This window comes from Takifugu rubripes, chromosome 4, assembly GCF_901000725.2.
Source record: "Takifugu rubripes chromosome 4, fTakRub1.2, whole genome shotgun sequence".
NCBI classification, from domain to species: Eukaryota; Metazoa; Chordata; class Actinopteri; order Tetraodontiformes; family Tetraodontidae; genus Takifugu; species Takifugu rubripes.
The window spans coordinates 10,076,721-10,190,976 of record NC_042288.1 but is presented as its reverse complement, the minus strand read 5'-3'; the positions used below and the strand labels follow the sequence as shown (position 1 = coordinate 10,190,976).

At 44.0% G+C, this 114,256-nt stretch overlaps 8 protein-coding genes and 1 long non-coding RNA gene across 12 annotated transcripts in view; 5 read left to right on the top strand and 4 right to left on the bottom strand.

Annotated features, from left to right (window-relative positions):
* The first annotated feature begins 6,833 nt into the window (after positions 1-6,833).
* LOC101063195 (C-terminal-binding protein 2) lies at positions 6,834-32,308 on the top strand. Its single transcript, XM_029835742.1, is given in 10 exon segments — positions 6,834-6,891; positions 26,125-26,279; positions 28,231-28,375; positions 28,472-28,678; positions 28,773-28,987; positions 29,576-29,706; positions 29,805-29,932; positions 30,011-30,134; positions 30,995-31,058; positions 31,060-32,308. Coding segments are annotated over 10 exon segments (1,311 nt in total). The 3' UTR covers positions 31,144-32,308.
* A 226-nt stretch (positions 32,309-32,534) lies between these two features.
* zranb1b (zinc finger, RAN-binding domain containing 1b) lies at positions 32,535-41,839 on the bottom strand. The gene is made up of 10 exons (XM_003963949.3): positions 41,661-41,839; positions 39,697-40,746; positions 37,834-38,021; positions 37,259-37,412; positions 36,758-36,829; positions 35,727-35,925; positions 35,310-35,430; positions 35,075-35,204; positions 34,236-34,465; positions 32,535-34,150 (listed from the first exon to the last, which is right to left on the bottom strand). The coding sequence occupies exons 2-10, from the start codon at positions 40,649-40,651 to the stop codon at positions 33,932-33,934; spliced, it is 2,268 nt and encodes a 755-aa protein (XP_003963998.2). The 5' UTR covers positions 40,652-40,746; positions 41,661-41,839; the 3' UTR covers positions 32,535-33,931.
* Positions 41,840-43,228: 1,389 nt separating this feature from the next.
* Positions 43,229-48,451, bottom strand: abraxas2 (abraxas 2, BRISC complex subunit). Of its 2 annotated transcripts, none has more exons than XM_011603223.2 (9): positions 48,330-48,451; positions 47,288-47,378; positions 47,111-47,147; positions 46,690-46,756; positions 46,307-46,497; positions 45,815-45,937; positions 45,390-45,474; positions 45,174-45,291; positions 43,229-44,948 (listed from the first exon to the last, which is right to left on the bottom strand). In XM_011603223.2, the coding sequence occupies exons 1-9, from the start codon at positions 48,399-48,401 to the stop codon at positions 44,392-44,394; spliced, it is 1,341 nt and encodes a 446-aa protein (XP_011601525.2). In that variant the 5' UTR covers positions 48,402-48,451; the 3' UTR covers positions 43,229-44,391. The 2 variants fall into 2 exon arrangements, with proteins under 2 accessions (XP_011601525.2, XP_011601526.2); XM_011603224.2 differs by having other exon boundaries at positions 45,815-45,934.
* A 15-nt stretch (positions 48,452-48,466) lies between these two features.
* Positions 48,467-52,468, top strand: eef1akmt2 (EEF1A lysine methyltransferase 2). Its single transcript, XM_003963969.3, has 6 exons — positions 48,467-48,627; positions 48,989-49,054; positions 49,155-49,269; positions 49,443-49,550; positions 50,368-50,584; positions 51,579-52,468. Exons 1-6 carry the CDS (start codon positions 48,518-48,520, stop codon positions 51,674-51,676), a joined length of 714 nt encoding a protein of 237 aa, XP_003964018.1. The 5' UTR covers positions 48,467-48,517; the 3' UTR covers positions 51,677-52,468.
* Positions 52,469-53,221: 753 nt separating this feature from the next.
* LOC101062531 (protein FAM53B-like) lies at positions 53,222-70,201 on the top strand. 2 transcript variants are annotated; one of them, XM_029835208.1, is made up of 6 exons: positions 53,222-53,367; positions 61,068-61,348; positions 62,279-62,333; positions 63,383-63,942; positions 64,027-64,254; positions 69,017-70,201. In XM_029835208.1, the coding sequence occupies exons 2-6, from the start codon at positions 61,268-61,270 to the stop codon at positions 69,362-69,364; spliced, it is 1,272 nt and encodes a 423-aa protein (XP_029691068.1). In that variant the 5' UTR covers positions 53,222-53,367; positions 61,068-61,267; the 3' UTR covers positions 69,365-70,201. The 2 variants fall into 2 exon arrangements, with proteins under 2 accessions (XP_029691068.1, XP_011601524.1); XM_011603222.2 differs by having other exon boundaries at positions 63,383-64,254.
* A 4,071-nt stretch (positions 70,202-74,272) lies between these two features.
* Positions 74,273-92,686, top strand: nkx1.2la (NK1 transcription factor related 2-like,a). The gene is made up of 4 exons (XM_003963967.2): positions 74,273-74,288; positions 84,253-84,350; positions 90,453-90,673; positions 91,638-92,686. The coding sequence occupies exons 3-4, from the start codon at positions 90,454-90,456 to the stop codon at positions 92,240-92,242; spliced, it is 825 nt and encodes a 274-aa protein (XP_003964016.2). The 5' UTR covers positions 74,273-74,288; positions 84,253-84,350; position 90,453; the 3' UTR covers positions 92,243-92,686.
* On the bottom strand, positions 85,373-86,137 carry LOC115249581 (uncharacterized). Its single transcript, XR_003888256.1, has 2 exons — positions 85,902-86,137; positions 85,373-85,749 (listed from the first exon to the last, which is right to left on the bottom strand). It is a non-coding gene; the product is annotated as an uncharacterized lncRNA (long non-coding RNA).
* A 5,015-nt stretch (positions 92,687-97,701) lies between the features above and the next one.
* Positions 97,702-107,610, top strand: LOC101062081 (carbohydrate sulfotransferase 15-like). 2 transcript variants are annotated; one of them, XM_011603221.2, is made up of 8 exons: positions 97,702-97,991; positions 103,454-104,081; positions 104,656-104,995; positions 105,230-105,370; positions 106,150-106,306; positions 106,382-106,538; positions 107,011-107,154; positions 107,256-107,433. In XM_011603221.2, the coding sequence occupies exons 2-8, from the start codon at positions 103,623-103,625 to the stop codon at positions 107,286-107,288; spliced, it is 1,431 nt and encodes a 476-aa protein (XP_011601523.2). In that variant the 5' UTR covers positions 97,702-97,991; positions 103,454-103,622; the 3' UTR covers positions 107,289-107,433. The 2 variants fall into 2 exon arrangements, with proteins under 2 accessions (XP_011601523.2, XP_003964015.2); XM_003963966.3 differs by having other exon boundaries at positions 97,711-97,991; positions 107,011-107,158; positions 107,256-107,610.
* A 5,797-nt stretch (positions 107,611-113,407) lies between these two features.
* LOC101061852 (G-protein coupled receptor 26-like) overlaps positions 113,408-114,256 on the bottom strand; it is a 3,903-nt gene continuing 3,054 nt past the window's right edge. The window contains exon 3 of the mRNA XM_003963965.3: positions 113,408-114,256. This exon is cut by the window's right edge and continues 322 nt beyond it. The gene's annotated coding sequence lies outside the window, so the exon portion shown is untranslated.

Genomic DNA, 114,256 nt, shown 5'->3' with positions numbered 1-114,256 from the left:
CAGACTTCACACTTTTCTCCACCCTTTTCCAACCTGCTTTCACACGTCTTCCCCTTTTTTCCTCGCTCACATAAAATGCATAGAAGGAGTAGATATGACAATTCCACAGTTCTCCAAGTGGACTTTATGCAGGTATTAATATTTAAAATTCCTATTACAGCCCATATTTCACATTCAGTCTTGAATTGGTGGATTAATTCTGATGGTAACCACCTTTATGCGGAACATTAAGACTGTGCTGAGCAAACTCTAATGATGATAAATGTGAACAAAGACGTGGTTTCCATTTTGTGCATCCTGGGAGAAGTTTGAACATCCTCTCACTTAAAACTCATTCCTACTTTTGATCCATCAGCGTGTCATTTCTCCCTTGTTTAAATCTCATCCTTGACCTTTCTTTTTTCCCTTATTCCCTTTCAGCTAATGTCTCCATCCTGTATTTTTCTTTGAATATCAGCTGTCCCTCCTCATCCGCCTGCAGCATCATCTTTTCTTTTCACCGTGCTCTCACTCCCAGGATACACTGATGTGCGTGCCGTCTGCATATCTTATTATTTACATCGGCTTTCCTTGGCCATGGACGCATTTCTGTTAAACTATACATATATCAAAAAGCAGGCGGACACATAAACACTTGAACACGGACATTCAAAGAGCCACCTCGACACCCAATAATACTTTTGTGTCAGTAGCCCTGCTATTCATCTGAATCAAAACCTACTGTTATTGAAATTCTAATTCTAATTTGTGCTATCGTGTCCTTTTTGTTCGTGTTTCTTTTATGGATTTTTTTTATGTTTATAAAGGAAGGTCAGAAATGGACCAGCATGCGGAGCTTTAATATTTAAAATCCCTCCAGAGTTAAAGGAGTGAATAGCAGGTCGTTTCTGTAGGTAGAGAGATTGACAATCTCTTTTTCTAAGGACCTTATTTCCTTGATGGCTCTTAAAGTTTTCTGTGGCTGAGGCCGACATGTTTCATATTTCATATTAATAATTGAATAGCTCAGTCAGATAAACATAGAATCACCAAAGGCAAATGTATAATTGTTGTTTATATTGCTTATAGAGGAGCAATTCCACATGCGTACACGTGTGAATGTATACAGGTTAAAGTTAAATAAGTGGAAAATATATTGTTTGTGTTACATCTCTGTGTTTCTTATTGTTAACATAAGCGGTTGAAGTGTATTTTCTTTGCGCTGGGGAGGTGCTGCCAGAAGCAAAATCTAGGTCTTTGCTGCTGCACTTTTAGGAGTACATTCGCCTTTAATGGTGTTTGGAGTTAGTGCGATCAGCCTGCAGACTGGCTGTAGTAGAAGGCCAGTCCCAGCTGAAATGTCTCTGTTTTTTGGCATGTGTGTGTGTGTGTGTGTGTGTGTGTGTGTGTGTGTGTGTGTGCGTGCGTGTACGCAAGCTCTTGGTGGTGTTCTTGCACCCCAGCTGATAGTGACAGATGGAATCATTACACACAGACTGAAAGGTGGGATGCAGGGCTGGGATTTGTAGTCCTGGCGCTGCTTTGGTCGGTATTATTCTAGGTCAGTGACGTTTACTGTAGCCTTTGAGCCAAGCGTGACCTGGCCGTAACCCCAAGCATTCCACTTATCTTCAGTGAACTCACAGTGAACATCATGCCTGTGTGTTCATTCAGATTGCTCACCCATTTAAGGCCCCTGATCCCTGATGATAAAGCTCTCCATAGTTCAGTTCCCCCTCAGAATCAGTGAAACATAGTGGTATATTTTGCATGTGTCTCTAACCTCACGATGTCCCACAAACAGGTTTTGCATAGAATTACAGAAGAGTGATGAGCAAACACTTTTGTAGGCTTAATAACCCAAATTGGGACATGGAAAGTTAGCAGCTCGAGTCAGGCTGATTCACTGAAATAGCTCACAGGATTTGCTCCAGTTTAGCAGCCAGTTTAGGCAACCACAGGCAAGCTAGCAGCGCAGCTGGTATCTGAGCCCCCAAAACAGCCCCCAGGGCATCACACTGTAAGCTGCACCTTTATATATACTTAGTGACCAAATCATTAAACCAGATCTAAGTGTTTAAGACCCATGTCCACAGAATTAAACGTAAAACAAGCTTTTGAAAAATGTGGGATAGGCTAGAATTTCTTAATGTCTCAACAGGCTCAAATGTACAAGAGTTCAAGCAGATCTCTTGTATCAAGGATCACTCTTTTATGAATTCAAAATGTGACCTCATTGATACGCCTGATTTGATGTCTAAGTGTTTTTACATTTCCTGCATGTGCATGAGGCACTTGTTTTTAAATGAGCAGGGGAGATAGATCATCAAGTTCAGCAATTAAAATATTAAAATTACCACTTGACAACCTCGGCACAGAGAAAAAGCAGAGCAATGTAATTAGTCTGGAATTATTCTGGATGGATTTAGGTGGAACTGAGTATGAATGAAATTTGTTCCTCAGTCATGTTTCACCTCATGAGGTGTATTTAAATCTTTAATCTGTTGGTGCCATTGTGAATAATGAATTCACATTTCTTTTTTATTTGTCTTCATGAAAATGTAACTTATTTCCCACTTTAAAACCTTCATAAGCCAGTTCTCAGTGACTTTAGCTAACTTAGACATTTTTAATTTCAGTAGACGTTTTTTTTTTACTTTACATTAACTGTTTAAAAAACTTTTAAAATGAAATATAAGCTTCTCTAGTTTTTTAGGCTGCTGATAGAACGGGGCACCGTCTTCTACTTACAGTTTTAATTGGCCGTATATAAAGAGTTTGAGCTTTGAATGCTTTGACAAGAATCCCTGAGACATTTCTATGAAATGCTTTTAAAAGAACTATCTTTACCCAAGAACGGTGAGTGAAATGACAGCCCACAACAAGCAATTTCAGGAATGCGTGAGCTGCAGCTCTCCAGGACCATATATACATTTCTCTTTATTTCATGCACGGACTTTGTCGAAGTTGTCATTGTTCTGTGGTCTATAATCATGTTGTGACAGAATAAATTACCAGTTATCCCAGAGAGGATTTTACTGTTGTCTCCTTTAGATCATTATATGTAAAGAGCTGCAGAGAGGAGAAATGCAGATTACCCCATAAGTATCATTGATTCCAGCTCGCAGGCTCCTGTATATAATAACAACGCCATTATCTGTCTCTATAGGCAGCTTTAACCAACAGGCTTAGTCAGCAGTTGGTGACATTGCAATACAGTTTCATTTGGCTTAGAGTGGAGAGAAACTTGGAGGGAGAGGCAGGAGAACAGCAAACCAGCACAGGGAAAAGGTGATGTAAAGGAGAAATGTGAAATGAAAAGAACGGTGGCTGCCAGGGACGGACTGAGCCATGCCAAAGGAGCTCAAAGGATACAGCAGAGGCACAGATGGACTGGCAGGCTTGAGGAGGCCGTAGCAGAAAGATGGAATGAAGAAAGCTTTTATTGTCGGATCCTTGTGGAAGTTTGGAGGTGGAAAATTAGCAGTCTAAACAACAGATTTATGTGCCCACTGGAGCTGCAGATTTCAAGGAAGAGGAACCCGAAACATCATCCCTGCTGACTTGTCATTGGCGCTCGTCCCCATTCAGGGATATAAACCACTGCACTACCTTTGATACAATTCAGTCACCGCTGGCCCGTAGCAACCAGTACGCGCCTGGAACTGTTTGGCATGCAGCAAGTAAAAAGGGGAAGTCTTTTCTGTCAGCCTCTCCAGGGATTTGCTATTCACACTTGATGAAAAGTACAGCTAATTGTTGGAATTTCTTTGATATGGTTTATGTCTACAGCTCAGTCAGCTGTTAGTGTTGGTGGTCACCAGGTCCAGCATCAGCTCTGCTCCCAGAACAGGCATTTGGTGTGAAGACATGTTTATGCACACGGCATTATTTCTCTTACCATTTTCTGGACTGCTAATATTATGGCGCGTTCATTTGGGGATGAAGGCTGATGAGTGGGACAATTGCCCCCAGGGTTTGCACCGCTGCCTCCTCCTGGTGGGTTGTGTCATTGCTACTATTCATGTCAAAATTGACAAAACCTTAACCGTTAATGCTGTCCACCGCTGGCATTTTCCATTTACATCAAGCCAGATAATTCCTACATTTCCCTTTTCTTCCCATTCACTTTACTCCCTTTATGTCAGCTACATGACAAGAATTAGTCTCGTAATAATCCCGCCATGATTCTTCTAACCGTAGTGTCCCCGGAGCACTCCTGAGCTCTTGTCAGACTTGATGTTGACCTTTGACCCACATAGTTTAGCAGATGCTTTTCTTCCCTCGGGAGAATCTTTCATTAGACGCATCCCTGGATCTAATTAATGGAAATGAAGTGATCATTTCTTATAAAGACCAAAATACGACCGCATGATTTTATTTGAATTTTGTCGAGACATTTATCATTTTTTCTTGTGTTGACAAATAGAAAGTGAGTAAATGCCCCTGGTACATATGATCTGCCCCTTCCAGTCAGACATTATCTGCAGTTACCTCCAGAACGTCCTGCTGGCTGCACTGAAAATGTGTTTGCTGCATGTAACACATGCCCATGATTTGAATATATTAAGAACGCCAATTTGCACATGTTCAAAATAGTGTGTGTCATCACCCTTTTCTCCCTCTTTTTCACTCACCAGATGAGTAAACAGGCTGTTGTCCTGTTGTGTATTCTACCTTACCCTCTAATATGTTGTTTGTGTTTAGGAGCTGTGACTGTTAAATCAATGTAAGCAGTTCAGCTGTCTATTATTAGCCCTATTGATCAGCAGTAATTTTATTGGTAGCCCAACATGATCATAGAGCACTTCACATATCATCCGCTTTCATCCGATATAATAAATAATTGATTTGGTATTATGTAAGTAATACAAATATTAATACATTTACCTAGCTTCCAGAAAATGGTGGTGAAATTAAATCATTATCTCATCATTGTACAGCATTATTATTAGTTTAGTGTTTAAAAAGATCATATAGCATAAAAATATTATGCCAGCATAGATGCTACATAATTCTGATCACATTAATATTTACATGAGCGATTGTGCAGGCATGCATAGAGGAGCATACAAATATCACTGGTTGTCAGTGAAGCGAAGTCTGTAGCTGAAGCATTTATGATGACGAAGTGGCCAGAGGCGCTCGTGACCTCCAGTGCAGAGCAGTTGGAGATGGCCATGCATATCTCCTCTCTTCTATTCATAGCCAAGATGGGCGGCTCCTGACTGACTGAATCTCACTCTCCTACTTACTAAATGACTTCTCTGACTCCCACATGTAGGTCTTTAGTACCTTGCATAGTCGGCTGGTTAACAATAAAAGAGGCATTGTGCAGCTGTCAGTGTCGGAGACTGACAGGAGAAATCTTTGAGGGATATGGATTCACTCCATAATGCATGGGATTCAGTGTGTGGCTGCATGTTTATTGCAGCCCATGTGAGGAGCACGGTTGATTTTTTCCCCATTTGTGCTTCAGTGCTGAGGTAGTTTATATATATATATATATATATATATATATATATAGATATAAATTACATGCATTCTGGTCTTTACATGCCTTATTGTTTCGACCATTTTTAAAAAGCATGGCAGACAAAGCCTCACCACACTGAGCAGCCGTGCTAACAGTGAGGAATTGTCGCATGTCGCTGGCGTGTCATGTGGAAATTTAGGGTAATGGAGGGCAGAAACAGAGGCAGGATTGTGAATGCATAAGTGCTGAGATGGATGCAGTTGAAATGTTGGAGGAGGGTGGCATCACACTGAAGTTACCCTGTCAGATGCTGCTTATTACAGTACTTAGCTCCCCTGCTCACCATCCCCTTGTCTTTATTCTGCTGATACATCCTCCTCCTCTTTCTGTCTGCTGAGTAATGGACATACATTCTTCTATGTGTGTCTATGTCTAATCAAATCTGGTGTTACTTTTGTATTTTATGTAGAATTCTTTATTTTATGCACACTTATCTATTTTGTAAACCTCTCTGTGCTTGTATTCTTATGTTCTGTCTGTCAGAGAGAGGTTTTATAAATATTCAGTTATCATGTCACAGCAAGCAGAGGAGCCATTTAGACATCAGCTCCGTGGAGGAGCATCACTGCACCTGTATGACTGTATTTCCCCCCCCTTTGTGGCCCCCCAAGGCTCACCTTTTAAACCTGCCTGGCAGAGATAATATCTGATCTCTTGTGATCCTTTCACTTATTGTGCATATGTATCGTCATGATTATCATATTTCATATTTACCATTATTATATTATTACTACTCTTGACAGTGTTCTGTTTACTTGGTTTTGGATCTTTTGGCTACTTTCTCCCTTTAAAACAAATGACTGAACTCTGGAATGCGGCTCCCTCTGGTGGAGAGTTTGATCTCTCTCGGGGACAGACATCTGAGTGGTTTTGGAAGGATCTGAGATGGAAACTATGCTATGTAATACCTTCATGCAAGTCCAGTGACTCATGTTCTGCTTGTGATGTTCTTTCCTGGAAGACAGGAAATACTGATGAGTACATCCAACTTTAATTCTTTGAGTCCAAAGGCAATAAAAAAGAATTTATTACAGTAGAACATGGCAGACATCATCCTTCATCTGTAGATTATTTATGTTCCATGTCCCTGTTGTATTGGTGCATTGTATTTTTATTACGGGGAAATAATAAGACAATAAAATTCAAAGTGTCTTTTACATCTTTTCCTGATTGTCTGAATAATGTTTGTCTCCGCTTTTGTGCCCTCAATTGCAGGTTTAAAACATCAGTTAGCAAAGTTCTGAAGGTTTTAAGTCTTTGAGGAGGATCCGCGCGTTCATAAATCAAGAGAAGAGGGAGCGTTTCAAAGTGTCACAAGATGGCTCTGGTCGATAAACACAAAGTGAAGCGCCAGCGGCTGGACAGGATCTGCGAGGGTGAGACTCCATTATTCCACTCTTTCCCTTCTCTCAGCTTATGTGCAGGTGGGTTTACACACATGCACATAAATTTGACATCAGATTCATATGGTTATTAATGAAACTGTATTTTATGGTTATCGGCAATAAAGTCATCATCATGCCAAAAGAGGAACATGGATTACTTTTATGGTCCTTTTAGCGACCACAGCTGCTCTTAAAAATGTGTCAGACAGGAGATTCACATTGAGCAAGTTTGGACTGTGTTGAATCACAGTTTCACGGTCATGTTAAATCAGCTCTGCTGTACAGAAAGTGCATTTGGAGAAACAAATCACAGGCTGTTCTGCACCATAATGTTAATTCCCCACACTATTATTTAGAAGCAGTGTTTTGACCAAGGCGTGAAATAGAAATCAAACTTCATATCGCGCATATTGACAAAACAACAAAAACGTTATCTAGTGAATCTAATTGCGCTCGGTGAGAGAACCCCACCTAATCTTCTTTTATCTTCTCAGGGGAACTGTGTCAATCCAATACTTGTTTCACAGTGGAGTGCATCGATTTCATCTTTACTCACTGTGATGAGTGGCTAACTGAGCTGTGCCTGTGGCCCAAATTGAATTTGAAATGGGTGATCAAGTGGGGCTGTTTGCTCCCATCAAAAGTGGTCACGCTGCTGGAATGTAGATTCCATCTGTAACTGTTTATGGTTTTGCTCTGAGTAGTGTTTGCCGAGGCAGTTTTATTTATCTGACCTGAAATCACAATCGTGTTTTACCTTGATGGGCTTCACAGACAGGACTGTGAACAGCCTCGAGTAAGGAAAAACTCCCCGAGAAAAGAAAAATAAACTTTTAGCAGGATCAGAGACCTCGGGGAGAGCGGCAGAGGGGGGATCGCTTCCCCAGATTACACAAAGGTGCAGTGTGTGTCGCCTGTATGCAACCAGATTAGGAAACGGTGCACAACTTTTATTGAGAGCAAAATCGATGCCATAGTTGATCTTAGTCCAAGTCTTTTGTTCTTATCTTGAATTTTGTGTTTTCTCAGTGTGACAGGTAAGAACAAAAAGGCTGCTTGTTCCGTCTGAAGGAAATTTATGAGCCCTTTTACTAGCGTCTGTCGTTTAACAGTGGATTTAAAGTAATGCAGGTAATTAGTCTCTGCATTTTTGTCTTTGTAGTATGTGCGGCGGCTCGCCCTCTAATTTATTTACCACTCCAGTAAATTTCAAAACATAGTGTTGTGCTAGTTCTGATAACATCTTCCAGAATGTATGTGGAACAACTGCTCCTTCTGTTGTGGGCTTGATCCAGTGCCAAGAGTCTATTACTGCGATAAGGGAACTGTGTCAAACATCTGTTGCGAGCATCGGTTCCCATACACTTTCTGTCCCCCATTTTCCTCTCTCACACCCTTTCTCTCCTTCTGTCCCCTCCATCTGTGTGCGCAGCATGCCTTGGCTCCGGCAGCAGCGGCGCGAGTCGTCATGTTAGCATTTAGCCAGAGCTAACTGACTGATCTGGGCAGAGATAGGATTTGAGCGATGCTGCTCCATGAACTAGGTCACTGTGACAGCATGTTCCTGAATGTTGATTTACAAGTTGGAAAACTGTGCTTGGGCGTTAACACCACAAGATGGTGTAGTGCAGTTTGTCACGGCCATTCCAAGTGTTTTAGCTGGCAGCTAAATAAATATGTTAATGCTTGATAATGCATCTTGTATTTATCGCCATGTGTACAACAGTAGGAGATGATGACACAGCGAGCAGTCAATAATGCGATCAGCCATGCTATGGTGGTAGAATGAGTTTTATATCATTAGGAGATATTTGCAATAATAAAATGTAAAAAAAAGAAGACAAAAATATAAATAGGTACCCTCATGAAAGAGGGAAATTCAGGAAATGTGTAAAGAGAATTAAGGGTGTGCCCTGATGTCACTCGTCCTTGTGAATGTGAGATAGCTCTGACGACCCATTTTAAAAGCTTGTAGAAAGATGCTGCGAGGAATTGGTCGAGATATCGATTCAATGAGTAAATGTTTTTGAATCGTATTTAGATTTGGTATTTTCGTTCAAGTTTTAGTTCATTTTTGTTTGGTTTCCCATCTTTGTGTGCCAGTAAGAATGTTTTTCCGTTGAGGTTCATTTTAAAGTCACGAAAATTAAAGGTTTCCCTGGTTCGGGCTGTAGATCAGCTCAAAATGAGTCTGGTTGGGGATGTTGATAGATGGCACATGAACAAAGGTGATGGAATATGGGTGGAGGATCTCTTTACCAGAGAGGAAACACTTAAGCTGTATTGTATGCTTTCTGTCAAAAACGCTATTGTCAGTTCACAATTTCACATACCCCAGTATTTGATTGCATTCAGATAAGGTCTTTATTGCCATCAGCCTCTGCTTTACAATCCCTGTGGAGATGCTTTCAGAGACAAGTAATTCCACTGGAATCACATACAAAGCAGTCACGAGCTACACGAGCTGCCTGTTAAGCATGCATTACAATTCATGTGACAACATTATTCTTTGCCGTTGTAGTGGCATTGTAATCCCATTTCCAGTTGGTGCCTCATGTCCCATGCTCATGCATATGTCATTGAGCATTTAACATTCAAATCATGCTTGGAGAACATGGCGTGTCACACTCAAGGGGGCGAGGTGGTTTTTTGTTACTGTTGCCATCCAGCATTCGCTCTGAGTTAGCAGGTGGTTTTTATTCATGTATGCACATCAGACCAAGACCAAGGCTTTAACAACTATGTGTAAGTACGACTGAGAGCAGGCAGGATCAGAGCGTCCTCTCTTCTCAGAAGATTCCTGGAATGGGGGCATGAATGAGTGGATATAATAGCTTATAAATGGCTGCATTTTGCATGGTTAACCCATCGATTCCAATGTTTGGAAAAGCATGAAAAAGCATGAAACTGCTTAAAACCCTCTCTTGGTTCTTCTCCTGGCTTACCTGTAATATTAATGTGTTGCCAGGAGGGACCAAGACAGAGATGTAGAGTGTTAATTAAACAATGGCATGCATCACACTGGTGCGACAGATTAAATATTGATTTTTCTGTTTTGCCTCATGTCCAACTCTTCAATAGGCGTAATATGGTGGCACTGTTTACACTACTATTCCTAATTTTGATTTGATGCCTCGAAAATGATTGATATTCAATTGTAAATTTGATGAAACCTAGAAAGATCTGACTCAAGACTGATAAAAGATTCTAAATTGTTATTGTTTGATTTTGATGGGATTATTTTCCTTTAAAAAAAAAAAAGACCCTGATTTTACTTAGCTTTTAGACAAAAAAGATATGTGATAATAAATCATATTTACCATAATAAGTAAGCTTCCCTATCTTTAGGTTTATTAGCAGAGCAGAGAGTGTGTTGTATTCTATTGAATTTTTGCAAGTCAAGACATTAAATGTGGGTTCATTTTGAGCTTCTGCCTGGGCTGGTATTATATTTGTTTTCAAATCCCCTGCTTAATTCCTAAATCCCTCAGTTAGAGTGAATCTGTTGTTGTGTGCACAGCCTGGCTACTGTGGTAAATGGAAAAACATTTGAATTTTAAAGATAAATATCATATAGTAGGAGACAAACAGAAATATCCAATTTATTTTTTCCCCCCAGATAAAATCTGCTGACAAAATATGACACAATTTTCCACCTTCTTTCCTTTGATTGCTTAGTTTTATAGTTTATTTCTCATGCTAATCTACACATTGGGTAACCTGTAGCAGCACAGGATGGTTTATTAGGTTTAGTTTACAGTTTAAAAAATATATATCCATCTTCTATTAGCTACCTTTACTCCTTAAACAGGTTTACAAGAGGCCATCACATGGTGGGGAGCATACCCCCCTGACAGTCACCAGTTTATCACAGTATTTGTGCATACGTAGGAGGAATTTCAGAGTTGCCTTTAATGTGCATGTTTTTAGACTGTGGTAGGAAACTGGAGTTCACTTGTGGAACATGCAAGCTCCACAATAAAGTCTCAATTTGGAATCAAAACCAGAACCTCCTTGCTATGAGCTTTCTGCGGTAACTACTGCACCACTCTGTCCCAATAAAAATCTATGAAAAGATAAGGTGTATAATTTAAGAAAATAAAAGTTAAACCACAGTGCTGCATGTTAGGCTAGCAATTGATGGAGCTCAACACGGATTCCTTATCAAATTAATGCATTTTTTTAATGGGAATGGGCTCTCCTAAATCTTCCATTTTAAGTCAGCGTTCCGTCCAGAGAAAAGATGATGAACCACAGATAATTGTGTCCGGTACGAGTTGGACTTCTGCAATCCTGAAGTTGTTCCCTATCAAAGTCAAGTATGTAGACACGGTCTTCAACTCTGGTATTTGTGTGGTAATCAGTTAAACTATTTATGGGTCATGTTTCAACCAGGGTCACAGATTTATGGTACAGGAAATACCGATAACAAGAATTTTAATAACTATCGCTCGTTACCATGCACCCGATAAAGGCTCCAAATGCCATCATTTTAAAGCATACGAGTATGTATTCAGCATGTCTGAATACATGTGTACATGTATAGCTGTACATCAGCTATACAAGCTTTTATATTCATTTTCAGTAAAGGTTCTAGTTACTTTGGATTAAATGTTTATAAAAGAAACGTCCCTTAAATCCTCTCTCACACACGCATGGATGAACACAAACCACACTAACCTCCTGTTACACTTCTTAGCACGGGTTAAAATCCAGATTACAGTGCTTCCATAAGAGAAGTCCATCAGTCATGCATTAGGAGACGGGGAGATTGTGTTTTTGCTCTGATTGTACTTTACAGATTGTTAAAATTAACGTAACATTCTTCAGTGTATCACCTACAGGTTTTGATGGACAGACACTGATATCGCTTATCAATGCTTGAAAGGAATAACTGAGGAAGCCCAGAAAGATTGAAATTAATATACCTTAAAATATTTAATGTTCCCTACTAAGCATGCAGGCTCGAGCGATCCTGAAGTGGGGCAGTGATGGTGAAAACTACAAAGGTGGACTTTTCCAAGCAAATTGGGCAACAGTTGCATAGTGGCTTTGCTGCAAGCACAGGGCCTGGGGGATTAACATCCAATCAGAGTGGATTTGATGTTTACTGACAGCACATGGGACTTAACTGCCAGAACTGTATTTCATTGTGATGCTTGAAGCTGTAGTCCTTTCCTGGTCTCCCTTACCCATCCTGTGAATCAAGTGGAACCGAAATCTGTTGAAGAGATCAGAACTTTTACAGCTTCAGGTAGGTAACCATTCAGAAGACAGTCTGTCATTGTGAACATCATCATTTTTTGAGGTGCTTGTATCTGGTTCACATGATGTCACAGTGGGAAGTGGAATTAAACAGGCTTTATTTAGGTGTAATCCCCCATAGCAATCGGGAGAGCAAGTAAAATGTCCCAGCAAAGGGGGAGATAAATCCTATTGGATTAGTAGAAGCCCATGCCCACCCCATCCTATAACCCAACCTATCCTCTCTTTCCTTTTTTTTTAAATTATCATTTGATCTCATGCATGTGCCGTGTTACTGGTTTTAGTGCGTCTGCAGGTTTCTGTGTTGGTGTGGGATTGTGTGTTGTGTTTATGCGTGGTGTCCTCTTTCCTTGCACACACCAAAACCAGCATGTCAAGAGATTAATTATTCACGGAGCGACAGCCAAACGGGGAGTCACCTGATAGTACGGACGGACACTATTACAGCCTGATATCAGGTGAAACTATAGACCCTGCGTCTTTTTCTTTTTGCTTGTTATCTTTTTCTTTGTCTTCATTCTAGAGTCACGGAGCAGAAGCTTTAAAAGGGGACTTCTGTTAATACAACTACGGGCAACCTTACGTTTTTGTTTAGCATTTGTTAAAGGTTTTTTCAATTTCTTTTTTTTTTTCTTTTTTCAAATGCTTGTCCCTAACAAACAGTTGGGTATTGGTCGCTCCCACAGTTGGGACACATTAGGAGGGAATGAGGGTCAGTGGGACAGGGCTGAGAGTGTCTATGAGCAGCAGGCGAGAGTAGCTGGCAGAAGGAGTTCTCTGTCATACGTAGAAGGAGGAGGCTGGTACGAACCTTCGCCCGGAGTGCGGCCCCCTGACCTGGATTTGAAACGTGATCCGTATTCCTACCAAGAGGCTGTATACGGACAGGTTTACACAGACCGACAAGACCCACGGGGGCTGAGGAAGAGCTCCGTGCCTGATCTAAACCTTTACGAGCGTGCATCCATGGCCCACCGGGGATCCATTCCGCATCAGGATTATTATCCTCAGGACCCAGCCATGACTCCTCGTCCACCTGAGGGATTTTACCGGCCAGAACATCAGCCACCACCGCCTCACCCTATCAGTAGATCGGGGTCTCATTTTGGGATTGCACCTGGGGCTCGTGCTGGATGGGATCAAGGGCAGTTAGGGAGAACGGGACCTCAAGTCCCTGTATCGCCTGTACATCCTCCTCCAACTGCTCATGAGTTGACTCGGGCTTATAGAGAACCTGGTGCTGTAACTGCTGCCAAAATGTCAACAGACAGCCAACAGCGAAGACCTTCTCGAGATGCATCTCCTGCACACTACAATGTGGAGCATCCAAGGTATGCAAACGAGGCTCCACCTCTCACCAGTCAGCCAGTATACACTGATATTAATGGTCGCACCTCTGATCCACAGCAGCAAGGTGCTACTTGTCTAGTTGTGGATCCTGCCAGTCAGGGTATGATTATGAGGCAAGAAACAGCCTCCCCCTTTTCCTTCCAACAACAGCAACAGCAGCAACAAATTCAACTGCAGCAGCAGCAGTTGCAACAGCAGCAATTACAGCAGCAGCAGTTGCAGCAGCATCAATTACAGCAGCAGCAATTACAGCAGCAGCAGTTACAACAGCAACAACAAATGCAGGAGCAGCAATTACAACAACAGCAAATACAACAGCAGCAGCAACTTCAGCAGCTTCCACAGCAACAACTTCAACAAGAGCCACTGCAGCAACACCTGCAACAGCAACAGGCCCTTCCAGCTCAGCCTACCATGCCTGCCTCTGATCCAAACCTTTCGGTTTTGGCTCCACTTCCTGCTCCTCCTTCCATGGTTCAGACTGCTGCTGTTGCTCCACCTGCCCCTGCCCCTGTGCAGCCTATCCAAACATCAGCATCTCCCCAGGTTAATCCACTTTCTGCTTCTCTTCCTCCTCCCCCCACTGCCCCACAGACACCTTTGCCAGTAGAACCCAAAAAGATTGTTGATCCTGAGTTTCTTGCTCTACTGAGAAACGAGGGCCTCTCGGAGAGCACGATTACCTCAGTTATTCAGCAGGGATTTGACTCCACTAGCATGCTGGCTGTTATGGAGGAGAATGATGTCCGTGCCGTAGCACCCAACCTTGGCCAGGCTCGTGTACTCTCCCGATTGCTCCAAAATTGCAAGCGCCCAATTGAGACTCCATCAGCAACTTCTCAACCACAAACACCCATGCGTGGCCGCTCTAATAGCTTCAGCCATCGCTCAGACGTCCCCCACCACCACCAGCACCACTCGCCACACACTCCTCATATGTTGAACGTGGACCCACAGCTGATGCCCCCACAGACCCCAGGAGCTATACCGTCCATCAACTCAAGGATGGGAGAGGTAATGGGTAGAAGGCCCAGTAGCGCACCCTCTCAGCAACTACTTGAAGTCTCTGGAGGCTATCCTGGCCAACCACCTCGCACTCCAGGGCCATATGCCGGAGCCATTATGCCCATTCACTCAAGACCTATGTCTGCCTATGCTTCTGGGATCACCATGCCAGGAATGCCCATGCAGGGTATGCAGATAATGCCCCAGCAAATGACTGGGTCAATGCCTGCCATTGCAGGGTCTATTCACTCTATGCAAGGTATGCCACAGCAGATGCCAGTATCTCTGCCAGCTTTACCGCAGCCACCACAACAGGTCCCAAAAGCATACTCCACCAATTATACGGTGCCCATGGAGCTGATGAAGAGGGACAGGAACTTATTACCATTGTCACCTATGCATAGCCCTCACCAAAGTCCTCAGCTGATGCGTAAGGGTAGTGGATCTGCTTCAGACAGTGCCCTCATCCCTATAGTACCTGCTGCTCAAGGCCAAGGCCAGGGGTCCCTTGTTGCTAACCAGAAGTTAAGCCGTCGTACTGGTCCACCAGTGATTGTCTCCACTATGGCATCTCCAGATACAAGTAAAGCCTTTTTTCCTGTACTTCTCATTGTTTGCTTTGTCAAGGCTGTTGGGAGAAATTTTTGAACTTATGGATTGAAATAGTAATGGTGTGTTGTAGGCTGATAAAATAGTTGTGTTCCAAAATCATTCAGCAGACAGACAGTCAATTAATTAAAATCAAACAAAAATACATCCCTGTAAAATAGTTTAGAATTTACTTTTAATCACTTAGTCAATAATTAACAAATATATATATATAAAGTTCCATGCTACTTTAATGCATATTTGATGCATTCTCATGATGAATCATCAGCATGCAATGAGTGTACAGCATCTGTTTTTGGTATTCTGGTTTGTGAACTTGTGCAGCTTGGGGGGAATACATGATTTGTTTAGCAGAGTGTGGTTACTGGACTGTGATTCACAGTGCTTGACCTTAATAAAGCCAAACACAGTGCGAATGTTAATAGAGCGATTTCTCTAAATTGCTTCGTCTTTCATTCGGTGCTGCAGTTTGCTTGATGCGATGAGGTTTTTCTTATTCCATCAGTGATATGAAGCATTTTTTCTGCCATGCATGTGGATCCATATCTATTGTTAGCAATATAAACCCTTAACAGGGTGATGCTACATATGCTATCATGTCTTCAGTGCTGTCGTGTCTACTTAAACCAGATTTGTGCAAATTGCATCAGCTTTGAGTGATTTATTTTTTATTTTTGTAATCTCTTGCCGTCGCAGTAGCACGTTGCTGAACTAATAAGGTATTTTGCAGTTTCAGTTTTTATGTTCCTCTTATTCTGCAATTATTTTTCAATTTGGAATGTTTTTGATGATCCATCATTGATGGCACATCTGCTATTTAGCTGTCATACGGTGTTGGAGTTTTTGTTTCATTTTTATTTGAACTGTCAAAGTTTCGAAAACATTGGACGGTCACAAAATGGAGGTTTTGAATTTTAACTTGATTTACTGCATCCTCATCATTCTTAACTATATCAGACTATCAGACTTCTGCTCCACAGAAGTGTCATATTTTTCTTCACCCATGACCTGATTTAAGACATAAGAGCTGATTTTTCTGCTGGGGCCATTTCACTGGAGGCTGACCAGCAGCACCATCCGACTGATAAAATCAAATTACAGTGCTGATGGTCTATGTGTGATTGTGTCTTTTCTCTGGGCAGGTCGTAATGGGAATGGAGGAGGGGTTTAATCCTCCAGATCCTCCATTGCCACTGCCTCACTAATCCACAGATATTCTCTTTCTGCTCAGTCTCTCTCTTGGCTTTCTGTGAGATTAAATGAACTTCTCTTCATGCCCTGTTTATAAGTTGACTATAATGTGGAGTAAGTTCAAATGTGTACTGCAGATTTATGTCAGGTAATTTTAATGTGCTATGTTGAATTTTATTTCTGCGAGAACAGTCGGACAATAATTGTTTTGATGCACCAACATGCTGCTACAGCAGACCTGCCTCGTATATTGTTCATGTACAGCCTAATAGACCTCGTTTGCATGGGGATGACATTTGATTGTTTGGCAATTTCATCTTTAATGGACACAGTTGTAAAGCTGTTCTAAAAGCATTTTCCTAAAATGTTTGTTGCTAAGCAACACAGGTTTGTGGTGGCAGTCATAAGTGGATTAGTTTGTGGTTTCAGGGACAGTTGGTTGTCAGAAGTTGCTGCAGAGTTACACATACACCACATATCTTTTTTTAATATCTTGAAATATTTGGAATATGACATTAATCTTTAATTCACATTTTATGTGTTACGAAATTTAAAATTTTGCCCCATAAAATGTTGGCATAAAAATTTATATTGATATTTATTCAGGTGAAAAATCTATTTTTAATGCGTTTCAGTTCATTATGATTCTGGGGTATCCTGACACGAGATGACAATGAAAAAGTAACAGCTCGTGTTGACGGGCAGCCATTGTCATGCTACTATTGAACTGATACCTGAATTACAGGAATAGTTGTTGCACACCAATAACTCCTGCAGTTGAACGCTGGATTGTAAAGAAGAGCAGTATCATCTACTGATATGAGTGTCTTTTTAAATGATTGGAATATATCATATGTGGCATTGCTGCCCCCCAGGGATAATCTTTCCAGTATTTCTTACATGTTTCATCGCTCTCATTTAATGATTGATACAGAACGACTCACTATAGTGGCAGTTTTAAACACAATATCATTGTAAATATTGCAGTATGTTTTCTTTTCAGTTTTACTATGCAAAATGTCCTTGAGCAGTCTTCCATTTATCACAGAGTCATATTCATCCCTTACTCCTATTAACGGTATATTAAGTGATGTTGTTTTAGGCTCTTATGGACTTTTCAGTGCTGAATGTGACAGCTCCTGCCCCTGGCCTCTGCAGTAGAGTCCATGATAACTCGGGTCATTTCTCCTCTGGGTGACATACTAGCCGCAATTTTCTCCTGATTTTCTGGGTCTGGCGTGAGGATACAGGAGGGTTATGGCATAATAATTTTAGAGGGAGCAGATTATTAACAAGGTCCAGGTCAAAGCTACAGAGTCGTTACACCAAGTGAGGGATTAAGAGAGAGAGAGAGAAAGAGGACTCCGGCTGTATGAATGATGCTTGCTGGTTCTAGTGGGGGGAAGGGGAAATAGGGCATTTACAGCTTTATGAAAACTAGTCCTATCAGGGCAGCAATACATCAGGGGTTTCTGTCTGACCAGTTAGACAAATACTTCCACTTGAAATCCCAGTTTTCTTGGTGAAAGCAGGACTGTAGGCCTGGTGCACCCCAGGCGCCCCTGTCTTAAAAATATATATCTGACTCTGTGTAAAGTGTGAGCGCTCGACGTGAATGAAACTGCTGAGAAGCAAATCTCTGGTTACTTCTACATACAACATCCAGCAATGTGTCTGTTGTGTCACACCAGATGTCCCCCTTAATATCAGGCAGCAATTTCCTTTTCTGTCATCAGTAAGTCTCAGCCAGGATTAAATTGAGACAAATCATGACTACTCAGTTTGTCTTCATCAATTTCTTCCAGTGTGAGTCAACCCCAGTTGCTAATTTCTTGAAAAATAGCCCCTATTAGAACATTTTACTGCTAAAAGCCACCGTTCAAATAAAGGAAGTACATTAATTTATGACTGTGTTTTAGAGGCTTTCTACGCAAAAAAGGTATGATGGGTAGAAAATAAACAGCATAAAAGACAGTAATAGCCTGGTTGAAGAACATTTATTTTTCCTCATTTATTTTTTTCCCGATTCTATTTGGACAATTTTGTGTTAATGCAAAACATTGATGTGAGAATAAGCAATTCTGAGCTTACAGATTTTATATCTATGCATTAACATAATGAAAAAGAGACTGTATTGCGATAGCTAATGAGCTGTCAGACATGCTGTGTCTTGTCTGCAGGCATATTGTGTTCTGAATACTGATTGAAATACTGTGCAGCAGCGATCAAATAAACTGGACCTTGAAAGGTGAAAAGCTCTTTCTGGCCAGTGCGCTGCATCTTTTCAGTAAGACCTGAAGTGATTCAGGGATGATTGGGGAGAACAGATGCAAAGCAGCCAGGAGAGGTCACATACTCCGCTCAAGAAAAATAAGTAAAGTTAAAAGCAATGAAACTGGAGACTGAAAGCCTTCTGACACCAACCTCTGCCTCACGGTTTATGCTCATTTTTTTCCCGAGTCTGCCCTGTGTACTTTTCTTGTTTCCTAAGGTCTATTCCATTACCTCATGTCTCCAGGTGACTGAAGGACGTGTGCGCATGCATGTTTGTATGTTGCGGAGGTTGACACTTTTCCTGGCTGTGTTTCGGCATGTTGTCGATATGTTTAGAAGTACCGATAAATCTCATTTGCACCTGAGGAAAACATTATACAGTGCCTGTTCCCTCTAGACTGTATGTGTGTCTTATTCAGGAGCAGACTAGGCTGGAAATGGTGGGAAATGAAATTGTACGTTTTTTCCTTTTTTCATGGACGCCTGTTGATGTTTTGTTTTAGCTTCCAGACGCGTGTAATTAGCAACTATCTCCCTGTCTCGATTTCCTACAGGCAGTGTTTATTTGCTTATCCATATCCTTTCTACTTACTTTCTCCATTTCCTCAGCTCGGGTCTCAGAGAAGAGAGGAGTGAAATGAACAGATGGTGTCAAAATGAGAAGAACTTTAGTTAAATTTGATTCTCTCAACATCTGTTGTCCTCTTGCTGCTGTGCCATTTCTCAGACTCCCCCTCTTCTCTCACCTCTCTTCCCACTCCCATCCGTGCTTTTTATTCAACAATTTCAGAGGTCAAATTATTTTGTAGGCCTGTCTTGCTCCATTGTACTGTTTGTTCAGTGGGGGCTCTTAAATCCAGGCCTGACTTATTAAATCTAATCAAATATTGTTGACCAATGTTTCCTTCTTTGCAGCCAACGTTTGTGACGTTGTCCTTCTTTTGTGCCTGACTTTACATCTGCCAGCATTTATTTATTCTGTTTCTATACTTTGTATAGGTTGCTACTACAATTCAATTTCCCTACGGGGATGAATAAAGTACATCTTAATCTTAATAAGATTGGTAGAACCACACATGGAACACTAGGTTATAATGGTTATTGACCTTCATTATCCTTCATTATGAGAGACCTTTTTAGGCAATCTAAGAAGCTTGGTGTTTGTCTGCCCCTTCAGTCTTCACCTCTAGTTGTAAACAAACTAATCGGTTGCTCCTGTGATCACCTCTCACCAACAGACTTCCTGTTTTGATCCTTGGAGATAGCAGGTCTCTACCCAAGGGAGCCTGATCTCTCACATTTGCACACAGCATTACCATCAAAAATCTTAGCTTGTATGACATGTATTTACACCCCTGGGAGGATGACCATCAGGGCGGAATGGTTCTGGCTAGGGTCTTTCTGAAGGCTGTTTTCCTCTAACAGACCAAAATTGTGCCGCTGATTATCAAAGACAATGGTGGAACACCCCAGATTGGTCCTGGGCGTCAAAGTGAATGGTGCGTTTCGTGTGGTAATGTGTCCTGGGTGCTTTGGCTGGATGAACGATTGAATGTAATCATATGGACATATACTATATCTGAAAGTAATTGCGTGAGGTCTCAGGCAGCACCAAACAAGGGATTATTATTTTGACATGAGAGTCACCATTTAAAGGCATGTCTGTGTTGGAGAGCAGGAGTAAACTCGCAGATTAAGAGTGCTAAATGTGTGAAAGGGAATGACACTAAAAGGAGGAGGGAGAGAATGGTCTACCCTCTAAAGACCGGGAGGCTTAGATCACGAATTTGAGAGAAGGGAGTGGAAAGAAAAAAAAGGAAAGAAAACATGTTGAGTGATGGACAGAGAAAATGGATGAGGGAATGCTATTTGTGCCAAAAGCTGTGACTGCTCTCCTTCGCTTTTAATGCCCCCCCATCTCTTTTATTTACTCCCATCTTTTCTCCTGCATTGCTCTGGCACAGCTTTTCCATTTTCTCCCCCCACCTTCCCCTCCCTCTCCCTGTTTCGCTCCGTCTCGCTTTTTTCTCATTTCTTTCTCTCTGTGAGTTGCAACAAAAGGCTGACGGAGCGGTTCTGACGTCTGAATGAGCAGCACCAACCTCCCTGTGAAGGGAGAGAAGAAGGTGACAGCGCAGAGAAGAAGAGGCTGAGGAAAGCACACCGGAATGATGACGGCTAGTTGAAGAGTAGTTTTCCTTTTCCTGCCGCCCTGTTCTTGGAATTTAAAGGAGTTTCAGCGCTGTAACCATATGTGGCTGTGACCTACCCTCATTCATTTCATCCCACCTTTTTTTCTTTCCGTGTCCCGCTCTTAACCACATCCAAGTGTTTTTGCAATCTGAAATTGAGAGAAATGGAAGTTCTGGGAGTGAGGTGACGAAGGAGGACAGCTTTGGAAACACGCAGCGGGATATCAGAAGCAGAGAGGAGACGGTCCAGCGGGGCTGTGTACAGATCCTCCTAAAATCTTAGGTTTTTAAAGCCTCTTCACAACATTTTCTCTGCCATGTGCACTTCCTGATTTGAAGCATGTGGAGACAGCAGTTCCCAGGCAAGGAGCATGTTTCATCGCCGTGTAAGATTTTTGAGCTGTGCATGTTGTCATTAAGGGCAGTAACAAAAAAACCCTGGGGTGCTTTTGCATGAAAGGACGCACAGATGCCCCCGCTGTGGCGGGGTTGGGGGAGTGGGGTTTGACTTGCGTTCTCTCAGGGGAAGTGTGTCCAGAAAGCTGCATTTGTGCAGGTTTCTGTGTAACAGCAGACACGAGACAGATGGGTGGAACATAACTGACTGTAAAATGTCATTTTTGTGGGAGTGAACGGCATTTATCAGTGCATGTTGAGGCATGTAGGATACCATCAAATTAAAAAGGGAATAGCAATCAAGCATATCTTAAAGTTCAAAGCAGCCGATGATTCCTCTGTTGTTAACATTGCAGGAATATTTTGTTGGATTTATCCAGTCAGCACAGACCCTCCTCACACAGGAAGAGATGCTGCTGAATCATTCTGTTGGCATCAAACAGTTTTTAGCATAGATATTTCATGCTTTCTGCTTTTTTGGTCTCATTAACTTGGAACAGTTGGTGCTCTTGGCTCTAGAGCTCTGATGGCTTATCTCCTGTCCTGCCAGGTTTGTGTGTTTAGTGCATGTTCCCAGTTTGCTGGAGTGCACGCTTCACTGTTCATCAGCGCTGACAGCTGCTTTTGTCTCAGCTGTTTTTCTGCCTGGCTCCTGAAGAACACCAGGCAGCATTTAAAAGACAAAGTGATGGATGAAGTCTTGCTCACTTTGTGGCATATTTACTGCTGACACCACCTGAGATATCTTTATGTGGCAGCTCTGCTTTCTCCCTCTTCTGCCATTACAGTCAGCCTTTTTGTTTCTTATCTTCACCCTCCCCTGCTCCTCTTGGCTGGGCATTTGGGCGCTGATAAGTTTGGAAGAGAACAGGCAAAGGGAGGACAAACAAGGTCTTTGTGTGTCTACATAGAGGGAAAGGAGACATGCTGGGGTGGTAGTGAGGTAGCTAGCACTGATAGGGTACAGTAACCGCCTGGAAAAAAAGGGTCTGCATTAGTTTTATTGTGTTATGCAGCACTAACAGATGATGTCGGGGAGTTGTGAACATTTCAACAATGCACAGCCGTCATCTCTGAATATCAGCAGCCATTAATGGTTATTATATGTGGGCGTGTGCAGCTAAGAATAGCTAATCGCTGCCAAAAAACAGGAAGTACACCCTTTCCACCTGAATGCTGCCAGTTTGGGTGAGGCAAGATTGGGGTTATTTTCTCTTTCATATTCAGTGAAAGTCTGACCCACCCATTTGCTCAACCCCATCACTGTGGCCCCCAGCTTGGAAGTTGCTAGGTAACCAGAACCAGCTGTTGGTCCTGATCCCGTTGAGCTCCTTTTGGCTTTCTGTCAGCTGCCTAGTAGAGTTCTCCGTGAACTCAGTGACCACCTCCACTGTCCTGACATCATTGTGCCCTGGAAAATGTTCCTCACTTCCTTTTGTTTTTGCACCATTATTGTTCCTCTCGTCGCGCAACCTGTGTGGGAGCTGTGAGTAATTTTACAGCATTTCTAGAAGAAGTTGGGAGGTAAAGTAGAGCTGCTGTGCATGGAGATCTCCTGTTCTGAGAGTGCTGAGAACCAGCTCTGTGTCTCGATGAAAGCAGCGTGTGAGGTGACAACATCCAACTGTCTCAGAGGGTTGTTAACATGGATCTGAGATGGTCCCGAACAGTGTCATTATTCAGGGAATCACAATAGCAGGTAAGATAACACGGCTCCTCTGTCCTAAAGTGGGCCACTTCCTTTTTAAAAGTCCTGGAAATGTCAGAAGCCCTGAAATCGGAGAGCCAGGAAACCACAGAACTGCAGCGTCTGATCAGAATTAAAAATCTAAAGATATATACGATGCAGTGTGATGTTATTGAACCCCTAGACTGGCTATTGAACCCAAGGGACCAAACACAGATTTATTTCCTTTCACTGATTGATTGTTTTGACTCCTAAAGCTCTGACTCACAGCATCTGGCATCTCACTGAGCTGCTTTTTCATGATTGGAAAAAAAAACAAAAACCAAAACATCAGGCACCAGATTCTATTCACTAAGGACACATTTCTACAAGCTCTGCCCTCTTTTTTTTTATTACGCTTAAAGATGATGTTACAGTTGCTGGAATCCAAAAAGGCTTTTTAGTTTGAAACATCTGGAATCCATTTGTGGGTAAAATCACACTATTGGCAGCTCTGCTGCAAGTTCTCATACTTCCTTTGGAGTCATCAGGTTTATTCCTTCGTGTTCTTTTCCTCTGATGTCTTGAGGATCCTCCCCTAATGACTGCTCACACACCCATCGTGTTTTAAGGTGACATAAAGGAGGGTCACATGGTGGTGCGTGTAGCGGACCAGTGTGTACTGTCGTGTACCATCCTCCCATTAGTACCCCAGTGTCAGGGTAACAAAAAGCAGGATGGCACGGATTAGTTTAGGGTGTTTAGTATTAAAAGCCCCAACAAGAACTTTCATTATTGCCATCTGTGGCTGCCTGTTCTCTCCCTGGGAGAACCCACACTTACTGCTTGATAATCATGAAGCAGAGAAAAGCCAGATAAGGCCGCTGCTTGTTTTTAATAATATCAATATTGTCAGGGTTTCCCATGCACAAAGGGCTTAGATGTTCATTTCTACATTTGGTGATATTACAACTAGAACGTTCTAGCATCTTTTAAAGTGATTTATAATTTTTTAAATAAAAAACTTCACCTGTAAAATATGTTTTAGAATGAAAAGAATGTGGGGATTTGTTTTAATGGGCATGTCAAGGAAGAGTTTTTCATTCTGTTTGGGGAAGCAGGTATTAGAACTGTTCTTTTATTCAAAATTGTTGCCAGGCAGCTGTTAATCTGTGAGGTTAATGCCTGCTTTCACGCTAACGTCTGGCGGGAAATCCGTGAGAAGAACGTTCGAATTAATCATTTAATTTTAGCTGGAGTTGCTATTTCCGAAGTGTTTGGAATGTGTGATGCTCTAACAAAGTTACCATAAATCAAAGATGAGAGAGACTACTGTAAGGAGGGAAGGGGAGGCGAAGTGAACGTTCCCCTGCCTGTTTTTTGTTGTTTCTAAATTCCAGACTTGAACTGAAACAACAGTTTTTGGAGTTGTGCAGCGTCTTCTGAGACTTGAGAGTAAATCCCTGAAAACTCATTAACTTTACTGTGACAGGCGCTCCCTGGAGCCAGGCATCACCTCTGAGTGTTTCCAACTGTGTGTGTGTGTGTGTGTGCGCGCGTGTGTGTCTGTGTGTGACTTCAAAATGTATACAAATTGCTCGTGTAAGAAGAACATATGGAACATCTTTCTCCATTCTTCGTAGGCAGGTATTCTAATCATTCAGACCCTAATTATCAGCCTTGTTGGGTGTAAATTATCATCATTAAATTTGTTGCTATTTCCTGCCTTGTTACGCCAGAGACAAGCTGTCAGCAGCCATGGAAAAGATTAATCAACACAACAGTGTTTTGACAGATTCCCTGATTAGTACCTTTTTAGGGTAACTTTCTTTTATTACCTACAGTTTACATGAGTTCATCAGCTGTTTCTACCACTTCCAAAGCTGTTTGTCTGTGTATTTAGTTGCTTTTTGTCTCTTTCGGTGTATAATGGAGTGGAAGGTTGCAAAGAGATGCACACACCACCTCACACACCCCCTCACACACCCACACACCTTCATTTGAGTGTCTATCTTTATGAGGTTGTTAGTACCAGCCAAAATGACCTCACTGCGAAATGTCCTCGTTTTGCTCCTAAAATACGTTTTCTAGTCCCCACTATCTATAAGAACACAAATCAGCACGCTCACACACACGCATGCACACACACAGTCGCCTGTGAGAATAATGCTTAAAGATCTAGGTCACCTTCTTTTTACGTTCTTCACTTGAATTCTTTACCTAAATGTGCTTTTCTGCTCATCATTTTTGTCTTTCATGCGCCACTTTTAGAGCAATAAAGCTGCTTTTATTACTGCAGCAATGATCGTGCTGTAAATTCTCATCTCTTTCTCCATCTGGAGCAGAAGAAGGCCAAAGGTGTCTCAGAAAGCTGTGAGCAAATACTCTAAAAGCTCAACAAATTAGCACAAGAGTGAAAACAAAGGAACGCAAATTTCACACTATTTGTTGTTTTGGGTTTTTTTTTTTTTACAATATTGCTCCCAGGTATTAACAACCTTACTAATATGCTGTTTTCAAAGGTTTTTTAGCGAAAGCAAGAGTGGAGTAGCCAGAAAGAGATCATGCGGGCTTTCATGTCCTCTGCAGCCACGCAGATGTCACTAAATAAAATATTTCATAATCCTGCCCAAAACCTCTAATCACCATGACAACAAGCAGCAGGGAGTCAGTGAGCGGTGGTGTATGGGCCCCACACTCATTTTTTCCATCCCCCCCCCCCCCCTGTAATTTGGGACCTTGGTTGTTTTTCCTCAATGTTGCTCAATTTTGCAGCACTTATCAGATTTCCACGTGGAAGTTTTTAGTCGCATTGTAGAAGAGTTATCACCTTATCATGTGCACACTGTCACAGCCTGGTTATTTCAGCGCTCACTCAGGGCTTATTTTTAGTAATGAACGGTGATCAAAGAACCAGCACCCACAGAAGTGCCTCTACACAGTGATAGGATAATAAAGATGATGACCTCATGGGGTGAAAGGACCTGTTGCCTGGTAACAGTGTGACTAACAGATAAAGACGGGCTATCTGTGTTACCAGCAGTGTTTCACCTGACACTGGTCGGTGTTTACCAGGTAGTGAATGCAGGTGACACACAGGTGGAGCATGATGAAATCTACCAAACAGTGTGCGTCAGGTGTGCGCGCACATCTGTGTGACGCTGATTTAACCCCAACACTCGATCTCGACACTATTTTCCTGTGTTTGCCTCTTTCTGCAGCGCACTCGGTTTCCGCCAGACATGAATTATTAACTCCTCTCCTCTCACTCTGCAGGTATTCGTCCCCAGATTATGAATGGGCCTATGCACCCGCGCCCCCTGGTGGCGCTGCTCGATGGCCGCGACTGCACTGTGGAGATGCCAATCCTCAAAGATCTGGCCACCGTGGCCTTTTGTGATGCCCAGTCCACACAGGAGATACATGAAAAGGTAGACGCGGATGAACCTCCAATCCTTCCAAGGTAGTTCTCTGTCAACTGGACCGGTCCAGTTGACAGAGAACTACCTTGGATACGATGACCTGGATGATTGAGAATCTACACAGACCTCCAATCCTTCCTTTTTGTATGTAATTTACATTTATAGCTTCATTTTCTTTAGGATGGGGGGGTAGGGGGTGGTAGAAACTAAAATTTCAGCAACACACGATGATGTAGTTTGAGTGAAAAACTCTTTGCTCACCGGCTCAACGCTGCATCGTGAGCAATATTGCAGTTAAAGTCCAAATGAAATTCCAGCGCCCAGACATCTCCTCCTCCTCCCTCCCAACACGCCTCCTCTTGTGTAATGCTCAATAAGAATGTGAGCCTGTTCCATTCTCCCAGTTCAGCTGTGATGGTTTCATCGTTGACTGTAATCCTACTGGGTGTTGAAGTGCTGCTTTGTTAAATGAGGAGGAGGAGGATGGTAATAGAAATTCAGCATAATTGTTCTGACTGAGCTGGGATGGATGGAGATTGTCCTTATTTTATTGCTCGTATACCAGAATCGGTCTGTAGAACGTTTAATGGCTGCAGGGTTTGTTTTATACACTCTACACAGGACGTGCTCCGCTTGGGTTTTTTTTTTTTTAACCTTGCATTTAGAGGTTGAGCAGAAGGAACACATGCTAAATCCTCCATTTTAAAAAAAAAAAAGAAAAAAATCTTCCTTTAATCACACACACGTGGAAAACAAACACTCACAAACAGTCTCTGTCCACAAAGATGCTCTGGTATTTACACATCACACAAAAGCAGCACCCATCTGGGAGAAGAGATGGCAGCTTTCCCAAAAATATAACAGCGCACAGTACAAATGGGCTGGACGGACACACACACACACACACACACACGCACAAGCACTCACACACAGAGGAGCAGCCTTGTATATTTCAGAAGAGCAGCTCTTCAAACAAAGAACAACAACTTTCTGAGCGACATGCTGCTGTCGTATTTGCCTCCACTGCCTGTGAGCTGGCTCCTGCAGAGTCTGCTGCAGTACATTGACTCTGCAGCTGCAAGCCAGCAGTGACCTACACACACGCTCCTGACTCACCGTCTACTGAACACAGTGTGTTAGACGGCACTCACACTCGCGTGGTTCTGTCCTTGAGCAGGTGCTAAAGACGGCGGCTTTGCAATGAAGCCTTTGATACATTACGGCTGGTTTATATCCAGAACAATCTTCTACGCTAACGTTCCGTTTGACAAAGAAAGTGTGCTCATGTTGTAAAATACTTCATTAATTAGGAAATGAGAATGTTTCAGGGAGGAATTAGGCAAGGAAATTATTTATTGATCCCGCATGTCTGAACTGTAAAAATCGAATTAAAAGTTTTGACTCTAGTCTTGCTGCTTCATGGTCAGATTTCCCCCCAGAATGGAGGTTAAAACAACATTGCTAATCGGCTCCTATCAGATTTTGAATTCCTCTTCCCCCGTGTTTGCTTCCAGGAAGGTGTTTCCTCTGTGTTTCTGCAGAGCAAAATATTCATAATGGAACATCTGAGGGGACAACAAAACCCATTTGCTTATTTTTTCCACCCGACGCGGACTCACTCTGCTCGGGTTTCCTGCCAGTCTGATTGCTCATCATTTTTCCAGCGTCTTCTCCAGCCAGGCATTCCACTCCCGGCTAAAGTAATGAGATTAATCATGGAGGAGAGCTCCAAACTGGAGTTTTAGTATCCCAGCCTGGCTGCATCTCTCTTCAGCAGAAACATTTCATGAAAATTCATGGTTTTGGTCATGTGGGGAGATTAGATTAATTCAGTTAGTGGTTTCGCTACCAGCAGCTCCTTGTTTACATTCTCTCAGGTGCTTTATGAGCCTGCTTATGAGTGTCTTTGAAGTGACTTTGATAAAAATGAGAATATATTATGGGATGAAACTGTCTTCAGGTCCTGAATGAGGCAGTAGGGGCCATGATGTACCACACCATCACCCTGACCAGAGAGGACCTGGAGAAGTTCAAGGCTCTGCGCATCATTATCCGCATCGGCAGTGGCTACGACAACATTGACATCAAGGCTGCCGGGGAGCTGGGTGAGTCTGAAGGGCCGATGTGAGAGGAGTGGAGATGGAGGCTGTTCGCAGGCAAGATTCAGGTGCTGGAAGTGACAAACAAAATGTTTGTTCCAGGCATAGCAGTCTGCAACATTCCGTCCGCGGCCGTAGAAGAAACGGCGGACTCAACGCTTTGTCACATCCTCAACCTGTACCGACGCAACACCTGGTTGTACCAGGCTCTCCGGGAGGGCACGCGGGTCCAGAGCGTGGAGCAGATCCGGGAGGTGGCGTCAGGGGCAGCGCGCATCCGAGGAGAGACACTTGGACTCATCGGATTTGGTGAGCAGCCAAAGAGTGTTGAAATGAGTAACTGGAATGGTGTTTATTTGTTAACACCCTCTGCCCCCCCCCCCCCCCCCCCCCCCCCCCCCAGGTCGCTCAGGCCAGGCGGTGGCCATGCGGGCAAAAGCATTTGGCTTCAACGTGATCTTCTATGACCCCTACCTCCAGGACGGTCTGGAGCGCTCGCTGGGCGTGCAGCGGGTCTACACGCTCCAGGACCTGCTGTACCAGAGCGACTGCGTGTCCCTGCACTGCAACCTGAACGAACACAACCACCACCTCATCAACGACTTCACCATCAAACAGGTGAACCACAACGCAGCCTAATCTGAGGAGCTGCCAGGGAATAGCTTCAGATCAGGCTCCTCACAACACTAATGATGTGTGAGGCTTTGCTCCCCAGCTTTAGCCCAGCGGCCTGGCAGCTGCCTTGGCTGCCGGCAGCATTCCTCTGGCTGCCAGCGCCGCGTCGGAGCCAACTCCCAGTTACAGGCCGTTTAAACTCAACTTTCATTAAGCTGTTACAAGCACAAAAGGAGAGTTTTATGGATCAGGATAAGAGGCGCACACATGTTGTAGTAGTGAAGAGATGGCGAGACGTCAGTATTTTTGATAAAAAAAAGTCTCCATTTGCAAAGTCGCTGTGTGTTTATAGTGCGAGCAGGAGCAGTCTTTCATGTTGTACTTAAAAAGCGTGTTCCTCTGATCTCTACTGCCACCTGGAGGATAGCACGCGAACTACAGCCCAGCTTTACATTTAACTGCTGGAATTAACTTATTTATGGAATAATAGATGAATGTGTACTTGTCTTTGTCATTTCTTGAAAGTGTAAAGAATTGTTACATTTTTATTTTTGCATTATTTTGTCTTTATGTATCAATGTGCGCGTTTAGATGCGTCAGGGTGCGTTCCTGGTCAACTCGGCGCGCGGCGGTCTGGTAGATGAGAAAGCTCTCGCTCAGGCCCTGAAAGAAGGCAGGATACGAGGCGCAGCTCTGGATGTTCACGAGTCGGAGCCTTTCAGGTGGTTACTCTAAAAAACTGGTGTTTTTGTTAACTTTGATGCATAAAAGCAGGTTTAAAAATACCAGAAATGAACTCGTGTCCATATTTCTCCTCCAGTTTTGCCCAAGGTCCTCTCAAAGATGCCCCCAACCTGATCTGCACACCACACACAGCCTGGTACAGCGAGCAGGCGTCGCTGGAGATGAGGGAGGCCGCCGCCACAGAGATCCGCAGAGCCATCACTGGTACAGACGCCCGTGTGAGGACACGCATTGGCACGTGTGACCCTCAGCTCGCTGATGTGCACTCTTTCTTCAACCTAGGCCGCATTCCCGACAGCCTCCGAAACTGCGTCAACAAAGAGTTCTTTGTTACCACGGCGCCCTGGGGGATGATGGAACAGCAGCAGCCCCAAGTGCACCAGGAGCTCAACGGCGCCACCTACAGGTGGGAGGGGGGACACCCCTTTAAATACAGGTTTATCTCCTCCTTAGTTTAATTTTTAGCCTTTGACACGAGCTGCTTCTCTCACACAGCCGAGTGAACCAAACCATGGTACAGGCCATAGCAACGGGAGGAATGCAGGACAAATTATACACCTAAATCTCAGTCAGGTAAATACTGACGCTACTGACGTGCTACACACCAAAACAACACGTCATCATTGAATCCAAGCTTCCAGGAAGTTCTCAAACCACAGTTTATCTCAGAGAGTCTTGAGAAACCTCTGATCTGATGCAGGTTTGAACTTTCCTCCCCCACTTAGTCCCCCCTTTCTGTCTAATTAATCATCAGGTCGCATGAATGATTGATTTTTCAATCTGATTGCACTTTTCTTCTTTTTCCACATCTGAACTGGGTCACTTTTCTGGATGATGGAGTTCAGAAGCACCGCGGGTCTGTTTTAAGGTCATGTGACTTTAGTGTGACGTGCGGTCAGAATCCAGGCCAGCTCCTGCCCCCCTGCCTCACACTCGGACGTTAGGAGCTAAAAAAGATGATGTGATGTAATGACGTGCAAATCTGATCAGATTCAGATCTGAATTGAATAACGTGGGCTGAAACTCGGTCCGTTTCCGTCTTCAGAAATCACTTATTAGATTTACAGACATGATGTTTATCACGTATAACAACCGTAGCGTCCTGACGGCTGTGTTTGTCGAGAGGGAAGCCAGATATTTATAAATATTAATGCAGTCTGCACTCCGGGTGCTGGTTTAATCTGTTTATTAAAACATTCAATAACCACTAAAAGTTTAATTGTATCTTCCCATACATTTTTGGCTGATTTTCCTTTTAATCCTTAGATTCCCTCCTGTGATGGTGGGCGTCACCCCCGGCAGGATTCCTGTACCTGTGGAGGGGTTGGTGCCCGGGGGGAGTGCCCATCAACTACAGTTTGCCCCCTGGTACCCATCCATCACAGGCCGACTCCCCACGCACGGCGAGCCCGTGAGAGAGCACATGACTGGGCCGTTGGACAGCCGCTGTACTCTCTCTCACTCTGCCGTCCGACTTTACGTTTGACTTCTCGACTCCGGCCGTCTGGACGGACCGGCCGCCCGCCCGCCCGCCCGCCGGGTGACGTTTCACAGGTCTTTCTTTCCGTATGGACGCGCTCAGCCCCAGAGGGGACGGACAGGAACGCCTCCGGACCGGCAACCTTTTCCTCAAGCATATCTGTGATTTCAGTGATATTTTTCTTTTGCGTCTCCACTCGAGGCTGCATTAGGTGGAGATTCCTGGGACGTCAACAAAAGCAGGTTGGAATCAAAGGCGGCGCTCGCTGGTCTAACAGAGGACCCTGAAGGGACATTGACGGTCTGTCGGTCGTCTCATGTGAATTTTTTCCCTCCTCACCTTTGAATCCACATTCTTTGTTCCTCTTGTTTCATTCTGTTCTACATCGTGTGAGAACGAATTGATTTAAAGTTAAATATATGTTTACCAGACCAGAACAGTCAGCTAGTTGCCCGTTAGTGGATTGTGGCCCCAGAATGTAGGAGACAAACAGGATGTGGGGCAGCGTGCATTTTCCTGCTCCAGCGAGAATAGTTTGACTTATAAAATAAGAAAGAATCGATTTAGCTCTTTAAAAAACATACTGGCATTGTCATCATTTCACCGCTGAACTGAGGTACGGGGATATTTCGAAAACAACCAAACGTAGAGTACGTTTCCGCACCAGCTAACACGATTGGGGAAATTTTTATTAACTCAGGAAAGACAGGTTAAATATGTCCAATGCTGACAGCAGAATTATTATATCTTTCTCCACTATCTTCTTTTTTTAATATATTAAATGTTTTCGGTTTTTTTTTTTTTCATGTTCAAGGTTTTCGGTCCTATTTGACTCGTACTGCCTCGTTAAATGTTCTTATTACCATAGTCTTGTGTGAACAAGCACCCTCCCCTCCCCTGGTAGGTTTGGTTTTCTGATGAAGCAACAGTGGCTCTCGGGGGGGCATTGGGGCCCCGTCCATCCCTCATAGCCCCAAAGTGTTAGCAGAAGGCTACTAGCACATTGTTTGGTTTTAGTGTGTGTTTGTATTTGTTTCTTGTACAAGGTGAACGTATAGCATACAGTGCAGCTGGAAATAAAATACTGTTCTGATTGATGATTGGCTCAGTGGTTGTCATGTTCAGGCCCCCGTGAGTCAAAATGTTAGAAGCAACTGAGTTTAGGACACAGAATGTTTGGAAATATTGAATAGTTTTTGTAAAGCTTGGATTTAAATTTTAAAATATGCACGTGTTTTTCCTGTCCAGTGGCTGCAATGTCGCTTTTTTCCGCTAGAGGGAGAAAAATCCCGTTAAATCCCAGGAGTCTGCGAGAAAAAGCTTTCATTGGACATTTAAAAAGGTTTTAATTTTCCTTGTTTAGCTTGTCCTTTGTGTTACACTCTCTAGTGAAGTCAGGCCTAAAACCACAAAACCATCATAGTCACAACTGCAACTATTGCATAATACAAAGCAACATACAGGTGATGCTCAAATACATGTGACCTGACCGGAACACAAAAGGTTACAGTACACAATGGCAAAGAAACACATGATGCAAACATTCACAGCAAAGAAGTCATGACAAGTTTTTTTTTCCTTTTTTTTTTTCCTGTCAGCTTTGGTTTTTAAGTGTTGCAGTCTTCCAACAACGTGACAACAAATGGGTGTCGCAGACTGGTGAACGGATGTGTACCTTGACTAACCGAGCAACACACTCGAGGAAGGAAAAAGGGTTACAAAGACGAAGATGAGACAAGTCTGACTCGTGTGTTAGTGACAGCACTCCCATGCCCAACTGCCCAAAACTAAACCAAAAAAGCACCAGATTTTTGGCATCCAGATGAGGTAATAAAGAAAAAAAACAAACGCACAACGCAGGTAAACTTCTCACTGATGGTAATGATTGGTTACTTCTGTGCAATATTTCTTCATCAAGATTTAAAGAATTGTCAACGAAACCACAAAAAGAGGAAAAAATATTTACAGAAAGCTCTTATTAGCTCAAAATTTCCAAATAAATATGCTGAATAAATTCAAACACACACACATTTTCTCAGCTCAACCACCTTACAAAAGATAAACCAAAGATCCAACATGAAAGTTTACGAGCCAAACCTCAATGAGTGTAGATTAAACTTGAAAAGAGGGGGGAAAAACTCCCTTTTCAAGAGCTTTAATATAACGACTTCAATTCAAGCAGTACTATATATATAGAAATGTCTTCATAAATGTGCAGTGCTTATTAATAAGGATTAAAGTCATTGATTATTACACAATCTCTGGTTGTCTAAAAGATAATAGCTTTGTCCCTGCCCGTTCAAAAACAAACACCAAAGGGGCCCACACTGCCGCCGCGGAAAAACGTGGAAAAGGTTGATTTGGAAGTGTGCTTCTGCCGGTGCCCCCGCTGAACACGGTGTTGATCCGAGTCAATGCTGGTAGATTTGCTCTTTTAGAACGATCGCATGCATGAACAGCGAAGGGGAGCGGGTCGCTCCTTCCTCTCCGGTCAGAAATCAAAGGGTCTTTTGCATCTGTAAACCTTGATCTCCCCCCCAGGGCTGTGCTGTTGCCGTGGCGTCCGTCAGTAAGAGTGTCTCATCGGGTGTGACTGTGTCTTCTGAGGTGGAGGGATCCCTCTCCTGAAGGCTCCTTTCACAGTCCTCCTCAGGAAGATTTAAGGATAAACAGAGAGGAGGAGACTGACCCCTCGACAGACGGCTCCCCCTCCGTAAATGTTGTCACTCGTCGTCGTCGTCTTCTTCTTCTTCGCCGTCGGACAAAGAGGTGCACGGCCGGATTTGCCTGTAGCCGTCCAGCCACTTCTCCACCATCTGCGTGACCAGAGGGTGGTTGCGGCGGCGGGAGCTTTTCTGGAGGGCCACCAGGACCCCGCCCTCCGTCACGCAGCAGTCCAGCCACTCCCGCAGCAGCTTCTCCTGCTGCTCTTCGTTCCCCATCTGTGGGAGACAAGTACGGCCATTAGAGGGCGCCCCAACACAACGACACCAGCAATGTGGCGCATGGCTATGGAGGTGTCCTCACTTCCTGGGCTGACAGGAAATGAATATGGAGCAGCTTCCTCTCGCTGTCCACCAGAGGCAGAAATGTGACCGTCACGTCGTCGTCCGTGTTGAGGTTGGCGCCCGCGCCGCGATTGTCGAAGCCGTCGTTCTCCATGGCCACCAGCGCTGAGAAGTGGCCCCGCGTGTAGCCCAGGGCGATGGGGCTCTTCCAGCAGAAGCTCTGCTCCCACAGAAGGGGCAGGTACACGCCTGAGGAGGGAGGAGAAACGGCGTCCGTCACACATCTGATCTGGTTCCTCCAACAAACAAAGCAGCTCTCATACATTTTTTAAATGCCAAACTGACTCATCTTTCAGGAACCGCTGTGGTTTCTTACTGGGCTCACTGGGTCGCTGCTAGACGCGTCTTCCTCTGGACGCTCCCGCCCTCCATAAATCACAGATCCATTAGACGGGCCCCACCGCCAGTGCACGTCCATTATCGGGCACTTTTATCATCGTCTGCACAGGACCAGGCGGCGGGCCGACTGAACCCACTGTTTTTAACAACTAGCAATAAAGACCGCCTGCTCTCCACCCTGCCTGGGTCGCTGACTGACTCTGATGGTTTACACATGTTCACGTGTGCGTGCCCAAAAATCACAGTGTGGCTCCAGATGCGCTCATGGGACAAACATACTATTTTTCTTTTGTACATCTGACTAACAGATACCACAACCTAAAAACAACCTAGGCTGATACGTGATAAATCACAGCTCTGTGGAGCAGTTATGCCAGAAATGTGAGCTATGCAGACAGGACGTTCCCACGCAGGCTCATCCCTGCTGCCGGGACGGTGTCGCACCAACACTCGGCTCACCTTGAAAACGGGTGTACCCCAGAGTTTCGCCACGGAAACTCTTGTAATACTTGACTCCGTAGACGATGATGGGCCTGCGAAGGATGTGCGCCAGAACAAAAATGTGGGTTTGCTCCAGGCTGGATCCTGGCTGTGAAACAACAGAGGCGAGAAGGGCGTAAAGCCACAACGCCAATGTTTACAAAAGCAAACTTTACAACCTCCTCCCATGGTTCCTCCAGCTCTTCAGTCCTACCTGGCTGGCGAGTGAAAGGATGAACGCCCAGTCCTCCTGCCACTGCTCCTCCCGCAGGGAAAAGTGCAGACCGAAGCTCTGGGAATACCACGACTCCCACTCCTTCCAACGTGTGTAAAACCTACAGGTCATACATAAACCCTGGAATCATTCCGCTCATGCGAGGAAGGTTTTGTTTAAAACATTGTCAGCATGGAGGTGAACAGACCCCAAACCACACGGTCCAGTTCCCCACATCATGATGTCATACGTGTTTGTGCGCTCTAGAAAATGACAAGAGGTCTCACTCTGCTCACTTTTACTGAGTATTTCTCAGCCCAACCACTGAAGAGTCAGATTTGGACAGCTTGCAACTAGAACCTCTGTGGACATGCAGAACATGCTAGCTGGACTCGAGCTGTTCTAAGCGTTCCTCACCAGTGAGAACAGTCGTGCAGGCTGTCGTGGAGGGTCTTGCGAAGCACCGAGTCTTTGTCGTAGATGCCCCACGTGGCCTGCAGGACCGAGTCCAGGAGGCAGTCCCCCGCCGTCCGGTTCCAGAGGGCGTACAGTCGGCTGTCCAGCCTAGTCCCCAGCTCCAGGGACCAGTTGATGATGGGAGACTCCTCCTCCAGTTCTGAGCCAGAGGAAGACCAGTAAGGAAACAGCCATGGCAGAAGAACAATTAAAGGCTAAACTGATAGCTGCAGATGATGTGAAGCAACGTGTGTGACATCTGAAAGCTGCATCTGGTGGACGTTTCTGGTTCCACCTCATACGTGCTGAAACCTGAATTGTTGTCCAGGCTGCTTTAAAACCAGGTGACAGGAGGGTTGGGTGGGATGTTAATAACTGCCTCTGACAACATCAGCCGCTACAAAGCAACGCAGACACAACACAAACCCACACGGCAGCGAGAAGCCAGAAGAGATTCAGACAGATCTGCCCTCTGCTGCACATTTTATTTACATCAGCATGTTGCCGAGGGCGACCTAATGTGTCGACCCTACTGGTGAGTAACAACAGCTCCACTCTCTGCCTTTGGATATTTAAGTCTCTTTAAAAATTCTACAGATGAACACTGAAAACAGTCTTATCTTCTGTAGAGTCAAATGGGTTGTTCAAAATCAAACATTTCTATCAAAATATGGTCCTCTATTTGAATTAGAACAAGGTGAATTAGATGGTTCTACCTCCTTTCTATCATTACTGACACACGGTGCAAACAAAAGCTGGTTGAAGCAGACTGAGAAGGTCACCTGAAAGGTGATTAAACCACACAGTTAGTATCCATGGCGATGGTTGACAGCCTGCCAGTGTTAAAACTGTATGCAGGCTAGGTTGACAACACAAGTACCGGTAACACAACACAGCCAGGGTTTGGCAGATGTCCTGATAGAGGACATCGTGGATCCGGTTTCCCAACCTCCTGAAATGATCTCAGTTGCCATAACAACAGGGGAAGTCACCTTTTTGTACATCTCGGTCCAACACCTCATCAAATAGTTTTTCTTGAACTGCAGGGGGCAAATCCTCGATGTCTGAAACCACAACACATGAGAAAAGGACAGGTCATTGGTGGACACATGAGAAAATAAAATATCTTGTTTTGTTTTTTTCCAATTGGACAACAGGCAGAACAGAAGCTCATTCTGTGCCCAAAATAAATGAATGCATTGACAAAGAGGAACCGAGCCGAGTTTCTATAGTGGCCAGTAGCCACATTCTCCATTGTCCACTTAGCTTAGCGTAGCTACCAACAAAGAAGAGCACAGCCACAACTTCCACACAGTAAAATTTAAGGGAATCACCATTAGAAAGTTATAATGAATGAATAAAAGTCGTTCTATCTTGGTGGGCTTATTTACTCAGCATGCATCAAAGAACGAGCCTCCACTTTTGAGCGGCTGGAAACAAACAGCAGCCCTTTATTTTGCTCCTGTGAGGGAGGGAATGGCTGCGTTCCTGACCTGCTGGCAGTGTGAAAGTCACCAAGTCAGTGAGAAAATAGCAGGTGAAGTCTCCCTTGCGCTGGTGAAGAGAAGCTGCCACCTCACGGCGGATCTGCTCGGTCAGCTCGGGACACACCATGGCTGGGATGCACTTAGCTGCCTGCTGGGACACCTGCAGAGAGGACGGGTCAGAAGGGGCCGAAGCTCCGTCTCAGACAATCTGAGGGTCAGAGCACGCTCAAAGACCGCAGCTGTAACCCTCAGGACATTTTTGGTGGATCACAGCATCCGGCGACTCCTTAAACTGAGAGAAGAACCTCGAGTTTAGGGAGCAGACGCGTATGTACGGTTAATCTGGGATCACCGCGGTGACGACGAGTAAGATCCAATAAACCTCAGCACGGGCGCCAGAGCTGAGTTCAAGGCCAGTCCGAAACTTCTGAGATTGATCAGAACTGATCTCCATAAATCCTCAGATTAAACATCTCCCACCTGAGATCATCAATCTTTTAAGTTTCCGTCAGAAATATTCTGTAAAACGCCGCATAAACACACATTTAAAAAAGAAAAAACTGCAGGAAACGGCGACCGACCTCCGTGAGCAACACGGCCAACATGTCCTGTCTCTGGAAGCGGATGGCGAGGTGCACCAGCGTGAAGCCGTCGTCGAACGCTGAAGGTCGGTTTAACAGTCGCACCTCGTCTGACGACAGCTGTCTCGCGATGTCGCCTCCTGAGGATTTATAAGCCTCCACAGCCGCCAGGTCGCCTTCCACAACACCTTCCACACAAAGAAAACAGTTAGACCAGAAATTTCAGATTTGCTCTCAGAAGGGGTGGAAGAGCCCGTTTCCGTGATGAAAGAGTGCCATGATGGAAGCGATGAGCTCATCAAAGGCGGTTTAATCCAGCCTCAGCCTCTCTGACATGTGAGATAAGCTCCTGGTGATTGTGTACACTTGACAGAAATGCATTATTATGGCCGTAAACAATAAGAGCAACCCTTTAAACCGCTCTGAGCACATCTGCAGAACCCTCCTCTCAGGATTTTAGCTCTTACGCCAGACCTGGGTGCTATTCTCTCATACATCTGACAGCATTAAATAAATAAAAACGGTGCTCCTTTGTTCTCGTGTGAAAGCGACACACAAAGCTGGGCTGCATCGTGTGTGCGAGTGTGTGAGCGAGAGCCAGAGAGACGTGGAGTGGGTGGAAGACTCTCTGTGCCGTGTGGAGCTGGCCAGCGCTGTGAGAGATGGGGGGGGGGCTGCACAATAGCAGCCCAGTGTGACGGAGAGGCGCTGCGGTCACTTTCCAAACACTCCATTAGTGCCGGAGCGTCGGCAGCCCCGCGCTCAGGACTGGACCGCACAACTCGGGGAGGTGCACGCCTCCACAGACAGAGCAGACGCCGCTCGTCTTCACCTGCGCGTGCATCTCTTACAGGAATTGTTAGCGCACATCTGGTTTTACCAGTATGATGCGCATGTCAGAACCAGTTTAAAACCACTAGACCCGAGTGAGAGCGAGCTACCAGAGAGGAGGCATCTGCGGACAGTTAACGGGAGCCCCTGCAGACAATTAGCACCTCTCTGCAGTTGCTTTCCTGTGCAGAGGCAGAGTTCCTCTCCACCTCCAAGCAGGTTCCGCTTCAATAATACGGCAGCTTGAATTAGCCCAGCACCCACGCGAGAACAAGAGACTGGCGTCACCTGAGGTGGTCCTCACGAGCGGGACTAAAGTCAGGGCCGTTCCACCACACGTCTACTTACCTGGGTTGCTTTTGTGGTCATATTTTTAGGTCAGTAGGTCTCCATGGAAACCAAAACATCAATAAGAACTTTGAGACCGCGCCGATGTCAACATGTCAAAGACTGTCAAACCTGCCTAGCAACACACACAGACCCGACCGGGCCGTCTCTCCAATAATGGAGCGCTTGTGTCATATTTCATTATACCTGAGCTGTTTGTGCTTGTGAGGGGGTGAGAGGGAACAACTTGTTACTGAATAACTTACTACCTGGAGTTAGTATTTTTCTTCGACATTAGCAGAAATTGCCCTTTGTTGTGAAGCAGAACTGACGTAATGTCACATTCAGCCTTTAACTGAGCACAATATCAGGACGAAGAGGTGTGTGACAACAGACCCCGCTGGTGTTTGTGCACGTGCGTGGCTGTCGACACACACAACCCTTATGATTAAAGGGCTGGTTGCAGGAGCTGGGTGGCGTGAGGGACGGAGACCGATAAGCAGTCGCTCGCCCTCCTAAAACCGTTCCTTCTCCTTCCCACTCCACGTCCTCCGAGCTGCCGTGTGGGTGTTTGGAATTTGCTTTTTCTCCAATGAGGGAGGGTTTTTGTTCAGGACAGGAGCAGGACTTAAATCACGACACGTCAAGAGAGCCGAAGAACCAGGTGAACGCTGCTGGGTGGAGTCGTGCTGCGGCGGCACTCACCGACGCAGGCGTTAAGGAACAGCCAGTCGGTCCGTCTCATCCTGTTCTTAATCTGCTTCAGTTTTTTGAAATCCACTTCCAGCTCCTCCTTGCTGCCGATCCCGGCCCCTGATGCCAGCTCAATCCTCTGAAAGTCCATGTTCACGTCCGACTCCCGCTTTGACGTCGGGGGTGACCTCCTCTGGCTGCTGCTGCACCCCCCCAGCCCACCCACCACACACCCAAGGCCTTGCCCGACAACGGCCCTCCTGTTGTCCCTGTCCTGCTCGTTCAGTTTTACGGAAGGTTGCTGGCTCTCGGACTCTGACGCCAGTTGGATGGGGTCGGCCAGGAGACTGTTGGGCCTCGGGTGGTCGCAGACAACACATTTGAGGGCCTTGGCCCAGTTTTCGTAGGTGCAGGCGGTGCAGGTCCAGTGCTGCGCGTGAGTGTTGAGCCTGTTGCGGTCGTTATATTCCTCACAGGGATCTGCAGTGATGGCTGGGCGAGTCGGGTGGCATCCGGTGCCTGAGGTCTGGGGTGACTCTGTAGGGCTGCGCGGCTGTTGCGTGAGCTGTCCCCGGTGGGCCGCGTGCTGGCCGTGCTGTTGCTGCTGAGTGTGCTGCCTCTGGCACAAGCACTGGGTGCAGCGGATCGCACGAGGCCAGTTCAAGTAGGTGCACATGTGGCAGGACCACTTGCTGCTAATCTCAGGTACGTCAGCGATGCGGACGCGGGGTCGTGCGCTGGAGTCGGGGCAGATGAGTAAGCTGGAGCCTCCCTGGGAGGGACTGTTGCTGAGGTCTGCCGAGATGTGCAGACTGGCGTCGAGCGCGGGGCTGCTCTTGAAGGGCTCCTCGGTGATGATGGCACCCCCGCTGGGCCTCTGAGCGCGACACATGGTGCACTTGATGGCCGACGGCCAGTTCTCGTATGTGCAGTATTCACAGGCCCACTTGGCAACCAGTTCGGTCATCGTCACACCACCCCAAAGGAAGGTTTCCTGCCGCCCAGAGGGGCCCTCAGCTCGGCAGATCTGCTCCTCAGATCACACAGCAGTCCAGTCGAACGCTGGAAAACAAAGAAAAGGCTTTAATAAACAAATAAACGCAGGTACAATATAGAATTTCAGTTTTCAATATTCATACATTCCACCTTATGGAAGTCCGCTGTCGGGCAACATTTGGAGCGACGATCCGGTCTAAATAATTAACAATCTCAGACATTAAAGGCACAGTTTGCCCCACCATCAGTTTATATATAACACAGATTTCCCCTCGGTTTGCACATCCATATATTGGGTGACTATGGTATCCTGATCAAAAGAGGGCACGCATAGTAATCAAAGCCAACGTGCCCTGCACCCAAGCTGGGTAACAGGAGACCAGCTGAGGTGAAACCAGACACCCAGCAGGGAGACGCGTGACCGGCGGATACCAGTGCTCTAAATGGGAATCCTCCCCGGGCTTCACACCGTGCAGGCTGCACGTCCATCGGTGCTGGAAAGCGACCGTGTTATGTGGAACTTTTCTCCTTAAAGGCACCAGAGATGGGGCTGATCTGGCGCTGCAGCCCGGCTGAGATGCAGCCACGCCTCCCAGTTTACAAACAAACCCCGATATTTACCACCTCCGTCAGAAACGACCCCCGCCGCTGCGGCCAAAAGTTACCGGGAACCTTCAGCACCCTCTCGGGCCACCACCTTCGGCCGCTGACCGTTAAAATGTTTCCTGCAAAACTTGGGACCCATTTTGGAGGTCAAACGACCCGGGTGGGTGTAACGCAAATTCATCAGAGCAAGTCCAACATTCGGGAGGACGATAATGCACCGAGAACCTTCTGACGTGACGACAAACGTTATTTGCTCTCCAGAACCGACCCCAACAGCCGAGCTAGCCGACTGTGCGCTAACCTTCCGAGATTAGGTTTTCCCCTGTAAACGTCGGGAGGCCCCGAGGTCGGCTAACGCCGAAGCCCTTTCTTACCTTGGCCGTGTTTACACTCCTCGCTCCGGCGCGGCTGCCAGAACAAGCCGAGCTCCCCCTCTACCCGGAGAAACCCACTCCAGCTGGAACACTGGCTCGTCTCACTTGGCCGACGCTAACCGCATCTTGGCTCCTACGGTGCGCCGTTCCGTTGGCTGCTGAAGGTCCGTACAAAACACGGAGCAAGTCCCCCCCCCCCCCCCCCCCCCCCCCCCCCCCCCCCCACCCACCCCCTGTTCCGTCCCTCCGTCGCTGGTCTGGCGCATTAAACCATTTTTAGCTTCTCCTGTCTTCCGAGCACCAAGGTGACGGGCTTCAATGGCGGCACGGGGAGAAGCAGCAGCCGAGGAAACGGTGAAACCTGCACTCCTGCGAGCTCTGGGGCCGAGCGGGCGAGGGCAGGCTCGGGATTTACCACCTGGATCTGCTCCCCGCTCTGATTGGCTACTTTCTGTTCGTCCCTCGACGCTGACCAATCAGATTACACGTCTCTCATTCCGACTATTAAAAGGGTCGGCGAAGGCAAAACAGGCTCGGATGTCACCGCAACAGCACTGGTAATTCACCGGAGGAGTCATTTCTTTTAATGGGGGGGTCATCTGTCGGGGTTAGACGTATGTGTTTTCCCTATTCGTGCGTCGTAGGTCGTTGCGTTTCGACCAAGAAGACACGTGGTACACCCCCCGCAGGGGATATGGATGATGTCATCTTCAAAATACTGCAGTAAGCGGCCCGCAGTAACGCATCAGGAGACGTTTCCCAGCGCAGCATGACACTGATCACCGATACACGCCTCTTCACACGTCCAGATGGGTGTTTGACGCTTTTAACATGTCGTTTTTATTACATTAAAAAAAATCATTAACATTGGATGGATGGGTGCATCTCTGTCTCGCTTCTATGTGATGTCATTGACGGAAACACCAGTAGTCTTGGTGCACATCAACCGTTTTGATAAGTAGTTAGGGATGTGTGGGGACAAATCACAGAGACAACCCACTAGGAATAAAATACTACACCTGAAGCACAGCTTATCCAGGTAGGGCTGTGGTGCCTCCATGGACGTGCTGATGTTGCAATGGTCCAGCAATCCAAAGGCAGGTTCAGCCTATGCATAAATACATATGTGTAATTTGTGGGCATGGAGGCTTGTTAATATGGAACCTCCTTATTGTACACCTGAGGCCTACATTAGCAGAGCTGGCAGGGCTTGAAATCATTATCTAGTTTCTGACAGGACCTACACAAGATTTGCTCTTTAGCACCATTGAGAGAAAATGACAGAGATTTGTACAAATAAGGTGAAAAGCTAAAAAAAAAAACTCTCCCACTAAAATAAAAAATGTTAATTTATAAATTCAATGTTTTTTCTATGCCCATGTGCAGAAAAAAAGCGTGTTTCCCCCATAGGCTGGTGTTCTGCTGTCGTAGACTATAATTCCAGTTTCAGTTATTAGAAGTTAGAAGTTGCGTGCCCATTAAGCTGAAGCTAAAAAAACAGATGTCACCTGTGCAGCAAGGTGATCGTCCACTGACCTTGACGATAAAATCCACACAGTAGAGGTGTATCAGCCTTCTGTGATTACTTTAATAAAAAGCAAGCCAGTGAGGAGTCAGCTAGAGTGGTTATCTGATCACGGACAGTAGAACTGGAGACAACCAGCGTTCTGAAATCAAAGTAGCAGCCATGTGTTTTTTTATGTGATAATGGACAGACAGATGCAGCTTTTTAATATGGTGGCTCTGTCACAGCAGCAGAAAGGGAACCTTAAGCGTCTCGTTAGTAAAGCTACAGTATATAATGTTTGCCCTTAAAACCCTGTACAACACACAAAAGCTGAACTAAGTTTGGCTCAGTGTGGTCAAAGATGACTACTCGAGTGGCACAAGACAGCATCATAATAGCGTGACAAAGAAACCTTAAATCTTGTCAAGTGCAGCAAAGCGCATACAATTTCAGTGTTAGTCAACAGACATGTTGATTGACATTCTTGTCAATCCAATTAGATCAATTCCTAATGTGACAAAATACAGAAGATATATTTATGTGCATATATAAAGCACCCATGAGGGAAATAGCGGGGTAAATTTAGTTTATAATCTACACCGTCTCATTTAAATATAAAAGTGTGATTAAGACTGTGCGAGTACAAAAAAAACCCAACCCAAAAACGAATATGCACAAACACAGAAATTCTACAAAATTTTCTTAATTTGCCTGATTGGTTTCAAAACCGGTGAAGGCCGCAAAATAGTTTAGTCATTTTCTGAAATAATCGCTTCAATGAAGGCAAAAAAAAAAAAAAAAAATAGTGCAAGAGGTAATATAAGCATGGGTGCTCAGATTTGGTGATGCAGACATGAAACACATAACAAGAGTGGAGGCCAGTCCCATAGGAAGCCAGCTTGCCAACCAGTGGCAACGCACTGAAAAATCCAAATCCAAACTGAAGATGAGACGTACATCGACGTCCCCAAATCAGCTTCATTCCATAAAGAACTTCCACAGTAGAGACGCACCGTTAAGCTGGCGTAGCCTAGCAACAGAGTCCCCTTAAAATGGAGGCTACCAGAAGAGAAGCTACTCACAGCGAGACACCATCCGTGCACGCCTTTCACTTTCAGGACTGACACTTTATTTGTCTGCGTTTGCTTAACTTTGATTGCGTGAGATTCCCACCTCTCGGGGGGTGTCCCCCCCAGCTGTGTCCCACACACGAGCCGCCTGATTCTACGTGGTCTGTGAGCCACGGACATCCCCATCAGGACTTAGAGCTGCCGCCCGCCCATGCGCCAAAACACTTGAGACCCCCCCAGGCAACTGAGTGGATTCGCTCACTAAGTTCTCATATTCGCTACTGTCCTCATCTTCCTCGTCCTCGTCATCTTCATCATCCTCCTGCCCTGCGGCCTGTCTGTCTAATGAGTCAGAGCTTGAGCCATCTCCGTTGCCCAGGTATGGGGTGCTGGGAGTGGTGACAGGATTTGTGATGCTGCCTAGACCCAGTCCAAGGCCTAGGCCCACCCCCATTAGACCTGGGGTAGGGTGTCCTGGAGAGCCCACAGCCTGAGGCCTCGGCAGTAGAGCAGCATTGGTAGGTGATGAAGAGGAGGACAGCAGAGAGTCATCCTGGGACAAAAGGTCAGCATACGAAGGTGGGTGAGGTGAGGTACTGGGCCGCTCAGGGGCAGAAGGTGTGTGAAACGTTATTCTGGACAGAGCTTCCGACGGTTCTGCGCTCTCATCTTGTGTCAAATGGGAGTCTTCGTTGTGGGCTTCTCGAAGTCCTGTGGAGGACATGAAGTATACAGGAAAAAAAAGACAAAGCTGAGTAAAATGTGGAAACATGTGCCTTTAAAACCAGAGGGAAGAGCAGAGGGGGAGTCATTCTATATATGGATGCAGAACAAAAGGCCGCCAACCAATTTTATCCTATAGCCACAAACTTTGGTTTAACTGTATACTACCACATGTAAAGCAAATAGTTGTAAAAAGTCATAAAAGGTACATACTTCTCTCTTCTTCTGCTGTTTTATGTTTCCTGAGAGCAATTTGCTGTTTAAGTTTGTTCACATCCTCCTGAATTTTCTCTTTCATCCGCTCACTTTGTTCCACCTCCCCACAAACAGCCTAAAATAATAAATCACATACAGGAAAGGGGAATACATTGTTGAAGCAAACACTTGGACTAATTAGTGTAATACTCTACTTTGCTTGATATGACTCACCTGCACTTTATCTTGTAATGCGCTGTATACTTGGAATATTGTACGGATGTCCTTCATCACCCCATTTTTGTCAAAGAATTCAGCACTAAAAGGGCACAAAAGACATGCATGTTTAAAAAAAATCATTGAGAACAAAATGAATGATCTATAATGGAGCAAAGCCCTATGAGCCTCTTCTATACCGAAATAAAACAAAGCTGAGTTGACTAAAAACCTTCAATGACAGAAGGACCAATCTTTGTGTAATGGAGGTTATGTTGTGATGAAGAAGAGCTCCAACCATACAGCTGGATGGGGGTGGGATGGTGCAGACACTGCACACATTATGGCTTTAAAGTTAATTTGCACTGAGGTGTCAGGTGAAAACGTGGTTCAGCAATGGAGGGCATGCGTGCAGCAGACAATAAAGTGACTGTAACACTTACCCGTGCTCTTTGATGACCTGGGAGTAGTTAAGTGAGGTGTTGGGAACTGAAGAGACTTTGTATTCCTGCTGGCTTGTGTTTCCAAGGTTTGGGATTGTGAGTGTGATTCTCTGGTTGTACCTACTGAGTAAAATAGGAGAGTTTACCACTATTAAAACATGAAAATATTATTTAAACACACATACTACTGCTACTACTTATGCATCTGAAAACATAATGTAAACGTGTTCAATTGTGCAGCAGTTCAGGTTCATTAGGGTGCTCTAACGTTAGTTGCCACAAGATGTCACTGTTTCTGCTGGAAATTAAGCCACAAAACCTCAGCTCATTTTCTGCAAAAATCAAAAAGGACCCATAACGTTATGTTTTACGCTTCTATATATCTTGCTTGTATTCTTTTGCTATTGCCAAATTATTTAGGCATTGAGAAATGTACAGTTGAGGTAGAAGTATAAAACTGCTCCCGTTAGTAAATCTGTCCATGTTTATTACCTGAGGTTAGGTCTGAAGAGCACATATTCCAGAGCGTGTGTGGAGCTGTTGGCGGTGGAAATAAAACTGAACAGAAGGAAGACGAGGTCTGGTACACCAAGCAGCTGAGTCAGCTGTTTATGAATGATCTGTTCCCTGAATGACATTTGCTGCTGTGTGTTCCTCCGAAACCGGTACCAGCCAATGACGTTCTACGTGATTGATGAAACACATTCGTTAGAAAGGAAAGGCAAGTTGAAGGCGTGTTTGAAATCACATATGAAATAATAACTCTTTAAGGTCAAGATGCATTATTTGTTTCTTTAGGTTTACAGGTTTTATCATCACTCATCGGTCACAAAAGCCGGCTGAATTCATAGCAAGATAAAATATAGTTCACTCACTTTACGCCTGTCTTTGAGAATGTTGTTAAGATTTTCTTCGTTGATTTTGCCTGCGTAGTCATAAAAGCTGACGAGGAGGGAAGAAATAGTCAGAATTCAGCCTGAATTCATCATATTCGACCTCTATCTTGGCATATTCTACTACACTACCCTATTAGAGGGGCTATCTGCTGTCTGATATGAAATTCAAAGATGGGTTTCTAAATGAATGGTTTTCAAAGGGAACATCAACTCTAGAGTAAACATCAACCTTTTTTTTGGCTAATTATAAACGCATGCAATCAGTCATTGGAGGTTTCAAGATAAAAATATCAAAGCCAGATTTGTGTACTGTCCTCATGTGTCTTCACTACAAATGGACTTTACATGGTCTGGATGTGCAGGGATAAATGAGAGTAAAAATGTTTACCGTATATCTTACCTGAACAACTGTGTACAAGGGTCATGGTTATGGATTTCTGTTAGAGATAATAAAGAAATGTTATGGTCAATTATAAATGGAGAATTAATAAAATGCTCCAAAGCATGATTGTGTCCTATAACAGTTCTATCTACAACATGGTTAATAAGTCAGACTGTATGTGTTTCTATTGCTTACCAACTATCTGAAGTAATTCTGGACTGCTGATTTGTGCGTCACTGATGCTCACAGTCTCTTCTTGTCTTACATCTCCTAAAAGGAAGCCCTCCTAAAAGCACATGTACATTCTGTCAAAACTGTGTTTAAGAAATCTATTGATATGAAACAATTAAGACATTGTCTACAAAAAAAAAACTTCTTAAAAATACTGTTATTGATCAAATTAACTTATCAAAGACATTTTTAATGCATCTGCGTTGGGGTTTTTGGGGGGTTCTTGACTGAACAGTTAATTTGTCATTTATAAAGGCAATGCACATCAACAATTGATTAAAGTGGATTGTATTCTAAAGAAGACTAGGTGTATATAGTGTCCCATACAATTTGTCTGTTTTGTCAGGAATGAGGGAAAACCTGCAAATGTCACCCATCTCTTTTAAGCCCACGTCAACCTTTAGATCTAACAAGAGGAAATGCATGTTGACATTGCTGACAGTCACTTTGTTTACATTGTGACTAATAATAGCCCATTGGTTAACAAGCATGCTTTCATATTGCATAAGTGTCACTTTTTTAATCACTTTTAAAAATATATAACAATTGTACACGGAAGATGTCTCGGGGACTTTTGACAACAACAGGAATGACACACGGAAGTCACTTGACTTTGCAGGTTCATGCTAAATAGCTAGCTACAGAGTATTTCCTGGAAATGGAATTAAACTTTTCTAACAATATATCTTATACCAATGCAGTAACTTTATAGCATGTCTACGTCTCCATTTGTTTCCGTTGAATATTCAAGCCTGCCAAATATAACACACAAAATCGCTGTTAAACCACTCGCTATATTCTGCCATGGAATTCTAGCTTTACACAGATTTAGCCACACCTGCCGGTAAATAGACGGAACCAGAATTAGCTAGCCAGCAACAGGATGATGGCACTGGGGAAGCAACAAATGTAATAACGCTGAAGATCACTTGGCAATAATGAACAGCTATGACCAGGTTAACAAACATTAAACGCTTGCTTTTAAAATGTGAATTATAATACCTACATGATCTGAGTTGCTATTAGCGCTGTGATAACACACAGAACTAAAAGTATAGCCAGAAATGGATGCCGCCATGATGGAAACATCCCTATCAATCCCAATGTCCTTTGCACTTGCAAACACGTTCTTCAGACGCAGTGTCTTCTGGGAGTTGTAGGCACGGTTTCGAATATTCTATTCTTTTAGCTAGCATGGACGTTGAAAGAGAAAGCCCAGATGGTTGCCAAAATAACTTTAACTCTGAAGAAAACAACGAATCTGATTTTGATTATGGACCTTCAAAACTTGGAACCAAAGAGTTGTAAGTGTTGTCCTTTAGCGACATTAGCGAGTTTGCTTAGTAAAATGCAGTGGTTTGTTTAGGGTGAATAGCTACGTTATAGTAGTATACTATATCATCATTCTCTCTCCCTCTCTCTCTCTCTCACACACACACACACACACACACACACATACCTACGTGTGTGTGTATATATATGTATATATATATACATAGAGAGAGACGCAGTTAGAATCATTTATTCGTCTGAGAATATCTTGTTACGGTTTTTAAGCATCAATGTTGCAATACTATGTTGTCCTGAACAGGCTGGATAAAGGTTTAAAATGTTGGCATTTTGCAGTGTAGCTGGTCTAACATTAGTGTTGTTGTTTTTCCTCAGTTGGGAGGCTTCATACAAGAAGGAGCTTGAGACATTCAAAGACATTGGGGATGTCGGTGAGATATGGTAATAAACCAAGATATATCTTCCAAACCAAATGTGAAAACTAACATGTGCAGACAATATATTTGTCTCACGGCAAAAGTCTGTTTTTCTGCCTTTTAAGGTTTGGTGAGGAAAGCATGAAACGTGTGTTGCGATGGATGGATAAGGCAAAGATTCCAGAAAATGCTGCTATTCTTGACATTGGCACTGGAAATGGAGCTTTTTTGTTGGAAATGGTGCGCTAACTATATTTTTTCACACAATGAAGTGCAAAGATCACTCACCAGAATAAAATGTAATAGTATTGCGCTGGTTGAAGCCTTCAATTTCTATTTCGGGTGAATGGTTTTGCATGTTAGTATGAAAAATCAGATTTTCACTCAGTATTTGTTTTTATCTTTCTGTGAAGGCTAAGCATGGATACAGGAATCTCACTGGGGTAGATTACTCGGCATCATCTGTAGAATTGGCCAAAAATGTCCTCCAGGCTGAAGACTTGACAGATGTCACAGTAAAAGTGAGTTTGGTAATATTTGTCTTCAAGGCCGTGCTATAAAATCACACTTCGGTTATGCAAGCATCACAAGTTGTTCACTTGTTTTAAATGCTATATTCTGTTAATAATTGTTGGCAGCTATTGTTGGGAAGGTACGTACCTTAGGTTTACTCCGGTTTTGATCTCGGTGAACTTTCAGCACATTGACCCAACATAACTAGAGAAAGAAAAGATTAGAAATATTTTTCCCACATTAGTGTAGCAGAGCTTTGGACATTAAGGATGCCCCAAAAGCAGGTGCATGTCAATTAAGAAGCAAACATATTAGAATTAATAAGGATGGTTTAACCTATCGAGGACTTTTTAAAAATAACTCTCCTGCAGTATGTGTGATACAATGGCACACAGTTTAAAGGATCCCACATCTATTGTCATGTATGGTTTTGCCCGGGCAGCCTGGGAATAGTGCATTCAGCTGAAGTCAATATTGACCCTAGACAGGCTCAGTACAGTGCTTTTATGTGTATGAATGAGTGAAAATGCGATGTTGGCATCCTTGCCTACAGTTCGTTGATTCGCTTCACTTGCGTGAAGGTACTTGTTTTGTGTGGTTGATGAATAGTCTTCAAAGGACTCTAAGGGAATGTTTGCAGCTCCCACGGGATATTAGAAAGTCAGATCTTGTATCAGACGTCAGTCTTAGCCTCAAGTCTATGACCAGTTCTGACGTCACTGCTAAAAATTCCTTCAGTGTCACCCAGTGGCAAACTTGTAGTTGTACTGGAGTGTTAATAAACAGAATTTTTTTCCCTAACATTTCCCTTTTTTTCTATTTTAGGAAATGGATTTCTTAAACTGCGACGGGAAGTTAAAGGGCTTTGATGTCTGCATCGACAAAGGAACATTCGATGCGATCATATTGAACCCAGACAACTTCAACGATGGGAAAAAACTCTATATTCAGTCTCTAAAAGAAGCTCTCAAGTGCGATGGATTCTTTGCTATCACCTCCTGTAACTGGACAAGGGAACAGTTGCTGGACAGATTCTCTGAAGGTGAGGAGAAAATGTAAAGATTGAGGTGAATATTTGTGTTTATGTATATATAGTACATGTTTATTATCTAAAGAAACCTTTGAAATTGATTGATCATTTCAGTGTTTTAATAACCGTTGTATCCAATTGCCTGTCACATTCATTTCAGGGGAACTCTAGAGAAGCAAATCATTCCTCTACTCAAAAACCATCACTGGATCAAACTGTTTTATTGTCTGTATCACTGGTTACAGAACTTGTCCTTTTGTGAATATCACATTATATTAAATAATATTAAGTCATTACCATGCATGTTTCAGAGGTTCTCCTTCAAACCTGAGGCTCACCTGGAATATATATTTGGGAGTCCGCCGGATGGAAATCTGGACATTTATGGTTGGAATAAAATGGTGATGAATTCAGGATTACATGGCACAGCTCCAGATATTTTGTATGTGCCAAACTTTGAACAGGAGGTTTTGTTGAAGGTGAACTGTAGTTACATTGCCTATAGGAAAGGTTCACCTTGTCAACGTTTTCATGCGTGGAGAAGCAGCACTTGCCTGAACACATCGATCATTCAGATTTGCATATGGGATTTGCATTTGTGGTCCTGCTGTGCAGCAGTCATGCTTCTGCTTTATTTTGTGTTAAGACACCTTCTGGTTGTTGAGCCGGGGGCAACAGCTTTTGTAGTTATTTTAATTAAAAGTTCAAGTAAGCTTCCAGTTTCTGTAACTCTTGATAACCTGCAAGGGCCCATAGAGGTAAGATGTGTCTGTTACTGACAGCTTGGGCCTTTCTGGAATTTGACCCTCTCTACTTTGGCTCTGTCTTCTTTGGTGGGAGAAATAACATTTGGTTGCCCAAAGGTTCTAGTGGTACTATAGAGGAGGTCTCCTTGTCTGTGCTCCCTCCTCAGAAAGGGCCAGACTGGGCTCTTTGATAGTCAAATCAAATGGTTTTCTGGAAACACCTGAGTCTTCTGATTTCTTTTGTCTCTCTGTCCTTGCAGGATTTGAGTTTGTGCAGGAGTTGCCTACACCCCGTTTCCAGTTTGGAGGGAAGACGGGTAACGCCGTGACAGCGCTCATTTTTAAAAGAGTTCATTAATGCACACCACCAGTGGCATCGCTTTTTTTATTTGAACCATTTGTTTTTGAGTTCTACAGAATAAATCTGTTGTTGTACTGCACTATGAAATAGATATGTAACATTTTGCAATGCATTTGAGTGCATGCTCCTCCAAAGGTTCTTTAGTATCAATGAACCAACAAGCAAAAACATACTTGACTGAGTTACATTTGTAGTAAAATATCTTTTCTTCCTAACCCAAACAAAAAGAGACTGTGTCTTGTGTCACCTGGTAGCTAATTGCATCCATCTTTCATGTCGTGAAAATAACCCACAGCTAATTAAGTCATCTGAGAACCAGGAAAGCTTGAGGTCCTGAGGACCGTGATCAAGAATGTCTGACATGAATAAACAAGAGGCCGCCGGCGTCCATGCAAGACAAGCCTATCTGCCATTTCCTTCCGTGATGGTAACATTAATAACTGTCAAACTCAGGATCTCAACTACAAACTGGGACAAGTGGTCAGGCTGAAGCTGTGGGGTGAACACAGGCAAGCTCTATAAGAGTTGTGTTAATGTGTTTTAAAATGAACAACTTAAAAATACATTGCATATATATACATGGTACATATATATAAGAGAATGCTTTAATGATGTTTTTTTGCATTTATATTTGTAAACGTTTAATATGCTGAAGATCAGTGCATTTATTAAAGGCTTTGGATGTTTGCCACCTTAAAACTGAAACATGACATGTATGTTTATAAAGTACACATTAACTACCAGGAAGTAAAACAAAAAATAAACATGGATCTATTTTGCTGTAGCCTACTGAAGTGTATAGTGTATTTAGCATGGTTTTTTTTTTCTGGTTTGGCACGCTTATTAAACTTCACTTCTATTCCACATAAGACTTTAGACTTAAAGCCATAGCCCACAGGCTGCTCTACTTGCATGAATACTGTGCTTTCATTTGAACTTCCCAGGTGTGATCGTGCAAATATTTAGGTTTTTTCCACTCCATCTCCCGGGAAACATGTTTGAAGGTCTCCTAATAAGATTTTTGAGGAGCTATTGAATGACTCCACCATGCAGCAGTGAGATTTTTCCACAGCAGGGTGAGCCATTGTGGAAGTATGAAAGATTTCCCTTTTCACCACTCCATGGATGCAATACAATCCATGACAAGTGACTTTTGAAAACGTTCTGACCTGTGATCGTGGTTGGTTCATGTGTCACAACTCATTAAAACAACCACACATCGACGTTTAGAGTTGATTGACATGTTGGCTTCATAACCTTCCAAGAAAAGCATACACAAAACACAAAGTGGAGCATGAGTATTGTAAATGCCTGAGGGAGGACCGTAGCGGGACGTACCAACTCTGCGGGGGTAAAATTGAGTACGATGCGCAAGGTGCGTTTTTCTACGTCGTCTTTGAACAATGGATATACATTTTTTGAGTCACAAGGAGATATTAATAAAATTGATTGTACATTATCTGTTGTGACTCTGATGAACAGTGTGTTTTGTGTTCTCTATGTTCCCCGCCCCCCCATCGTCGTGGTTGGTGGGTGCGCAGATACTAGCAGCAGCAGTGAGGCTCTCAGCTGCTCAGTCCTGCGCTGGAAATGCTCAACTGGTGGCTGCCACCACGAGAAACTTGTCATTACATTAATACGCCTTTTGTCTAAGATGACCTAACTGCAAAAGAGCTGCCTCTGGCCAGGTAGTATGTGTTCGGATAACACGATCTTTGCACTTGTTTTTTGTAGTGACTTGTATTTCCTTCTTCTCACTATCTGCTCATGTTGGGTTTCCTCTCTGTTAAATCGCAACAATTTGGGTCTCCTTTCATAAAATGATCAGAAAACAGATGTCACTCTGGGTCTTTTTACTCCGTAATGATAGATTGCACGACTCAAAAACACCTTCTGGCATGCAGTTCTCTGGATATCACTTGTGTGCTTTTCTAGGTTAAATCAGGAATTGTGGAGTTTAGTCTCTGAGAACCAATGTTTGGTTTATTTTCCTAATCCTTTGCCATCATTAAAAATATAGCTTATTTTTAATGGTCCCTCATTGAGTCAGCAAACTCCCCTCCATCTATCACGTGTGACCATAAAATTCATTTCAGATCCATTACCTGTGGGTGGAGAGGCACTGGGGTCTGGTTTCTTTTGACACACATCATCAGCAATGCAAGTTGTGAGACGAGATTGAAAAAAAAAAAAAGAAAAAAAAATAGCTTGCTCTTGCTCACACGGCCTGGTTGCATGTGTCCGACAACTTTCCACCACACACTTTCATATTTCTTTCAAATGATGGCAGAGTATGTGTAATTAAGCCAGCTGTCCTAGAAGGTGACTGATTAAGGCTGATGCAAAAATGATGCTGCTTTTCCTTTTTAGACATGATTCGGGAAAGATAAGATGTGCGGTGGATTATTGAGACCATATTTGCTGCAATGCTGCATTGCATGCTTATAAAACTGAAACCGTTTCGCATATTCATCCTGAAAACCAAACAGAACCAACCTTAAACCTCAGTATTTAGTAATTATGCAAGTAAAAAACACCCTCATCCTTTATTTTTACATGTAAAACCGGTGGCTGCGTGTCTCAACAGCAGGAGAGGGTTCACACATGTGGAATGGCTTTATTGCATTCTTCATTCAAAATCAAAGGCAACTGCTCCCTGAATGTGGAGCAACGCAGCACTAAACTGAATTGTTGTCAGTGATGTTTCCTCTCGTCTGTGGGTTGTAGGAAGTAACTGTTGGTGCTGGTGTTTTGCCCTTAGTAATATGGCACTGCAGTTGTTTGATCTTGTGGACAGGTTAAACACGATGTCACGAAAAACTGGTTTGGTACCAAGCTATTGTTGGTGGAAATCCTTGGAAATGTTTTTTTTAATTTTTTTTTTTACACAGCTACCGCTGTCCTTGACACACTTGAATGGCTGTGCAGTTTTGCTTGGCAGAAAATGAGTCTCAGAAAATGCAAAGCTATGGTTGAAGTAGACATTTGTGTTCGTTTATGGCTGTCCTTAAGTCAGCATTAAAATATGGGAAAATCTATTCAGAACTTCAGAGGGGTGTGAGAAAGTACTGAGTGTCCTATTATTTCTTGTGATTTTCTTCAGATGCTATTAAAATAACTATTTTTGGAGTTGCGAGGCAGCAGTTAATTTTGTCTTGTGACAGAACTGCCCGGCCAACAAACCTACAGTTGAAATTTGATGGGTAATTACTTTGCTTTACATTGTGCTGCGTGTCTTTCTGCATATTGAATACCCTGCAGCTATTGAATATATTTAAAAAAAACACACTCGCAGTTTAGCTTTGTCACAGGAATATTTGCTCTTTGTTCAGAGGAGTTTTAACGCCCAGCCTAATATCCAACACCTTGCTCTTCTGAGCGTATTACTCCCATAACATGGTGCACTTTGATTGCACTCTACAACGCCTGTGGCATTGTCTTTTGGACTTGGAGATAAGTTAGAGGTGATTTATGAGAGCATTTAGGACCCCTGGGTTTTTAAAAGGGACCACACTGCACTTCAGTGTGTGCTTGAGCTTGTGCACATTTGCAAAGTCTTTGTTGCAGGCAAAAAAAGGCCCTGTTTGAGCCCCATTCTGCCAGTGGGCAGCTGTGTGCAGAGCAGGCCACTGGTCCATTCTCTGAGTGTTAGACTCCCTCATTCCTCACACTTTTTCACCCTCTGTCAGTCTCTTTATCTTCTCCTCTTTTCTCTGTTATTGGTATTTTTTGACTATTTCTGTAATATTCTCTGTCTTTCCTTCTCTTGTTAACTGGCCCTGAGCATTATGCTGAGCTACCAGAAAATGGGTGTTAGCCATGCTTGTCTCTGCCTCCACGCTATCTTCTCCTTTCATTTCTTTCATCATGGGGACCTCCTGTCATAAGTGCTAAATAAAAAACTTCACTCATAACACTTCTCCGAAGGCACTCCAGCACAGCAAGTGTTGCTTGTGGTGCCTAATTTTGCATGTTCCTTCCCCATTGATGTGATAGATTTGTAAATCTGCAGGTTTCGACACCCACAGAGGCAGACCTGCAGCTGAAAAGAAAAGGGGCTTTCTCACATACGCCAGGCAAGCTCTCCCCAACCCCCCAAGACAGGCTCCAGACTCAAATAGAGAGCAAAAGCGTTCTGAGATGCAATAGGAATGTTTGCATGAACCATAAACAGACTGTGGTGCTCCTGCATTGTGGTAGTGATTGATCATGCCAAGTTTAAAACAGAAGTCACCTCATGGTGACACTTTACATCCTGAAGGGCTCAACGTAGATCATTTGAAACTGGCTCAAAAGCAGCTTAACTGTGGCAAGTTTGCAAGTTTGAGTTCTTTACATATTCAATATCAGAGTGTGTGTGTGTGTGTGTGTGAATATATCATTTGCTGTGAATGTCTCATTGGAATAGTTTGGTTATTGCCTGTTTTCTGTGGTTTTTAATTGATTTTGTTTGCAGTTTCACTTTTCTGTTCCTGCAACATAATTTCCTGTTAATTTCTGATAGCCTAGATTCTCCAAAAAGGAGATCTTTGTGCGGGTCTAAATTTTAAAAAGACATTAAGTGTGTTGGCATAAAAATATCAAATAAAAAAAACCCACGTTTTTTATATAGCATTTTAAAAAATAGTCATCAGCTATTAAGCAATAAAATTGTAGAACCTCTTAGCGGTTCCGGTTGGATCTTAATATTCCTGCTGGAATCTGTCAGCGCGTTTTAGATACATCTGATGTCCATTCCAAACAACAGCACAAGATCGAGCGGCTGCGAGCGTTGCAGCCTATTAGCTTAACAATTACGCAGTTAGTGGTGCTGGCAACCCGTTGATTTACTTTAGAAGCATCAGTTCAAACATAATAGCAGGATTTATTGACTTGTTATTACAGGTAGAAGAAAAGTGGCGCATGTGTCTATATTACCTCCCTCTCTCCCGTCCCTAAATAAAAAAATCGTAAAACAGATGTAGTCTTAAACTGACAGACTTGTTTATAGTTTTTAATCAATTACAGCTCCAAAATCTTCCAGCACTCTCATTAAGGTCGAGATTTGCAAGCATGACCTTTTTGATCGGTTTCACACCCCTCGTGTGTATTCTGCTGAGTAGTCAAGAGATCCATATGGTGCTCCGACACCCCCCTTCATGACTGAATGAACATAACAGTGGAATGCTGCTCATAGTTTTCTTTACATCCTCCCTCTACACCCTCTCTCGCCATTAATAGGCCCTCCAAATATGAGCGCAACATTTTGCAGTTATGTACTGTCACTGGATTGGTCAATAGGTTGCGATAATCTGTATAACATCACTTGCTTATACGCTATAAGAACAGGTCCTCCCTTATAGGACGGGGCAATTACCGGGGATTGCTCACAGCACTGGAGGTTGCCATGTAATGGATCCCTGATGGATTAAGGCTCTGGTTAGTGTGCACACAGAACAAACCCGCCAGTCATGGATAATGGAAGAAACCGCAAATGGGAAGGCAAGGATTGACGGGGAGGACTGGTGGATTGGTTTTGTAATTAGAGGGGTACCTGATGTAAGCGGAGGCACAGCATGCAAAGGTCACTCCGGGGGGCAGGAGGCCCTATACCTACCTTCATTCGAACAGAAACACCTGATCCTGCTGCTGCTGTCTAGCTTCTTAATATTTTAGTTAAGTTCCTTGCCTCATATACTTGGGCTGCCCCCCGCCCCACCAGATTGCCCTGTTTCTGCTTGCCATGTTGTGCTTGCAGGATCCGTTGTAGTAGAGCTGCTGCTCCACAAACTGCCCTTGTCCAATAGTCCAGTTTCCTGTAACAAACACTCTCACTGATAAAGAAGTGATGAGCTGTTCAGATGCGATTCTTCACTGGCCAAGGCTTGTGTTTTGTGTTTTCGCTGCCATGGCGACCTGTTAAATTGCTCATAACAGTGCAGCCTCTGCTTTCTGACATAGGTCAGAGAGAGACTGACCAAATCAATGAACACGGCAGATTGTTCATCATTTTCATTATCAGCTCATTGGAAGTGAAGTTAGCCTTATCTTCAAGCTAAGTAAACACAGCGGGGGGCTAGTCCAGGAACTGCTTACATACTTTCTTAAAAACCAGGATAGGATGAGATGGGTACATATTTAGCTCTTTTTATATAAAAAAAAAAGAAATTAAAATGAAGATGGTGTCAGGGCGCATTGTGGATGACTTACAGTCGTCTCTCTTCTGTTTGGTAATGTAGTCAGAGCGTTCCACACCCAGTTCGGCAGCAGCATGTGACCACAAGCAAAGCACAAGTACATTGCAAAGGGAAGTGAGCTGGTTATGAGCCTTATGCTTGCTTATCTTCACACGCGCTTAGCAGCACGAAGAAAAACACCTGGTAGTACGCACTGGGCAACAAGTGACATCACACAGCCAGGAAAGATGACATAAAATACTGTGAGTTTTGCGGGTGTGAAGACCGACGTTTTTGATGTCAGAAGCTCATCGACCTGTGGTGTTTTCTTCTTCAGTGTCTGGCACAAATGTGCCTGGCTGAATTGGTGTTAGGACTTTCTGTGGTGTAGCGGGATAATTAAAAGGAAAAGCAGGTCCATGACAAAGGAGATAAAGCGTCAAATGTAGGTCAGAGGCAGAGCAGGGACAGCATTGAAATTGATTCCACCATACTTAATGGTTACGGACCAAGACCTTATAGGATTCTATGTCTGATTAAATGGGAAGACAAAGTGAAAAGCATTTCCATTTAAAAATAAAATAATATATGATGATACACATTCCAAAGAAACAAAATATCTTTTGAAATATATGATATCGTTGGGGTGTAGTTGAGGGCTGTTGTATGCAAAAAAAAACCAACATTGAATTTTGCATATGGAAACTAAAACTTGTCTGCTCACAAAGACTTGAAGGCGTTTTATTGTTTATGCACTTTGGAAAATGTGTTTGTGTGATGGCATGTTGTTTTTGGCCAGCACTCCCGGGCCACTGGGTGCCAGGGAGATAGCGAGACAATTCAATGATATGTCTTGACCTCCACAGGACCACATTTATGACCTTGACACCAATATATCAGATAAGCATGACTGCACTTGGACAGTGAATTAACAATCGCCACAAAAGAACCTTTAGGAAAGACAGAGCGTTTACGTTATTTGACTTTATCAGGTCCACACATCAACAGCTGGTCTTTTTTCCTCCAGAAAATCCTTTTGAGCCACTCTCAAAGTAGAAATTACGTCGCACCTTCTCTAATTAAAATCAAACCTGCTTTCTTCATGTCTGTTTGTCTCTTGTTATTTCATTGATTTGAATGGAGCTGGTTCCCTCTCAGCTGCAGCCACCTATCAAAGTCTTGACACCAGACGCGCTCCACACAAGTATGCAGTAACCAGAGCCAATTGGTGATGGACACCAAACACCCCGTCAAAGAACTTTAGGGGGGGTAAATAGGCTTCTATTCATCTGCCTGTACAAATCTCAGCCTGGGCATGGAGCCATATTATCTTAGCTGCCCTTTCTAGTGCCCTCCTGCTATTGTGAGCCAAGAGCTGCTGTCTGCACCCATGCATAAATCTTAACTGGAATTACCATGAGATTTTACTTTATAATGGAGGTTGAAACATTGTGTTTCTCATAGGGCCAAACGTTAAAAATAGTTTCCATTTAACGATGACCATTTCCTTCTTTTGTTTTGTCATGGTTTCTTCTTCTTCTCCGGCGTGCTACTGGCATCCTGACAAATAGGGTCTAAAATGTTGATGCCACTGAAAGGGGAGCAGCACTACACAGACGTCTACAACGGGTCGTTAGGTAGAATATGAGCGATAAGGATCGCAAAGGTTTGTGTTTAGGCCTATCCCATCCTGTTCTGTGAACCGTCTGTTTTCACTTCCTGTTTTTCTGTTTGATAGTAAAACAGCAGCAATCTTAATTTAAATGTTGGCATGACTCACTCCAGGCAGTGAAGATCTGCTTGACAGGTCCCACTCTGTTAACCTCACTTCATTAAGCAAGTATGGCTGCAGGTCTGACTTCGCACTCGCTCTGCCCTCTCCCATGACCTTTCATTCAGTTTAGTCGCCAGTCGCCTGCAAACTACACACATGTGAGTGCAGGCGTGCAGACGTGTGTGTCCAGCCTCACACACAGAACCCAGTGAGACGGTTACCAACCCATCGCATCGTTCCACCAGCTTTCTGTAACGACTTGTGATGAATACCATGCCTCTCAGCTCCCACTCTGTTGTACACTCATAAAAACACCCCCCCACGCTGACTCTCTCTCACTCACACACACACATACACACGCCACCCTGTTGTACCGGAGCACCCGTTATTCAGTGTGAGCCTGAATCAGGAAGGCAATCTGCAAAACTGATCAAGAACAACATTCCCTCCTCCTCTGAGTCCCAGCACCAACACCAGGCCCTCTCGCCTGTGGAGGCCCAGTTGTGCTCCACTGACTCTCCGGGATAAATGGAGATAATGGGAGTCATATGCTCGCAGTTGGTTTGAGGCACACCGACATGAAACATTTATAGTCTTCATGTAGTCATGGGGCCTGGGAAGAGGGAGGTTGGGAGAGGTGACATAATGAAACACATTTTGTCAAAATTTTCCCAAGTCCCCACAAGACCCACCTGTCCATCTTGTTTATGACGTTTCACTGTTTTTCTTCCGTTGAGCTTGTGTTGCATCTTCACACACTTGTTTCACACCTAGCAAACGCTTACACGTGTCGCTCTAAAACACATTATGTAAGTGCAACAAGCCTTACTACACAAAACCACATGTTGCGCATGTCGGACTCCAGCATGCATGGAAAATCCATTAAGCTCAACTCTGCAGCAGAAATCTGTCATTAGCAGGAGTTGATTGGGGGGGCTCCTTTTTGTACGTCGGTGCTCCTAATTGGTGGTTAGCAGTTGGCTAAGGCTAATACTGTAGACTTAGGCCGATGATCGCTTCCCACTTTGCTTTCTGGATGTTGAAAGATGATCATTTCCCCACAATCCTTTCATGCACTGAGTCGTGTCAGTGAGGCTGTGGAGACGAGCCGTGATGAGGGGTGTCTGTCGCTACACCGTCTCCAGCTCCCTTTTTCTTTCAATCTTGTGTTTACAGTCTGTTCATAAATAATAATTGTAATTTGATAACATGCAGACAGGAAAAATGAACTGAGGAAGCAACTGAAAATTTACCCGCATGGCTTCCTGTAGCCTCGTGCTGACTCATTCTGTCACCGTGTCAGTTTATATGCTCATATAAATAAGCTGTTTGTGCTGTTATTTCTTATTTCTCGTGGGCTGTGGTGAAGAATCATGGCTTCGGGTCAGCTGTCAATCCTGAGAGAACACTGCGCCTGTGTTGGAAATCTAAATGTGTTTTTATGTTTTCCTCAACTCAGGCATCAGGTCAAGTGTCAGAACCTTCATCCCTACCTCCTTCACTATCCAGCAGCACTTTACCAACCCTCTGCAGATGGGAGGTCACCGAGCAGCCAAAGGTTTCACCCAGATGTGCCATCGCGTCTCCGCCCTCAACTAAGATGTCTGCTGCTGGCTGTCTTCTGCATCTGCGCACAGTTGAACGGAGCTGCAGGTTACCATGGTGATCATTTTCTTAAAAACACTGGAAAAGAAGAAGGGCGTCAGTGATGTAAGGTCCAAGATCGTCGAGAGGCAACTGGTGAGAAAGACATAAAACAAGGCCAAGTCTGCTGTTTCACACCGTGATTTTGTGATTAACCTACGTTCCACATGTACATTATGATACAAAAGTTAAATATTTTATGTATAACAAACACAGAACTGTCTAAATCAGAAATTCCACATCGATGTCATTTCGATTTATAATCAGGCAGATTTAAAGCAGAGAGGACCTTTGGCTAAAATGTGATATTTTAACAATTTAAATCCCTTATTATATTCATTTGTATTATTTCTAGCAAACTAGAAAAGTTAAAGTTCAAATATCGGGCCTTAATATTTACACGTTCAGTTGCATATTCCAGCACTCCCCCAGAATTTTGTATCTATCTGCTCTTCTGCAGGAAACTTTGCTCATTTCATCCTTTTGAAACTAAAACAGAAAGTATTGTTTTAAGTATTCTTTTCCTGCCTTTGAATCTCCACTCGAATGTATAATCGGCCTGAGCCCGATGGCTTCTGGATTCCTACCATCTATGCGCCTGTATCTAAGATTTTCCTCCAGTAGATGATGAGATCAGCCATGAATGATGGCTTTTTTTTTTCTTTAGCCCTTTGCAAAGTTTGAGAGATCGTCTGAAATATCATAAGTCTCACAGCTGCCAACCTTGCAAACATTTCCAAGGTGTGTCTGGTAGGGGTGGATCTGGTTAAATTCGCAGCATTTCATGGGTGTGTGTTTTAAAATAGCCTCTTTTGCAAATTGCTTATAGCTGCATTCTGATGAAACTAAAGACCTCATTTCTAAAGTTCAAACACCTCAGCACAACTGAGCACTGACTCTAAAGACTACTGATATTAATCTGTACTGATAGTGTTCTTCTCATATGATTGGCAACTGAGCACGACCACGGTAAACCTTGTTTCCTTTCTGCTTCTTCACTGCCTGTCCCTGCTTGTGTTGCTACAGCGTGACCTCCACACCATGAGCAGAGGGACCACCCTCTTCTCCCGTGGAACCGTGGGTGAGTTGATCTCCATTCTTTCTCACCGTTTTGTCCTTCGCCTTTGGAATGTAAATGCATTTAGATGGTATCAGCTGAGGTAGGGTCCTGTCGAAACAACAAGTATTTGAGATGTTACAAAGGAATTAGCCTTTGAATCCTTTGATCAGGGGAACCATCAAGGTCAGAGACCCTCATTATAAGGTCTCTTTCTTTATCCACTCAATCTTGCTGACTTTCTTCCGTCTCCCTCTGCGTCAGTCACTCATCCCCCTCTCATGATCAGGGTGCACCTGCTGCCACACAACGTTGCACACCCCTCTCATGGGAGTGAACTGTAATTGAATATGCTGTTGCCTATGTCAACAATTTCCCTTCGGCTCTGTTGGCGTTGCAGTAATTACCCCCTGTGCTAAGAGACACGTTACCATTCATACAAACCCCTGCTATTACTCACTGTCACTATTTTTCTTTTGGGACTGGCAGTGATGTCAGACGGAGAGTACACAGTTTGCCATTTCTACTAGCCGTTGTCGTTCACATAGTCTGTCGTGTCTTCTGGGATAAAACGGGATTTCTTCATTCAAAATGTGGCCTTCCGACATCCAGCTTTGTCTCTCTGTGTCACGTTGTTTCCCAGCATTCCTGCCAGGTCAACGCTGTAGCCCCCAGTACATTGTTTGTCCTCCCCAAAAGGTTGCCCACCAGTTTTGGGCAAGCATGCCGTCTTGAAGACAAAGCATCTGAGAGGATGGGATTTGAATCAGCAAATAACCCCCCCCACCCCCAAAGCTTTTATAGATTTTTACTTTACCACTTAAACTGGGTGTTTACAGGCACTCTGGCACTTTCCTTCAGTTTCTTCCTTGAACCTTTGTACAAGCTGAGACAGTTGGCGGATTAAACGAATTTCATATTGAACTACTAATTGGTCCCTTTAAGTATATTACTAGTACAAAACACATGTGCGACTATTTGGGAGATATTTGTTCCTCCTACATTTTTAATGGTTTACCTATTAACTTAAGTGCTTGGAGCTTATTGAGAGTGTATTGGTTTTATCTTTGCAGATGCAGAGAGTCGGCTGGATCTGTGGCAGACCTGTTCCATCCAGCAGAGAGTACCCTGCCGGTCTGGAACCAGTCTGGAGAGCCTGTGGGATGTGGTGCCTGAGCCGGCGAGCTGGAACTGGGCCAAGGACCCGGGCAGCGCCACTGCAATCACCAGTCTGATACAAGACCTCAGTCTCGGTGATAGCATGAAGGCGGGGTCCGTTTCCCATAACACATGCACCTCCGCGCGTTACAGTCCCACAGCTCCCAGCCAAGCTCCCACAGCCCCCCCAAGCAAGCGTCAGTGTCGCTCTCTTTCATTCTCTGATGAATTCAGTGGGTTTCGCTCATCTTGGAAGCCCCAAGGTTCCAGGGTGTGGACAACAGTGGAAAAACGAAGGTGCCACAGTGGAGGAAGTGTCAAGGGTGGAGGGGGGTTTTCCAGTGGACATTTTCCCATCATGCAACGAAGCTCGAGCTTTAGTTTGCCCTCGCGCTCCAGCATATCTTCTGATGGATCCCTGGACCTGACGTTCTTCAACCGCCTGCCTCCGTACCCTCAGTTCACAGCCTCTCCAGTCTGTCCTATCTCTCCTTCCACCCATCATCCCCACTCTCAGCGCCACGCCTTCCTCAGGCCCCTCTCCCTTTCCAATGAGCAGATCAGCCTGCCAGAGCACCAAGTGGAAGAGGCATCAGAGGCCAGCTCTCCAGACTCCACACCAGAACTGGGCAGACGGGCGAGCCAGAGACCCGGGGCCACCAGGTGTCTCTCCCGGAGCAGGTCCCAACCCTGTGTGCTGAACGACAAAAAGACGGCGATGAAGCGCAGGAGGCCTGAAGATGCCCAGGAGCAGCGGCCCTCCTTGGACCTGGCCAAGATGACTCAGGTTAGTTAAATGCTGACATGCACAGACAAGCACTTGCATTCAGGCTCATGATCTAGTGGATCTCTACTTAATCCTGGAGCAAGCATTACTCTTTGTGATTTCATTTAAAAAATCCCTGTTCAGTTTCATGCTGCAAAACGAGCTCTGTTGCATTTAATTAAGCACTCGGCCATACAGACAATTACATATAAACACTTTAGCCTCAAACATCTCTCTGTTTCTCTGAATGTTTTTCAATATGATTTGGGCCTGGATTAAATCGAGTTATGTTAAGTTTTCTGGATTGTCAGAGCAAGGATTTAGTGGAACCGCTCTGGGCTTCTCTCGGGGAGTGGCGTTTCCTAAAGAAGCATTCCTTATGGTTGGTCGGGCTGTGTAGTGCCACGCTCTAGGAAGCCTGTCTCCGGTTCATCATTTCATTTATTCTGTTGGGTAAACGACAATCCAAAGGTTGGAACCAATACCCTTCATTAGTTTTGTTTCTGGAATCTTTGACCCTTATTTCAATTTATCATTTCCTTTTTGCTTCATTCCAATTGTTTGGCCTTTGTCCACTAACAGAGCAACTGAGGGGATTAAGAGTGCAGATATTTGGATGTGCAGAGTTCTGATTTGCTTTCCGGTCACACATATTTTTTGGTTTTTCAGGTCAAAGCAAGTAGCAAGAGAACATGAATGACCACAGCCAGATTCATATCCAAAATAGAACTATTTAAAGCTCTTAATCGTTTACAGGCAATCAATTACATGGTGATGTGATTTCAATGTTGCTTATTTCAGTCCTCTGGAATTCAAACTAAGCTGTAGTACAGGCTGCAAATCCCAGAACCCACCCGTACTTGCACAAGTTATCAAATCACAGCTGATTTATAACTTTGATTTGATGCCCTGAAATTACCTGTTATGGAAATATTGTCCTATTTCTGGTTTCTTATTAGAAGCGCCGTCAGTTTATCCCCTCGACCCCATTTTTCCCAACGTTCCCAGCTGCTCACTCTGAGGACCTGGCAGGAACTGGATCAACAAGGGATCCTCCTTGCCAACGAGGAGGATCCCTTTCAGTGTGCCAACAGCCAGAAAGGGAAAATCAGGCACATTGATATGCACAGATGCACAAACACACCCTCACAGTTTTGCATCGCCTCTAGCTGCAGAAACATACAAATGCAGATTTCTGCAGATGATCTTAATAGTCTCTGTTCTCTTCGAACAACCAGAAGTGTTTTAAGAGATTTTGTGTTTTCTCAGTTTTGGAAACCTCATGAGTACTTCTGTTCAGCTCAGTTGAATGGAAGTTATTCCAGATGTTTTATTGCTCTGTTTACTTTCTCTTGAATGTTTTCATGAGGTGTTGCCCAGCAGAGTATAAATTAAAACTTCTGCTCTTTCATTTGCCTTTTTGATGTACTATATTAGTCAGGCATTATTGGTTTTTCAATCCCTCTGCCGTTAACCAGTTCAGGTCAAAGGCCTCCTGTGGCGTACGTGGGTGTTTAGAAATGTTGTATGAAGATTCACGTTCGTGTATTTGCTTGTTGACTTAGTAAGTGATCTAACTAGTGCCCTTCTCCACTCGTTCTACACCCATTTGTTGGCAGTTTGACAGCCCTGCTTTGAGCAATGAGTAAAGGGTTATTATATCTCACACCTACACACACTTTCCACAATGCATTCTCTGTTGAATAGGCGTGTGGGGATGAGTTTTATGACCTAAACCAGCCCAGATTCAGAAAAGGAAAAATAGAGGTTGTGGCTGCGAAGGGTTATAGTTCCCTAGTGCTTGTTGTCAATGGAACTTGTTAGTGTAATGCAGGCTCAACCACGTCCTGATGGGTGTGTATTCTGTTGATTCTTGTCATGTTGATAACCTAGAACTTTACTACTGTAACTGTTTACATACATTCGTCTCACAAAATTCCTCGAATAATCTCTCCTGTCAACTATGCACTGTACTGTATATCAGTTTGCTCTTTTGTCCGCTGCCTTGTTTTTATCCCTGGCTGCCGTCCCGACTTGGCTCTTCGTTGTTTTTTCCTCAGTGGGTGTAGCAAGCTGTCAAATAGAGAATGTTATCTGTTGATTCTAGGTCACTTGCAGAGTGGCTGTTGCTTTTGAGGAAATGGCCCGTGTGAAGCTAGTCCTGCAGCTTTCATTTTGAGGGCTTCATGTCTGTCAATCCGTGTTTTAGTTATCCGTTTTTATGGTAGTGCAAGTAGGATTTTTAAAAAAGGGATGTGTGGAATAAATGCATGTTCAGGAAAGGGCTGTTGGGGTGATGAAAGGGGTTATTATTTTTACAGAGACGCTTGCAGAAAACTCTTCTCTATTCATATCTGTCTGCGAAGTTCAGGCTTTTGTGCTCTACACCTCCTCACTTCATGTCACTTCATTCCTTGGATGGCAGAGATGGTGCTCATGGCTGGCAGTCAAACCCCATGACCTATCGGGAACACCTAGGTGGGCTCCTTTAGTTATAGTGCTGGCTTTGTTTAGGACGCGTCCTGACATGTCTGAGAAAGAACGCATCACCCGAAAAACAAGTGTGCATATACATGCATGATCTCAGTCTGTTCTGAGCCTTTGCGTCAACTTGACGTGTTTACCAGACTTCATTCTACCTGGAGGTATTCAGTTGAGCCGTCTGCGGTACAGGATGAACCAGACAAAACTGCAGATCAAAGCTTTCCATGTACACTGATGGGATTATGCTAATTAATGTTGGTGAAGGGGTTGAATTGTTGTCTGACTGTCAGAAGTGAATTCATTACTTTTGCCTTTGTTTGCACCTCAGACCATTGTTTTATTTTACACTTGTTTGCCGTTGGCGGTCTGTTTGTACGCTGTCACTGGATGATTTTTTTTTATGTTATCTAATGTCAGCAACCACCTCATCCAGAGAAACACACGTGTGTCATTTTTCTTTTTAAAGTTTTAGGTCAAGTTCACAATTGCTTGTTTGCCAGAGTACTCAGCGGGGTTGATCTTTGCTGTTTGCCTTAAATATCACGAGGGTGTTTGCCGAACCAGTTAGCTCGTGTGTCTCCCTCAGGGTTCTGGACCACATGTTGACAAAAGAGTGAAAACGAGTAATCCAGCTCATCTAAAGAGATTCAAACCACAATATAGTATTATGTCATGCTCAGTGTTTTAATGCCGTATATGGCCTGCGTGAGTTTACCTTTATTAGTCTGGCTCACATTGTTGATTCTTCTCTCTTTTTTTTAATTAAAACTGTCTCAGTGCACAGTTGGTTGGTATTAAAGAATATGGTCTGGATGGTTCCCATCTGGTTTGAAATCAGTGTAAAAACACAAAGGCAAATCTGGGTACACAGCAGAAATCCAACCTCTCCCCCAACCTGCCACCGCACCCACCCAAATCCCAGTCAGCCACGGTATGTTTTATAGAAAGCATATTGTGGAGACGCTGTGTCTCCCCTTCTTTCTCCTTTCCTTTCGTCTGCTTCTCTGCTGTGATAATTAGTAGTGGGGTAATGCTGGGGGTTGAACAGAGAGAGCAAGGCTATAGAGATCCTATTTTCCATTCCAGTGGGGCAACTAGTGGCCTCTCCTACTCCTTTACTGATTAAGCTTTCAGAGAGGCACATATGTGCACTTTAAAAGTGAAAATACGTAAAACTCATACAGCCAAAATCATGTGTTACACTTTTCTTTTGGGCTGAGCTAAGCCTGAGCCCGGAAAAGGTAATTGTTGGCCTGGAAAGCCTAATAAAGTGAGATTTAAAAAAGAGACACTCCCAGTTCCATTGTAACTGGAAAAGAAATGCCCGAACACACTGAGGAGCATTAGTGGTGTCCGTCATGTAAGCTGAAGCTCTATTGAGAAAACCTCGTCTCTATTCACCTCTGTGCCTCCAACATCTGCTGCCGGAGCACTCGAGGGATCATTAACCCCCTCACTAGACTGCATGGCTGCCTTTCTTTGTTGCTGAGAGGAATTCAGGATGGGAAGCGAGAACGATCTGGCGAACGGGGAGATTGCCTCGTGTTTTAAATCCCTCTGAATAGAGGGAAATCGCAAGGAGTTCCTCAAAGGCAGATTCTCCTCGACTGTCTTTAGTGCAAAAGTACAATAATTTGTAAAGACTGCATTTTTTTTTTTTTTTACAAATCTATTGTGAAAGGAGGGCCCTCCACTGCATGTTTAGTTTACGGTTACGTGCACATGGAGGTGTAGGGCAATGTTTGAGGGGAGTTGAATGGAAACCCACAAAAGGCTTTCCTGTTTTAAACAACCCAGCAGGCCCAGACTTTGTGTGTGCTCTGTCTGCGTTCTGCCTTTAGAGCTACATTAGCTGCTTTCACAATGAGTAGTTGTAAGAACTTCAAAATAAGAGCTTGTCGTCTCTTGGAGCCACACGCGGTAGTTTTTCTGTCAGTCGCAACGTTACAGTGACATGAAGCGTCATTAGTATGCATCATAATTTAACCATAGGATGCTGACAGTTAAGTATGCCGTTCTTGGTTTTGCATGTGCCTTTGGACAAACGGCAATAATGAAACACTGGTAATTCCTGTTGCTGCGGTTCAGCCCCTAAAGATGAGACTTTGTGAAGAATTCTCGCATAATTAAATGATTCTTGGCTCCTGTGTTGCAAAAATACACAAAGAAAGTTCCTCCAGTGAATAGTGGATTGGACCTGTGGAGTAGTCCTCCAGTAGGAGGGGGCAAAATAACAAGAAGGTCAATTCTGAGTGAGAGATACAAACCAACATTTCCTCTTTTTTCCCCCTTTGTGCAGAAGCTTCAGACTTTTCAGAGCTTGAGCTGCCCGGGATTCTCATCCACCGACGGCAGCCAATCAGACCTGCTCACCCCCACTTCAAGGAACTCCATCCAGTCAGATTTCACCGCCTTACGCGAGCTGGGTCTGGAGTCCCGGCGCGATGTGGCGCGAGATGACGAGGAAGAGGAGGAGGAGGATTCCTCATACGAGGATCTGGATAGTGACTCGGCGTGCAGCGTGGACTCCCGGCCCCGGTCCCCTGTGAGTGGCAATCACACTCTCTGGAAGGGCGATCGTGGGACACAGAGGGACATTTTCCAGCTTGGGGGCGAGTTGGATCTTGACCAGATTGAGAGAAACTGAACATTATATAGGAGATTTTTAAAGACTTTGTATGGACTGTTGTTGAAATTTATTGGACACTGAAGATGTACTAAGAGATGCCTGTTATGGACGTGAGAGTGGAGACAGTTATTGTTCATTTTGAAAGGGAGAGTTAGTGTTAGAATGTGGTATAGATCAAGGATCATTTACTTCAGTTATGGATGGCTTATTAATAGCACATTTGCCTTCAACATTCTTATTATCTGAATCAAAAAGGAATGACGTTAGTGTGGATGTTCAGTATAACTCAGGAGCTGGAAAGTGAGGGTCAGCCTTAAAGGTTTAAACTGTCTTTTCAACCTGATGACCTTTCCAAAGTCGGTTAACCGTGGATATTTTAGTACTGTAGCAGTAGCTGGGCTCTCCTGTCTGTAGCTCAAATTGTTTTGAGTTATTCCAGAAAAAGTGGGGCCATCAAGAATAGGGTGCAGTGTGCAGGTAGAAGACCGTGTCTCCTCTTCATCATTCACTTTGTGCACGCAATAAAATCAGATGTATTTCTCACTGAATGTAGGTTCAATAAGCTTTATGAAGAGTTCGTTTAAACAAAAGGACGTTGCCTTCTCCTGGATCTTTACTCTGCCTGTTCTCTTCAAAAACTGGCCTCCGTCAAGGCACCTTTCCTGACCTTTTTGTAGTTTAATATGCAAATTGTATATTTAAATTTAACACTGAATTTTAATGTTTTCAGTTCTAATATCAATCTATATTTTTCTAAGAACCTGTTTTTTTTTTAATGAACTTCTTGTGAAGGAGAAAGACTACAAGGCCTTACTTGTAACCGAATGGACATAATAAACGTGCAACCTGCGCTCATCTGGTCTGATTTGTTTTATCTCGCGAACGAATGCTCGGGATCGCAGTGCAGGACCACCTCTTTGACACATCAAGGGCATGAATCTGCTGCAATCCTTCCAACTGCTCTAGAAGTTTACCATTACCCCCCCCCCCCCCCCCCCCCCCCCCCCCCCCCCACGCTCATTCCCTGCGTCACATTACAGAGCAAGGTCACCCAAGGTCTCGCTGTTGTTTTTGAACACCCATAGGTGCATTTTTGATGTCCTCTATGTTTACGGGGCAGATTCTATCACTATTGTCTTTTCACAGTGACGTTAATATAAACACCTGCACGCTGCACTTGTGGGGCTCACCGGCCCCAAACAAAATGGCAGGAAGTCTAGACATGGAATATCCCTGGCCGGTAACACTGCAGTGACCAGAGGAGGTGATGTCAGGAGAAAATGTCCCAGGCAGACAGTCGTTTCAGACGGGCCAGGTTGTTCCTCCCTGGGATTTCCTATCGCGTCTCTCTCATGTCTGTCCAAGCGGCTAAAGCCGACTAGCACTCATCACCTTTGAGCTTCAACCGGGGTTCCAGTTTGGAATTTAAATCTTGTGTCATCAACCCTGGTTACCAGTAAGGCTGCGACTGAGAGAAACTGATAGGGTGAGTTGTTTCTTTTTTCCATCACGTTGAGGAAAACAGTGTTTACAGCCAAAACAGGATGTTCTAGTCAGTTGTAGAGTGTGTTGGTTGTGGCCTTGAAGGAGGATGAACTTTTAGAGTCTCAACCTCGAGGTTAGCTCCATCAGTGAACATCATTCTATTGCTCTTTCTCTTCTTTCCCAGTTTGCTCCTAGATGTTTTAGGAGGGTGATGAAATATGAGCGAGAGAGCATAAAATTTAAATGATGAAAAATAACGAACTGGGATTGCAACCAAGCATCTGTTCACACCTCATTTTTTTTAAAACCGGACACGAAAGGCTGGAAACACAAAATCCCGTAGCCATGAACAGTATTTTGGTTACACGCTGTTCCCAAAGGTCAGTGAACCACAAACACACACATGCATATTTCCTATCTGGCAGGAAGCACAGGCAAAGCGGGGGAGAGAGTTAATATCTGAGGTAAAAGTGCTATAAATAGGGAGCATTGTTGTTGTGGCTGGCAAACATAGACTTTGGATAGAGGGAGACGGGAAAGGCCGCAAATTTACAGCACCCTGGGTCGCAACGCCTCGATTACACAGGAGAAAAACATGGCTGTGTTCATACAGAAACTTTTCCGCGTCAGCAAGAACCATCCGAGCTGAGCTCCAGACGTCGGTTTGACATGTTTGCAACAGGTTGAATGAGAATCCCGTTTAGATTTCGGTTGCCAAGTACAGCTCCCATTTTCAGCCATCTTTGAAGGTGTGCGTGCGTATGTGCATGTGCTTGTATGTGGCTGGAATACAGGCTACAGATGGCTACTAGTTAGACAGAATAGACATGGGAGTTTAAGGTGGGCTAAAGCAACAGCCAACAGCAAATGCTAGTGAGAAATGATAATTTATTATGAACAAATACAGATAATGATGATGGGCTGAATGATTAATTGTGTTTTTATCAGAACTCTTAACTATTGCTAATCAACAGTAAAATGTAACTGCATTTCTAGGAAACCAGTACTGGTACCAGTTAAATCCTTACTGCTTATATAGTAGCTGTGTTACATAATAACAACAACAAATATAATAATAATAATAATAATAAACATATGACAATAAGGAGTGGGTATCAACAGCCATGTTGTTTAGATTTTAAATAGGAGAGATAGACAATATAATTATGCATGTGTGTATATATGCATATCTGCATATCATAGTTGCACGCACACACACACACACACACACACAGATATGCATAATTAAAGTGTAATATATTCAGTGAAATGGTTGCTCTGCAGATATTGCCTTTACACTCTGGGCAAGTGTTAAAGGAACACCATGTGCTTTAGACAACGTGCTCATGGTGTCCGAGCCAGTTGTGTTTATCTGGGTGTACGTGTGTACTTCAGAGATGTCCGGAGACGACTGTACTGGTGAGACAGGTGGCCGCCAGTGTCACATGTCACTGATTGACTAATGCTTTGCTCAAAGGTGAAGGAGAGCAACCCAATACTTTGTCACCATGGTTCCCATGAATGCCTGACACTCCCCTTCAGCTCTGCATTTTAGTGTGATTTACAGCTTCAGAATACCCCATAATGACTGTTTTTGTTATACGCCAGCCACCCAGGAGTACCTGAAAACCTCAGTACTGTAAACTTATATTAGCCAAAGAAGCTTTGTAACAGTGTTATTCTGAAAGTGAAAGAACATTTTTCCTAATAAAGACAGTTTTGTAGATTATTGTAATCTTATATACTGCATAATAGATATTTTTGGAATATAAATAATTTGACAACACATGCCACCGCTGCAGCATGCCCTGGAAAGCACCCATCATCCTGCCAACTGTGGAACAGCAAGTGTTCTGCGCAACATCTGTCACCAGCATTGAAATAAAGGTAGATGACACATGGCAGCGTCATATCATTGCACGACAGTGAAGCCATTAAATCATGGGATGTCTGTGCCACAATCCAGGCCCGGTGATGCCTTTTGGAGTCCACAATCTCCTCCATGTGACCAGTTTCATAAAACAGCTCAGAAGTTTTTAATGGCCCAAAGGGGGAAAACAAATACTGGAACTGGTGCAGGTAGGAAGGACACGTACACTGCAACACATATTCCCTTTTAGCTTTACATTGTATAGATTGAGTAAATTGCATTTTATGAACTAATTTGATGAGCTAATTTAAACCAATGGTTCATTCTAATGTGCACATTCAATTAACTGCCTATTCAATTCTTTTATCTTCTAATGTAATCTTTTTCCCTTCTATTGGGGGGGTTTGGTCCAGAATGACATTTTTAATCAGAATGATCAATTGTTAAAAATTGTTCAAATCTGCTCTCTATCTTTTCCTTGCAGCTGTCCGTGATACAAGATGAGATTGCCGGTGATGAGCGTCACCCCATCGTGAACATGTTGACTCGACTGCGATAAAGCCTGGAAAAACTGAGAACTTGTGCTGCAATGCATCTCATAAATTGCAGTTTATGGGGAGCAGATGGTAACGGCGTTTGGTGCAGGACTTCTTTCACAGTAACTCATTCAAATCAAGCCTTCCCCTCAGAAGACTGACACAGCCTGCCCTCTCCTATTACAAGAGAAAAGGAGTGCCATCCAAGCACCGACTATTATTCCATTTTGGAAATGTGTTGCCACGACAACCAAACATTCCTCATTCAGCTCCGACGACGTGTATAAGTTAATTTGAGAAAGGAAAGTGGAAGAGGGAAGTTGCAACCAGTGGAGGGACACGTGCTGAGAGAGGAAGCACATGTCCCACTTTTTCCCCCCGTGTCTTCTCTCTTTTGTCTGCGGAGGCTGGCTTTTACTCCTACATACAGCACCGCGCTGACCGGGTGCCAAATTATAGGCAACTGAAATAGTTGTGTTTTTCCATTGGCTGGTCTAGTTTCATCCATTACACTCGTCACATCTGGGTCGAATACTGGAGCGCCTCTCTCCCGGTTGGAACCCACAGTGGCTGCTCCTCGTGAATCAAGATGAAAACATCAACTGCTCTCAGTGGATTTCTGAAAATGCTGAAGTGTTCCTCGGGGAGGGGGCAAATAAACAGAGCTGCTTGACAAATACGGCATTCAGCTGCCTTTTATCAAAGCAAAATGGCATTACACGATAGCTTCATCGTGCATTGTGCATTGTGACTGTGTATGGAGGAGAATTCCTGTCCTACAGGCCTGGTTCATCTTTGTATGCAAAGTTTTGCTCATACTTGGCTCCAGGTCTGTTGCTCTGTCACAGAATGTTTTTGTTTTTTTTTCTGAACCAGCTTTTATTGTGAGTGGCCAAGGCAGAACCGGTTGAGTCAGGATTTGAGCTCTAATCGACATGAAATCAGCCATTACTTCAGGACGACCATGAGAAACAACTTCAAGCCTGAGAAAGCAGCAGACTGGAGGGAGGAGGGGTTCTCATGGGAGTATCTGGGAGTAAATCACAAGTAGGTAAAGACAATCAGATGAATGTGGGGTTGTTTTTTCAAAGTTTCATTATAAAAAGATATTTGAGTAGCTATTTAACTTTTATAACATCAGCATTGTCTCTGTTCTAAAGTTCTGTGTCCACATTGTGCAGGTTACAGTGACACACAACATTTCTTATCGTGTTTCAAGACTGCAAAAAGCAAAATAATGGTGCATAATTGTGTGTATTCCCATCTTCACAGATGCTTCTTCTCTGTGAACGAGGGCTGTTTTAACCAGACAGTTGAAGTGAACTTGTGAAACACATTCAGAAGTGATGTTGCTCTCAGAAATCATTTCATCATTCATGTCGTTCTGAGAGAACCTTCAGAGCGGTTCTGCAGCCAACTCACACTCGGGAACAAACATATCAGTGAAATAGGAAATCAAGAGATGTTCAGTAAATGCTAACGGCTCCGGCACCCACTCCCTTCTTAAAATCCCCCTGAGGGTTATATTTCCATGAGCAAATGGATTTCCCAGCCTGCTTGTTACAGCACATGCACACACACACATGATCTCTCACATGCAGCTGTTGCAGAAAGCGCAATCCTGGCATTATTTTTAATTTGGAAACTGTCGTTTCGTAGCTTTGGCTGTGGCGTCACGGGTTCTGCCATCTTGATTTTCAAAAGAAAAACAGTTTCCATGTGCAACAATTGATATATTTACTCTATTTCAGACTAGCAGGTCCCGGGGGCACGTGAACAGCGCAGGAAAAGCACTTGGCACCGTCACACGTTTGTAAACATGGGCAGACAAGTGTGGAGCAGCCAGCGATGTTATCACTGCAGACATTAGCTACCAGGCACAGGGAGGGATAATGAACAAGAAAATGATAATTATGTTCAAATTAAGCCCCTCGATAAACTGGTTAATAGCTTTCTGGATGATTAACAATCACTGAGAATTGCTAGTTTACTACATTTGATATCTAGGCAAGAACATCTCAAGGAGCAAAACACACAATCTGAGGGGTGTAATCAAATAGTTTACACAGGTTTTAATGAGAATCTTTTCTATCTATTTTGGGATGTTTTAAAGATGTGGAGTTCAGAAGAAGGGAATCCATACAGTACCTGCAGAACTGAAACAGCATTTTCATGGTCAATTGAAAAGGTCGTTGTCTAATTTTCTCCTAAAAATGTTGCTCTGTATGTGTGACAGAAGGAAACGCCATCTTAGAGGAGTCAGGATCATAAATCAGGGGGGAAAAATGGGTAGATGATGACTGCAAATGTGCGGCTTCCTATTAACACGTCCAAACTAAGCACCAATTTGCTGAATAAGAATCTCGGCCCTGTTTGTCCACAAATGATGGTGATAAAATCTTCAATTTTTGGCAGATCACAGCTGTAGAATGTGTCAAACTCAGTCCTCGAGGGCCACGATCCTGCCGGGTTTTCTGTCCTACCAGGCTGAAAATGCATTTAGTGGAATAGAAAACCCGGCAGGATCGTGGCCCTCGAGGACTGAGTTTGACATGCCTGATTCTACATCATAACATGGGGATGACCGAAGAAAAACAATAAAGATAGAATGTGTGGAACAGTGACGAAAGGAGAGAGATTCTTCAAAACAATCCAAGATAGTAAAAAAACGAGCTAAAAAATTGTTGCATTTTTACAAACACCCTTTTAAAAAACTTTATGTCGAAGATGAGCAAACAGGGTCTTGGAATGTCACCGGATCCCGTGCTCCCGATGCCCCTGATGTCAGTGTTTCGGGTTCCCACCATGAGAGATTAGCAATCAGTCTTATTCCTTTGGTGTCGGTCTCTGTCAAGGGCAGATGCAGATAGTCCCGTTTGATGTCACTGGGAAGACAGAGGAGAGCTGAAACTCCTTGGTAGGAACCCACCCGCAGGTCCCCGCATTATCTCTGTCAAAGTAGTAGATAGATTCTGCGTTGTGGTGTAGATCTTGGAATGAGGGAAAGGTTACACCTGCAACCAGCAACAAGAGTGAAAAACATCAAAGAAGCATATTGTGTTCCTCTGCAGCCTTTGTGGAGGGATTCACCTGCCTTTCTCCCAACTGTGTTCTCATTTCTAGCCAGTTTGTCTTACATGCTTGATGATGAAAGACGCCAGCTAAATCCTCCCATTGTCCGTCGCTACGTGCAGCCTAATCGAGCGCAAACGTGTCCCTGTAACATCTACAGGACTTTCATGGACACGCTCATGTGGCTGTAGACAGAGAGGACAATAGGGCTCCAAAAGCAAAGATGGGACGGGTGTGTTCTTTTGAGCTTTGCATGTCTGTCATGCAAGAGAAGGGCCCTTTTTCCATGTTTACAGTGCATGTGGAGTCCAAATGGGTCCTCTGTCTGCATGTGTGCATTTACCTTTCAGCCATTAAACTATGCGGTTGGCCTAAAATAGGTCAGCGTCTGTGGTTTCAGTCAAGGGATGTCCGACATTTGAATGTTCTTTATCGTGGCTCCTGTTTAAATACTCCTCCTTCCATCTGATGTAGACTGATAATCAGAGTTGAGAGGAGAGCTGGAGTCTGTGGGGGTCACCTGTTTTTTCCTATCCCTCCCTCCCACCCTTCCTCCCTCCGTCCCTTCTGGAGCGTGTGGCAGTTCGCGAGAGTGCAAAGTTCCGAGAGGAGGAAGTGCAGCTGTCAGTGGTGCTCTCTTTTATCAGTTTCCCGTTGAGAATTACAGTATCGCCTTCTAATCACAAGCACAAGAATCTAAAGGCCACCTTGGCGAGAGAGGCACGTACAGAAGGCAGCGTCGCGTACGAAGCCCCAGTGAGCGCCGTCAATGAGAGGATGCAATGTAACACAGACAGTGGTATATTTAAACACGTCCTCCCACGCGAAGTTCAAAGGTCGCGCACGTAACGGCAGGATTTTCAGCAGACTTTGGTGTTGAAAAGAACTGCAATGGATTTTCCAGCCTTCGTCACATGCTGGATGGTTTGTGAGATGGAGTAAATCTGGGTAAACCCAGCACAATGGCGTCCTCAAAGGCCATCTATGGGGTCAGTTTGGAAAGCCCCATAGCATGCTACTCCTTTTCTCTCCCCTGCCTCAGCCAACCCACTCCACCCGGCTATTATGGTGGGGTTACTCTCCAGGGACCCCCGGCACGGACAGCAGTTTGAAAACCCCAAACATGCCCGCTCGCCTGTTTGTTCCGCATGGAGGGGGGAGAAAAGAAGGGAACGCTGAAGAAAGGGAGAGAACAGCTTTGTTCCTGGCTGCATCTCGCTCCGTCTGTGATTTCCATCTACTGCGAATGTAAACAAACAGAGACGAGAAAGAGGAAAACATGGACAGACTAGAGGAGGGAAAAAAACTGGAGGAGGAGGAGGAGGTAGGAAACGGCCGGCGAGCAAAAATATCTTGGCACGCTGTGTGAGATACAGTCACCAGCTCATTTACTGGTATCACTGCCGGACAAAAACACACACTCACAGGCAACACAAACATGGCTCGCAGACACACACACAGCTCACAGAGGAGCCTCTGTGAGTCCTGTGACAAACTCTTAACACACTTCAATATAAAATTGTCGGACGACAGCTGCGAACAAAGCTGCTTCTTCTCTGAGGATTAAATGATGCGCCGGTTCCAAACCTCAGGGCTGAGACCTCCCAGAGGGTCCGAAGGCTACGTTTCAGAGGTGCCTCGATAGCCGTTTATTTTGTTTTCACTTCAGGGACGGGCAGAGGAAAACCACATTTAAGTCTGAAAATCTCTTTCTGCTAACGATTTAAGCCAGAGGGGAGCTGGCTGGCCATCAAACTGATGCAAAGACAAAAATATCTGTTTGGCATCAAAGAGGACTTTGTGCTCTCAGCCTCCCCTCTTGACCTCTGTGGAGTGACATCTTCAGATTTGGATTCTTCCAGTCTCCTCTCAAGAATGGCAAAAAATTTGCCCATTTTAGCCTCCATGAAGTTGTTTTCAGCACTGAAGATCTAAAGAAGTTTCTCCTTTTTGGGATTTTCTTCTCGGCACTTTATCTTCATTGAGGAATGCACGCTGGCATTTCCAGCTGCCAAATCCAGCCACAGAATGCGTTCAGATCTGTGTCATCTGGCCTTCCTCTGCTTCGCCACAATAACTAAAGCAAACCGCTGTGACTCAGTGAAGATGCGAGAACCGAAGTTTCAACATTGCTGTGCGGAAAGATCGACGTATTAACACAGCTGATCTGTTTTTACCATATCTTCATATCTTTAATTTAGCCGTAGCTAAATAATTACTGAGTGCTTCCTTTTATTTACAAGATTTCATGTTCAGGATGTGAATCAAATCTTCTCATGCTTGAATCCCATGTTGGAAGGCAGTGAGTCATTGGAACAGTTGCTTCACATGCAGCTTCTTCTTCCCTGGCTAATTAGAAACAGTTCAGGCAATATAAACACACATGGTGACATTTAAACCTTATGGTGAATGGGTCAGGCAACATTTTTATGATGTTGGTAACCTCGGTCTTGAAGGGAAGCAAACAATCAGGAAGTTAACTGAAATGACTAATAACAGAATAGGAAATAGGAGTGCCAAGTGTTGAGTTTTTCAAAAAAAACATTTTGCAAGATTTCCATTTAAATAATAACAAAAGGCCTTTTATTGCATTTTTAAATTTTCATTCATTCAGCTTCTGTGTGATCCAGCACTTGGAATAATGATTTTTGTCTTTCCTTCTGTTTCTACACGCGTCCACTTGATAATGGAAGTTAATGAAAGAGGGATCGATTGAAGATGCATCTCTTAGAAAGTCCAGAGATGAGGTTTCTTTGCAGAGAGCTGGTTTTATTCTGTCTGGAGGTTGAAAATCATCTGCTTGAGTCCGTATTGATCAGCCATTTTTCCAGCTTTAAGCATTTCAGACCACCTTGCTACTCCTCATCCCATTCAGAGGGGTGTAGGGTTTCTGCCCTCCATCTGTCAGGCCGTCTGCCTCCCCCGCACCCCCTGGACTTTCCACTACATAGCTACGTGCATGACAGCATCACTGTGCGCACTGAGGTCTGTTGAAAATATACGCATGCAAGGTTCGGCTTAACACATGCAAAAGTGGATTCCTCTCATTTTAGTGGAATCAAATTAGGATGGTAATCTATCATGAGCAACAAATTTAGAATAACAGACTGCCTCTGATTCACTTAATAAGTTCCCAAGAAATCATGATGGATTTCAGGAAAGGAAAAACAAAACTCTTCTACTCTTCAACTTTTTTACTGGTTGACTTTTCTGGCAATCTATATTATTCAGAAGAAAGTCAGCTTAGATCCATCCATCCATCCATCCATCCATCCATCCATCCATCCATCCATCCATCCATCCATCCATCCATCCATCCATCCATCCATCCACCCACCCACCCACCACTCAGGTCACGAGTCTGTGACCTGTTCAACATTCTAGAGTCCAGAGTCTTCAGCCAACCAAATATACATGTTTTGGACAATTGTAGGAAACTGGAGTATGTCGAGAAACCTCATGCCTGCAGTGGGAAAACATACAAACCCCACAAAGAATGGCCCCTGTCCTGGAATTAAAGCCTTGTTGCTTTAAGGTAAGCACTGTACTGCCGCGCTGCCTCCAGTGCAGATGTGATGACCCTGTGTTCCACCCTGGTGGTGTTTTTCTTTTCTTGCCATCTGCATTTTCACTCTGATGTTTAAAGGCAGTCAGACAAAAATACTCAAAACACATAAAACAGTACTTTTGTTTGAGGACAGGATGCAAGGAAAGTCTGCCCTACAAACAGTAATGACGTGTTAATGACACATTTATTGTTTGCTGAGGACCTTTTCTGTGGACAAAACCACTAACCAGGAGCTTGACTACTAATTTTGTGACTAGCGTCACATTTACGGTAACTGACATATATATATCTTCCTGCCTGGGGGCAAAGGTGTTCCAGCAGGTACTATGACTGCTTCAAATGTCTCCGTCCATATTTGCATTGACATGAATACGAAGCACATGAACAGGGTGACGTTGGTTTCCTATAATCATTCCAACAGACCATAATGCAGGAAGTGTTTGTGCAATGAAGGAAGCCCAACTGAAAGATAAACACGCCACACCTCGTACTGTCTTGTCTTGTCAGTTCCTGTCACGCTCCGCCTGGCTGCAGCTGCCTTTGGATCAACAAATAAAACCATGCGTATACCTGTCTTTTTAAACGACAGGCTCGGCCTTTATTGTCCTGAAACCTCAAAGATCGAAGCCTCTCTCGCGTTCAACCCTGTCTGAAAACTAGCACCGCTGGTGTGTAGCAATTTGCACTGAATGCTCCCTGATCGCACCCAAAACGAGAGCGGATCGTGGTTCTTCCATAAAACCTTGCCATGGTGACCTCTCACTCCCTGGTGTACGCACTGAAGGGCAAACACGCATAGACAGAGTGAATCAGAGAGCCGAGCTGTATGGAGTGTTTACTTTTTCAGCTAGTTGCGGCCTGGCCTGACAAAAGGCCCCGTTTCTGCCCCACAATGCTCCTTGCAGGTTATTTCTGGCGCAGTGGAGAAGGATGAAAGAACTGTCACAAAGGAAAGAATGCGGTTCCTGTTGTGGTCCTGGGGGGTCATGGGCGAGGAGGTGTGGGGGCGGGGTGTCTGCCTTTTAACATTGTGTAGCCCCCGGGGTGTGTGGCTCAAGGTCTGCAGCAGGCCAATGGGTGTTGGGAGGAGAGAATGGAGAGTTTGGGGCAGGAGTCTGAGGGGTCACAGGGATGAGTTATGGTCTGAGAAAGGATCCCACCTTGGAATAACTCGACCGAGACTTTTAGAGAATAAAGTCTGTCAAGCTCGAAGCTGATATACAGTTAAAAGCTGGTGCGCAATAAAACTGAAAATCTCTTTTTGGGACAGGCCGAGCCGCAGAAGATGGAGCAGAGCTCTGAACACTCCATGAGGGAACATCTCGCTTTCTGCTTGTGCAATAAAATAAACTGTGACGGACGCTGGATGAACAGTGCATCAACAGGCGAGCTTGCACAGATGTCAGAAAGGCCGATGTCACAGAATGCTGCGCCGCAACTGTACGTCTGTCTGAGTCTTCGTCCCCATAGACAAAGAGTAATTTTCCTTCTGATGACATAAAGAACTGGGTTAAGCCGGGATCCGATCCAATTGCGTGGGCACGAAATAACACTTTCAGAAAAGTGAGACAGACACACCTGTTGTTCCCTATTTATGAGCTTTCTTTACTCCGTTTAGAAACAATGTTTACAGAGTGTGTGTCTATGTGTGTGTGTGTGTGTGTGTGTGTGTGTGTGTGTGTGTGTGTGTATTGGGAGGGCTTTACCAGGGTTGGAACAAAAAAAGACATTGATGTTTTCACTTTGGGGTTCTTTTTTTGCCATTTCTCATCCCTCCCTCCCCTGTTCCCAGCCATGTGGTTGCATTTGTGCGGTGTAATTGCCAGAGTGCTCTAGGACCCCAAAGCTGGCACAACATCGCATGAAATGAGAGCTGGTTTTCAAGGAATGTGTAGCAAGACACAGACGACAAGCCAAGATTTTCTTTTTTCTAATACTGTATACAGTATATTCAGGATTTGGCAGAAACATGTGAGGCAGATACTGGGGTGGGCCTGCTGTGATATTCATCTTGGTGTTTTTCTGGTCTACAACTGTCTTTAATCACAAGTCAGATTAAGACGCCTCACTTCCAATAGCATTTCTTTGCTAAAACATTTGCCTTTCCTACAGTGATTGGGAACTGTTCATTTATGTCTTAAACTTAAAGCATTATTATCAGATTTGAGTATTTAGGTGAGCAATGAACCAGGTGACTTTTCTTGCGCTTCATCTTCCCACAAACTCAGCACAGGAAATATTATAAATAATTCATACATAAGCATTAACCCCAGATGTCTTATTGTATTACCATAAAGAGAAGGAGAATAGAGAAAAGGGTGCTTGGGGCACACATGTTCCTCAGTCCATGTCAAATGTGCCTTATCATAAGTTGAGGCAGAAGCTGGTTTGGGTTAGGACACACACACCTGGAACATTTGACACAATGAAGCAAAGTTTTTTATCTGGTCATGAATGAAAACAAACACCAAATTTCACTGAAATTCTCAGGAAGAACATATATATTTAGCGTGCATTTGCAGCTAATTTAATAGTGCTATATTGTACTTCGCTATAAAACAGGAGATTTTTTATCTGACAGAAGGACAAGAAATATGAGAGGCCACATCCAAACCCATAAGGCCAACAGAGATTATTCTACTCTCTTCTCCCTGAGAGGCAGCTGTTGGGGGAGACAGACACCCCCCACCAACACCAACTTGAGTTTTCATGGAGGAGCTGATCAATATCTTTTTGACTTCTGTATTAAAGCTTTGTGTTATTGTGTAAACATCTTTAACCGGCCAGAATGACCCGGACTGATGCTGTTAGACAAACACCAGTCGCACGATGCACGTTTGTGTTTGATAACCCCCCCAGGGGCTTGTCTTCTGACAGCCTGCTAGTCATTTCAGCAGCTCCTTCACAAAAACTTCACTGTTCTTCCAAAGATCATACTTGATTTTTTTTAAAAAGGAAGGGAGAAGAACATCCAGGTGTGCCAGGGTCTCACACACATGCACGTGTATGCAAAATAACGCCTCTTTTACCTCTTTTTGGAGATGCTTTAACTGATGCAAGAGTAAGAATTCAAAGTCCAAATCTAGGGGCCGAAATAATTGTAATGCAATTTCTTTGTCTTCCAAAATCACTCGGGATAATAGAATTACTCCAAAACACCAGAAGATGGCGCTATTCGACTTTTATATGTGTCGAGGGTTAAACTTCATGCAACAAATTTCAAACAAAATGCGCATTTACTGCAAAATAAGTGCAGTACATAAAAACGAGAGGCGACTGAGCTTGTTATGAACGTGTGTTGTTGTTATTAATAAGTCTTCTTACTTATGTATCATGTCTTCTTTGTTCACACGCAGCACAGGCTGCCCTTCAGAAAGCCTCTAAGGCTGAGGTTACTGCTCCCTCTACTGAGAAAATACCACAAATGGCTGATTATAAAGAAACCTGTCAAACATAAAGAAACGTGTTATTGTCACTGGAGGAGGGATTCAATATATTAGGATGATAATTAAGTTATAACATGTGAACAATGCAGCATATAGATATCACACACCCATTTGTCTTGTTGGATTTCTTTGTGGTAAAAGAGTAGAAAAGAAATGGGAATAAACCAGAGTTTACCCAGGTGATTCCACCGCTCCCTCTGTCCTGCAGGTTTTATCAGTTGTCCTGCTTGTCCCTTTAATTACAGCCTGTCCACCATCCAGATAAATAGAGCTCTAATAGAGAGGCCTGCTCTCCTAAGTGATTGAGCCGTAAATACACACTGACCTGAACTCTCATCATCTGTAAACTCATTCAGTCCTGTCAGATGTCTGAGATGGAATCATTTCCATCACTTCATCATGAGATAGGGAGGTGTGTGTGTGCGTGCGTGCGTGCGTGCGTGCGTGCGTGCGTGCTGGAGCGTCAAACAACAGCCCTCTGGAGGATCTTTTGCTGTCAGCGCCACAGACAACAGAGATTGTCCCGGGAATTTACGAAATTGGTCGTAAAAGCTGAAGAGTTCAGTAATGGGATAAGCCGATAAAACGCACAACAGCACGACCAAAGGCAGTTTACCGAAGAGATGCGTTGGCCCTGGTTGTTCGACAACTCTGATCTGAGTTTTCCAGTAAGGATGTGGAAGTCAACAGCCTTAAAGGCTCCATCAATCACGACGCCGGACATATTCATCAGCCTGGTATATTTACTGCTCTGGTAGATTAATTCAACATCAGGTTCCTTCACATCAGGAAGTATTATTGGAGCTCTGTGGTGAATCAGGACTTGGCTTTTCATACAAATGTGTTGTTTAAAGTTATCAAAAAAGGCTAAAATCATGATGAAAGCTTAGCTGAGCTCCTCAGTGTATCTCTGCTTTGACTTTTTCCAGGTTCTTAATGACACAGACAAGACTGAAGTGATAAAATCGATCAGGTTGAAGAGATGGCGGTTCAGTGGATGGAATGACCCAAGGCCATGCCCCGAAAGGTGAGCTTTCAGATGAAAAATATTGAATCACAAAAGGTAATTTTGAGTATTTAATGAGGGGCTCTTAATATGCACTGACTCGTAAAAATCTATTAAAGCCTTTAATGGTCTGAGGGTGCTTCAGCGGTGGGTTTGTGTGTCATGAAATATCCAAATGAATTTACGTGTCTGTTTGTTAGATAAATTTTCATTTAAAAATCACCCACAACCTTTTCCTCCTTTGCCGTCTGAGCCCGGGATGGTCCATGTCATGACGCTTCACATGGGCAGTGATGCCTGCGGAGGCATGCAAGCAGGACGGGCGCCTCCCACTGGGGCGAGGAGAGGGTCCACACGCTTTTACAAGCACAGAAGGGCAATAAGCGCTAAAGGAAAGCAATTATACCCCAATCATTTCCGATTCTTTGGCAGTCATGGGCCGAAACAGCCCGAGGACAGAGGATTAAAAACCAGCTGCAGCAGAGACAGCAAGTAGTTTAAAGTATAAAGGATTAGTCAAAAAGTCAAGTATCAATGAAATACTATTTAAATTGTCCATATTCTAGATTCATGCTCAATTTTAGGCATTGAAAAAGTGGATCAACCACATCCAGAGGTCCATTCAGTCCAGAAAAACCGGTTTTCCAAAAGAAATCTGCACAAGAAATTAAACAAAACCTGTTTTACTGAAGAAGATGAAGCAAAGAAAAAAGACTGATCCCTTATTTAAATGCGCTTTGTCTGAAGCAGTGATCATGTTCAAGCTGCTCAGAGCAAAGCGTAAACCTGGATCAGCTGTAATCCTCCTCCTCCTGTGGAGGTCACAGTGTAAATTCAGGAGGCAAAGATCCCTTCCACTGTTTTCAGCCCAATTTCTATTAGCAATCTGTTATCCCCAGTCCACTGAGAGCGAGAACCACAGCACACACACACACACACACACACACACACACACACACACACACACACACGCACACACACGCACACACACGGTCACAGCACAGACCTTGCATGATGAAAATGAACAATTAAGGGAGAGATGAGGGAGAATCATCAGGGGAAATGGCTGATGAAGACTTTATTGATTAGAGCAGCTCCACCGGCCTCGTTCTCATTGTAGCGATTACCAACAGCCAGTGGGAAACCTACAGCACAGTGTGACATGATGGACAGGAAGCATTTTTTAGGCTACATCATCAGCTTGTGCTACGACTCACACGCAGAACAGATGAATGGCGGCGAATAGCTCTTTCACTGTACTACAGTTTAGTAACCAGGCCTGGAGGAAGCAGATTCCACCTTAGAATGTGTGTAAAAAGCAGCATCCAGGTCATCAGATACCGGCAACTTGCCTAAATCAGGTTATCTGTACAGAAGGAGCACGAGCCTGGACCCCTCAAAATCCAAATGGAAAAAATCTCTGGACTCAGGGGAAATACACACACACACACACACACACACACACACACACACACACACACACACACACACACACACATACAGTGTAGTTAAATCAAATCTGTCATGAATAGAGCAATAAAATGTGATGGCTGGGTCAACACGTCCACATACCTCCCACGGTCCAGCCTCATCGTTGGTTCGTTTGCTCAGCTAAGTTGACACGAGCCGTTTGTTATTTGTATTTAGACTCTTCTGACTCTGCAGCTGAAGTGTGAGCTGGTTTAAGCAGCGCAGGTTTAGACCCTGCGTGTGTGGGTGGATGTGAGGGATAAGGGTTTTTCTGGATTTCATGAGAGGGAACAGTTTGCGTCTCATTGTGTCACGTGATATATTCACCCCAACCTCATTGGCTGAGACACAAAGTTCAAAGGTCAAGTGAAAGTGACCTTTCAAGACCTCGCATATGGTGAATGGAGACCATTTCATTTGCAATGTGCCCTGGTTCTCTGCAAACGCTGCACAGCTGCAGGTATTAGGCCATAAAAAAAGAATTAGAATAATAATGATCTTGTTCCCATAACATCTAAAATAAAAGTAATGATTGGGTTTGTTTTTTGGGGGGACCAATTTATATAAAACATGTTTTTGCTCTTGATTATTGTGCTTTTCTTCTGGAAGTGGCAGTTTTAGATTTGCATTAGAGCATGCTAAATTTAAAGAATTAATAATAAAATGTGAACAAATATTTCTGTTGATGTCAGCAGTCCTATGCCTCTCAAGTCTATTTCCTCCTTTCTCACACAACAGTTTTTATTTAGAAAGTTCTAAATTCCCCTCTATCGCCCTCATGGACCATAAATGGCAAGGACATGGAAAGAGAGATAACAGTAGTGGGGGGGGGGGGGGACGCAACGGGACAAACACAATCTGCTCCTGCGTGAGATGGAGATGAACTGGGGTGTAATCCACTACCTTCCATCACACCTACCCCACCTGCACCAATGATGATTAATCCAAGCCGCTATTTATATTTCTCAACTGTAATTAGCAGGAATTATCAATAACACTTAGTGCCTAATTGCCCTTCATAAAGACAGCTCCCCAGGTTTAAACAGGTCCATTTAAATAATGTAACTAATAGCTCTCGTCTTTACGTTGCGGATACATCTTCATTGTTCCGTGCGTGAACCGTGATGGTTTGCTCGTAATTTAACGGGGCAAATGAGGGAAGGAGTGCAGGTGGCACCGTGGGACTAATTATTGCTAATGAATTATGATGTGACCTTCTCAGAACAATGGCTAATCAATGCTTGTGTTGAGTGACAGTGCGCTCCGTGCAGATGCCGGGGACCACAGAGCCAGAGGAGCAGGGCCCCAGCCCGGCTGCAGCGGTTCGCCGCGACTCCTTCCACCCTGTGGCTGCCATTGTGCTTCAGGAGTGGGAAGGACAGGCAGGTCGAAACAGCTGAATGGACGTGTTTACGAGGACTCAGAGGGTGAAAAACCCCAGGAAAATGAGATCTAGAGTGTCATGGGAAGGTATTTTTTGCATAAAACTGGAGGAGAAAAACAACTAAGGGTTAAAGATGTTTGACAAAGTTCTGGAGTTGGCATAAAAAAGTTTGCAGACGCGATCGCAGCCTGCTCGCTCACAGCGTTTGAACTGACCTTTACCTTACGGTGACAGCAGCGCACTAGTATGACTGACAATCTCCCTCGACGCAATCTACCCCCACCCGGCATTGCCCTCCATCTCCTCCGTGATGCAGTTGACCCCTTTACAAATCACCCCCCAACTTTACACATCTGCTGCCTGTCAGCATCTGCCAGGCGCACTCACCCGTCCCGCCCGTAATGAAAAACTCTCATTACTCGCCTCCACCCTACAGGTACGCAGGCCGTTAGGACAATTACTGGGCAATGCCACTGACCTTGTTGTTGGGGAGTCAAACAAACACTGAGGTCTCACTGAAAGAAGGTTGGCAGCAAAACCACATACAGGCAGATGGGAGACAGCCTCTCTAGACACTGAAGACTGTTGACCATAGATGCATGTAAAAGGCTAAAGAGGGCTCGCAGGTATTTAATTATCGCCAATAACATGTTGGGAATGTTTCCTCTGTGAGTGTGATCACACTACAATCTCTGACAGCATTTTTAGTCAGATTGCACAAATAACTATAAAGGCTTCAGGTATGAGTTAGCTAATAATATTTCGAGTCAGGGTGAAAGCATTACCCACGGCAGGGTCATGCAGTGAATCACTTGTGCAAATCTGAATGTTGGTGAACTTCTCGTAAGGAAGAAGAAGAAACCACAATATTTGACCTTAAACTCATCCTTTGCACACAAGCCAGGCGCAGGGACAGTGGGCAGCGTGGCACTGCCCGTGGGGAGCACTGGGGATCACCGAGCCGATCTCAGCCTATGACCTGTCCTGGGATTTAAACCGGCAACCCTCCAGTTACAGGACCAGTTCCATTCCTCTGAGCCATGAGCTGCAGAGCTTTGTGATTATACTGGAAAAGATGGAGACACAGAAATGGAAGAAAATGGACGTGATGGTTTCTTCAAATAGAATAGCAAAGCTAAAGAATGTGTCAGGGTGGCTCTAACAGCCGAAACTCACTGAGCCTCAGTTTAGGTGCCACTTTAGAGGAGCTTTTTGGCCCCTCAGACAGTCTGTAAGCACAACTGCTGCTCATGATGCTGCTGCTGCTGCTGTTCGACAAATTCTCTGATGTTAAGCAGACTGGGGGCAGCCTCCCTATGAAGTGATGGCTTCATTGACCCTGGAGGGGGGTCTGGGATGGAAGTGTGTCTCTTGGACTCCCTGCGGGGTCCTACAGAGGGCACCTCCTCTCTGAAGTTTTGCTGTAGTGTGTACGCACTGGGAACTGAATCAGCCGTCGTTCTCATTCTCTGAAGTCTACCTGAGGCTTTTTTAATCCTCGAGGCTCCTGCTTTTGTCCTGCAGACCCACACAAACAGATGTCTGACCATGGGGCTTTCTCGTAGGAAGTTGTAAACCTCCAGCGTGCACTGGGCTCCATTCATATGGAGGGGTTACAGTAATGGCCGTGCAAGCGCCATACACATGCAAATGCTGACAAGCAGACACCCTGTAGGGGCAGCTTTAACAAATGTTTGACTATGTAACTACCGTGGACCATGCCAGTCGAGCTGGCTGGAACTGGCTGCCCATGAACCCACCATGCAGCCTAGTAATCACCCTGAACTGCTTGAGCAACACAGGAAGCTGTAAAGGGCGGTATTAAAAGTGTGTAAACCTGATTGGATCCCCCATGTGACCAACACCAGACAGAACTACAAACAGATGAAAGGTTCTCCACCATCTGCCTGCCTGTCTGTCTGCCTGCCTGCCTGCCTGCCTGCCTGCCTGCCTGCCTGCCTGCCTGCCTGCCTGTCTGTCTGTCTGTCTGTCTGTCTGTCTGTCTGTCTGTCTGTCTGTCTGTCTGTCTGTTTGCCTGCCTGCCTGCCTGCCTGCCTGTCTGTCTGTCTGTCTGGTACACATAACATAGACCTCACAGGCTCCGGTAGTAAATAATAATAATGCATAATACGTGCCATCTGGAAATGATATCACCCTTTGAACCCATATAGCCAAATTGTGTTTTTGGAGACTAATTGTAGAATAACTGAAATGTAGCTGAAGCAAACAGCGCATCAAAGCATCGCTGTGCTGTCGCAGTGTCCTGTATCAAAAATGAGTCTGTAGCCATCATCATTTATCTGTATTGGACACCTGCTGGGAATATCGATCCTGGGCTGGTTTCACCATTTTAGCCATCACAGGGCATCAAGCTTTAAACAGCCCCGTGTCACTTCATATTGACTAATAATAGCAGAGATTAGGAAGCTGACCAACTGGGAGTGTGAACTCCCTGTGTGAAAAGAGTCAAGCATATTCCTTCTGCACCAGTGATTTGGCTTTGCTGCACCATCCCAGATCCCTAAACCATGTAAAAACACTAATTTTTTTTAATGGATCAAATTTAATGATCACTGCAGTTCCACTGCAAGTTAAAACTGCTGTTAGTTTTAATAGGACACAAAAAAATTAAAAATAAGAAAATATTCTGTCTCATTTTCTAATATATACGGTTAACATAATCCTTTCAGTCTGCGTTTACTGATTTGCAGGCATCATGCCACATTCAGTAAGAATTATTTCCAATTTTTCCAACTTGATGCTGTAAAATCATCACTAATATTTGACAGTTCAAACATTAAAACTATTTTGTTTCGATTGAGAGAAAATTTATGTGGCCCAGGGGATGCCGACCCCACAACAGATTTCCAAAAAAAAAAGATTTCAATTTGGAGCGTCAGGGCGATCTCTGATATGGATCAAGTGCCATCTGTGCCCAATTTACTCCCCGGTCCTGGATTATTGAATTTAATGATATGGGTGATTATCGACGAACGCTTTGAGCCCATTAGGTGGTCGTGTGAAACACTAATAGAGTTTTTGTCACGTGTCTGGTTGTGAGACTCGGGGACAGACGCCTTAAAGAGGGCGCTCCGGTCATTTCCGTGACAGACAGGAGCAGGGGAGCCCCAACTCCGAGGGATCATCACCGCTGATCCTGCCGAATGACACCCGAAGACAAAAAGTAAACCATGGATCGTTCCACGGTACACGCGTAATTACGCACGGCAAATCCTCCTTTTTCGCTTCCTTATTCTCTCTCCAAAAAGGATGCTGGACCCTAAGGAAAGTGGAGTGACGATGACGTCCACGCACAAGATTTCTTTCTCCATAATTGACATCCTGGATCCTAAGAAATTCAACAGCAAACGGCCGAACGAACTTTCCATCGTCGCAGAGAAGTTTCCAGCGCCGAATGAAGAAAAAAACATTCTGAGTTCTGACAGCAGCGCCGCGGGAGGAGACTTCAGAGCTGAATGCTGCGAAACAGGTGAGAAAACAGGCACTTTTGAAATATTCAGCAAAATTCACGCTCTGGGTGCTTATTTATGACAAATGCGAATTTCAAAGAAACCAGTAGATTAAAAAAATCACCCCCATGAGAATTTTGTGTAAATAAAATAATACACACTTGAAGAAATTTAAAAGATAAAAAAGACTTTTTTGCAACAAACAGAGAAATAAATCTGAAATCCGCATCTTTGTCTGACCTTCCCATCATTTTATGGCAGCGTTTCCTTTCAAGGAAGCTACAAAGGCTCGCTCCCAAAGCTCCGACGTGTGATTGGCACTGGGACAGGCAGGCGAGATAATTGTTTAAATCGTCCCATTGAGGATGCCTCTGCGCGCTTTGATCGATATCCCATTACTGCATCCTGCATATCTCTCTCCTGCACCTTGCAGGTACAAACTTCCCACCCCATCCATGTCTGATCCTAAATATCGTTCGATTAAAACTTCCCTTTAAATAGATGACATTTATCGACCCAGCTGCAAATATGAAACTCCATTAGCACGCCGCGGCTGAGGTGCTGGAGGTGGATTTGGACGGGATTTCTTTTCCGCAACATGACATTTGAGGCTGTGCGGGTAAGAAATTATTAAAGGATTACTGACCGAGTCCTGCCCCTGAATTCGTGCTCCTTTCCCCTCCAGTGACTCCCGAATCCTAATCAAACACTGAGAACGAGGCCTTTAAGAAAAGCAGTTTGAACCGAATCAAAAGCCAGATAATAAAGAACAACCCGTTTCAGACGGGTTCTGTGGTCTGCCTGACGTGGCTTTATCTTGTCAGGCGCTGTCCCTTCAGCACCACGGCCGGGTTAGGCGCTTTTAAGGGTCCAATACAATCACACGTTCAATTTCAAACATCGGTTTAAACTGTGTTAAAATTGTGTGTGTGTGTGTGTGTGTGTGATTTAGACTTTATGTGCGAGCTTTCTTTTCTATTCCAGGGGAAGAAGCGGACGAACACTCCCCGATCCTCAGGCACCAGGCGCTCGATGCTGACCCGCCGCGCCTCTCGCCGGGGGTGGAAGCGGAGTCCTTCCTTACCGGGACGCACGACAGTGTAGATCCAGAGGTCACCCCGCACGATCCGGCACCGCACAAACGCCGGCGCTCCGAGCAGGCCTGCGCCAAGCCCCGGCGTGCCAGGACGGCCTTCACGTACGAGCAACTGGTGGCTTTGGAGAACAAGTTCCGCACGACTCGTTACCTGTCAGTATGTGAAAGACTGAACCTGGCCCTGTCTCTGAGTCTGACCGAGACGCAGGTGAAAATCTGGTTCCAGAACAGGAGGACCAAATGGAAAAAGCAGAATCCCGGTGTGGACAGCACCCTGCAGCCCGGGTCCAATTCAATGGTCAGCGTCAGTCAAACCCCGCCAGCCTGCGGGACAAACCCTGCCACCTTCCACCAAACCTTTCACGACTTTCGATCTGCGAACGTGATCTTCCACACGACCGGGAGTGTTCCACTTCCATCCACTGGAGGACTCCTGCACCCGTTCATGCACAATGCTTTTGTTCAGCCCACGTATTATAACCCTCACCTATAGAAAGCTGCCGGACTGACACCGTCTGGTCACCTTTCAGGGGACTTTTAAGAAGCGAACTGTTAAACCCTGTCACGAATGACTCGGCTTTCATTGTGAATAGAGACCGCTCCACTAATATCAACGCCGAACGCCCTTGTCACAGTATGTTGTGAACTATGTTGTGAGCATCAACAAAGAACATCTGAGTCCAGCTGAGTCCAACAGGGACTTCAGCTGTTGCATTCGTGTCAGAGCTGCAGGTGTTTTCTGCTGAACTCCGCATGTGGCGCCTGATTCACTTTTATTGCTCTAACTCTGTACTGTCGAACATCCTGTAAGTGTGGCATATTGCAGCCATTCAAAGGCCAGCTGTTTTTTTTCCCTCTCTTTTTTTGGCTCATACACTCTTTCACAGCTTTGCCATTTAAAGGGCATTACCGGTGTAATTAAAACATGTGAAACATTCTCTTGTGTGATTCATGAATAACAAAGTAAAACTGTGTAAATGGAAGCCAGACGCAGGTCTCCCCCATCCAAATTATTGACTTATAATATGTTGGGCACTTCGGCTGTGCCCTATGTTTATAGATCATTCATTTCAGAGCGCCTAGTAATAAACTGCGTTTAAACTTTATTCGCGGCACATCAAGTTTATTGAAAGGAGATTTGAAAGGTTCCGATCTTTCTATCAAAGCTGAATTTAGGTATGTTAAGAAGGAAATGTGTTGTAGGCATGATAATGATGAAACATTAATCATAATTACGATCAGATTTTGGCGGCTGTTGAGGCTGCAGTAACCATTGAAACCACGCGGAGGCAGCGCGCAGGACACTTGAACACCACATGCAAGTGGTTCAAATACGCATCTGCAACGTTTTCATCAACAGATCCTCCATGAGCTTTGTATTGTTTAAATCATTTTGCAAAAAAAAACTTCCAGCAACTAGTGAAAATTGGATAATTATAATATGCTCTCGTAACAATTAATTAATGGATGTTGCATTGACAATGCCTGGGCATTTTCGAGAAAGCGAGGGAAAAAATGGAATTAGTATTTAACTGCTTAATTGTTTTCATAAAGTATCACCCGTTTGTTTTTGTTTTTGAACCGTTGAAACATTCTATTTCATTCACTTACAGGCATCAGCCACATGGTGTCACTATTTCATTAAAGTATGTTTGATGGTCCCTAATTCCTGTTGGTGGTATTATTTGTACTATTACATTATTACTTCAGCAAGATAGATAAATTCAGCTATAAATAACTATTTTCAGATGCATTTTCTTAAAAGACAGTCAAACGGAACCTTTAGTACTGTTTAGGTGACCTGAGGAGAAGAGGACAGGACAAGACAGATGAGGACAGGATAAATGAGGAAAGGAGGTCTTCCCATCCTAATCAGTAACAGTTCATTTCAAAACTGTCGTGTTTCCAGCGCCTTGACGCTGATTCACTGGATAACTGAGCAGCTTCTTTCTGCAGAGGGTTTATGTCTGCTGGGTGAAACAGGAGCAGAGCTGCCTGGCTGCTAATTTTCTCCTGACACTAGTTTGATGTTTACAGGACTGACAGGCATCAGACAATTAGATGGATCTTTCCCCACACTGCTGTCACATCTATCTGCTTGAGGTGCTGCTTTAGTATCTCTGTATTTTTTATCTCTGCTTCCCATCGATTCACTTTTGAGGTTCACAAAATCGGACCTCCAAAAAACAAGATATACAAGTAATGACCAGTAATAACCATATATAAACTGCAACCCTTCCAATTAGAACGGTTTGCTGGACCATCCAGCTGTGGGAAATATTTCCTTTCCCCCAGGCAAATAACCCAACTTTCTTGACTGTTCTGATCAATACCTTGAAAAATCCAGCATAAGGGCCACTTATTTTAGCTTGAGGCAACTCCTCTGAAAATATGATGAATAATTTTGGCAGATATCTGAGGGGGATCGTCGTCAAGGTCTAGATAAAGATACAGCCTGCATCAAATTTATATCAGAGTATGAGGGGAGTCAAGGTCAGATCTATAAATTGAAAGTTCTTTAATGTCGGTATTTTTGCGTTGCATACAGCAATAAAGGGGAGTAAATTCCTGCACCAGCCGTTTTCCACAGCACTTATCGTTCCCAGGGTGTGTAGGAGTGTTGAATAAGTGCAGCAGAGCTCAGGATCTCCTGGTATGGCATGTCCACGGACCCTGTAGGTCGTCACGCTCGTCCACCGATACGTATGGACTCATTGCTCATTGAGATTTTTGTCGTTTTATCATTAACAATGTTGATGGGAGGGGCAGCAGCTTGTGTGTGTGTGTCCGGAGAGTCCTCAGAGGTTAGGAACTTGCCAAACCACAAAGGTGAAATAGCCCAAATAGCTTAAATAGTCCAATTTCAGCCCCTCCTCTTCTGGTTCCTGCTCACTCCAGCTGAAGGTAAAAAAGCCTTTGATTAGGCCGGCATCAGAAAGCTGCTCCCCTGTTGGCCTCCAGACCATGATCCTTGTAACCACACTACTAAATTGGAAAGTATATTTCAAATTAAGAGCCTTCTCACTAAATGACTTAGAAAAGCTTCGGCTGCAAAAGCAATCATGCTTTTATGAAGACTTCATGCCTAATCTTCCTTTAAAGGAATATCTGGATAAATTCTCTGCTCGTGGATTTTTTTTTGATTTTCGACGGTTTCTTTAAAGGAAGTCTGGAAATGATATGGCAGCGTATGAGTGATGTCATGGATGAATCTGTAAGCTGTTTTATGTTTTATCCTAATCCACAAATCTTGCCCACACTAGAACCCTGACGCAGGAGTCAAGTCCTTGATGGAAACAGATTTTCCATTGGAAAAGCTTTGTGCTCCAGGAAATGAGTAATCACAGTGCATATCCAGGCATATTTTAACCCGAGTGTCTTTCTCATCATCACTCAGGTGCTCAACTTCAGAGATAAAGATACAGAAACAGGAAATCCGGAGAGCCCGGGTGCTGACATGGGCTCCGATACTGATGCATCACGCCTGTTGTCCCTGAACGCAGCAGCAGCAGCAGCAGCAGTTTGTCAGATGTGCTCTTTCATTAATCTGATGTCAGTTCAGCCGCACCAACAACATGGGAGAGTTCACAGAGCTGATAATTACTGTCTGTCTCTGAGTCAAAGACCGCAGTGCTGTGAGGAAACACACACACACACACACAGACACAGACACAGACACACACACACACACACACACAGACACAGACACAGACACAGACACAGACACAGACACAGACACAGACACAGACACACACACACACACACACACACACACACACACACACACTCATTAAAGAACATTATCTTCCAGTGGTTACAGTGTGAAATCACGGCAGCATAATGAACTCCGCTGTTGGACGTCTTCAGCCAGGCTAAGACATTAATCCTCGTTTCAGCTGTTGGAGTCCTGTAAGATGCAGAAAGTGATTGGAAATCATTACGATCCGAAACGATCAGAACATTCTGCTCTCAAAGTCCTCGCGGGGAAACAGGCAATTGGCGAAATGCATCTTTCGCAATGGAAGCAGATATTAGTCATAATGACGAGGATCGTCCCAATGAGGTCAAAGGTGGCATCTGTAAATGTGGATGTTTTATTAAGTTGAAGAGAATCGTGGTTCAGGCGACCCCGAAAACCTTTTCTTTGCACACCAGGTCTCCATAAAGCATCGATTCTGTATGGAAAAACCTGGCAGCACATCATAGCTGGAAGAGTGATGACATCATCACTCAGTGTGAAGAAATGCACTAGCAAAGACGTTTGTCCAGTTTGTTCCAGGAGCTCACGCAACGGTCATAAGGCAGCTCCTGCGCTGGTGGGAAATGGGAGCGAATCACGTACAGTTGAAGGGGAATTAACGGCAATTAGAGCCGGGGGCCGTTTATTCTTATTATCTCCACAGAGCAGCGCCGCTTCCTCAGGGGCCACTTCTTTCACCTGTCAGGAATGAACCATCTCTCCTCTCCGGCGCCGCAGCCAGCGGGAGCTCCAGAGGAAAATATCACCAATACCCTTGAACAATTTCTCCTATTTATTAGGTTTCTTTCCCCCTGCTTATTCATGCATGTTTTTATTTCACATTTCTGCGGGAGACAGAATCAGTGACGAATGAAGAGATATCATACAAAATAAACATAATTACTTATTCTAAAAAAAAAAAATTCTGTTGTTTCATGATGCAAATCATTTTCTTTCCATTTACAGTGAACCGAATATCAAACGTTGAATAAACAGAACATTGCAGAGAGCTCTGCTAATGGACACAAGCGTGTGTTTGATATCTGCCGTCTTACAGCAGGTCTATTAATGTTGCGTTGTATACTTGAAGGACTCCCAACTCCCACATGTTCATGCACAGCTGGCAGGCCAAGCTGCAACCCTGTAAGAGCCTATAAAGCCTCTCCTCTGGAAACCCAAAGACTTCCTGCCACACAACATGTGTTTGCCATCAGCCGGCACTTTTTAAGCTAAGTTTGGGTTGAAAACACAGGTTAGCGGAAAAGTTCTGTTGTTTGTCCACATGTGGGATCCAGATTCTGCTGACGCGTGCAGAAAAGAAAACCAACAAAACAAGACTCAGATCAATGAGACGATACATTTCAGTCAGTTACAGGTGGCCAAAGAGTCACGTGAGAGGTCGTGTGTCCCTCTGGCTGCCTGAACGGTGGCAGAAGAGATCGGCCGTGGCGGCATTAAGCTGCTGTTTGGCCATTTAATGGCAGAAGTCAACAAAAACATCCACCCAATTTTTATGCTCTAATCACTGAATGTTGGTTTCTGTCGGCTCCTCCACAAGCGCACCTCCTCCTCCTCCTCCTCCTCCTCCTCCTTCTGCCCCCTCCCACCCCTCTCGCCCTCTCTCCCTCGATCTCTTCTCCTCTCTCCCTCCCTCTCTCTTCTCTCTCCCTCTATCTCTCCTCCTCTCTCCCTTTCTCTCTTTCCTCCTCTCTCCCTCCCTCCCTCTCTCTTCTCTCTCCCTCCCTCTCTCTTCTCTCTATCCCTCCCTCCCTCTCTCTTCTCTCTCCCTCTATCTCCCCTCCTCTCTCCCTTTCTTTCTCTCCTCTTCTCTCTCCCTCCCTCTCTCCTCTTCTCTCTCCCTCCCTCTCTCCTCTCTCCCCCTCTTTATTCTCTCTCTCCCTCCCTCTCTCTTCTCTCTCCCTCTATCTCCCCTCCTCTCTCCCTTTCTTTCTCTCCTCTTCTCTCTCCCTCCCTCTCTCCTCTTCTCTCTCCCTCCCTCTCTCCTCTCTCTCCCTCCCTCTCTCTTCTCTCTCCCTCCCTCTCTCTTCTCTCTATCCCTCCCTCTATCTCCCCTCCTCTCTCCCTTTCTCTCTCTCCTCTTCTCTCTCCCTCCCTCTCTCCTCTTCTCTCTCCCTCCCTCTCTCCTCTCTCCCCCTCTTTATTCTCTCTCTCCCTCCCTCTATCTTCTCTCTCCTTCTATCTCTCCTCCTCTCTCTCTCCCTTTCTCTCTTTCCTCCTCTTCCTCTCCCTCCCTCTCCCCTCCCGCACTTGGCTCCGAGCTGCGCCCAGGGGGGAGCTTCATTGCGATGGAGACTCCAGACGCGTTTTCGCCGCAGACGCGCAGCAGGCGTCCACCAACATGACCCGGGGCCACACTGACGTCACAATATTTCACGCGTCGCGTCGCGCGGACACCTGTCATTACGGCTGATTCAGACGACATGGCTCGCGAGCAGCCGCACAGAAGGCACGCGGACCTCGGCTCAGCTCCAGTGTGAGCGAGGTAAGACAGGGATTTAGTTTGGTTTGGGATTTTATGGGGAATTATTTATCCAGTCAACTCTCGATATTTTAGGTTTGTGACGCGAAAGTTCTGACATGTTCTGTCAGAAATACTCACCAAAATTAGTTATTCAAAGAAAAACCTCATAATATTTGACGGAATATTTGCAGCCACACCAATAAATTGGACTGAACACCCACCGTTTCAATCGATCCACCCCCAGCACTTTACTTAGAGGTTTGGTTTCAAGTGTGGTGAGATATCAGTCGACATGCGCTCGCTGCTTCTGTTTGACATTTCAAGGTTGCACAGCTCCACTGGACATGGAGCAAAGGTCTGCAGGAAGTTGACCTTTGGACAAACCCGCTGCTGTGGATGGTCAGTGCAGCATCTAAAACACTGATGTGTTTTGCCTGTAATTGGACAGTGATTGGAAAACCTAGTTGGTTTACAGTACCGGAGCACCGGCCAACCGCTGCTTTGTGTTGGCCGACTGTATGGATGTTCTAGGCTGCCCTCTGAGATTGTGAGGGTTGCTGGGAGGTCAGAGCCCTGCTTCTTTTGGCAGGGACCTATGTTAGAAGGCTTAGGTAATCGGACAAATATGAGCAGGGAGAGGTCGACTGAAGGGTTGTACAATATCATATTGTTTAGACTTGAATGTGGGGGTCCAGGAGGACTGCTCAAACAGAGCACATCAGGAATGTGGGAGGACTGTGTGATGCATAAATATTCTGGCTCCAGTTTAGACAGTTTCTATTTTAAGAAATAGATGTTTTGGGTTTTTTTTTCATGCATAAGGACAATGTTCATTGTTGAAGGATTGCATGGGAAAGGTACATTCAAATTGGACTTTTACCTTTGTTTATAGCACCTTCATCATCGCGCTGGAGCTGTCCGGCTCCATCACATCGCCAAAAATATATAACGATGTTGGAGTTTTTATCCATTCACCTTCCTTCATTTTCTGTTCCACTAAACCATTTCAGTCATCGTACATTCTAAAGGAAATGAAATGAAGGAAATGGGACAGTCAGTGATATTTTAGACATGTTATACAATTTCTTTGGTTTTCCATGTTAAAAAAGGCACGCTGCAGATATAACTTGAGCCAGTCTGAGTCAACAGCTTACACAAACATTTTTCTAAAGAAATAAATACCTGATCAGCCAGTGAAGTCACGGCTCATAACACATAATCACAAAACAAATATTGCACCTTAATTACAGAAGCTTTAAAGCAGAATTATTCCTTCCATTTTTAAAATAAGTGCAGTGTGTGTGTGTGTGTGTGTGTGTGTGTGTGTGTGTGTGCGTGCGTGCGTGCGTGCGTGCGTGCGCGCGCGAGTCTGTGTGACTCATTTGTATTTTATGCTTTGGGTGATTTCAGGTGCTGAAGAAAAGTCTGAACTTCTTTTAAATAACAAGATCGGGGGAAGGAGCTCACTCTTTGCAGGCTGCGTTTATGAATCAGCAGACAATTAAGAAGCGCCTGCTGCTCTGTGCTCTTTTTACACCTGATTCAAAGAATATGCATCATTATTTCAACATTTAACATGAATCCAACTGTGAAAAGTTCAAACTTACCAAAGGTCAGCATGTTCATGTATTCTTTGTATTTTCTTGTACTAATATGTGTCTAATCCTGTTACCATAGCTACCAAACACTTAATTCCTGCCACTATTTATCATTTCCACCACCGTGAAATACAATGCTCACTCAAGGTTGTTATTTCAGCCTTTAGCAGAGAGAATATGAGAAAAAAGGTAGTTGGAGAGCGCAGAACTTGTTTTGCCGAGCAGCTCACTTCCCCACAGATTGTGATTTACACTCAAAACAACATTGTTCCATCTTCATGTCAGGGGAACAGGTGTTCCAGCGTCCTCTCTTCCTTTAAAGGAGGTTGCTAAACTTACTGATAACTGTACTTGTTAACTAGTAGCAGTAGAATGGTCCATATACCATATATAGGCAGGAATAATACAAGGTCACATAACACTGTAGGTTGCTTCATGGTCAAAGCCCTTTAGCTTTACCCCAGAAAGCTTATGAGTTAAGATAAACACAACAACAACAACAACAATAATAATAGTAATTACATGAGAAAATGATAAAAATGAGCCACAGTCATACGAACAGTGTGTTTCAGGCCTTCAGAAAGGCTATTCCAAACAAGTAAGTTTGAGATTACAGTTTAAATGAAGCAATAGATTTACATTGGCACAAACCCTGCGGGAGAGCAGATCCCGCCCCTCTCAAAGCCCTCCCACCAAAGTTTGAAATAGAGTTTGGAACCATGACAAAAAGGGCATCAGCAGAGGGAGCACGCATTAGAGGGGTTTATGTTGGGGCTGTCCAAAACCCAAGCTGTTTTCTGAGGATTGGGCTGCAGAGAGACACCACAGTATATCCTTCCCTGGATATCTGGAACAATCAATGCTGTGGTGACAAACACGCTCTCTTTGTCATTTGAGCTTCTAAAAGCCTCTACGTCAACAAAGAATAGAGGATTCTAGAAAATAAACTAGCTCAGGCAGGCGCACTGGTGCAGGCTGCAACAGGCTGGTGCAGGCTAATGACACATTGGCTAATGACAAAACATGTTGTGATTAGAGCAAAGCATTTTCTCACCTGTGTATCTCATAAGCAGGATGAAGCCTACCCTCTCCTCCAAGTTATGTTGAATTTATACATAATTTCACCCTTCACATGGTTCTTGTGTGTTAATAATTACACATAAGTGCTAAAGTGCTGCTAAAGTAAACAGCATTCTGTTATTACCGTATTAAAAATGCATCCACATGGAGGTCCTGATCCACTTGTGGACCCCAGTGACCCGGGGGAGAGGAACAGTGTGGTGAAGCTGTGGTTAAACTTTCTTAGCTGTATCTGTTCCGTATAGTCTCTATGTGCGCTGTTCTTCAACAGATTAGGGAGTTTGACTCCTGCCAGGGGAAGCAGCTTCCAACAATGCTATTCCGATGTGGAGTGAGAGGGAAGGGGAGGCCTTCTCCCAGCCTCAGGAGATGGATGGAGCCCATGCCGCACAGTCTGTAAAACTTCCTGTCAACGTTTCACTTGTAAAACTGATTGTGAAATATTGCACACAAGAAAATCCTGACCTCCGCGCAACCCCCCCCCCCAACAGGGAGTAATCTGTGTTTTGTCCTTCAGTTTACTGACTTTTGATTTCCCCCTCCATGCAGAGAGGGCTGTAGTTCTTGATATCCCATCCATCTTTTGAAGACTTCCCCACCAGTAGAGCGGCTGCTCTATTTCCTTTTGTGGAATTGCTGTCTCCCGTTTTCCAGAACTGGGATTTGGCCAAGTTCCACTCGTAGAGTGTGCTGTACAAGGTCAAGATGTTTTTTCAAAGTTGTAAACAGGGAGACATGATTAAAACATGTTTAAAAAGCGTCTGCAACGATGGCTGCTGGGACTCCTTGTTCTGTTTGTCTAACCTCATGTCCACAGTTCATCATCCGCACCTTTGGCATGTTGGCGGTAAACAGAGCTGCACATCTGCATGAGGCATTTTGTTTTGGAGAGGGGTGATGAAGCATTGGTGGTGGCAGCGGCAGCTGATTGGCATCATTCTGTTGTGGAGGCTGAATAAAGAGCCATAAATTAAAGGCTGCAGGAGACAAGAAGATCGTTAAAATGAACAACTATACTTCAAAATGTCACAACAAATACATTGTTTGCTTTCTAGTCGTGTGACTAAACCAAAACGGCAGAGTTGTTTTATTTACGACTAGTGCAAAAGGTTGAGTTCCCAGTGTTACGCACAGCTATGGCATCACAGCTGGGCTAATTAAAAATAATGAGCTCCGCAGTTCTTCAGCAGCCGCCAGCTATTGATACGATGGCCCGACCTTTCCCACAGCCCAGTGTTGTTATCACGGTTCGAATTATGTATTTTACCCACCCGTCATTTGTAGCACCTTTGTAAAGACACAAAGTGGAGAGGCTAAATGCTAAAGACACTATGCACATTTTCCATATGTTGTCAGCTCAACTGTGCATAATTGGTGTGAAAATAATCTTAAATAATGAGTCTAATGCTTGTGTGTAAAGTCGCATCATTTAAACCCACAAACAGGCCACATGTGCGTTCTGATCAGGAAAGACTTCCTTGCCAACGCTCATCTTAAGTCATCATAGGAGAAAACAAATACTTGGTGCTCATCGTTTGGGAGAAGCTTTGCTCTTAAAATTCCATGGCCCTCTGCCCATCTCATTTAGTCTTAGACCAGTGCTTTTTACCAGAACAGTGAACGAGGAAGTTACATCATTTCTAGTTTCTGCAAAACCTCCTGAGTATAAATTTCCTCTGGATAAGATTTAGACAATTTATCCACATTAGATGCTGGTGTGTGCAACATTTTATCTTGATTGAAACAGGTTTTTAATTCTGTTGCACAATTTCTTTTAACCATCAGTCCCCAGAATTGTGATGAGGTTCCTCCTCCGTCCCTCCTGTTTATTCCCAGCACAGATCAATCCTCAGACCAGAGAAAACTGTCCTCTTCACTGCTATTTCCAAGTTTCTCTTTTTGCTTTCCACTTTAAGCTACAAATGAAGCTTTCGTACAAAAAAAACACCCTGAACATTTTAGAACAAGAACAACAGGGAGAGCAAGATTTACCAGGATTTGTAGAAGTGAGGACGTGCAGAAGCACGGCAAAACTTTACAGAAAATAATTAAACCCTAGTGTCTATGTGTGAAGGGCTGCAGATATCGCCGTCTAGGCCCGACAATCCGTCTGGACTCACGCAGCCACAGAGTGAGTGTTCTTTCTTTTTGTAACAAGTAACACAGATGTTCCTGGGAAGCAACTTAAGATAAAATGATATGATCAGCCTCTGCAGTATTAAGTAAACCAAGTTATTAACTCGGTGTCGTGCTTGGTGTCTGGCTCATAATGGAGGCTGGCGGGGGGGAACCAGCGTTGCTGCGCTCTTATTCGTGTGGAGGGAAAAGAAAACAAAGCCGTTCTCGCAGCCCGTGTCCACCTGTGTCAATACCTGGAAAACTTTGATGTTACAAATAATAATTTCAGGTCAGCAAAACCAAACTCTCGGCGGGTTTTCAGCTCACGTCCGATAATCATATGTTTTCACTTTGGAATTATAGGCTAACTATTATTCTGGCCTTAAAGGTTTCACGGTGGGACGGTTGCACGTGCTTTTATTATAAAGTAGGGGATTCTTTCGAGGAGACCACACATTTTCTGCTCACCCCATGGGCCTAAATGACTAAGTGACATTCTATACACATGCTATATATACACCTTCAGATTCACACAATCACGTCTCAGAGCCTTCAAGTATATAATCGAGTACTGTGCTACTTTTTTTTTATTTTTATAGAAGACTAAAATAGTCAGTGAAGGAAAATCCTAAAGTCACACAAAAGGCCAAGTATGGTGTGTTTTAACAAGTGTTTCTGATTTCTCAGGCGGCCCGGCTGAAGAAGAGGGAAGGCTCTCAGAGATGAAGACAAACGCTGACCAGTGAACGCTTAACTGATGAATGGACTGATCCGATTGCGTAACCTCACATGAGAAGTATTCATGGACTGATTCCAGGACTCCTCTTCTACATGTCCTCACTGCTTTCACACCAGCATGTCACTGGCGGACTGCAGTCATGGCTGCCAGTACAACGTCCACAGATCTGTTGCTGAGGGCTGTGAGTGCAGGCCTGTCAGGACATTCTTTGATTTTAGGTACAGGATCATGTCTGAGAACCTGACTGGTAAATGGCCTCCCCTGTTTTCTGCAACCAACCTGTGGAGCCTCTCTAAGGTCAAAGTGATGAGCTTCCTCATGGGTCTGACACTGATGTTTATCGTCATGGCGTCCTACCTGCTGATGTGGGACAAGGAGGGGTTTTTGTTCACGGCCTCCCCTGAACAGTTCAGGCCTGTGGTCATCCTCGGCCGCCCACTAGCAACAGCAGCGCCAGATGTTTCCCCCAACGGTGTATTAGATATGAAACCACTGGTGCACATCATCGACTCCAAACTTGAATACACTCTGAGGACGCCGCCTGAACTAGAGGATGTCTTTGAAGCAGACTCCCATGTAAGTGTGCAGCGTCTGATCCATCGTTCCTGCCGAATAACAACGAGAAAACTCCATTCGTGAATGATAATAATGATAAGAAAACACCTCACAATCAGCTCCGTAGTAAAGACCTGTTTGGTGAATCACATAATAAGACACCTAATGTGCCTCCCTGTGCTAATAAGGTGCTGTGTTTGTTTTATGGCCTCATCAGCCTTTCCACATCACCCTGCATCATTACAAACGTTTATGGCTGGAACACCGACACTGTCAGATAAAGTCAGTTACAATGCCAATGACTCAGTTACTTAAATAGCATTTAAAAGGTATTTGTGTCTGCCTGTGGATATTTCCTAAAGTATCATTTTGTGCTAATATGTACAAAATAGTCAGTGAGTCATCATGTTTTTATAGTTGTAATAGCAACGTGTGCATTTTAGTAAAAGTGATGTGAAGTTGTAAATAGCTGTTGCAGGATGAAACACAACCCTGGATTATGATTCTGCAAATGTTAGTGTGTTTTACAGTATTTTGTAATAATCTCTCTTTTTCTTTTCTTTTCTTTTCTTAAACCTTTTGTCTCTCCCTGCAGTTGTTCTCTAGGATTCCTCGTCATTTCCTACCCAGCATCAAGAGCCCTTGCTGGTGGGAGAGGTTCTCCGGTGACCTCAACAGCGACCCCTACAGGAAGAACCATTTCCGTCTAAGCTCCAAGAGTTTCAAGACTGTCTACGAGCACCTGAAAAGCAGCTTCCAGCAGCACCTACTCCCCCGGGATGGCAGCCTGTTCCGCCTGCGCTGCTTGCCCTTCTTTTATATCATCGGCCAACCAAAGTGTGGAACCACCGACCTGTTCCACCGGCTGCTGCTGCACCCGGACATCAAGTTCAACACGATGAAGGAGCCTCACTGGTGGACCAGGAAACGTTTTGGTAAATCAAAAGGAGCCCAGGAATAAAATAATCAAATGTCACCATCATAAATATATATATATATATATATATATATATATATATATATATATATATATATATATATATATTATTTATTTATTATTATTATTATTATTATTATTATTATTATTATTATTTATTATTTTTATTTTTATTTTTTAAATCCCTGGGCTGATCATGTTTGGGTGTATCTTGTGGGGTAATTTGGTGCAGGTTATATCCGATTCAAAGATGGCTTCCGGGAAAACTTTTCTGTGGAGGATTACCTGGATCTGTTTGACTTGGAAGCCCACAAAATCCAGGAATCTCTCAGTGGAAATTCTGGAGACCACCATGCGCTCCAGCTCATAACAGGTGAACACCTGCGAAAGCGTTTGAGTGTGAGTGTGTGCGTGCGTGTGCGCACGGTGGATGGAAAAAGATGGAAAAATGGTTTCCTTTTATATTTTCTGTGGAAAAAAATAAAAATGATTGGGATCGCAGGTTGTCCACCTCACAGCCGAGGGTGAGACACAGTGTGGTGTCCCTGGAGCGGCACACAGGGCACAATCACACCATAACTTTCTACAAGAATGGAAAATATTTTTTATTTAAACTGCTTTAATAAGTAGAAATTATTATCCCAGTAATATTCGATTTTTATTTTAAATCATTCCATATTCCATACTACTAAATACCTATGTGGCTTGTGCTGCAAAGATCTCTGTGAAATCAACGTTTAAAAAGGTGCTTTAATTGTGAATGCATGTGGAATCATGGGAACTGTAGTCTCTGCAGCCTCAACATTGTACACTTTCTAGAGTTAGGGATTTTACTTTAAATGTGAAGATTTAGGTCCAAATCATTATATTGTATAAAAATTAAATAGAACAATACAGATAAGGATGGTAAACATCTTAAAGGTTAAATGTGAAAAATTGGATTTTTTCCCCCATACAACATGGATTTGATGTTTTGGGTGTCTTAATTGGATCACCTTTTTCTTTGCATTATTTCTTTATGCTCTGGTCATGCTTCAGGACTTATATAAATATCTGAAAGCTGTGAAAATAGAGAGAACCTCACAGGATTCTGCTGGCTTTGAATAGCAGTGTGGCGATTCTTCTATGCTGAACCTGTCAGTGTTTTTACAGGAGAAGCCAGTGCTTCCACTATGTGGGACAACCAGGCCTGGAGTTATCTTCACAGCGCTGACGAGGAGGCTGAACCTCCTTTTCTTACCCAAGATTTTATCCACGCCATCCAGCCTGATGCCAGGATCATCATCATGCTCAGAGATCCGGTCGAGAGGTAGAATAAATACCTGATATCTGTTTGCCATCGTTGCAGTACACTTATCAGATCTCCTGCTTGTCTCTGTTCCAGGCTGTATTCTGATTACCTGTATTTTAAGGTGGCTAACAAGTCAGCAGAAGACTTCCACCTGAAGGTCTTAGAATCCATCCATTTGTTTCAGTCCTGCTTGACTATGAGGTCGCTTCGATCCTGCGTCTACAATACCAGCCTGTCAAACGCGATGCCGGTAACCTTTTAAAACTTCAGACAAAGTTAAAAACACGACCTGATCGGGTCCTGGTTAAAAAAACACACACGCTTATGTTTAGAATTAAGTAACTGTCACCAGTCGCTGTAAAATAAAATTAAAATTACAATAAAGGTAATGATGTTAAATGTTGATAATTTTATAATTCACTCTCCTATAATTCTATTTTCCTACTTCCAATAATTCTGATATTTGTTATTATTAGTTGGCTACAGAAGACTTCAACAATTTTATGCTTAGTTTCATATGTGGTTATAGTTCCCTCTAGAGTCCATATGTTGTTAATGCAACTGGAACAATTTCACTCATTTTATTTCATTTTTAAAAAAAATAATGGCTTTATAAATTGCTCAGATTTTTCCCAGTTCCCAGAATTTAATTATTTCAAAAAATGAGACTCGGTCTCATCAAAATTGTTCACGGAGTTTCTTTTTTTCCACTTTTTGTACAGGTCAGGCTGCATTTGGGGATGTACGTTGTCTTCATCCTGGACTGGCTGACAGTTTTCCATCAGGATCAGATTTTAGTCCTGCGCCTGGAGGACTATGCAGCCAATCTGAAAACGACAATCAAGACCGTGTTTGACTTTCTCAGTGTTGGTACATATCATAGAGTAATGTACTTTATTATAATAGTGAAAAATAGTATTATGATTGTGGAAAAACAAGAGTCTTGAAGTTGTTCTCCTCCATGCAGGTCCTCTGTCAGAGCAGGCAGAGGCAGCGCTGACCAAGCGGCCGATGCTGAACAGGCGGCGAGCTGCCGACAGGAACCTGGGGCCCATGCTTCCAACCACCAGAAACCTGCTCAGGGAATTTCATCAACCATTCAACCGTAAACTGGCCAGCGCATTACACAACAAGGCCTTTTTCTGGACTTCCTCACCCTGACCGAAGCCAGTACAGTACACTCATTATTGGAAACCATTTTAGCAGCAGAGTGGAGACTGTGGCATGTTCTGTGTATGGAGCTGTATGATTCAGATTGATGTGTGATATTTATTTATAAAGAATATTGGTGATCATTAAAGAAGAACGATAACACCAATTTATATAAACTGACTTCATTTCTAACTGGAAGCCTTTGGCATATTTATATCAACTCCTCATTTGATTTATAATTGTATTCCAGAGCGAGCTCAGGTCCAGTCTCTCAGTTAGACACAAGGGGGCGCTAAAACACAGTTCCGCTATAGCTCTACTGTTAAATCAGTACGGTACAGGTCAACGTCTGCTCAGACCTGCAGGCAATAAGATCTAATGTTTTCAGTTTGGGGTTTGGAGGGTTTCACACTTCTGATTAAAGGCTGATTGAGCCACATTTTTTGATGCCTCACTCTGCAACAGAAAAAGAAATCCTAAAAAAGCTAGAGTGACGCATCAAAGACTATTATCTAAGAACATTATTTGTTTGGAAAATAATTATTCATCCTTTCTAATTTGCTGCAAGAAGAAATTATTTTAAACCGTTCCTCCCTTCAGGAATATTCCAGTCTTGATGGTGTCTTTACGCTTGTGGCTCCTCGGTGTCATCAATGTAATGCTGCTCTCAGTGACGAAGAAAATCAATGGATGGATTGAGGAGGATGTTTGGGAGAGAGTCGCCTTGTTTGGCTCTTTCGTCAGGCGCCTTGAGCCTCTGATTGGCCCTGATGATGGCAGACGTGAGTGCTCTGCTGCTCTGATTGCCTCATTCATGTGATATTGAGAGGTGACTGCTCCATGTTGATGGCGGCTTAAAGACAATCGAGCGTGCACGACAGCGCATTTGCATGTGTTTGTGGAGACGCATGTCTCTTTGATTCAACCAGTGGCTTTAATGCACCACTCATTTAAATACAGTAGATCGACGTATTGACATAGTTTACTCCAGACCCTTTTCTTCGCCCATGGTCTGCACTGATGATGTCATCCTTCTCCCGTTCGGCTCATCAATAGCTCAGCAGCCGAAGATTCTCAATCCAATGATCAGCCAGTTAATTGCACCCAACATTATCCTCCACTGAAAGAACCAGGAGGTTAAAGGTCCTGAAGGAGACAAAGAAACAGGAGGGGGTGACTTAAAACCATAACAACACAGGGGATATTGATGGTTTCACCACTGAAGGATTAAGGAGATCGTTTGATGGATCTGCTCCAGCACCAAAGGACTGACTGATCATCACAACGAGGAACCGTGTGCTTATGGCATGTTTTTCTTTGCCAGGTTTTTACCTTAGTTTGTACATTGTATCACTGGGCTGCAGTTTGAGCTCCCAGTGTCAGAGTGCACGTGCACGTGGTCTGATGGGACACCTTGTCTCATTGCTGCCAACACTGTGAGAACAACCTCCAAAAAAACAGCATATGAGCAAGAGATGCTGAAGTAGCCCCTGTGACAGCACTAAGAGCAGAAACTAGCAGACATCTGGTCAATTATGAGTCTCCACTCGGCACAGATGTGGTTCCTCGTTCGACATCCTGATGGTGAAGGTGGGAGGAACACCGGCAAAAACAGTTAGTCACAGATAACAAACAGAGCGCCTGGACAGTGACTAAAGATGAAAGTTTACTTCTGCTGATGTCACGACTCAGTAATAATGCCGATGACGGATGAGGCACCTGGGTCAAAATCATTTTCTTTGGTTTACACGTCGAGTCTGTGAGAAACTGAATATTTTTTTGATAAACTGGCTAAAAGAGTGGGTCATAACTGACTCTGGATGGGCTGCACTGCTGAAACCAGGTCAGTTCTGCACCATCACGGCCTGGATCCGTGCACGCGACCTCCTGCCCAGAGCCATGGAGAGGACACGGGGACGCAGGCACACAAACACTTTCCATGAAACTGCAGAAACAAGAATTTTAATGAAGCAGCGGCACATTTACAGTTTGAAGGACCTTTAAATCTACCTAATCTCAGAGAAGCTGAGTTATTCATTTAGGCTGTTTTATTACCAGGTAACGACATTTCAGATATCGACGTGTTGTCAACATGAGGTGGAGGGAAGGTGATCAAAACTGCATTTTAATCAAGGGAATTGTTGAGCTCCACATGAGAATGACCTTCACGGTAATCTAAATACCAGTCTGGTCACCACTGGTGCCGTCGCACCTTCACCTCAGAATTAATCAGCAGGTGACATCATCAGAGCCCCTGACTGCCTGTTTCTCAGGTGAAGAACGTGTTTACGATCTAATCACCTGCTTCTTTACATGGACAAAACACAAATGGTCATTTTGTCCACCGCCTGCTGGTTAATGAACACAGTCGTTAGCCTTAGCATCAGAACGTCTACATCATGTGACCAGTGGTGGTAAACAGGAAGGGAAAGAAATTCCTCTTCAGTTGGGATGAATTACAACCCAATCCTTCATCTCCGCCTTCTTCTTGAGGATTCTTCAAACACGAACATGTAGCGCACACGCGTCTGCTGTGTTGTGCTCAGATGTGTGTACCACCATGCTTCAGAAAGGCCGAACGGGGTGCACATTCATCTCCCTCCCCCTTTATTTCACTTGTCCTCTTTTTTCTGGGCTGCTTGGACATTCAGGTTAATCTCATTCTGATTGCTTCAGCTATGCAAAATGATTCTGAATGGATATTTGGACAATGGACGGGCTTTCTTGTCATTGATCGCCCCTGACGATGATCAGTGAGGATCGCTGGAGCCCCACACAAAAGAGTTCCATCAGCAACAGCTGTGATAACGCCTGTCAAAGCTTCCTCTTCTGTGCATTTCACAATGTTTGGATCTTAAATGCTGTGCAGTACGTTGTTCATTTTGCTGATCAGCATTAGCCTAATTAACCCATTATGTTGAGAAGGCTGATATTCTGATCAGGCCTTTATTATAAGTTCATTTTATCACCCTTTTGGAACCCTGTTCCAAAGTTTGTTCCAGTCATTGTTTGAATTTAAACTAGATCAAACCTCATGTTGGTGTTGGACTGAAAGAAAAAAATCAGTGGAATTCTAATCTGGCCAGACTTCATGCAATAAAAAAAGCTCTTCTCTCAGAAGTGGGCTTTATCTGCACAGGTTCAGGCGGGTTTCCTGGAACCAGAGGTAACCCACATACTTCCAGTCAAGTTGGCAGACTAACAACCAAAGTAATCACTGCTCAGCCACCAAGACACCAGGGAACATCAGAAGTGGAGCAGCCCGCTTTGTGCTGTCAACTGACAACAACAACAACAAAAGCTAAATTTTCAACCTTCGTCGACAAACATTTACCTTAAAGTCTTAAAGAAAAATCAATAATCAGAGCCAAAAAGTGGATGGATGTTTACGGCTGCTCCGGTCTTCCTGTGTGGTGTTCAGTGATGCTTCTGGCTGAAGACTGAGGTTTTCTGACTGGTGCGACCTGCTGAGGCGTCTCCTCGTGAAATGTCCTGATTGATTTTCCAGGGTGGTCTCCGATGACTGCAGCCACATTCATGTGGATCAACTCTGTTCTCTGACCTTTTGGAAGATTTATGGTCGGGATTTTCTGGCCGCCTCATAATGGAATTCTCCTTTTTTAGATCTCCACTGTGGTCTTTGGTATTGACAGAGTTGATCAGAGCGGAGGAAGAAAAACACTGAGCTGTGATTATATTCTGCTTGAATGTCACCTATCCATCCGTCCATCCGTCCGTCCGTCTATCCGTCTATCTATCTATCTATCTATCTATCTATCTATCTATCTATCTATCTATCTATCTATCTATCTATCTATCTATCTATCTATCTATCTATCTATCTATCTATCTATCTATCTATCTATCTATCATCATTGACATTTACTATTAAAGGACCAAGTTGATTTTATTTTAAGTGATAAATTAATTGCAAGTAACCTTAAAACAGTCAATTAAAGGACTGAGTCTAAGACCAGGCAGCTTCCTGTGGTCAGTGCGGTCACACTTGCATGTGTCTCTTACCTTCCTCTCATTAGTCAGATTCAATCACCCTTTCATGCCCTTGCAGCCTCCTGAAGTCTGTTACATGAGGGCTTGTTTCTACAGCAACACTAATGTTTAGATTTAGCTGCCAATTATGTCAAACTTCTTTTAACGTTCAGTTTTAGACGACTCTCCAACACTCCTGTCAAACCTGCAGCCGGTACTTGACACGTACGTAGGTGTGATTCTACTTTAAGCAACCCGGTTTTCCTTCACGTCCTCGAAGCTCTCGGCAGCGTTTGAACCTCTGCATCATTTGGAATTTTGAAAACGAACAAAGTTTGGTTCCCCCTCGACCCTCTGATCTATTTTTACGCTCACAATGCAGCAGAATTGCCTCCCCTGGAGTGAGTGTGTGTGTGTGTGTGTGTGTGTGTGTGTGTGTGTGTGTGTAACATGCTTTTGTGAGCAGAAGCTCCTGTTTCAGCTCAAAGACACAGCAGTAGCGGATGAATTCTGATTATATCTACATCTGTGTCTCACACACACACACACACACACACACACACACACACACACACACACACACTCCTTAGTCTGACCAGTTTAAGCTTTCCTCCAGTTGGTCTCCTCCACCATGCTGTGCATGAAGCACCTACATGGATACACCTCTTAATCCGTGACACTGACTAACAAACACGGGATTTAACGCCGTTCGCGATCCAGCATCATGACCCTGGTGTCAGCGGTGGACGGACTGGACACGGCAATCATCGGAAGACATAAAATAGTAGTAAAACAGAAATAAGATTTAAAAATTACTCCTCAGGATCAATTCTGTAAAACACAAACAGTGGCTGCGTTGTCCATTTGAGACCAAAGGGAGGGGAGATTACAGTCACAGTAAAAGCAAATACAACATTCCGAGACAGAAATAGATGTTTTTTCAAACTTATTTATCGGGCAGTGAGGTCGCACTGTTTGCTTGGGGTCATGGGAAATATTATATCAGGATTGGACGTTCCCATGATGGTCGCTTCTATAGCTTCATCGAAGGTGATATCCAAAAGCCCGATGAAATAAAAACATATTTGCAGTATTTACTTTGGGACGATTCCTAAAGGGGTCCTTGAAATGATGCCTTCACTGGCATCGGTGCAGTTCTGAGCAGTTGTTTTCTGTGTGTGTCGTGGTTTGTGGAATCAGTTCCGTGTCGCTTATTTAAGATCTCCTGATGAAACGACGCTGCTTCATAATGACAGCGAAGCCCTCGCTGACACTGTCTCTCCCACCTTCGTCCTCATCTGGCTCCTCTGGAGGCTAATCAGGAGGTCTGCGCTCGGTGCCGGTGCAGCTTTGTGTCAGCTTCCCACCCACTCTCCGGGCCTCCTGGGGAGTCTGTGATTACAGACACCTCCAGACCGGGGCGCATTCCAAACTCTCTTCATCCTCTGGTTGTCTTCAGAGACTTCTGATGAGGAGGAAGAGGAGGAGGAGGAGGAGGAGGAGGAAGAGGAAGAGGAGGTGGGGGTCCTGCAGTTACAGAGATGATGCCGTAAATGCACCATTTTTGGATGTGGTTTCTGGCTCGTTTATGTGTTTGTCACCAGTCTGGCTTATGTTCTGTTGACTTGGCTGCAGTCACTTACAAAAGAAAAAGTCCGACCCAAATTCCCCAGAGAGGAAGCCCATCACACCGGTGACAGATGACCAGCATTTTCCAAGATCTACACATCCAGAGGTGGAATTTTGGGTTAGTCTGTGGAGACCAGATGATTTATGACCCATTACTCATATTTTATTTTATTATTAATGTAAACTTGCATTTGATCTTATAGCGTCTGCCCCTTGCATGCTGCTGGGGCTTTGTCTCTTTTGTCAGTGTGGATTGTGTTTTATTAGCCTGCTCAACTGTTATCGGCTAATCAAAGTCATAATGAAATCATGAAGGAATCCGCTTAAAATGTCAAAAATGCACAGCATTTATTTCAATATAATCACAAACATATTCAGCAAAAAAATAAATAGATTTCCACATTTTTAAAGGCATACTGTCACAGTAGATTAAGATCAGGACATCCTTTCGCCAGTGTCAAAGAGAATCAATTTATAAACTCAGAATCCAGATGGACGGAGCGACATATCACTCAAGAACCACAATCATCTTTATAGCCTGAAAAGAAATACAAGACTCTGGCATTTAAAACAAGCGTTACTCAACAGTTTGATCATCACATTGGACCACAAAGTTTTTTAAGTTAATGGTGATCTAACAAAAGGCACAAAATCATTTCATTTTGTCCAAAGAAACAAATGAATGTAACAAACAAATTGAGTTTATTTTAGCCATTAAACACAGTCATCAGTGAGGTCAACAATGAACGCTTTTTAAACCAAACCACTTAAAAATCATCAGATTTGAGGTATACACAGCACTTTAATGACTGGTTTACACACACCTAATACCATTTAGTTACAGATGGTTTGTAGACAGTTAAGATGGTGACCTGGATCACAGTTGGCATCTTTCCACAACGTGTTCCCACCAAACTGAACCACCACACAACCATCTCGCTCCTCATCCAGAGATTCAGTTTAAACGTGGTTGTTCTGGGTAAATCTGCTGATATTCTATATTTATTCAGTGAACCTAAGCTGCTCATAATTAATCCCTCATGTACCCAAAGTCTGATCCTACCTCCAATGTCATCCAAAATCACATCAATGTGCCGCTCTGTCACATTTCACCCCGCCGTTATTCTACAGCTGACAGCCGTAAACCAACCACAAAATAGAATTTGTGACCATTTTTGTAAGAAACAACCCTCCACC

Coding starts and splice junctions, on each gene's coding strand:
- zranb1b (XM_003963949.3), bottom strand. CDS start 40,651: ATGACCGAACTGGTTGCCAAGTGGGCCTGTGAATACTGCACATACGAG. Junction 36,830..37,258: donor GACTTTCACACTGCCAGCAG/GTCAGGAACGCA, acceptor TTGTGGTTTCAG/ACATCGAGGATTTGCCCCCT. Junction 35,205..35,309: donor TCCTTTCACTCGCCAGCCAG/GTAGGACTGAAG, acceptor GTTGTTTCACAG/CCAGGATCCAGCCTGGAGCA.
- abraxas2 (XM_011603223.2), bottom strand. CDS start 48,401: ATGGCGGCATCCATTTCTGGCTATACTTTTAGTTCTGTGTGTTATCAC. Junction 45,938..46,306: donor CTCTTCAGACCTAACCTCAG/GTAATAAACATG, acceptor TATTTTACTCAG/TAGGTACAACCAGAGAATCA. Junction 44,949..45,173: donor AACAGCAGAAGAAGAGAGAA/GTATGTACCTTT, acceptor TGTCCTCCACAG/GACTTCGAGAAGCCCACAAC.
- eef1akmt2 (XM_003963969.3), top strand. CDS start 48,518: ATGGACGTTGAAAGAGAAAGCCCAGATGGTTGCCAAAATAACTTTAAC. Junction 49,055..49,154: donor GGGGATGTCGGTGAGATATG/GTAATAAACCAA, acceptor CTGCCTTTTAAG/GTTTGGTGAGGAAAGCATGA. Junction 49,270..49,442: donor GAGCTTTTTTGTTGGAAATG/GTGCGCTAACTA, acceptor CTTTCTGTGAAG/GCTAAGCATGGATACAGGAA.
- LOC101062531 (XM_011603222.2), top strand. CDS start 61,268: ATGGTGATCATTTTCTTAAAAACACTGGAAAAGAAGAAGGGCGTCAGT. Junction 61,349..62,278: donor AGATCGTCGAGAGGCAACTG/GTGAGAAAGACA, acceptor GTGTTGCTACAG/CGTGACCTCCACACCATGAG. Junction 64,255..69,016: donor ACCTGGCCAAGATGACTCAG/GTTAGTTAAATG, acceptor CCCTTTGTGCAG/AAGCTTCAGACTTTTCAGAG.
- nkx1.2la (XM_003963967.2), top strand. CDS start 90,454: ATGCTGGACCCTAAGGAAAGTGGAGTGACGATGACGTCCACGCACAAG. Junction 90,674..91,637: donor AGCTGAATGCTGCGAAACAG/GTGAGAAAACAG, acceptor TTTCTATTCCAG/GGGAAGAAGCGGACGAACAC.
- LOC101062081 (XM_003963966.3), top strand. CDS start 103,623: ATGTCACTGGCGGACTGCAGTCATGGCTGCCAGTACAACGTCCACAGA. Junction 104,082..104,655: donor TCTTTGAAGCAGACTCCCAT/GTAAGTGTGCAG, acceptor CTCTCCCTGCAG/TTGTTCTCTAGGATTCCTCG. Junction 106,307..106,381: donor CTCAGAGATCCGGTCGAGAG/GTAGAATAAATA, acceptor TCTCTGTTCCAG/GCTGTATTCTGATTACCTGT.